This window comes from Triturus cristatus, chromosome 5_1 (assembly GCF_964204655.1).
Source record: "Triturus cristatus chromosome 5_1, aTriCri1.1, whole genome shotgun sequence".
Taxonomy (NCBI): Eukaryota; Metazoa; Chordata; class Amphibia; order Caudata; family Salamandridae; genus Triturus; species Triturus cristatus.
The window spans coordinates 820118931-820263109 of NC_140587.1; the positions used below are offsets into that span (position 1 = coordinate 820118931).

At 44.0% G+C, this 144179-nt stretch overlaps 1 long non-coding RNA gene and 1 pseudogene across 1 annotated transcript; both read right to left on the reverse strand.

The window, feature by feature from the left end:
- Positions 1-48757: 48757 nt before the first annotated feature.
- On the reverse strand, positions 48758-80133 carry LOC146831522 (uncharacterized). The gene is made up of 3 exons (XR_014961307.1): positions 79967-80133; positions 59956-60041; positions 48758-49369 (listed from the first exon to the last, which is right to left on the reverse strand). It is a non-coding gene; the product is annotated as an uncharacterized LOC146831522 (long non-coding RNA).
- A 17437-nt stretch (positions 80134-97570) lies between these two features.
- Positions 97571-97680, reverse strand: LOC146831523 (small nucleolar RNA SNORA17; annotated as a pseudogene).
- Between the last annotated feature and the right edge of the window lie 46499 nt (positions 97681-144179).

Consider the following 144179-nt stretch of genomic DNA (forward strand, 5'->3'; position numbering starts at 1 on the left):
AATAATGATGAGGAGGGACCACCCAAAGGGCTGACAGGTCTAACAGACATACATTCACGATCATTGGGTACATAGCATTGTAATAACACATCTGACACTGCACACGTACACAACATCATATGTCGTGAGTTCAAAGACACATTGCATTGTAGGGCACACAATTAGGAGTTGGTTGATGAAGTAGGAGCTGAGTCCTGTTGGCGCATATAGTTAAGGAATGGGTCCCAAATGTGTTGTGGCCGAAACCTCGCGGGCATCAACTCCAAATAATTTGATAACTGTTCGTGGCAATAGACAATATCTTGTATCCAGTAAAAAAAAGGAACGCGCCTGACAGTGGAACCCTCTATATGACTGCACCTGACCTGCTATCCCTCTATTATTCTAACCCCTCTATGCTTCCCGGAGTCTGTGTGCACACCGAATCGCACCCACTGTCACAATGCAAGTCCCACTGGAGACCTAACAAGTTTTAAACATAAGCACAGGTGCACCACATATTAAACTTGAGGAAGAACAATTATAAAGTCTATTTCCGACAAGAGTGTTCTTCCAAATTTCTTTTTTATTCCAAAATCAGTAATTTTTAAAACAAGGTCATAAGCATCACTGTTCACAACAGCACAGCCGACGCATTTCGCCCTTGAAGCGGAATTCTTCAGGGCGCTCAATATTCAAAGGAAGTCAATCTTATCAGGAGAGAGAGCCAGTAGATAGCCAGGTCCGTAGTCTATAAGGAGTTCCCCATCTATAGTGGGGTTATTCTATATCAAAAAATACACGCCAACTTCCTCTAAATAATAGGGAAGCGAAAGAATATTGATTTGTATGGTGTCGAATAAGTCCAAGAAGGATAATAGTAGACTACGAAGTTGTATACAAAAGCTCTCATCAAGAATGGTCCATACTATGACTAGATATTCTCCGGAATCTGCATGTTCCTTATCATGAAGGGAACATACCAAAGAGTATACTGGAGACCCCAACGACTTGGATAGATCACAACGTATGGCACTTATCAATAGGAATGTTAGTCCCCATGTAAAATATCATAGAGGATAATCTCAGGGGTCACTGCAGTTTTAGCGACCAACCCAATTCGTATCCCTTCACACGTTTCTTTAAGATATGTGGTCATGTTCAATCTCTGCAGCCAATATGAGACTGTCCAGATAATCTCTAAGTACCAAGCATCGCAGGCGAAGGGCGAAAAAGACGGGAAATAAATATCTTGTATCTAGTCTTTCAGTTTAGGCACCAGGGTACTGCCCCAGCACATCGCAATCCTTCATTTGGCGAGAAGTAGTAGCAACAAAGCAAGTCTACAAGAGGGTTTTGGTATCTCTGCCACGTGTCCCAGCAGACCAACCAGCGGGGAGGGCGACAGCTGTAGCTGTGTGATTTCCCCTAGTGTCCGGTAGACCCCCACCCAATATGACGCAACTGCAGGACACTGCCAAGCAAGGTGAAGAAAATCTGTGGTGTCAACATGACATCGTGTGCAGTGTGAGTCCGGAGACAGGCCCATCTTCAACAACACTGGTGTGCGATAGGTGCAATGTAGAAAGTTAAAGTGAATGAGACGCAACCGGTAGTTCGGGGAGAGTAGTTTGAGTTGGCTGCAGCAGAATGACTACTGCACGTCTGTGAGTGGAGAGGCAAGATCTTCTTCACAGGCTGTTGCAGGTGCGGTGTTTTGCATGTTTCGGTATAGTGCTGTGATGAGTTTCTGCGGTGAAGTGGCAGTGTAGGTGTACTCTAACCCGGTGAGGGTCACAGATGGTGCTGGAAACCTTGGGAAAAGCTCAAGGCAGGTCGCTTGCATTTGACAATATAGAACGTTTCTAGTGGCGCAATAGGTGCCATTGGCGGGTCACAACAGTGGTCACCCGGGAAGAGGCCAGCAAAGGTGTGCATGTCAAGCTTGGCCGCACGGGCACAGACACCGCTGTCCTGCAGAGGAGGCCGCAGGGGATGTTTCACAAATGGGACCGAGGGGGCATATAGGAAAGGAACGCCTGTGCATTGCGTCAGCTCAATCTATGCCCACCGCAGACACTGTGGAGTGTCAATTTCAGCAACAGGCCTTTTGTAGGGGCAAAAAGGGCTGTGGACAGAGGCCATGGCGATACCGCGTCAATTTCCTCCGCGACATGTGGCTGGAATGGTGTGGGATGTGTCCAGTAGTGTAGAAAATGTGCCTGGGTGCAGAGCACGTAGAGCTGTAGATCCGGTGCACCCAGCCCCCCCTGGAGTTGTGGTCTGGTCAGTATTTCGTATTTAACCCAGGCCCACATCAGTGTGATAAGGTTGTATCGAAGTCTGTGGAAAAAAGCTTGCGTAAGTGAAGTGGGAATGTTAATGAATAGATAAAGAAACTTGGGCAGAACGAGTTTTGACCCCACTGGAATACGCTCTTTCAGCCAATCCATCGCTCTGCCAAAATTGGCCTGTCATAACTCAGACAGATCCCTACTAATGTATATCCCCAAATATTTGATTGGCCCCTGTGCCCACTGGAGTGGGTACTATGTGGGAAACGGAATTGTGGCGTCCGTCAGTGGGAAAAGTATTGATTTGTTCCAGTTAATCTGGACACCAGAGAGTCCTCCAAAGCGGATGAGCTCGCGAATTAATGGGGATAGGTTCTGCTCAGGCTGAATCACATAAAGTGTGACATCGTCTGCATAGAGAGATACGGTTAGGCTGCGTGTAGTGAACCCTATCCCTCGATTGGCATGGTGCTGTCGGACATGAGCGGCAAGAGGTTCCATCGCTTTTGCGAAGCGTAATGGCGAGAGAGGGCACCCCTGCCGTGTACCCCTGTCGACTGGGAAGGGGTCCGATATTTGTCCATTTAACTGTATTCGGGCGGTTGGCATAGTGTATAGAAGGTGCATTTGTGCGAGGAAAATGGAACCTAGACCCATTTGCGTCAAAAGGGGAAACAGGAATCCCCATTCCAGGGTATCGAATGCTTTGGTTGCGTCTAGTAGAGCCACCAGCGCTGTTGTATGTGGATGTAAATAGTGCGCCATGGAGCAGCCCGGCACAAATCCGGACTGATCAGGCCTGATCATTACTGGTAACAGTTGTTGTAGTCTATTCGCAAGCACTTTCACGAAAATCTTATTATCAATATTAATAAGTGAGAGGGGCCTGTAGGAGTCGCAGTGCTCAGCAGATTTATCGGGTTTGACGAGTGTGAAGATTACAGCCTCTCGCATTGAAGGGGGCAGCGAGCCCACCTCCAACGCGTCTTGATGGACCTCCAGCAGCTGAGGGATCAAAAGGTCTGAATATTCTTTATAAAAGTAGGCGGTCATTCCATCTAGGCCAGGGGCCTTGTCAGGAGCGAGACCAGCGTTGGTCTGCCGCACCTCATCAGCAGTGATGGGAGAGTCCAGAAAGTCTCGATGTGAGTTGGAAAGTCATACTAATTCGATGGCGTCAAGGTACGCCTGCAACTCGGAGGCTGGAACTACTCGAGAAGTAGAATACAACTGGTTGAAGAATTCTACCATGATGCGCATGCGGTCAGGAGGGTAGGCACAACGTTGTCCCCCTGAATCTATCAAGCCCGCAATGTAAGAGGATGGCCGGGGCTTATGGAGCAGTCTGGCTAGTGTCCTACCCGGGCGGTCCCCCTCGCCATACCTACGCACTTGCGTTTCCCTAGCCAGGAATTTGACCTTCCTAGCTGCCTCCTCTTGGTATTCGGTTAGTTTACTGCGGATGTCTGCCAGGACCCGAGAATCGTTGGATTGTTGGAATTGAGTCTCGAGTATGGAAGTTTCCGATTCGAGTTTTGAAAGCGCACCTCGGATGGTTTTGAGCACCACATGTTGTTTGGCTATGCACTCCCACCTAATGACCACCTTGAAGGCATCCCAAAGAATGGCGGGGGATTGAACCGACCCGGCATTAAATGCAAAGAAGTCTTCGATAGCAGTATGTAGCTCTTCGCGGAAGACTTGGTCTATAAGCGTGTTGGGGGGTAGACACCAGGAGAATGCACGTGTTGATGCATGCTGGGGTTGGAGTGTCAATAAGACCGGCACGTGATCCGAAAGGGTATGGGGAAGATGAGATACCTTGGGGTGCCATGGAAGCATGGTTTTGAACAGCAGCCAATAATCAATTCTCGACCATGTTTTATGCTCTATGGCGAAGCAGGTGCCCTCACGTGTGTCGGGGTGTGTAGCTCGCCATATATTTACGAGGAGATTGTCTGTAATGATTTCTGCCAATGTGGATGCTGCTTGTGGATGAGGACACTGGTGCCCCCTGCCCAATCCATATCTCCTGTCAATGGGACATTAAAGTCGCCACTCCAGAGCACTGTTTGTGGGGTCGTGTTTGCAATTCCCTGCCAGACAGTGGTGAAAAAAGACGGATCATCAATATTGGGGTCATACACAGTGGAAAGAGTGATGTGGTGGTGATGGTGTGTGCCAGTGAGGATTAGGTATCGCCCTTTGTTATCGCATATGCATTGGTCTGTGGTCCAAGCCAAATCCCTACGTATTAAAATGCACACCCCTATAGTGTAGTTGGAGTAGGAGGAGGCATATGTGAACTCCCAGCCCCGGGTGAGGAAAGAGGGTAGTGTAGCATGCGAAAGGTGCGTTTCTTGAAGAAGGCAAATATCGATGGCGTGCCTGTTTAATAGGCATGTGCCAGGCGTATCTTCCTGGCCTCGTTGAGCCCCCGCACGTTCCAGGATATGAGTTTGACCGAGTCTGTCTTAGCCATGTGTAGAGATCTCTATATGAGTATGTCATAGCTTTGGTTACTTAGATACGTGTAGAATTAAAGTGGATGAATATTCCATGATGAACAGTTGAGCAATTGATGTGAAAGAAGCTGTTCTCTGCTGTGGTGCTGTTAATCAATAAACTACAAGGAAACCTATGAAGGCTCTTCTTTACATGGCGAAGGGAGCCTGTGCAACGGGCAGGAATCAGCATCTCACCCTTGGGTTCAAAAGAAAAGATTAAGGCCAAATCAAGATCTTGCAAGACTTTGTGAGTACGGTGTATTATTTAACTGAGTTTAAGCGCTATATTTTTACCGCTCTCCATCAATGTTGGGAGGTCTTTACTAGCGGATGATAAGATCTTGAAACCGATTTTCTCAATTTTGTCTCAAGCCCGCGGCTGCCTGCTCGAGCGTGAACATTCTTCAAGCGCGAAGCCTGCTCGAGCGTGAGGTTGCTTAGCAACACAAACGCGACCTTCTGGCATGAAGTTAATCGTGTAATAAATACAAACCTGTATTGTTAACGCGCGTATAAACCAAGCAGAAGAGCCATAAAAAAAAAAAATAATTAGTGCTGCGTTTTTCAAATAAATGGCATTTGCGAAGCGCGTATAAAGCAATTTAAATCTTCTGTGCGATCAAAGGACGATTTGCCTCGAAAGGAATTCACCGAGCGCGAGCAGTGAAAGTAAATAAACCCTGCTGTGCTGTGTATGACAGACACAAAGAAGAATTACCATCCTGTACAATTATGCGTACCTTGGTATATTTTTCGACTATCATTTTCTCGAAGCTCCACATTAGACTGTCTCACTATTTTCTATGTTAAGATAATAAACACTGAAAAAGGACTAACATATGAAATAAACACTATAAACAGACTAAACAAGATACAATACAAGGATTTAAGCACAATCTTTGCTTCCAGTGAATATAATACAAGAAATTCACATACCACAACAAAGGATTTCATTATTTTAGCCTATTATTTTAAATTTTTATTTTAGATTTTTTTTTTCTCTCCCTTACAGGTACCATGTCAGATCAATCTATATCATCTCACCACCCTTTTTAACATCACCAGGAGAGCCATCCGTACCCTGGTTACAATGGAAAAAACTATTTGTGACCTATCTTTTAGCCATTGGAGGAGATAAGTATGATCCAGTTAGACGTCAAGCAATCCTCTTACATCATTTAGGAGTTGAAGGGAGAAGAATATATGAAGAAATACCAGAAATTTCTTTGGGAATGGGTCATGGACAACCTTCTAACATTTATGATATGTCATTACAAATGTTGGAACTACACTTCACACCCAAAACTAATGTTGTACTTGAAAGTCATAAATGTTTTACTAGAAACCAAAAGGAGGGTGAAGACATTAAATCCTACGTATCTACTTTAAGAGGGTTAGCTGTGACATGTACATTTGAGCAATTAAATGATTCTTTAATAACAGATCAAATAGTACGATGTACTAACAACCAAAGGATAAAGGAAAAGTTGTTGACAAAAGAGTATACCTTGGATGAAACTATACAAATTGCAAAAGGAATGGAACATACTGACATGTGGATAAAGGAAATAGAAGGTTCTGTTAGCAATTCAAAACAAGAAAAGGTTGAAGTTATTGAAAAAAAATACGAGAAGAAATCAGAAGCAAAATTTAATGTAGATGTTAAAAGGCCTCCACCTCAACTTCAAAAATGAAGTTATCAATCTAGGGAAATTAAATGTTTTAGAAGTGGTGCCCCAGGGCATATAGCTACCAGTCTCAATTGTATGGCAAAAGGAACATTGTGTAAAAGTTGTGGAAAAAAATGGAAATTTTTCCAAAATGTGCCGTACAAAAGGGATTGGAAGAAATAAAGTTCAAGAAGTGGAAGATATTTGTGAATATGTTGATGATGTTTTACTGATGGTTGAAGGAGATCAAAAAGAAGTTGAAATTGGGAAAACTGATGAGTTGTGTTCCCATAATGTGAAAATGGAAAGCACAGATAAACTAGAAAAACCACATTGTAATATCTTACTTGGTGAAAAGGAGATAAGGGTATTGGCAGATTCTGGAAATTTATATACTCTTATATCTAACAAATCTTTTGAAAGTAATTGGTCCAAGGAATGTGGTCCAATTATATACAGTCCTTATATTCGTGCAGTGGGGTATGCAGGAAAGAGAATAGAATTTTTGGGAATGTGTTGGATGACTTTAAAATTTAAATTGAAGCAGTTAGAGGTGGGGTATATATCACAGATGTTGGTTCTGATCTCCTTGGATGGCGTCATCTGAAAGATTTAAACATTATTATTGATCCAAATGGCAAGGAACCTGTTATGGTTCTAGAAAAATTGTCTGTTCAAGACATGAATGAATGAATGAATGAATGAATGAATGAATGAATGAATGAATGAATGAATGAATGAATGAAGGAATATTTGTAGAGCGCATGGTTACCCTGAGGTATCCCAGCGCTAAAAGGCACCCGGTAAGCTACGAAGGAATTACTGGAAGAGGAAGGTTTTCACAAATTTACTGAACTTGAGATGGTCAGATTCCGAGCGTATATGCAATGGAATACTGTTCCAAAGTATGGCCCCATTATGTGATGATAATAAGTTATTTGAAAGGTATCCTAATGTTTTTAGCTCAAGGTTAGGACTATTGAAGAGATTTTCGCATAAGATTATTTTAAAAGAAAATGCTAAGTCTGTTGTTCACAAGATGAGAAATGTACCAAATTTAATGTTGGAGCCCTTATGTCAGGAAATTGATAATTTGTTGAAGCAAGGGATCATTGAGCCAATCGAAGCCTCCGAATGGTTGGCTCCGATTGTGATTGCCCCTAAGGATGGTGGGAAAATTCGTCTTTGTATAGACTTGCATGATCTCAACAGGAACGTTTGGGTAGATAGAGAACCACTGCCTAATATATCTGAAATGTTGTCAACCATGGGTATTGGGCATATTTTTAATGTTCTAGATATGTCCGCAGCGTATCATCAAATTAAATTGCATGAGTCGTCTAGGCATTTGACTTCCTTTACCACTCCTCTTGGTGCATTTAGATACAAGAGAATGCCTTTTGGTTTGGTGTCAGCCTCTGCCATTTTTCAAAGAGCAATGAAAAATATTTTTGGGGACATGAAAAAAGTTTGGTGTTTCCAAGATGATATTTTAATTGCTGGGAATTATTATTTTGACCTTGATAAGTTATTTGAAGAAGTAATGACAAGACTGGAGAAACATAATTTAACAATAAAAAGAGAAAAATTTCAATTGAGAAAAACAAAAGTTGATTATTTGGGACATGAAGTGAGTTCAGAGGGTATACAACCTAAGAAAAGTATTGTAAAAGCAATTACTATGGTACCTGAACCAACGAATAAGGATGAATTTCGATCATTTCTAGGGTTAGCAGAGTATTGTGCGAAATATGTAAACAGTTTTACTGAACTTGTCGAACCTTTAAGGAAAATTATGAAAACAAATGTTCAGTTTGAATGGTCTGTTGAGTGCAAGGAAGCTTTCGAACTTATAAAAAAGAGAATATCTGAAGCACCTACATTAGGACGTTTTGAGATTGTTGGAAAAACTTTCTTGACTGCTGATGCTAGTGGTGTTGGTGTTGGGGCAGTATTGTCACAGGTGGTTAATGGTGAAGAACGAATCATTGGTTTTGCCTCAAGGAGATTGCAAGGTGCAGAAAGATCTTATTCGGTAATTGAAAGGGAAGCTTTGGCTTGCAGTTGGGGAATGTGTCACTTTAAGTTTTATTTATGGGGTCTTCCTTTCCAAATCCGTACTGACCATAAGCCATTAGGGTACATTTTCAAAGGTGGAAGGGGGTTAGAAGGCAGCATAACACCAAGAATTTCTAGATCGTTATTGTCTGTCATGGACTTCAATTGTGAAGTTGAATACGTTAAAGGGAAGAAAAGGTGATTGCCGATTATTTATCGAGTATGCCTATGGATACAGATTGTAATGAAGTTTGTGGTGATATAAATGGTGACGTTGATGTTAACACAGGAGTCATTGCTTTGTCGTTTGAGGAATGGAGCAAAGCCAAGGAAGGTGATTCTGTATTAAAAAAAGTGGAATCTCAACTCGTTGAAGGTTGGAATTTCAATGATCGCAAGGATATGGAACTGATGGATTTTTTTAAAGTGAGAGAAGAATTGAGTTTAAGTAATGGAAATGTTATGAGAAGATGGCAAATTGTACCTCCTAGAGTGGTGAGGAAACATATTCTTGAGATTATTCATGAGGGTCATCCGGGTCAGGGAATGTCAAAACGGAGAGTTAGAGAATCATTCTGGTGGCCTGGGGTTGATAGTGAAGTTGAGGCTTTGGTAAAGGACTGTCAAATTTGCTTGAACAGTGATGAATCTAAAGTTGTGCGTCAACCTCCTTTGGAATGCGTAAAATTTCCATCAAAACCTTGGGAAAAATTGTCTATGGATTTTATTGGACCAGTGAACAAGTTAGGATTTAGAGATAGGTTAATTCTTGTATTGGTTGGTTATCATTCCAAATGGTTTGTGGTAAAAACTATGGGAGAAATTAATACTAGTAATGTTAAAAGGTTTCTTGAAAGAATTTTCCTTGTGGAAGGAATACCTGCTAGTATTGTAACTGATAACGGAGTGCAATTTGTTTCAAAGGTGATGATGGATTATCTCAGAAAGATGGGCATTATTTATTCAACAAAGAGTAGCTCTTTTCCGACCTCAGGCTAATGGTTTGGTACAAAGAATTAATCGAATTATAATGGAAAATGTACAGTTATCTCTTGCAAACGGTCTGTCTTGGAGACAAGAATTAAGGAAAATGATGTGGGTGCATCGAATTACTCCCCATTCTACTACAGGTGTAGCTCCTTTTGTGTCTCTTAAGGGAAGTGACCCAGGAAAGAAAGAATGTCCTGTTTGGTTGTGTAAAAAAGAGAAAATATGGATTGATCGTGATCAAATGTTGAAAAAAGTTGAAGAAGGTCAAGAAAGGATGAAGAGTGTGTACAACTTCAGAAAATGAGTTAAAGAAGTGTCTATTCAAGTGGGTGATTGGGTCGTAGTACGGAAAAATGAATGGGTTAGTAAGGGTGAAAGCACATATTTAGGACCTTTCCAAGTAAAAAATGTAAAATCCAATGTTGTAATTTTGGAAGATAATACAATTTGGAGTTTTGGAAATGTTTGCAAAGTATGTAGGCCATAGAGTATAATTTTGGAATAGCTGCAAAACATTAGATATAGTTTCTTATTATTCACTGTATATGTTTCCTTATATTTTGATCAAATGATTTTTGTTATTAGTTGTTAAATAATTTTTACTTGGTTAATTATTATTGTATATGTTATATTTAATTTCTTTGTATTTGTATAAAAGGGAGATATGTAGAGATCTCTATATGAGTATGTCATAGCATTGGGTACTTAGATACGTGTAGAATGAAAGTAGATGAATATTCCATGATGAACAGTTGAGAAGAGAGCAATTGATGTGAAAGAAGCTGTTTTCTGCTGTGGTGCTGTTAATCAATAAACTACAAGAAAATACAAGGATACCTATGAAGGCTCTTCTTTACACCATGCCCAGCGGAAGAGTTGTTGATGGTGTGTGCATGTACGCCCCGTGTCGAAGTGGTGCTTTGAATCTCTGCTATAAGGATGAGAACAGGTGGTGATGTGCCAACAGTTTAGATATAAACCATAAACTGAAAAAAACAATACCCCAACAGACCCCTTCCCACCAAGCCTCCCTCCTCCCACTCCAATCCCCCAATTATGTTGAGGTATCCCCCCATGAACATAGCAACTGGGAATCATCCCCGGGGAGGTGGAGACACCACGGGGTCTACCCACCTTAGTGCCAGGGGCCGAGCAAAGGTATATGAATGGAGGACCATCCATCCCCACCCTGTCCCAAGAACAGTACACTTAGCTGTGGCAGCGGTTGTCAGAGGGTCCAGCGGTCTTGACTGAGAAAGCAGCCGTCCGCCTCAGGTCGCTCTGCGGTAGTCCCCTGCATCCATGGTTGGTGATGATCAGTCTTTATCACTCAGCCTTGCATCAGCCGTGGAGGAACTGGCGTGGGTGTCAGAGGCACGATCTATTGGAGTTTGCTGTTTAGCGAACTTGAGAGCCAGTTTTGAATTTGTGAAGTAGGTTGTCTTGCCGTTGAGGTTGATGTTGTTTTTTGCAGCAACTGCTTAGCCTGCAGGAATTCACGTTGTGCAGCTTGCACGGTCAGGGGGAAGTCAAGGAAGGAGGATACTGAATCGCCTTTGTATTGAATGCGTCCCTGTTCCCTTGTCTGCCACAGCACGGGGTCGTGATCTTTATAATTTAGGAGTTGTACCACAATGGGCCTTGGAGGAGCTCCCGGTGGGGGCCGAGGTACCAGCAACCTGTGAGACCGCTCAACAATGAAGACCGGAGATAAATCTGAGCCTAAGAGATCTTTCAGCATAGTTTCAACAAAGTCCTCCATCTTGGAGATGGCTGTGGATTTGGGGATGCCCGTTATGCAGAAGTTTTTTCATCTCGAGTGGGCTTCAAGATCTTCGTTTTTTTGTTTTATGAGCTCTAATACTCTGTCCATTTTCAGCAGGCGTTCCTCTGCGGCCATTTGATTACCCTCGGTTTCTGAGACACTTGCCTCAACGTGATTGAGTCTGGTGTCATGCTTGTCCACTCTATTGTTCACTCTATCCAGGCGGGTGGAGAGCGCGTCTAGTTCGGCATCTATATTGCGCAGGCTGAATCGAACGTCTAGCATTATGGTCTTGAGATCTGGCTCCTGGTCCACAGTTGCGTTGTCGTCTCGAGACTGGGGTGCAGTGGATTTTCCCCCTTCATTGTCTGTTTGCCATGCACTGCGCATTTTGTCAAAGGTGAGCTTTGATTGCCTGCCCTCCGTTTTTCCCATGTCCGTGGCGCCGTGCGTATCAGCAGAGTCTTGAAATGGTTGTTCTGCATTGGCGTATCTCGTCTCCTCGCACAGGTGTTACCAGGGCTTCCCACTCTTCCAACACCTCTTTCTCTTCACCGGGCCTGTGTTGGCTGTTATGGGGAGGATTACAATTCTCTCCCGGTGCTGCAAAAAAGAGGCAATGGCTCCAACGAACAGCACACTTCTGAGTGGGCCTGGTGGCTGAGTGGTGCACAGTGTGAGGCAGTGTGCTGCTCTGTTCGCCGGCAGTGGCACCAAGAAACAAAAGTAAAAGCCGCACCAGCACAAAGAGGGGCACAAAGGTTATAAGCTTGTGCTTCAGCGCCTGTTGTATCCTGACAAGTGTCTTGTGGTGGCCGATCCCCTGCGGGCTGAGCGGGGCCACGGGAAAGGGCACGCCATTGTAAATGCGGGGAAGGCCGGGCCTTTGCGTGGTGGGTGAAGGAGCATGTGCGGCACCTCAGGGGTGGCCCCAGTGAACTGGTCAGGTGTTTGAGTGGCCCGGAGACCGCACAGCACGCAGGATGGGGCAGTATGCTGCACTGTCTGTGGCAGCAGTGCCAAAGAGCCAAAGTATGGGCCACACCGGCACAGCAACGGGCCCCAAGGTGAAGCGCCTCTGACCCAGCACTTCCTGGCAGGGGTCCAGAGGTGGCCGATTCGCTGGAGGCCGCGCAGAGTTATGGGCCGCTGGAGCAGGCGTGCTGCCAGAAATGCGAAGATGTCCGGGACACCGTGCGGTGTAAGCTGTAGCGTTAATGTCACTGCAGGGGTGATTTCGGCAGGCCGGGCAGGCACCCGTGGGGGACCCCACATCGGATTCAGAGAGCCTGGGCTGAGGCCAAACGGACCAAGACAGATCCTCCCGGGCCACGGACCCGCCGCCTCCAGACGCCGCACCCCCCTCACCTGAGGCCTGCAGGCCGCTTTCCGCAACGCCGACCACAGTGGGGAGGCCTCCGCTGTGTTCCGGCATGGCCGGGTTGGTCGACAGGATCTGCAGACAGGATCACCAGCTGGAGGCAGGTAGGGTTCGGCCCCGGCCCGCACCGCAGGTAGGCCGCTTGAGCCGCAGGGTCCGAAGTCGATCGCCGAAGCTCCAGGCCCAGGCCACGCTCACAGGCCGCAGCCCGCCTCAGCCAGCCGTCTCATGCAGCCTCGCCAGGTGTCACTTGAATACAGGAATAACAGCGTCTCCCCGCTGCCACGAGTGTCCGCAGGTCGTTGTGGGCTGATTACTGGGACAGATGGCCCCCGAAGCAGGTGGAATTATACGGATAATGTGCTCAGCTGGCGGACTTCCCCGAAAACAGCGGCCATTTTGCACCGCAGCAAAGCCACGCCCTTCATACTTTACGTTAACTAACCGCCATCTTTCCTTTATGCCACTTCTGAATACATCCACTACACACCCATAGGGGAATTTTAACACAGAAACAAAACTGTGATGACAGTCATTGAAAACACGCCTTCTTAACTAAAGCGTTGTTTACCATTGAACCACCAGAGCAAAATAATAGCAATCTATGCAAGCTATGCATTGCTTCCCTTTCAAATCATTTCCAGGTACTTCGCTTCAAACTGGTGGGAAAGCTCTTAGATGGTTTAAACCCATGCACAGGAGAATGGCATGGCTATTAGTTGACTACAGCTCTAAAGAGGGTGTTTCCACTGGTTTCATGTCACGTTTGCTCCCCATCACCTTCAGTTCGCGAAAGTCAGTGACTCCATCCCTTAGTATGGATATTAGAAGAGTAGGTCTTCAGCACTGGTGATTGGTTATCATTTGGATTGGTTTTGTTTGGGTAGGCATCAGCACGGCCTTCATTGTGCTGGGTTTTGTTCCAGGTGTGATCCTGTTCTAATATATATCTGTGGGACCCTAAGTCTATCCAAGTCCTTTGATACTTTAGAATGGTTTTGACAAATGTCTTTCCACCTCCTGACTTAGGCTTCAATAATCATCATCAGACCATGATGAGGGGGACTTGAGCAAATTCAGACATATGCAGATAGGCTGTTGGAGGGATTTTCTTTACAACGACCACCTTCAAATCGCCTGGCCCCATCTGGTACCTCCATCGATTGGTTATAGCCTGTAGTTCCTCCGGCCGACCATTCGACTGGTATCTGTCTTCAAAATGTGTTTGTCTGGTTGCTGTTATTTCTGGTTGGTATGTGATGGAGTTAAACAGGTCCTTCTGAGCAGTCCAACAGAGCCATTTCTGAGGGCATTGCGTCTTATATAAATGTTAGAAAAACAAAAAGGTGGCTTAGAGTAATTAAAAGAAACAAACTACAGAAGGGTACCCTTAAACCCAGTTGAGACCGGGTGATTAGTACATATAACAAACAACAATGTCTCAAAAGGTAATATTTAAAGACAATTATAAACAATAATGCATATAAATTGCAAAAAGAACGAGACAGGGAGGCGTAAATTGTTGTATCACTGAATACAGATTTTTGCCACTTGTCACTTGCCGGATAAAATAGTGAGTTATTCTTAAACTGACTTAGTCAAGGCTCTAGGAAGCCCTAAACAGAGGTTGTATTTGACTAGAAATCCTAAGTTTTTCAGTATATAGGGGAAGTATAGACAGGATCGTCCCTTTGTATTTGACTAGAAATCCTAAGTTTTTCAGTATATAGGGGAAGTATAGACAGGATCGTCCCTTTAACTTTCAGGGGGTTTTAAAACATTAAAATAACGCCCACAGCCCGGACCTATAATTGAGTTCGATTAACCTAAAACAGGAAGTAGGCAAAAAAAGATAATTATTTTGTTGAAATTCGAATATAATGTTGAGTAGCAGGATAACTAATTGACTATGTTGATTAATTCTACATCGATTTGAATAGGCATTCCTTGTCTTTTTACATCCCATTAGCCAAGAGCGAGTGATCTAATAATAAAAAAAGAGCCACGCGTGAAATAAAATATCCGCCAAAGGTGCGGAGCTCGTGACCCAAACAGAACGAACGGTATCACGGTTCGCACTCTGGAAATTAAAACACAGGTGAGAATGTTGATCCTTACCACACCTTAAAAAATCATTTTGGGATATAAAGATTGAGTATTATTCTTTTCTCCTATATTTTAGTACATCGGCCTGTATAAGAAGCGGCCTATTGCGAAATTGACTCTGATACCTATATAAGCAATGAAGTTACAAGGTACCTTCTTGATTAAAGCACATATTAAGCTGTCTATCTGTAGTTGAGATATACTAAAAATTTTATGGAGGGCCTGTTTGGTGCAGTTTAAAAAAAAAAAAAAAAACATTGGAGGATTATTATATCATAGATAAGAGAGTGAATAAATACACTCTAAATTGATGCAGGTGCAACGAGGAGGCTTACATTAGTCCCTTTTTAAACTAATAATTGAGAATATCAACAAGTGAATGTTTTGAATGAATGGCTCTGATCGATGAGTTAGATGATTGTCGCACTTATGGTCTTCCGAATTAGCTGTTAAATGTTTAGTTTAAAAATGGGTTCGTTTTTGGAAGACAAACATGTTAGAATGATATATTGTTGTCCCCCTCTAATTGATGTAATTTTTATTTAGGCTTATATTTGATATGGTCATTTTAACGATTGAGGAAGACAAAAAATATTGTCCTGAAGAAGGTGGTCTTTATTGAAACTACACCATCGAAACGCGTCGACGCCCACATATGCGATTAAATTTGGTGAAGTCAGCAAACAGTTTAAGACAAGGGATTTATACCTATGCTTGTTGCTGCCTATTCAAATGTCCAAATTAACGCTAAAAATGACATAGTATATTGTCTTTTTCTGTATTCTTCCTCATTTTACATTGGTGCATATTGTTTTATACTGTAGTATATTGTTTATGTATTTGATTTATAATTGTGACAAATTCTTCTTTTTTGTAATATATGTTTTATCTAGCTAAGGCTTGTTCATTTTTGATGATTTTAAATGTGAATGAACTCATATGAGTATTATATGTGGATATATCACCAATTAAAGGAAATTGATTTTTAAATAGAGTGTGGTTGATCGATAAGTGCCTCAATTATCAACGATCTGTGTAGACTATATGGTTTGGAAGTGGATATGTATGGATGATTGGTAAATGATCAGTGCATGATTCATCCGAGGGGAAAACTTTTTTTAACTTGTCACTTGCGCCATTCACATTGCTTTGCACGTGCACTATTGTGTACATGATTGTACAGGTTATATATACATTTAATATGACAGAGTGTTACCCTTGTCTTTATCCTACTTTGCTTTAAATACAGACCACTCCTTACATTCTGTGATACTACCATGTATGCGTCCCTGTCGAGTTCTTTTTGCAATTTATGTGCATTATTGTTTAAAATTGTCTTCAAATATTACCTTTTGAGACATGTTTGTTATATATAGGAGGAATTCAAAGCTTCCGCTCAGAACGTTTTCGCTGTTTTATGTTAGTTAATCAGTCTATCAGCTTAATTTAAATAGTTCATCAGATAAATTATTTCCGAGGCGTAGCACCAGGTGTGATCAAAAGGCATCCTCCTTGTTTGAAAGTGCATGCCACTCTGACGCCCTTGGAGGATTTTTTTAACTTTGTGCGGAGGGTAGCAAAATATATCTTCTCCCAGGGCTGGTGACCCCCATCGCAACAGCTCTAACTGTAATATAATTCCGTGATTTGGAAATTTAGCATGTGAGTGTTCTATTTATTTATACATTCCCTGCTAGAAGCAGGTTCAGCTTCCAGTAAGCATACCAGATGTCATTTGGTCAAATGACGAGCCAGGAACTTTAGCGAATGAAAGCGCCCGCAGGTTACTGTATTGCTGGGAAAGAAGAGTTCAAGGCCTGTTTCATTTATATTGATTAACTGAAATAAACATATTTACCGTAATATTTGTTTGAACACATAAAAACGCATTTACCGTAATGAACGTTATACTTAAAAACGCGGATAAAAAGAAACAGTCTTTACATAGCATAGACCTTTCCTGAAAAATGCACATTTGAAACATTCTACAAAATTGTGTTGTGGGTCAAATACCCCAATGCAAAGAAAAACGTTGTAATTTCTTCACAACTCCTGGGGACAGTCTCCTGGTACTATTAGCACCCTGCACAACAGTAATATGCAGCTAAGGGCAGGGTGAAGATGCATCATTTAAACAAAACGAGAGTACTTATTTTGATAATTTGTAATTCAATGAAGAGTTCAGTGGAATGTTACCAACATTTCTTAAACCCCGAGTTTAAATTCTATGGGGCAGATTTATGAGCCCCTTGCGCCTCATTTATGCCGCTATTGCGTCACTTTTGTGACGCAGCGGCGGCGCAAATCCTGCGCCATGCTGCGGGGTATTTACAACGAGACGCATCTGGCAGATGCGTCACGTTGTAAAGCCCTGCGCCACATGTAGGCGTTCTGGAGTGGGGGGGGGGGCGTTCCGGCGCAGGAACGCCTCCTAAAAGTGGCTGAGTGAAATCTACAAGATTTCACTCAGTCACTTTTAAGGCCATGCTGCGTCAAAACCCTGCGCCTGCTTGAAGCAGGCGTAAGGATTGACGCAGCAGGTAAGGGATAGGGCACCCCCGAGCCTTGCTGGAGCTGCGTCGCGCTTGCGACGCAACTCCAGCAATGCGCCGCCTTTCCGACAGGAGATGCGTCACGCATCTGCCCATCCGAGTGCCACGGTGCGCCACATTGTAAATGCGGCGCATCAATGGTGGCGCACGGGTGGGCAAATGCGTCGCAACTCTTCTGGCGCATCTCTGCTGATTAGCAGAGATGCACCAGACGTTATAAATCTGCCCCTAAGAGATTATTTGTAAAAATGGCGACATTCAAGAACTGGAACCCCATGTTGAAGGACACTTCATGCTATACGTCAGCAGTTCCTAGTAATAATGCTGTTAATGTAGCTTAGTTGTCTAATGCACCGACTGCTGAGAGGTGTGTGTAACATGCAGTGCACAAATTCCAACACTACTGCCTCACCTCTGTGTTTAGACATGCAAGATGGATTAAATGAATTCTATGCCTGCCTAAATTTGGGTTTTATGTTTCTTAGTGGGCTGTAAAAGTGAAACACAGCCGACTCGCTTGTTTCATTGTTTTCTGCCTCTGCGAAATGGCCAGTGAACATTTCTAGTGGTTCACACACTTTTGCTATCGGTTCACTGGTGAGCTAGTTTATAGTTGTACTGTCATTTGAGGCGGCTCTCAAGAAATGTATAATAACCATGGCATTCCACACAACCATACACATTTGCGAAACACTCACAAATCTATTCTGCATGCGAAATTTCTCACCTGGCAGATTAGCCTGTTTCGTGTTCCAGCGAAATGTTTCATCCACCACTAATGAATAACGATCAATGGTCTAGTAATAGCATCTCTTTTAATTATAGCCCTATAATGTATATAATATAATGTCAGTTGGCTTTTGGGTGGCACATGCACCACAAAGGAATCTTGGGGCTAAGGCATATATAGGGGTAATGGGCTTCCCCTGCAAAAAAGTGTTAATGTAACTGCTTCAAACAATTACACCTCTGCAAATTATGAGTTTGTGCTAAACGTTAAATAATACCACTGCGGAAATACTATTAGCCCACAATGTGTTATAACAATGAAGCACAAATCTAGGGCAAAATATGCATGTGTTAACAGCATATCTAAAAAACTGGGCAAATAAAAGGGGTAGAGTCAACACGTGGTTTTTGGCCGGCTGTCTCGGCCGGACGAAAACCACATGTGAAGTGACCCCTCTCCAACCCCAGCTGCATTGCTGGGGCTAGAGAGAGTATGCACAGACTCCCGGTCTGCCTGGAGCACACATTTTTGGCACTCAGGCCAATCCCGAAGCTGCTCTCATGTGAGAGTAGCTTCGGGATTGGCCGCAGAGCAGGCTGGGAGCCTGTGCCTGCCTGCAGCGGCGGAGAGGAGTGGAAGAGCGCATTGCGATGTGGCAGCAGGTAAGATTAATTTTGTTAATTAAAAGCCGCTCCTGACTGTGTCATGGAATAGATATGCAGAAAGAGAAAAATATTGTTTTTAAGGTAATTACTTGCTAATTTGAATATGAAATACTAACTTGACATTTAAAACAACCAGAGACAAAGTTATTAATATTTATTTTGTAAGTTTGTCATATTTTGAGTCCAGAAGACATACTACAGTTATATTCATAGAACAGACTCCCAAAGAGAAAGGAGTGATATTCTTATTCATTTATCAATGGAGGTAAGAAATTCTGAATTGACAATCAAAATAACTTGAACCAATGTTAGGCGTACTGCAAATATGCAATAGAATGAGCTAGAGTTGTATCTCCTGGGTAGACCTATACAACTGCTTGCTTTTTTGTAGTGAATTTACTTTACAATGATGTTTGTGAAATCAACATTTTTTGAAGAAATGTCTATAGTGGACGAATTTCAATCACATGAAACGTTTATTTGTTATTCATTTTGTTTTCTTTTTTAGGACGTAGCTATTTTATGATTATTTTTGTCTTTTATAAAAATGCACTGATGTATAAATTCTATATTTTCTAAACAGCCCTGAAGAAGTGCAGTGTGTGCAAAACACGTGTAGGCTGTATGCTTTATTTGCTGTATAAAGAGACACAAGTGATCCACTAAAGAAGAAAAAAATAAAAGCTACGAAAGAACATGCATTGTGTGATTTTTGCAACATCTCAGTACTGTCAATTTTGTATTAATATTACTGCTGGTGGGGACCAGTAGACTAAGATTATAGCGCTGGGTGATAGTCCTAAAAACCAAACATTATTTAAGATAGTATATCAACAATCAGGGCGAGGTTCTTGTGATTGGCTATAGTGGCAAAACATTGGGATAAAACAGAAATGTTAGGTAATAAACATATTTCAGGCATAACAACCAAACAAAAGAGGTATATATATATATATATATATATATATATATATATATATATATATATATATATATATATATATATATATCAACACAACAAAAGCACCCAACTTGGAGAGCCACGTACGTGAGTACTTCTTTTATTCTGTCAGGCAGCCTGGTCGCAACCTCCATAAGCACAGAAATTCTGCATGCCATATTTTATCTTACGCGTTTCGAGAGTCTGTGCTCCCTTGTTCACAGATGATGGCAATTGGGAGCAGGACAGCATGCCGCGACTCTTAAATACACAGTAACATCAGTCCCGCCTTAGTAGGCGTGTTAGCAGAGTGCATCCTGGTATATAGAGTTCGTTTAAAAGTAAATCTCGAAATAAATGCGGCCATCATGCTTCCCAATGAAATTCATTACCCCAATGGGTTACTGCCATCATCTGTGAACAAGGGAGCACAGACTCTCGAAACGCGTAAGATAAAATATGGCATGCAGAATTTCTGTGCTTATGGAGGTTGCGACCAGGCTGCCTGACAGAATAAAAGAAGTACTCACGTACGTGGCTCTCCAAGTTGGGTGCTTTCGTTGTGTTGATTTGAATTGTGGCCTGCCCGGGTCACGGAGAAGCCCTCACGCGGATGAGCGGGTCCGGCACGTTCATTGGGACAGTGCAACCGGAATGCTGAGTCTTCTGCCAAGGGTTATTACAGCCTGCAAACAGCCCCTGTGTGTAACAGTAACCCATTGGGGTAATGAATTTCATTGGGAAGCATGATGGCCGCATTTATTTCGAGATTTACTTTTAAACGAACTCTATATACCAGGATGCACTCTGCTAACACGCCTACTAAGGCGGGACTGATGTTACTGTGTATTTAAGAGTCGCGGCATGCTGTCCTGCTCCCAATTGCCATCATCTGTGAACAAGGGAGCACAGACTCTCGAAACGCGTAAGATAAAATATGGCATGCAGAACTTCTGTGCTTATGGAGGTTGCGACCAGGCTGCCTGACAGAATAAAAGAAGTACTCACGTACGTGGCTCTCCAAGTTGGGTGCTTTCGTTGTGTTGATATATATATATATATATATATATAAATATATATATAAACCTCGTTGGAAACCTTGGAGCTTTGATTTTTACGCGGCCTCCCAGCCGCGGGAGATGCACCACCCGGAAATTTGGGGCCACGGAGCTCCGAATCACAGAGTCTCAATGTGGAGGCATCCATGGAGGATTGACAAGCCGGATGTGCGAGTGGGAGCCCATTGGTGGCGCTTGAAACATCTCAGACAGTGGCACACAACTGAGGCACACACTACAAGACCCACTAACCAACGTGGACTCATTTGAGTCGCCCAATGGAGGGCTCATATTTTTAAGTGGGAGGTGTGGCCTCTATGCCAAAATGACTGTCGTGCCTCTGAAGAGTGCAATGAGCACAAAACGCGTCAGGCGTGAATCAACAGGCATGCTGTAAACTGTATCCGCCCGCCGATCCGGCTTTTACCTCATGAAGGTTGCTGCAGTGGATGTCAGAGTGCGTCTCCACAAGTGGGAACCTTGGAGCTTTGATATATATATATATATATATTTATATATATATTCCTGTTTTCAGGTTCTGACCAGAGAATCTGGCAGAGTTGCCTCTTCTTGCAGCTTTTGTCATTTTTTGGAGTATTAAGTTGATAACCTTCCTGTGCCTGTAATATGTTTGGTTTAATTGTTTGTGTGATTTTATTGGTTAGTACTGTTTTGGTTTGAATATGTTTTTTAGTTATGTCCTTCTATATTAATTGATAATCTATGTTTTATTTGTAATGTGTAATATGTAGTTAGATACTTTTGAATTGTATTATCTATATATCTATCTATATAAATATATAAATTATATATATTTTATATATATTAATATTTAGATTGTTGTATAAATGTTTGTAGTTTATGTAAATGTTTTTTGACTCAAGTTGTTATGTTTGAGTTATATTAATTTGGGGTGATTTACAATTATTTTGGTGATGTTATTTATTATTTTTAAAACATGTGTACATGTTATTTAATGTTTATTTATGTACACAAAATAAGCTCCCCGAGAATTTTGCAATTTATTGAGATATGTGATGTATCCTTCCCAATGCTACTCAGTACAAGTGTTGGGCATAGAAAAAAAATTACCGGATTGTCCTCACACACCACCAGGCGTCATGCTTAATCATAGGACAATACTTGCTCTCCAAACCCTACATTTGATGGGCAGCGGGCCTACACCTGGAGTCAGGGAGGCATTCTGAATAAGAAAGGATCTGTGATATAAGTGTGTTAAAAATCAATGTGGCAGTCTTAAACAGTTTATTCACTGGACATGACGCTTGGTGATTAAAATCAGTTGTGGAGATACGGGGAATTAGTACCCCATTACCACTTTTACCGTCAACATGTTTCTGCCTTGTGGCTCAATTGAGTCTGTGGCTTTCATAAGGAAGGGCAGAAGGAATCCTAATGAGACAATGTGCTTTGCCTCCAAACCAGTGTGACCTGTGTCTACCTTTTAACTAATCTCGCTTTCTAATACCCCAATGATGGGTTTTATACACCCCACACGTCTGCTCCTTCCGAAAGTGCGTCCCTTACGGCAAGCCTAGATGCATTTTGGCTTGCCTTAGGGGACGGACCTTGACGAAAGTGTGACTACAGGGCTCCCTTCGCCCTTCTTCCTTTGGAAGGAGCAGACGCATCTAGGCTTTGTTTATATAATTTAATGTTTATTGTAAAGTTTTGTCTAATATAAAAACTAGTTCATTTTATGTTTATAAATGATAATATAATTATTTTGGCAATATTATTGTAGTATATTTTGAACTATTTATATGCTTTTTGTACAGTTAACAATATTTTTGGTTATGATATTTCTGTTTTTGATATTAGTAAAAAAATATTTTTAACAACGATATTTGTGTACTTGATATTTGTGGTTTTATTAGTTAAGTATAAGAAGGCAATATTTTTGTTAGCAATATTTAATTTCCGATATTTTTGTATATTGAGATTGGGTGCGTTGCTATTGTGTCATTGAACCATTCCTTTGATCCTTCCTATATACTTTGAGGTAATTACTAGGGGCCACATGTATCATTATTTCAAATAGCGATAACCTAGCTGCGGTTCTCTGCAATTCGCAATTAGGTAATCGCTATTTGAATGTATGAAACTCTATGAGTTTCATTTAGCGCTTCCTAATAGGTCACAAATCGACCTACCTCATTAATTTTAATGAGGCAGGTCTAAATTTGCAACCCATTAGGAATAAACAAAATCACAGGGATGGTGGCCTGCTGTGATCAGCAAACCACCATGTCTGTGATTGCTTTTAAATAAAGCAATTTTTTTTAAATGCAGCCCATTTTCCTTAAAGGAAAATGGATTGTGTTTAAAAAAGAAAAATGAAAATGTTTCTTCTCATTTTTCAAGAGTAAGCAGTGGCCCATGGGACCATAACCTGCTCTTAAAATATATTGTTACGATTATTCACAAAGGATAAGGAGTCCCTTGGAGACTCTGTCCCATTTGCAAATGGTTTATGATCTTCTTAAAGTAGGTGGTAAAATGTGAATGTTTTGCGACCACATTTTGGTCGCAAAACATTCCTGCATACCACTACGATTCGGTATTCGGAAGGGACTTCCTGATACCGAATCGGTAAGTATTCAGAATACCAAATTGCAATTCAGTAACATGTTACCAAATCTCAAATTGGAATTCATACATATGAAAATGCATTTTACCGGTTACAAATGGCCCAATTCTGCAAATTGGGCCATTTGTGACCAGCAAAATGCATGATACATGTGGCCCTACGAGTGCTCCCACACCAATCCTTGGTTTAGAGTATTTTCATGTAGATGGTAATGCAGCCTTCACTGACCACTTTCCTCAGTGTTACGTATTAGACACTGGGGTACTTGTGGTCAATCGCATCATCATAGAGCCTTACCCCCACCAGGAGGTTGAGTCTCTATCCCAAGAGACATGGTAGGATCTGCACCAAACGAGGGAATAAAAATAGCTTACTGTCCTCTAAAATAGTGCCTTTAATTACGAACATAAAAAGGAGCAGTAGCAAGGTTAAAAACAGAGGGATACAAAAAGACTCTAAGGTCCTCCTGCACATCCTATAGGTGCTCAAAAGAAACGGCCAACATGTTTCAGCCATTTTTGCACCCCATTAAGGGTCAACTGCTTTTTTCAGGACCAAATACTCTCTCAGATCCCTACTGTACCTGGTAGAACAAGTTGTTCTTCCGGAACTCTGCATTACAGTGCAACTTGCACATTCATCTGGGGTTATTTCCTGATAGCCCCTGAAACAAACGAAATTGGAAATACAATATATCTCTTGTATCTACTCAATTCTTACCAAACTTTATACAAAAGTTGCCTGGTGAAGGGCTTAGTGGTTTTCTATAGTATTATCTTACAGTCATTGCAGATTTTCAGAGGATTAATTTAAGGGTGGTAAAGTGTGGTTTTTATAAACATTTAAAAGCATCAAATGTTCTTCAAATGGTTCTTGGATCTCATGGCCAGCTGCTAGTGTATAGTTGTTACCAGTTATTGCCTGACGGTGCACCTCCTATATAAGGGGTGTTCCAACTTCCATACAGTAAGCGAGTCAGTTGGGAAAACGGTGGGGGTTGGTTATAGAATGGTCCTACAAGGTACAGTAGGGATCTGAGAGAGTATGTCGTCCTAAAGAAAGCCAACTACCCTTTATGGAGCGTAAAACTGGCTGAAACATGTTGACCGTTTCTTTTGAGCACCTATAGGATGTGCTGGACAACCTAATGGTCCTTTTCACATCCCTCTGTTTACAACCTTGCTACTGCTTGTTTTTATGTTCGTAATTTAAAGCACTATTTTAGAGGAGCGTTAGAAATAGAGGTCTCTAGTTAGCAATGGTTTGCACCTTTGTCCAAATCGGGGCCCTTCCTTCTAGTCGGGATAAGGCAGATACACTCCTAAAATAACTCCTGCTCACCCCCTTTGGTAGCTTGGCACGAGAAGTCAGGCTTATCTCAGAGGCAGCGTTTGAAGCATTTACACATAACCAACAGTAATACAATGAAAACACTACAAAGGGCATCACACCAGTTTTAGAAAAATATCCAATATTTATTTGTGCAAACAAGACCAAAACGATAAAAGACCAACATACAGTAACCAAAAATAGGCACTTTGCAAGTATGACTTAAAAATACAGTTCCTTGAAGTCGGTAGCTCCATCCGGTGCTACCGCGGTGCTGAAATTAACAGAATCCAATAGTTCTGGCCGACCGCGTCGGAGCCGACTGGCATAGTGTCAGCAGACTCGTAAACTGTACATTTGGTTCTGGCTGACCACGTAGGTGCGGGCCAGTCATGGCAACCGCCGCAGTGAGATGAGAAGCGTAGTGGTGCGGCGTGTGATTTATGAGCTGTTCCCCCCAACCATGCTGCGGTCTCGTGTGTCGAGCTCAGCGGGCAGCGACGTCGTCGGTGAGACCCAGGCGGCAGAGTGAAGCGAGGCGGTGCAGAATGCAGTGCCCACAGGTCGCGGTGCAAGCAGCAGCTCGGTGACTGCGGCAGTCGTCGTCGGTGAGACCTGTGTTGTGGTGCGAAATCTGACGGTGCCCTCTGCGGTGCCTTCAGGACACGGAGTCTGCAGCTCTATCGGTAACGGTGTCAGATGCTTTCCCTCTGTGGCAACTGAAACTCACTGTTCCAGAGGCAGTACCCAGAGGTAAGTAAAGTCTTTGCTGTCCCTAAGACTTCAAGAACAGGAGACAAGCTCGATTTCAAGCCCTTGGAGATACTCAGCAACAATTAAAGAAAGTTCAGTCCAGTCCTTTCACTGCCCAAGGCAGAAGCAGGCCAACCGGCCAAAGCAACAACACAGCAAAGGGGCTGTACTCCTTCTGGCAGTTCTTCCAACTCTTCTTCTTGGCAGGTTCCTTGATCCAAGCGAGTTCTAAAGTTCTGGGGTCTGGGCCTCAATATTTATACTGCATTTCTCTTTGTTCTCTTGGGCAGAGAGTGCCTGTGCTCAGTCCAAACCAGTTTGGTCCTCTCTGGCCCAGCTTCCCAGCAGGAGGTGGAGACAGCAATGTCCAAGGTAGACCAGGCCCTTTCAGGTGCAAGGAAATCTCCTCCCACTACTCTAAATGCAATCCAAGTCTATACAGCCCAGTCCTGACTCATCCAGGAAAGGCAGGACACAGTGGTATTTTCAAACACGGAACATAAAAATCATATTTACTAAAAGATGCATTTCTACATTCTGAGTTCAGACATACTAAACTCAATGTCTCCATCTTGTCCCAATGGGAAGATATACTCGTAAAATGTTACAGAGTATTCCCCATTCTATCCTATGGCCTTCCAACAGTGAAAAACGAATTACACTATAGTTTATTATCAGGACATGTCACACACGTTAGGACACATCCTGCCTTTCACATACACTGCACCCTGTCCATAGGGGTACCTTGGGCCTACCTTGGGGGTGACTCACATGTAATAAAAAGGGAAAGTTAGGGCATGGCAAGTGGGTGCGCTTGCCAAGTCGACATGGCAGTAAGAACTGATTGCAGACACTGCAGTGGCAGGCCTGAGAATTTTTGGAAAGGCTGTTTGTGTGGATGGCACAATCAGTGCTGCAGGCCCACTAGCAGCATTTGATGTACAGGCCCTGGCACTCTCAGTGCACTTTACTAGGGACTTACCAGTAGATCAAATATGCCAATCATGGAAACACCAATCCATAATCCAATTTACAATAGGAGCACTTGCATTTTAACACTGGACAGCAGTGAGAAAGTGAGTCAAAACCAGGAGGTCAGAAAGCAAAAAGACAGGGGAAACACACCAAAAGATGCCAGTTCTAACAAGTAGAGTAAACAATTGCAATTCACTCATTTGGTGCAGATCCCACCATGTCTCTTGGGATAGAGACTCAGGGGCCGATTCACAGAACTAACTTAAGACAAAATCCTAAACTTACTACTTTTGGTATTCACAGAAGTTAGGATTTTGTCTTAAGTTTGTCTTAAGACAAATTTAAGACAGACTTAAGACAGGCTTAAGACAGACTTAAGACAAACTTAAGAGTGACTTAAGACAGACTTAAGACAGACTTAAGACAGACTTAAGACAAACTTAAGACAAAATCCTAACTTAAGTCTGTCTTAAGTCTGTCTTAAGTCTGTCTTAAGTTTGTCTTAAGTCTGTCTTAAATCTGTCTTAAGACTGTCTTAAGTTTGTCTTAAGGTTGTCTTAAGACAAACTTAAGACAAAATCCTAACTTCTGTGAATACCAAAAGTAGTAAGTTTAGGATTTTGTCTTAAGTTAGTTCTGTGAATCGGGCCCTCAATCTCCTGGTGGAGGTATGGCCATATGATGATGCGATTGCCAAAAGTATTCCAGTGTCTAATACATAACACTGAGGAAAGTGGTCAGTGAGGGCCACATTATCATCGAAATAAAGAGACTCTAAAGCAAAGGTTGGTGTGGGAGCACTCCCAGTGATTACCCCAAAGTTAAGCTTTGGAAGCAGTGTGCATCTCACAAAAAGGGCTTCTACCTCCCTCTTTCGTTTCCTTCCTATACAGTGTCAGAAAATGAATACGCAGCCTAGCGTCACTGAGTACTATTTTTTTTAAGTGATGTTATCTGTCTTGCAACTTTGTCATATTAACAAGTTATATTAATTGTGTCTCACAGGCTCCTCACCCACGCACACAAGGCTCTCCACGACATCGGTCCGAAGTACCTCAACAGCTGCCTCACTTTCCACACACCCACCCGCCAGCTCCGATCCGCTAGCCACGCCCTCGCCTCCGTCCCTAGAATTCGGAAATCCACCGTCGGAGGATGATCCTTCTCCTACCTGGCAGCCAAGACATGGAACTCCCTCCCCACTCACCTACGGCTGACCCAGGATCACCTCTCCTTCAGGAAACAACTCAAGACCTGGCTGTTCGAGCAGAAGCGACCCCCCCCCCCCCCCCTCTGGGCCTTGAGACCCATACGGGTGAGTAGCGCGCTTTACAAATTATTGTGATTGATTGATTGATTAGTTTTGGTATATTTTCAGTTTGTCTCCCGCCCCTCTGACATGTATGCGAGAAGACAGCAGTACAACATATTCCATAGTAAGACAAAACCTGATTTAGTTTGCATTGGCACATTGTGAGGCTGAGGGATATCTGTACATGCTTGTGTGATCACTTCACTATACACACATGATGTTGGCTGTGATACTCTTTCTTGTTTAAATACAAAACGAGAACGCACCAATAATTGGTGGTTTCAGTCTCTTGACCTTCCTTATTTTGTTTTATTAAGTCCAGTTATGATGGAAACTGAGTTCCTCTCATGGACTTTCAGGCACAGTATCAGCCTCTCTTTAAATTTAGCTAACAGTTATTAGAACATTGGAATGTTGAGCGCTCCTTGAAGACAATAGAGTGCTCCGGGCTTCTAATGGCTGGTAGAAGCCCGGAGCATCAACATTGCAATGTTTGAGCTTGAAGGGGTATCAACCCTCTTGGGTTCTCTTAGGCCTTTGTATTATTATTTAGAACATTTTGCCCTCTAGGGATGGAATGTTCTAATAGCCTTAGAGCCCTCCATAGCAGACTCTACCGATCATTAAAAGCCCACTACCTTGTTAAAGGCCCTCGCAATGCTGGAGCAGGCCTTTAATGGCCGGTAGAGCCCACTACATCGGGCTCTAAGGCTATAATAATCATCGTGCTACTACCAGGGCCAGACTAAGAACCGAAAGCAGCTCAGTCAAAATGTTCAAACCAGCCCTGCAACGTCTTTGTCAAACCTTCTTCTCTCTCTTTCCTCTCTCTGTCTCTTCCTCAAATGCCCCCATAAACCCATGCCTGCTGTCTTTACCTGGGGAAGCTGCAAAAAGGGACAGAGATTTTAGCATTGCCCCCTGCCAAATAAACCAGCCTCCACAGGGTTCAGCCTACTGGGGCAATGCCTCGTTAAAATATTGAGAAGTCTGGGCCTGGCTACTACGTCATGCCCACCAACACCAAAGAGGGTGGTCCAGAAGAAAAACGCCTGGGTCCTATTTTGGACTATTCTAGTCAATTTTAAGGGATGCAAAATCTCAACCTATTAGGAAATGCATCACAATTCCCTTTCCATATTGGTTATAATCCTACACACTGGAGACACAAACACAATTATTAATCTACTAGTAGGTAGTTTTAGTGTCCCTCTTCTGTCTGTATCACCCATACCCCACACCATGGATTTTGTGTCCCAATAGCCACTCTGGTGCACACTTTACATTTTAAGAGCTCCCCTCATTTTTGGAGGGTTGTAGCCAACATTGGTAGTATCTTGTTACCAATGTGAAGAGGGGCCCTATGATGAAGCATGCCACTGCTGGGTGGGTGAGGGCTTGTCTTTCCAAGAAAATGGAAACCATAGTTCTTTGTTCAGATAGGCTTGAGCTCTCTCGATATAGTTCCTTTCAGAACTATCCCCTGAGCACACCTTGTGTTACAGACGGACACATTCATTTTTAGGTCTCACCTACGCAGCGCACATGCGCTGCATAAGAGACCTTTAGCCGTCGTTCAGCTCTTTTTTGAAGCACATACTCGTGCTTGTGGCGTCATACACCTTGCAGGAGTGAGCAGGAGCGCCCCACAAGCACGAGTATGTGCTTCGAAAAAGAGCAGACTGCGCACGCTCGCACACACGCACGCATGCACCACTCCCGGGCCAGCAAACACATGCGTCTCTCTCCTCGCCCACTCACTCGCTCCGCCCTTGCTACGTCAGTGCGCTTTATGTTCAGGCAGCCATCTTGAAAACATTTAATTTAACGCAGCTGTAGAGTGCCCCGTCATAAATTCTTAATCCTATAGATAATAAAAACGTTCAACTATTATTAGTGAAGTAACACATATAAGGTATACGTTTATTAAATTAAAAGATTATTTTATTCTTTCAACTTTTCAAACATTTTTATAGTATTATATTTACATTGATATTTAGCATTGAGACAAATGATTTAGTTGATTGTTAATATCTGCTCTTTTGCGGTTGCAGTGCCCACATACGCCCCGTTGTCCCGTTTCTCCTATCACACTGAAACACTGTGTGAGTTTTCAAGGTGGCGGCAGCAGTCACAAAATGGGTGGTGACGCCGTTTCCCAGCATGCTCCGCTCCCAGGACTGGAAGCGCTCGGGCCCGGAGGTGCCTGGGAGGTGGATGGAGTACTTCGAAGATATCATCGGTAGCAAGGGTACCACGGCCAGCCGCGTCGGGGGAGAGAAAGACCTTGACCAACAGCATAAAGGTGTGCTTGGAGAACAGAGGGACGGGCCGCAGTGAGGTGCCGGGACCTGGGCTTGTTATAGTTTAATAACAGGGGTTAGGAGCTACTGCAATCCTGGCAACTTTTAAAGAAATGTCACCATGTAAGAGGGATGGGACTTTGTGGCGAGAACTGCCAAGGGCCTCTTCTTCTCCTTCCTGCAACAACGTTCCTCAAACCCTAAAATAACTGTTAGCAAAACCAGTAGGTTGCGCCTTTGGGGCCTAAATGGTACTAGCCCTTGTACATCATCCCTGATGCCGTGCACCATAAAAAACTTAAAACAAGCAATCTTGTAGGTACATTCACTAAGCATGTTGTGCCTATAAAATGATGATAACTCCCTTTGTGACAGATCTGACTTGCGCTGGTACACAATTTTTTAAAACAAGCATTGGCATAGCCAATAGGTCTCGCCTTTGGGACCTTATAAGTGTGTAGCCATGCAAAAGTTAATGTTGTTTCAGTAAGGATATTGTGCTGCATAACTAAATACTTATAAGGTCCCAAAGGAGAAACCTATTGGCTATACCAATGCTTGTTTTTTTGGTAGGCACGGGGAGATTAAGTGATTTGCCCAGAATCACAGCATATTTGAGCCTCCCGCCAGACTGAAACCTTTGTTCCGCAGCTTGAAAGTCAGCCGCTCTGGCCGTTAAGTCAAATCATACCAGAATTTAATGGCCGAAGGAGATGTGTTGTGTCGTATCTTTCGCCCTGCTGTTGCTCTAGCGGCAAAGTGTGCTCTTTTTTTGCTGGAACTGTGAAAATTGAGAGCTGGGCGGGAACGAGTGCACTTGAAGTGCAGCTATTAATAGTGTTGAAAAGATATCTGTTGATACACTCGCATAAGTAGTGTTTAAATACAATTGCAAATATACAATGATTTTCTATATGTTTTGATGTATTTTTTCTATCATAATCAAAGTTTATTGTATAGCAAAGGCAATCACAATTTTACAGCTATAAATAATGGCGTGTAAGAAAAAGTGATTACATGTTCCCCGACATGTTGTCTTATTTTATTAAAAACCATTATTAAAATTAATCGAAAAGCATCTGAAAATATAAATAAAATTTGTTTAAATACAATATTGATACAATAAATATTTCAAACAACGCTGATTTATAATTTATAAACAAAAGTGCAATATTTTAGAGAAGTCAAAAACCTAAGAGGCACTCTCGGGCATTTGAATCATGGTTAGATATTTGATTGTAGTCTTAACATAATCTCCTCTCATCTTTAGGTCCGAGAGGAATTCCACAACAACGTGTTGAGCAAAAAAGGATGTCAGACAGTAGGAGGCTGGTTTTGACAGTGTACAAATATTCAGTTTTCATCCTATTTACTGCTGCTTTAGCGATTGGCGACTTAGCTCATCAAAAACACGACGCAGATGGGACAGGAGTTCAACAGATTTTTTTGCACAGAAGCAGAGTCTTTATAGAGGTTATGATTTACGCTTTCAACTAACTCTGTCTCTGATCGATAGTGTAGCCTATCTTTTACGGTGGTGTAGGTATTCCTGGGACAGGATGTGACCTTACGGCTAGAGTGGTCGACCTTGTAGCTAGGGAACCGGGTTCGAGTCTTGGGAAAGACGCTCAACATCCTGTGATTGCAGAGAAATCACGTATCCCCCTCTGCCTAACAAAATTAATGTGTCTTTCTGTAACGCAACGTGTGCTCATGTAAAGCGTTCTGATACCTTCGGGCAGAGTTCGCTATATAAAACTCAAAAAAGAAAACAAAGTGCTCCTTTAAAGGAGAGATTCTTAGCAGCAAAGTTGTACAAACTCAAGTCATGCATAATTTAAGAATTTACGTGCCAAAGTATGGTTTTGTTACAGAATATTAATGTTCTATTTCTGTATAAAAGACAGTGCATTTAAAAAAAAATCGTGGATGGCATGACTAACTTCAATATGGCTCAGCCAAGCCCTGAGTGTAGCAGCCCTATTGTGAGCTCAGAAGAGGTCGTCAGATCTTGTCGGGCGGCTACATTGTTATTATAAATATGAAATTAAAAGAGCATTCTTAAAACCTTGTTTTTGGCATTCATTTTATATTGCGCATATCACATTTCGGTAATTTATGTGCATAATTGTAAGTGCATTGTTTCAACACTCCTTGTATGCCTCCTGATGAAATTAAGAAGCAGCCTAATTAAAGGGGTGTTCTTTTGTGTTGTAGCTTTACTTGATTAAATTAGGTAATCTCATTTCAAAAACGAATTTTTGCATTGTTCTCTGTGAATTGAAATTAAATTGCTGCCTTGTGTATTTTACTTTTTAAATTGATGAGGTAGCAAGCAATTATTTTCGCCCCCCACATCTCCCCCGCATTCCTTCTGCCCTTGCCTAAACATTTCCCATGCTCATCAGGTGTGCTGAGTGACTACCATGCTGGACGATAACACTTGAGCTTGCCTTCCATTTTGAATTGAACGTGCCCACACCTGCCTCCTATGCAGCCCCCAGTCGTCCTAATAAACCATCTCTTGTGTGACTAATGGAAAGCAAGGGGCCATGCAGTGTGTGGTGTATTCACTTATTTTTTTCAGTTAAATGATGACGCCTGCTGTACAGTTTCTGTTATAGCACGCTCATTCTCTTCTCACCCTCATCCCAGCTTCTCTTCACTAGTTCTCATCCATCTTCCCAACATCTCATCCGCACTTTTCAGCCTTACTTCTCATCCATTTTCCTTACTGCTCATCCCAATGTCTCATCCATCATGCCTACTTCAAATCCCTACTTTTCATCTATCATCCATAATCCCTATTTCTCGTTCCTCATTTTCAACCCTCATCCCTACATCTGATCCTTCATCCCTACTTCTCATCCCTACTTATACAACATCCCTACTTCTTGTCTATCATCCATAATCTCTTCTTCTCTTTCATCGTCTCCACTTCTCATCCTCCCTTCTTCTCACCCATCATCTTGAACCCCTACTTCTCTCCTTTACTTTTCATCCAGAATCCATCATTTCTCCTTCTGATCCCTTTTTCTCACCCACCACCCATACATCTCCCTATTTCGCATCCCTACCGCTCATCCAACATTCCTACTTCTCATCCCGCCACTTCCCATCTATCATCCCTACTTCAGAGTCGAACTTCTCACCCATAATGCATCATTCCCATTTGTCATCTATCATTCACCATGCCTACTTCTCATCCATCATCCTTACTTCTCATCACTACCTTTATCCATCATCCAGAATCCATACTACCATCCTTACTTTTCCTCCATTATCCCTGCTTCTCATACTGTTTTTCATCCAACATTCCTACTTCTCATCCATCATCCCTGCTTTTCATCCTATTTCTCATCAGAATCGGACATCCTTACTTCTCATCCCTATTTCTCATCCGTCATTGCTATTTCTCATCTCCCCTTCTCATCCATCACCCCTGTGTCTCATCTGTACTTCTAATTCATCACCAATCATCCCTGCTTTAAATTCCCTCCTCTTATCCCTAATCCATCATGCCTACTTCTCATCCATCATCTACATCCATCATTCATCATCCCTCATATATTCCCCTTCATCCATCATCCATCTTTCTAATACCTCGTCCCTCAGTCATACCAAAACACTTTCACTCTTTCAAACACTCCTTCACACTGATTATTTGGCAACACCTAATCAGATTTAAGACAGTGGGTTGCATTCTTTGGACTATCCACTGAAAGACTGTCTTGTCTTCTACACGTGCTGGGTGAGGGCAAAGGAAAGCAAATACAGATGTGTGAATGTCTCTCCAGGGAATTCAATGCTTTAAAACATTCAGTCTTATTTATGGGGAATGCTCTGATGGTTTGGTGAATACAAGAGGCCTGTAGGGGTTGGGTCATATTTCACCACTGAAGAGAGGGCTATTTTAGTTCATCCTACGCAAATCTGTTTTCAGTTGTATAGGTAAGGAAGTAATGTTTTGGACTGATGTTGCCTTTAACGGTGAGTACTGTTGTTTAATTTCCTTTCATGCAGCTTGTAGATTTCAGGTCTGGCTTGGCTTCCTGTCCTGATCATAATTAAACTCTCCAAAGGACATCAATTGCATTGGAAACCAGGAAGAGAAACTCTTGAACAGAAGTAAATGCAGATTCAATACAAATAAATGCTAGCATGTCACCTGTTACTTTAGAACTGTAACCAACAGTCAATAATGTTGCACCCCACTGCTGCAATGTACCACCTCCTATTGGTTCCATAATGTGACCCACACACAGCCTTGTAATGTACCTCACTCATGATGTATATCACCTGTTACTTTTCTAGTGCGGGGTCCAAGGACCGCCATCCTGTCCCTTGTTTGGCAAATGAAAGAGCACTTCAAAACAGGCATCAAGCTGATAGTAAATACCATCAGCTTCTCTCATACAGGTCTGACTACCACAATTGATTTATAGTATTGATAATCTCATACACATACTACACAAACACAAAACACGTTACACTTCTTCACAATAAGTACAGTTTAGGCAGTCCTTATGACAGGCAACCAACACACTTATGATAGTCCATAATCTGTGATATTGGTTTCACATACCCAGCAGCACTCAACAACTGCAACAAACACCATTGTTCTAGTCACCTAAAAATATTCATTCTCTGACACCACAAACTAGGCAGAACTTTACAAGCTTGTACACATGCCAGGGCGCCTAAGGCATATAGTCTTCGATTATAAGTGGACCAGAGCATTACCCCTGTGCAAAACATCTCTCCTTTCCCTCTGTTACCCCCATCTCTCCTCCCCAAACCTGTCCCACACTGGGATGAGCAGAAGAAATGGTTGATGATGGATGGGAAGAAAGGGGGTGGATGATGAACAATGGATGAGAAGTAGGGATGATGGATGAGAAGTAGAATTGAAAAAAAGGAATGATGAATGACAAGTAGGGATGATGGATAATGGATGAGATGTAAGGATGACGGCTCACAAGTAGGCATGAGAAATAGGGATAATAGATGATGGATAATGGATAGAAGTAGGGAATGAAAAATATTCTTCATCCCTATTTCTTATACTTAGTTCTATTCCATCATACCTTTGTCTCATCCATCATCCATAATTATCATTCATATTTTTAAATTCATTAGCCATCATGAGGCAGATGCTCTCTAAAATTTTAGCAATTAAAAAAACGCATTGAGACGTATCGGCTCTACAGATTCTTGCTGCTACTCTGTAGTGGTGGATACCATGAAAACGGCATAGGGAAACTATCCAGCGCCTTCTCTGCTTAGAGTACATTTAACAAAAGAACAATATATGTTCTGTTGTTTTCTCAGCTTCTCCACATGCAGGACAGGAATTGGTACCCCCGTGATTTGGCTTTCCATTTACAAGTAAAAGATGCTAAAGGTAAGGTGATGTCAGGAAGAGGCGGATCATGAGCCCCAATGCATACTACAGGACGTCATGTCTCCTAAACATACTCATGGAGAGGAAGACAAAGGTAACCAAGGGGTTAAACCTTACATTGTCTCCTCTCCCCTGCAGACCGAAACGGGATGCGCCCTCTGCGAGAGCCTATGAGCAGTCCTGGAGACAGGGAAGAGGGAGAGCTCGCGAGAATAGGAGGAGGTCCGTGAGGAGGAAGCAAGAAGTAGCAGGAGAGCGGAGGAATGCAGGGACGAAAAACCAAGAGACGAGCCAGCATCGAGAAAAAACAGAGGATGGCTGGACTGCAGAAAAGGAAGCCGAGGAAACCGCTGCCGGGGAAGACGCCCCAGAGGTGTGGAGTGAAGACTAGTGGATACCCCCAGGAGATGCCAACTTGCCGCCGCAGCTCTGGAGAGTTGCGGCCTCGGCGGTAAGTGAACGGGACGGAGCTGGGGTAAAGGTCAGGGATCACAGTGTAGAGACATAGGAATCCCTGGAGGGGGGGAGCATGTGTAAATAAATGTAAGAGGGAGGAACGGGGTGAATAGAGAACACCTGCACAAAACAAAGACATTGGATCTTGCACAGTTATAATACCTTTGGTCCGAGACGACCTAAGTGGCTATTAAAGAGTAAGTCAAACTGGTGCATGAATAGTGGCCTTGTGGAAAGAGGGAAGGCCATTTCGATTGCATTTAAGAGTCTTACTTTCTTTCTAATTTTGCTATTTTGTTTGAGGTTAATGCAATGAAGAGTGAGCTAAAGGAATCACCCTCATAGTATTTTCCTATTTCTCTTGTCCCTTGGTTTTGACTCTTCTTTACCATGCCCTCACCCAGCGCACTAAACCAGCAAAACCGGTCTTTCACATATTTTTTCTCTGGGTGTAGGTGACGGTTAGTACAATAGGAGAAAAGTAAGTTCACAACACTCACCGCCCATATTCTCTTTCTTTTTTAGCCTCCTGGGGAAGCCACCCATAGAGTGAAGAACATCCTGCAAAGAAGACCTTTTATGTTTAATCAAATCATGATTTTGAAGCGATTAGGTCCCATAGAGAGGTAGTCGTATCCTCACGGATGCGCCTGATACAATTGAAAGTGCTTTATAGGACTTACTTCACAAGAGTGACATTATACAAGATAGGAAAGGCCAACGACCAACTCTCCCTGTGATAATGCGGCAACATTGGCACCTTCTACCACGCACTATGGGACTGCCCGGCCGTTAAACCATACTGGGCATCAGTTATGAGCACAATCACCCAGGTTAGTGGAGCGCCCGTACCACCGGACCCTAAACTCTGCCTCCTAAATATGTGGGAGGCAACAGACCTGAACCACACAACCCAAGACTGGGCTACACTAGGTATGGTAACGGCGAAACAAAACATTGGTAGACTTTGGGGAGCACAAACTGCCCCAACGCTGGGAGAATTGCGCAAGGATATGGATATGGCCATGGCGGCCGAAAAGGCCACATATATGCACAGGGGGTGCCCCAAAAAATGGGAGAGGATGTGGAGAAAATTGGAATACATTCAGGGGAGTCATCTGTACCCCACCAGTTATAGAACCACTATCCGACGAGGATGACAGAACGAGTATACTATGCATTCGCTAGCGGATCTGTGCTATATACAAGATGCAACGTTAATCTATGGTTAAAAACCATGTATATTGGAAAACAAACTGTCATGGTAATGCGTCATGTTGCTAATGTTCCTAATACAAGTCTTATATTAAATAAAATGTTTTAAAAAAAAAATCATGATTTTGCTCCAACTTATTGCTGCATAATAAACAAGCCAAGATTGAGAACAGTATACTGCCTCCTAGCTTCTGTTTCTGCCACTCGCTCTGACAGGTACCCAACCTAAATCTGATATATAGTGATTTTGTGAATGGGGGGGGTGGTCATTTTCATCCATGTATTCCCCAGAGTGAGAGAATGGCTTAAATTAGAAAAAAAATTTGGTCTGTTTCCACAGGCCTGGCCGACTAATTAATTCAGACCCCACCTGATCCCAGTGCATTGCCTTCAGTTTTTTTTTTATTAGAGGAAATTGATCATGGATCTGTCCAATACTTTTCTAGGCCTAGTGAGTAACATGTCTGTTTCACAAAGGCCATTCACTGGAGCTTTCTGCCACCCTGGTACATATCTAATACATCTTGGAGGCCCTCTCTATAGTTAACCAATTTGGGGGTCGACCAGACTCGGAACGAATACAAAATTGGTCTAACCCAAATTAGATGGACAGTGGGCCGAATGCCTAGGTCAACTTTAAAGACTAGTGGGGTGCTTTGGGGAATTCTGAGTACCATTCTCAAGAAGTTGTTCTCTGCCACTTCCAGTGCATCTATGTTAACGTGACTCACAATTCCGCACCATAGATACCAGCAACTACGGCTTGTGCTCTTGAGGCTTCAAGAGTCAGAGAGGCTGGGTGGATAGAGGAATTATTTGCGAATTTTAATAATGCTGCCAGCCTGTGTTTTAGGATGAGGGTGCTATTTGTGACTTGACTTACCCAGGAGTTAGTACTGGATAGACGGATAGTCAAATTCATTCACTCTCTCTATCTCTTTTCCCTCAAGCAATATTGTTCCATTAAAACCTATGTGCGGGTGTATGGGAATGAATTTAGTTTTGCTTTCATTTATCACTAGGCCATGATCTGAGCAAAAGAGACTAAACTTGCTCAAGAGGGTCTCTAGGCCCTTAGGAGTCGTTGATATCAACAGCATGTCATCTGCAAGCAACATAGCTGGGATATTTGCGGGTAGTCGTTGTCTCAGGCCAGCAAGTAGTCAATCCATCTGTTAATCAACAGCAAGAACATTGTGGGTGCAAGTACACAACCCTGCCGAACTCCTTTATCGACCCCAAATGGGCCTGTTGATTCCCCATTGGGTCCCCATCAGACCTGAGAGAAGTTATCGCAGTAGAGACGTATAATGATGGCAACGGGAGGGTCAGGAATCCCCATTTTACTAAGGGTTCTCCACAGTCTGTCCCTGAGGACCATGTCAAATGCCGCTTTGAGATCTACAAAAGTGGCATATAGACTATCATCACCGAGGGCCAGCTCTTTCCACCTTACCAACTGAAACCTGAAGACCTGGTCAACTGTGCTGGTCTTAAGCCTAAAACCAGCCTGCAATTGGGTCAGAATTTTACTTTCTTCGATCCAGGACAGCAACCCATCCAGAATGATCTTACAAAACCTTTTTGGACTAGAGTCGACAAGGCTGACTGGCTGAGAATTCGCTGGATCCACTTTTTATCCTTTTTTGTGGATAGGGATCATCTCTGCCCCCTTCCACTAGTAGGGAATATCTGTGCCTGCCAGTATAGCATTAACAATGCAGCTGAGATATGGAACCCAAATGGCTTGTTCTGAAATAAAGAGGTCCACTCCTTGTCCCTACGCCTCATCCATCATCTCTACAACTCATCTATGTAGGTGTAGGAGAGTAGGATCTGCTTCACATGTTTACCCCCACTTTTTGCTGGTGTTTCACTGTTTTTCGACTTTAGTCTGGCTGGGACCCTGCTATTCAGGGCCCCAGCCTAGCTGCGTCCTCTCTAAATTGATTGCATGTACTTTAGGTACACTCCAGATTGAATTCTGGGTACCCTTGTGAGTCCCTAGTATATGGTATACTATGTACCCAGGGCATGGGTACCCCAAAGGCCTACCAGGGGCTGAAGCATGTATTGTGCCACCCCTGGAAAGCCATGCAAAATGACAACACAGGTCTTCTACTGCAGCCTGGGCACTATACCTCACCTATCACTGCACATGGTAACCTATCAGTCACCCCTATGGCAGGCCTTATCAATCCTGAAGGCAGGGTGCTAGGTTATATGTGAGAGGGTGCCCAGGCATCAGCTGAGCCCCTCTGCAGCCTTCAGAATCTCTTCTCCGGGGCTGTCAGTGGTGCAGCCTGACCATACACTCTTAAGTGCATTATATCTAAAACGGTTAATGCTAACTTTGGACTGACTGCACGGAAACATGTCGTGTTTGGTGTCAAACACCTTGGAATCATACCCACACATCAGTTCTTGATGTGAGGATATGATCCCACCCTTCTAGAGGGAGAGACATGACAGTACTGGTATACCTGGTAGAAATCTAATAGAGCCCTGGCATCACAAAATGGATGCTGCAGCTACAGACACGGGTCTGGCCTCCTGCTGCTGACTAAATCTCCGGCAGGGGAGGCCTGGACAATAGGTTTCCTGTCACAGGGAGGTGTAACCACCTCCCAGACAGGCTTATGTGTATTGGGGCTGGGTTGGAGCACTCTATGAGTGCTTTGAAGTCCTGCACTGGGGGCACATTTGGTGTCCCTGTGCATAGTCCAGCTCAATCCGGTTCAAGGGCTTCCAGCCCCTGCTCTGGCGTGAAACCAGACAAAGGAAATGGGTGTAGCCACCCCTCTTTCCAAACCCTCCCATAGGTGGGTCCCTAGAGCTAGTCCAACCCCTTCCTGAGGTATAAGTAAGGAACCTCTGTAACCAGAACTTTAGATATCCCTGGACGAAACTCTGAAGCTGAATCCTGGAACTTCGACGCTCTACTAAAGACTAGAGGACTGAAGAAACTTCCCTTGGGGTCAAGGAGTGACTCCCCTGCCTGGCAGCCACCAACAAAGCAATTTGCCGGTCTGCATCTCCGAAGCTCCTGCCGGACTCCTTAGTATTTGCAGCCCAGGAAGAGGATTTACAGACATCTCAGACGCCGACCCAAGTCCCCAGTAAAGCTGAGACCGCAGCCCTCGTGAGTAGCGTGGAACCAGAACTCCTGGTCACCGTGCACTTTTGCAAGTGCATTAACTTCTCGACATCTCTTGAAGTCGTGCTTGGGGTTACTTGTAGCCCCCACCTCGAGCAGAAGATCCACTGAAGATTGTTGGCCTAGTCAACCCTAGTGACCCGTTGGCTGCCATTTTGTGTTTCCTCTCAAGGTCCCTTCGCGATCCCTGATCCGTCAACTGGTGGGTCCCTGAGGGGGTAGCTTTGAATTTCCTTGGGCTTCCATGGTTGCTCCAGACGTGCCCTGACTCCCAACCAAGTGGTGAGTCCCTCAGACCTTGCTGGTCTGTACCAAAGCATCTTTTTCCTTTCTGTGTGGGTTGCTGTTGCCAAGGCTTGTTGCATCCAATCCCAGCACCGACGCTGCAGCACTTGATGTCCTTTGTGGGACAGCTCAAACCCAGCTCCTGGTTGTCCTCAACGCCTCCTGGTCCTCGTGGCTGAAGAGTCAAGCTTCACCTCTTTCGCCTGAAATCACCCGACATTGGTGGCCATCCACCTACCGCCTTCCTGGTCACTAGCAAGTGACCCAGACTTTGTCCCCTCTGCTTTCAGGTTCTTCTCGACTTTGACCCAGGCTTGGATCTCTTCGGACACTTCGCATCTTCCTGACAGCAGCACTTCTTTGCCAGCTCCCATTGAAATCAAAGACGCGACCCAACACCATTTGACACCTATGCTCCCGGCTTCCCTGGGTGAGGTAAGAAGAGTACTCCGGTGCTCCCGTAGGTATTGGCCCTCGAACTTCCTAAGTCCCAAAGGGTTAGGTACTGACTCGTTTCTAAGTGTCCCTAATCTTTAAAAATCTAACTGCAACTTTCCCCATAGAAGCTAACGGGAGCGCGAGGCTGTGTTCTCACACCGCACACGGCCCCCGTGGGTCCCCCCGTGTCACTACCATGGGTAGTTCCTTGGGGTCCCAGCAATTCTACAGGCTCTAGGCCTTGTGTCTAGTTCAGTCGTTGTTCTTATACCACTATTTTAGTACATGGTTTGGCTCGCCCCTAGGGCCTGACGTGTATTTGTGCTATTTTACTGTCATATTTGAAGTGTAACTTATGTGTTTTGACCTCTAGCCTCATAAAGAGACTAGGAGGGTGTGTTTAGACATAAATACATATATTTTATATATATACCTGGTGTAGTTGTCTTTCATTTAGCCACTCAAGAGATTATAGACTGGTAAAACAAGCTGCTTTACATTCCTTCAAGACTTAGCCTGAAGGCTGCTCTCCATAGCTACCACTAGGATAGCTTTCAATAAAGGTTGTTTTTAACCTATAACCAATAAGGGGTTGTTTGGACTGGTACAGTGTTCCCACTGTAACTAGTGGACAGCATATACCAGGCCAACTTCTCACAGTAGGGTCCTCCCCAGCCCAGGAGCATGCACAATGAATATGCAACACATGAAGCTCTGGATTGTATGTCTTTATTCCTCAGCATAAAATCACACACTGCACTCTCATTACATTATAACCGTTAGTAACCACACCTTAACAAATCCCAGCAGATTACGTAATTTCTTGTTGCGTCCGTCTAGAGCCACAAGTGTCCTAGTGCACAGTCTTGCGACACTACATCTCCACCCTTCTTAAATAAAAAGAACAAACAGTAGCCACATCATATTTCTTCAATAAGGTGTTGAGGCGCTCAAACTAGCCGGCCAGATAGAGTGGTATGAGATGGTTAAAATGCACTCTGATTTTGCACCAATGGAATAGGTTCTGATGCTTGATGTTGACTATCAGACGGGGTCGCCTCATTCATGATTGCAGGAGCTGGTGATCTTCGAGGTAGGTGCTTAAAGTGCAACGAGTCCCACGTGATGGACTTTCCGAGCCACCGCCATAAGTCCTTTACATGTAACAACCCTCAAAGGATCGACATCTGTTTTCTGCTTTAATTTCTGCTTGACCATGACCCAGTCACCTTAATTGAAGGCTGTTTCTTGAGCACGCCTCTTACGATTGGCATATGTTTTCATCTGGCACTTCCAAGAAGTGTCCGTGACACAAACCTTATCAGCATCAAACATTCGGCCTACTGTCCACTGTGGTAGTTTGGTTCCAATGGCTCTTTCAAATGGCAAGGTGGCAGGACTCTCACCCGCTGTGGAGTGTGGAGTTGAATGATAGGCATGGAGGGCTTGACATAGGGCCTGGTTTAACGTGATTCATTCCACAACACCACTAGCTTGGGCCACAGAGGTGTGCTCTTTTGATGCTTGACATTTAGTCTGACCAGAAAGTCCTTGAATTCTTTGCTATTGAACAGAAGATCATTGTCAGATTTGAGAAAAGCTGGGATAACCCACACTGTAAAGATGCCATCAGTCGTTCGATTACTTTGTCATGGGTAGTTGAAGATAATTTCTCTACTAATGGAAAACATGAATACTAATCAATGACTACCATGAGATGATGTCCGTTTTCCAAAGCCCAAAGAAATCAACTGCAATTCTTTCCCATGCATGTGCAGGAAGGTCAGACATTTTCAATGGGTGTTGCATCACTTTGGGAGACAGGCAGTTGCAAAGATGTCACTCCTTTAGTTCCTTCTCCAATCGCTATCCTAGGAGCGGGACCACACTCTCTCTTAAGGCTCTTTTGGTTGCTCCAACGCCACAACGTCCTTCATGAACTAGTTCAATTATGGCTGTCTTAGACTCTCAGGTATGACGATTTGTGAGCCTCTCAATACAAAACCTTCCTTGGTAACAGACAGTTCATTCCGCACATTTGTGAATTTTTGAAATTCAACTTCTTTCCGAAAATAGTGAGCAGCACTTGGTGATCTGTAATGATAGTGAAATGCTTTTCGTATAGAAAAACATGAAGATGTTTTCAGGCCCACGCTACAGCCAGACTTTCCTTCTCCGGCTGAGAATAGACACGTTCTGTGGTCAGACAGACTTCGACTGACATAGGCCACAATGTGTTTCTGAGCATTCGGATGACCATTATGTTGAGCAAGGATTGCCCCAGCCCCACCGGGCTTGCATCAACTGTGTTCGCAGTATGTAACTTAGGGTCAAAATAAGCCATCTCGGTTGCATTTTCAATAGCATGTTTTATTCTTTTGAAGCTTTGATCACACTCCGCAGACCACTGGAGAGGAACATTTAATTTTGTCAAGTCTCTCAATGGGGCACTCACATTAGCAAAGTCATGAATGTACCTTGTGCAATAACTGGCCATGTCTATGAAGGATTGCATCATGCTGACATCCTGTGGGGGGCAGGTAGCTGATAGTGCTTGCACTTTGTCTGGGTCAGGAGTCATTCCCCATCAGAGAATATGAGGCCAAAGTATTTGAGTTTGGTCTTGTAAAACTCACAATTGGCAGCATTTCAAGTGAGACCTGCATCAGCAAGTAACTGGCACACTCGTGTAAGAGTCTTATTATGCTCCTTTTTTGTTGTCCCAAATACGTCATCATTGTAATTAAAAGAATGTATGACATGTTGAATTATTCAATATATAAAATCCTGACATATTTCTGCAGCTGTGAACACTCCAAAATGTAACGTCTTGTATCTGAACAAACCAACATGAGTCTAAAAAGTCATAATGTCCCTGCAGTTTTCTTCCAATTATCGTTGATGGTATCCCCTGTTCAGGTCAAGACGAGATAAGACTTTGGCACCGTTCAGTTGGATGATCATGTCCGCTATGCATGGACCAGGATGTTTTTCTCTCTAAATTGCTTTGTTGGCCTGGCACACATCAACACAGTTGCGCACTGCTCCTCCACTTGAGCACCCCACTATGGGTGAAACCCATGGTGTAGGACCGGTGGAGCGCTCAATGATGTCATGTGGAAAGCAACTCTGTGGTGTCGCTGGGAAACAAGGAGAACGTCCTCATTGATGTGAAGTTTACGCTTGGGGCAATGTCCAAATGAGTTATGTTGTTTCGTGTGGTGGTTCACCTTTGTCTTTTGTTCTTCCTTGCAAGCAGCCAAACCTGCATGTGCCTGTTGTTCCTTGGTCGATGCCATCATTGCACATCCATCTTCTTCACTGGTGCTCGACAATGACGTTGGAGCCATTGTAAGATGAACTTGACGACGATCAACTTTGTCTGGTTTCTACTTGTCGTAACTGATGATGATTTTAGGCTTTGCGGGCATGGCTGGAACGCTTCTGGAACCTTCTGACATCAGTTTTGTCTTCTTGCTGTGACATATATTCTCATTTGCTTTTCATACCGCAACCTTTCCATGTTTGTCATATAGCTGGACAATCGTCTTCATCGGGATATGAAAACCCACATCGGAAACACAGCTTTTTCTTCTTTAGACGCATCGACTTATATGCATCTACCTTGTACTTGTGCTTGCTTTTCACGACCAATACGGATTCATTTTTAGCTGTTCCAGCCTCCATATCAGCGGCTTGTCGATCCGCTCTTTCCTCCGCTCTTACATCTATTAGTACTTTCTCTAAGCTGAGCGTCTCTCTCAAAAAAGAATCTGAAAGACAGCCATCGATGACTCTGAGATGTATGGCTTCTTCATCATTAAACTCACTAAAGCCAATCAAGTCTTTCAACAGACTCATCCATTGTTTCACCAACTTGCTACCCCGCTTGATTAAAAATGTGTCTTTCATAGTTGACATTTGGCATCGGATTGAACTTGGCTTCCAACGCTTCCCTGATGAGATGGTATGATACTGCATCAGCTTGTGATATTTTCTTTCACCCTTCTTTCACTTCTTCACCAGCAAGATTCTTAAAGTACTTAATTATTTCAGATCATCTACTTCTTCCAGTACGTCTACGAAATCATCAAAAGTCTTGATCCATGCAGTCCACCTGCCGCTAATATTCTGCTTCTTGTCCATGTCGAATGGCGGTTGTGGCTTTAGTAATGCAGCTGCACCCTACTTCACACTCTGTTTGAAAGCCATTGAAAATTTACACAAACCCGAAGGCCTTTTGGTGCACTGATTGCCACTTGCCGCTGTGCATGCATCGGCAGCTCAAACAGGTCTGGTCGTCACACCTGATTCAAGGTCGTGTGTCACTTCCCTTGATCTTGCTGGTAAGTGCGTTTGTACCTTCGTACCTTGTTATCACTGACTTTGGAGTTTCTGCATCATACCTGATTTAGCATTTAGCTTTGTCTCAATGGTGGCTCTGTGTTACACTGAGGTGCAGTATCTCTTCTTTTGGCCTTACAAGGGTTTTCGACCGGGCTTTTCGAATGCACCCCGCAGCAGGGCTTTCAACTTCTTTGAGGGCCTTATATGGGCTCAAGTGGGGCTTTGACTCCACACATGCCTAAGTCAAACTCCTTCTCATCAACTTGGGTGTACGTGGCACACACAAGCAGTTTGCTGTAGCATTGCAAACTCTAAGGGAGAGCAGTCTTGTTTCTTTGGGGCACAAATCCCCTACTCTTCGCCAGTTGTAGCATCCTCCCCAGCCAGGGAGCATGCACAATGAATACGACACACTTGGAGCTCTGGATTGCACCTCTTTATTTCTCAGCATACAATCTCACATTGCACTCTCATTACATCATAACTGTTAATAACCACACATTAACACCTCCCAGCAGATTACGTATTTACTTGTTGAGTCCGCCGAGAACCGCAAGGGTCCTAATGCACATAATCTCACGACATTACAATATATCATCCCTAATTCTTGTCCTTCCTAATCATCCATAACCCTTACTTCACATCACTACTTCTCATACATCTTACCTACTTCTCATCCTAACTTATTATCCATCATCATGATGTCTCATTCATCATTCATCTTCCTTTTTTCACATCCATATTTATTTTCCATTCTTCTTATCCATCACCCCAAATTATCATCCCTACATCGCATTCATCCTGCACCATCCCTACTTCTCATCCAAAATCCATCATTTCTACATCTCATTCCTACTTATTATCAATACTTATCATCCACCATCCCTACATCTCATCCTTGCTGAACAGCCATCACCCCAACTTCTTATCTATGAACCCTGTGACATGGATGTGACATCTGGTACCTTTCAAGTCAACTGAATGTCAAATATTCTATAAAATAAGCCTATATATGTAGGGCTTGATTCACGGAGCCATCCCCCTAGGTACTCCCAGACCTGTCACAAAGGAGAATTATCCACTCATAATCCAGTAGATGGTAAAAGGACTTGCTTTGTGTGCACTAATGGGAGCACATCTGCCTCCTAGGTAAGCTTACCCAACTTACTGAAAGAAGCCCTCATTCCTTATTACTTTTATGACACTATTCTTGCAACAAAGTTTAAATTCGGCACCTCCTATAGTTCCCAAGGTAGTCCTGTCCTTAACCTCTTCCGTGCGCATGACGGCCGGGAGCCGTCACGTGTCACGGTGGGCGTGTGCGCACGACGGCTCCCGGCCGTCCGAATCCCCGCCCACTAATGCAAACGCACGCACGCCGCGGGAATTCCCCGCGCATGGAAGGGGTTAAGAGACACTCATATTTTAAGTAGGGTTGAAACATCGTCGACAACACCTAGGGATAGTCTATTAAAGAAAGCACCTGAGAACAATCTGGTGCATCTTCTGTGGAATTGAAAAGAAAATACATAAACATCCTTGTACATATAAATAACCCTTTTCCATTTTTAAGACACTATAATGTCTATTTAAAATATATGTTTGGTTATGGTCACTTCACTGGGGTCTTATATGTCATTCGTATCTCCAAAACCACTACTCACTGAGTTTATTTTTGCGTCATAATTAAAATTAATATGTGTCGTATTAATTGGATGAACTAATGAATAAATGTATTACTCAGTTCGGCTGAATTGAGTATAATTTAATACATCCAGTTGGCTACTTTCCTTTAATTGAAAAACATTTGTATTTGTGCTCTTTAAATTCATATGCGGCAGATATATCCAGCATTATTGTTATTCTTTTCCCTCCTCTCACTAAACCAACACAAAATAAGAATGTACGATTAAATAAGATTGTTTTAAAAATGAGTTCCATTTGATCACTTGTTGCAAGCTATAATTGTTTCTATCCATAGCCTATATGTCACAATGAGATATAGTAAGCTTTATATTTTTCTATATGTGACTATGGACCATTGTGTTTATGTATATGTTTTTGCATTTCAAAATGTCAGGTACTACAAAGGACACAAATGAATACTTGTATGGTCATGGGGTTGTGAGGCCACAGGGGTCTTGTAGGGGCACAATTGTTCCAAATGGGACAGCACTCTCCTGCATGTATTATATCTAGAGTCTTGATGGACAAGGCTAGAATTTCCTCCACTACTACCTTCAAAAAGGAAGTAAAAAAATCCTATTGGCTAATTTCCTGCCTTAAAACAGCTCTGGCCCACTGCTCATTGAATGCCACCCCATTGACAATGAGATTGCTGGACATCTTTGAATCCCAGCATTCACCTGCCATGCTCATTTATGTAGCAAAGATTATCGAATACTCTTCTCCATGGTCTGCATCCCACGACTATCTTGCTGTATTATGTATACTCTTGTATTACCTATCCAAATTGTAAAGCGCTGTGATATCCGCCTGGGTCAAGTTCGCTTTATATAAAACTGTCTAAATAAATAGAAGTAGGGTGCTCATCACACAACCCCGATGGATCGAGCTGCTCTTCCAGATTCTCTGCATTGGCAGGAGAACTGCTCCCACTAAAGACTTCGGATGGTGTTTCTCCAGGCACCAGATTAGAAGTTGTTGTTTGTGATCTGGATGGTTGGCCTTAAAAAAACATGTTTATTAAATGATAGTGTATTATTGTAAAAAAAATACTTTATGTACATGATATTAGACTTTCTCCAACATAACATATATCCACAACTCATCACATTGAGAATCCTTACTGATTGTTTTTATTATTAATATTATTTAAATGTTTACTACAAATTCAAAGGGCAATATTTCTACTTAGACAGAGGGCTTATATTTCACAAATATAGCAGATAGCTCGTCTGCATTTTACAAGTGACAGAACATTAAATGCACTATTAATAATGCAGAAGGGAAATCCCTAAAGTTTAAACGGAGAAAGTTGTCCAATATACTCTAAGTCAGGGCCTAAATGTGGGCCATATTGAATGTTTTGATTTGAAATATGGTTTCACTTATTGAGGCTACAAAGGTGCGTGTGAATTTTAGAAAGCCAGTTATGTTTACTCTCCTGTCCGAGGCTCATTTGTACTGTGCCTTAGCAAACACCAGAGAAGTAGAATCCCTAAAAACATTTAAAGTCAATGATAATTGTAATCCAATGTATCCCGGATATGGATTTTATTTAGGACATTCAACACCATAAGAAAATAAGGTAGAGTTTTCTGAAAAGATATTTTAAAAACCAGGAGAAGTGATGTAAGAAACTGGATTATTATCTAGGGGGAGGGGGGGGGGGGGGACTAGCCACGTCAAGAAATAAAAAAACAACTTTTATCAGAGTTAACCATCAAAGGCACTAAATTTACGCATGCTCAACCTCATGATAACTATGACACAGAGCAGACACCTAGACGCAATGCTTAAAATATTTATGCAGTACCAAAACAGTAATAAAGTTGAAATGCAGAACAAGAGAACATCTCAAACACAATTAGAAAATAAAGTTACATTTAATAAACATAGTGACACCAAAATGGCTAAAAATCAAAAAGGGGAACTGGAGATATATTTGTTTAAATCTTAACTAGGAATAGCACCATGAAGCACAAAGTGGCAATGATAGTCAACGGTAACGGTAGACTGGGACCTAGGCACATGTGATGCAGAACGCGAATGAATCCAGGTCGAATACACCAACCATGTTCATCTTGGTCAAAAGGTTTTACCTTTTAACTGTAACCCTTTCAGTCCAATTCCACTTCAGGACTATACTTCCACATCCCGTGAGGACATTATGCAAGAAACTTAGAGACTCACATGTTGTAAGGTAGAGGCCAATAGCAGAGTCAAGTCCAGATCCATTTGCTACTGCTCAGATGGACATTTGCAGGAAAGGCCTCTTCTGGCTTGTTGTATCCCTGTAACCAAAACAGGTCAGTCTTGTTGGAGTCCACTTCTTTGTCCTAATTATAAGAGGGAGCAGGGCCAGTCCTTCAGGTCCCCTTTTGTAAAGCATGAATAGGCAATGATCTAAGGATGAAATATAATATCCCTTATTAAGCGTAAATTGGTGAAACTATGTGCATTATACTGGCCATATCAAACATTCTTTTACCAGCAGCCTGAAATTCTTCAAGGAACAGAGAGAAGAAATCAGATTAGAGATTTAACAATTTTCTAGGTATCTACAACTCACATACGCACTCCATCCATATTTGACACATGGTTTAAAGCTCCAGAGGTTATCCCACTGGATACTACATTGACCAGTTCTCAGTTGGCCGGATACATTTCCAAACACAAAGCAGATGAGGAGGAAGATTTGGGATCACTTGAAGAAGAAGAGTGGCTGTTTGCTCTCATGGAGCAACTATAATCACCAGACACCGTCTGATCTAATTTAATTACTTACATCATATATATCTTATCACCCATCACTTATGGAGTATACATGGAATTCCTGGCTTGACCTGTCTCAGGCGTAACACTGAAATTGGATACTTCTTATATATGGTCTGGACAAGTGGTCATTCAATCCTTTTGCAAAGTGGTGCAACATTATATACAGAGGTTCCTGGATCTTCTCCAAACCCTCATCCTAAAAATGGCTCGGCTTAAAATTGTCGCATCCATGGGAACTCCTCAGAATCTGGGCGATGCTCAAAGGGGTCCACCTCTCGACACCCTAAACTCTAACATATGTCGTACAGAGTATTGAGGTGATCAAGTGAGGGAAAGGAATTAGGGTAGGAACAGCGGGGAAAGGAATACCTGAAAACATAAAACACAATGGTTAATACATGACAACTCTCTAGCTACTCTCATATGATCTCACTAAGCGGTCTAATACTTGCAACCAAGCTCCACCGGCAGCTGTGTTCCAATATCCAACTCACTACTCAGTGATGATACTTTTCACACTGGATGAGGAGATACCTAAAACATAGAACACACTGATTCATACCTCACACAGCTCCCCCTCCTCTCATTCATTAAGCCACCTCCCCTAATCATACATACCCTAGTGGTTGTCTTTCCCTTTAATAAGAAACCCAGAGGCAAAGAAAAGAACAAGAAGGAAGAGACTTCAGACTATGAGGTAGGTAGTGCAGAATTCTGCTCCTTGATTACAGATGCTTCCTTCAGCACAAGAATTACAAAGGACAGGCTTTTTTATTAGTCAATGTCATTTTTCTCCAGTCCATAAATGAAATGAAAGATCCCTTATATATCCCATAGAAATCACAAATGTTCCAAGTGAAGCATAACGGAAGCCAAACAGAAATAAAGCACACCGGTGTTTTGCTTTCAAACGCTGGATAAAAACAAATCCAAGGGTTGCTGTAGAAATTAGAGAGCCCACCACTGTACCTTCCTGAGCATGAACGCTCAGTAAAACGAGTAGTGTCCAGCGCTGGGTTCCCCGTAATCAAGCAGCTGCATGAGCCCGTGCAGTGTCAGGACTCCAACAGCTGTTGAAGCCGAGGGCGCGGAGACAAGAACAGCAAGGCACCGACGCGTCTTCCAAGACGAGGATGCCTCTCCCGGAGCCCGGTGTTGAAGACTCTCTCTCCTGACTCCGGTGTGAAATTCACTGCGAGTCAACCTCCAAACAAAGAATGAACAGCTCTGCCGCCAGCAGATGGCCGGGGAAAATATGAAACCTGAAGGGTTCGTTCTTCCAACCAACGCGGACGAACTCTGGATCCTGTGGCCGCGAGGAAACTCCGTTCCTCACCATAGGAAATTACGCACATCGGCTGATGTGCAATTCCGCCTGAAATACTGGGAGCCCCCTCCTCCTCAGGCATTCTGGGAACAGTAGTTTAGGGCACATCGTCACGAAAGAGGATACTGCATTCACCATAGTCAGACCCTGACAGTTCGCCCTCCTCCCATGCGCCTCCTAGGCCCAGGCTTGCTTGGACAGCAGGTGTGAAAGCAGCGAACCGCACGGAGCGTGGACATTGCTGCTTGGTTCCCACGAGTCGTCTTCTGAGGAATATCCCTTCCAGGAGATGAGGTACCACTGCTGCCCCCGTCGGTACCTGGAATCCAGAACCCGACGCACCTCATACTTCAACTGCCCATCCCTAAGCACTGGAGGAGCTGCTCTGCGCCGGGCCCCCCTGGCTGGTTTCAATAAACAGACATGAAATACGGGATGTATTCGCAAGGACACTGCCGGATTTTATACGCGACAGGGTTGATTTTGCGCAGCACAGTATACGGGCCAATGAATTTAGAGTGGAATATGCTGCGAACTCTGAATCGGATGTTCTTTGTGGACAGCCACACTCTGTCACCCGGCTGATAGCACGTTTCCTTTTGTCGGTGACGGTCTTCCCATTTCTTATAGGTTTGTTTAGCCTTCTTCAAATTGGCCTGGACCTGTTGGTGCGTGGTTTGTAAGTTTTTGATGTGTTGCATCACAGTAGGCTGAGTAACCACATCACTCGGACTGTCACTGATAATACTCTAGCATGATACTGATTGTTGGCTCGAACGGGCGTTTCTTTGATAGAACAGTGCCATGTGTTGTTGTAAGACAGTTCGGCCAACCATAGTAATGAAACCCATGAGTCACTTGCTTCCCTGTAATAGCAACGGAGGTATTGCTTGAGTGTTTGGTTTAGCCTCTCTGTCTGTCCATCGGTCTGTGGATGGAAGCTGGTAGATAGGGCTGCTTCGACTTGCAGAGCTTTACACCACATACACCAAATACGGGCAATAAACTGAGGGCCTCTGTCGGACACTATAACTCTTGGGAGTCCATGTATCTGAAACACATGGTTCAACAAAAGCTGTGCCGTCTGCCCTGCTGTAGGTACGTTTTTGCACGGGATGAAACGGCCCATCTTAGTTAGACTGTCCACCATAACTAATATGGCATCGTATCCCTGATCCTTAGGTAGGCCAAGGACGAAATCCATGCTGATGTTTTGCCAAGGCTGTGATGGTGTGGGCATAGGTATCAGTTTTCCTTTTTTCTTGACCGACTCCCTCTTGTTACGGGCACACGTCTCACATTGGGCTATGTCTTGAACCATTCCTTCCCACCAAAATTGTCTTCTGACTAGGTGTACTGTTTTTGTGCACCCTGTGTGGCCTGCCCGTACGGAGTTGTGGCACCAATTAAACGCTTTTAACCTGTGTTCTATTCCTGATAGAAACAGTTTATTCTTGTACAGTGGCAATCCATGTTTGAGGGTCCTGATTGGCCCATCTTTGCCACCACACCAGGGATCTGTGTCTTGCCACTTCTTCCAGGAAATGTTCTAAAGTCACCGCACATAACACCTTACTGGGATAAACTATCGCTTCAGTGACTCCTTTGCGGGGTCCAAACTCCTCTTCCTGACGAGATAATGCATCCGCCTTTCGGTTTTCTGACCCAGGACGAAAGGTTACTACAAAATCGTAATCCGCAAAGAACAACATCCAACGCATTTGTCTCTGTGTGAGTTGCCTGGCTGTTTTCATGTACTGTAAGTTTCGGTGGTCAGTATATACAGTAACTGGGAAGTGAGCCCTCCATAAATACTGTCTCCACTCCTGAAATGCTTTCTTGATGGCCAACAACTCTTTTCTGCCACTGTGTAGTTGAGCTCTGCCACAGTCAACTTCTTGAACAGAAAGGCCACTGGATGTAACTGACCTGTGTGTTGGTCGCGTTGTGAGAAAACCACCCCAACCACTACATCAGAAGCATCGGCCTCCATGATAAATGGAATCTCGGTCTGTGGGTGTCCCAGTATAGGGGCCGTGGTGAAAGCCTTTTTGAGAAAAGAGAATGCTTCCATGGCCTCGGTGTTCCAAGAAAAAGGCATCCCCTTTTGTAGCAGACGAGTAATCGGAGAAGCCAGTTGGGAGAAATGAGAGATAAACCTACGGTAATAGTTGGCAAACCCCAGGAAGCACTGCACCTCCCTCACATTCCTTGGGACAGGCCACTCCTGCACTGCTTCCACTTTCCTCTCAGCCAGGCTCAATCCTGACGGACTCAATACCACCCCCAAAAACTCCACTACCGACACATGAAAGACACACTTGCTCAGTTTACAGAATAAACTATGGTCCTGAAGTCGCTGAAGCACCTGAGAAACGTGTTTCACATGTATATCCTGATCCCTGTAGTAGATCAGGATGTCATCTATGGAGACGACCACGAACCTATCAACAAAGTCCTTGAGTACCTTGAGTACATCGTCTAAAAAGAACTGAAAAGCTGTCGGGCGTTACATAACCCAAAGGGCATAACTAAGTATTCAAACAACCCATACCGCGTCTTGAAAGCCGTCTTCCACTCATCTCCCTCACGGATACGGACCAGGTGATACGCCCCCCTGAGATCAAGTCATGTGTAGACCTTAGCATCTCTCACCTGATCCAACAGAACCGAAATGAGTGGAAGAGGGTATCGATTCCTTACTGTGTCCTCATTAAGCATGTGATAATCGATACACGTACTCAATTCTCCATTAGCTTTGGAAATGAAGAAAAGGGGCAAAGCCGCAGGGGAGCGGGAGGGCCTTATGAAGCCAATATCGACATAATGGTCTAAGTACTCTCTTAGATGCTTAGTTTCTGGCTCCGACAGGGCATATACCCGACACGAAGGAATGGTAGCTGCCACGATCAAATAAATTTGACAATCATAAGAGCGATGTGGGGGGAGGGTTTCTGCTTTTTCTTCGCTAAACACCTCCCTGTAACTCGCATACTCCACGGGAAGTACTGTCTCTTGTTCAGAGGCGGTAGCTATATGGTATCTCTGAGAAAGAGCTAAAAGATGAGAACCTGGAGTATGCAGACAGTGTCTCCTACACTCCTCTGACTGGAACGCCACTGTCTTCTCTTTCCAATCCATACAAGGATTGTGTTGCCATAACCATGAGATGAGATATCACGCACACCAGTTGTTTATCAGAATGTTGTTAGATCTTAACAGGTGACGGCGTGCTGCTAGAGGAGCGACCCCTGGATCAAGGTCGGTAGATAATGTTAGTTGCACTGCCCCATCCGGGGTGGTGTCCCTCTATGCGCACAGCGCTGTAGGGTAACGAAGTTACCAGTCTTCTCAAACGAAAATTGAATCAGAGTTCATTTATTCATGATGAAAATATATTTGCCATGTTACAGACTTCATATGTTGTATCACAACGGTACCAACGGATATCCTCTATGCATTTCGGGTGGGAACCCTTCATCAGGAGGAATCCTATGACAAAAACAGGAGATAATGTGGCTTACCCCCTTAGGAGATTACATGATTTAACAAACGATATGCACAAAAAAGAATCGTAATGTTTAAACCATACAACTGGGTGTGTGACATATTCCATCCAAAATATCAAAACTGAAAGAGTATACAGTGTGTGAAAACACGCAATTGTGAGGAATCACCAAGGATGTTGTCAATATCCAGAAAAGTGGCTGTGCTGACATTCGCTAGTGTGAATGGTGCGACGAAGTGAGGCGTGGTAATGGTAACTCAAAAACAGTGCACGAGTGGGAATTAGAGAAACTTGATAGAAAAAACACCAAACGAGTGGAATTGTGCCGTATATTTCACTAAAATCGGTTCGACGCATGTAGAGAGTGCGCCGTGATAAGGCGCGATAATAGCAATAATAAGTGAAACGAAATCAAACACCAAAGTCAGAGAGGGTGATTAGTTGGGGAAGTTACCTCGGTTCGTTGATTAAACGGGCATAGCGAAAATATGCCGGTCCGGAAGGCCGTTAGTTGTGTGGATAGCCATGTTAAATAGGAAGGTAAATAGTTAACAGAAAAAGAGGACTCAAAGTGTAGCGGCCATCTTTGAGAAGGGAAATGGGCTTGTTGTTGTAACAGTATCAAATCACGAGTGTGAAGAATAGATAACAGGTGAAAAAATGAATCGAAGGAAAAACGAGTGTGTTAACTAATAACGGGAGATTAGTGAGGTGACTGTATGTGAACGCAGCTTGAAGATATCGGATGTTGGTTGGAAGGAATGTCAGGAACAATAAAGTTGGAAAAAATTAGAAAAAAGTTAAAGAACAACAATGATCCAAAGATATATTGGAAAAAAACAGGTAATGTTGGAAAAAATAGGAAAAGGTCAACTAAATAAACACTGAAAGCATTATAAAATTAATTTGAGATAATAGGGTAAAAGTGAAATCAGGAGTGTTCAAACTTTCACGTAGGCATCAATGCAAAGTCAAATGAAGCAACTGAGTTCGAGGCGGTCATTCAGTCCATGGGGCACCATGGAATTCATTTTGTATATCCAAGATGTTTCTCTTTGGATCAGAAATTTCCGGTTATCACATCCTTCTCTTAATGGAACTGTCTCACACACTAGGAAGCGTAATTGACTAACATTGTGTTTGTGTTCATTGAAGTGTATTGCTACTGTTGATTTGAGGTTGTTATTGCGAATATTGCTTTTATGTTCATTTAGTCGTGTTTTCATCTTTCTTTCCGTCTTGCCGATGTACGGCAGTCCGCATGGACACTTCAACATGTAAACGACGTTTTTAGAATCGCAGGTTGCTGACACAAAAAGTTTGATGTTATGGCCCTTGGTTGGATGCTGTATGTTGTTGCCTTTGATAATGTTGTTACAGTTACCACAGTTGTGGCAGGGTGTAGTGCCCTTGTATTCAGAAATGCACTGTGGGGAGCGTGTAGGTTTTAGTAGGTCCATGAGATTCTTGCTCCTTTCATAGGCGAACAACGGTTGATCTGAAAAAATGTGATTGAAGTCATGCTCCATTCGTAATAAGGGCCAATGCCTGAGAATAGATTTTCTGATGTTGAAACTTTCAGTTGAAAATTTGGTGACCATAACCATTCTAGGATGTGGTTCTGAGGATGTTGGTTGGGTGTCCAGTAATGATATCCTTTGTTTGTTCAACGATTTCTCAATGGCCTTTTCTAAAATTTGTGATGGATAACCTCGCTCGGCAAAGCGTCGTTCCATGTCCAAGGTTTGCTGGGTAAGCTGTTTCGGTTCAGAAATGATTAGTTTTATCCTGAGAATTTGTGAGTATGGTAAGTGACGTTTAAGTGATGGCTGATGAAAGCTGAGATAGTGTAACAAATTGTTTCTGTCCGTATCCTTCCTGTAAAGTGTGGTTTGAATGTGTTGATCAACAATATAAATGGAAACATCAAGAAAATTTATGTGTGTGTCGCTGATATGGAAAGTGAATTTCAATCTGTCGTTGATGGTATTAAGATTCTCAATCGCTTCCCTCAAGATGGTCTTGGAACCTCTCCAAATTAGAAAAATGTCGTCAATGTAACGAACAAACAGTAACAAATGGTTCTCCCAAGGTGTGGTGTGCAAAATGTGATCCAACTCAAACTTGTGCATGAACAGGTTGGCATAACAAGGGGCAGCACAATTGCCCATGGAAGTTCCGTTTAATTGAAGAAAAAATTGATTATTGTGACAAAAATAACTGTGATAAAGTGTGAAGTGTAAAAGCTCCATTAGGAAAACTTGTAAATCATGAGGAGTCTGTGATTGTAAAAGAAAATGTTCCGTGGCCTCTAACCCCATGTCATGGGGGATTGAGGTGTACAGGGAAGTCACATCTATTGTACAGAAGTACATATCAGTTTCCCATGGGGTGTTGAAATTAAGGAGAATGTGACAACTTGGTCATTAATATTTCCACAACTACCTTCAACAAATCACAACTACGCTTGCTACAGAAGGGGTCATCTTTTGTTCCTACCTATTCTAGCAAACTCAGTGGCTTCATTTGACTTTGCATTGATGCCTACGTGAAAGTTTGAACACTCCTGATTTCACTTTTACCCTATTATCTCAAATTAATTTTATAATGCTTTCAGTGTTTATTTAGTTGACCTTTTCCTATTTTTTCCAACATTACCTGGTTTTTTCCAATATATCTTTGGATCATTGTTGTTCTTTAACTTTTTTCTAATTTTTTCCAACTTTATTGTTCCTGACATTCCTTCCAACCAACATCCGATATCTTCAAGCTGCGTTCACATACAGTCACCTCACTAATCTCCCGTTATTAGTTAACACACTCGTTTTTCCTTCGATTCATTTTTTCACCTGTTATCTATTCTTCACACTCGTGATTTGATACTGTTACAACAACAAGCCCATTTCCCTTCTCAAATGGCCGCTACACTTTGAGTCCTCTTTTTCTGTTAACTATTTACCTTCCTATTTAACATGGCTATCCACACAACTAACGGCCTTCCGGACCGGCATATTTTCGCTATGCCCGTTTAATCAACGAACCGAGGTAACTTCCCCAACTAATCACCCTGTCTGACTTTGGTGTTTGATTTCGTTTCACTTATTATTGCTATTATCGCGCCTTATCACGGCGCACTCTCTACATGCGTCGAACCGATTTTAGTGAAATATACGGCACAATTCCACTCGTTTGGTGTTTTTTCTATCAAGTTTCTCTAATTCCCACTCGTGCACTGTTTTTGAGTTACCATTACCACGCCTCACTTCGTCGCACCATTCACACTAGCGAATGTCAGCACAGCCACTTTTCTGGATATTGACAACATCCTTGGTGATTCCTCACAATTGCTTGTTTTCACACACTGTATACTCTTTCAGTTTTGATATTTTGGATGGAATATGTCACACACCCAGTTGTATGGTTTAAACATTACGATTCTTTTTTGTGCATATCGTTTGTTAAATCATGTAATCTCCTATGGGGCTAAGCCACATTATCTCCTGTTTTTGTCATAGGATTCCTCCTGATGAAGGGTTCCCACCCGAAATGCATAGAGGATATCCGTTGGTACCGTTGTGATACAACATATGAAGTCTGTAACATGGCAAATATATTTTCATCATGAATAAATGAACTCTGATTCAATTTTCGTTTGAGAAGACTGGTAACTTCGTTACCCTACAGCGCTGTGCGCATAGAGGGACACCACCCCGGATGGGGCAGTGCAACTAACGTTGCCATAACCATGGCATTCCCAATATAACTTCATATTGTGGAGCCTCAATAATATTCAGAGTTATATTTTCTATGTGGTCTTGTTGATCCCCTTTCAGGATCAACAATAAGTTCTCTGTCTGTTCAGTGATGGGTCCTGACTTGATGGGTTTGCCTTCCACGGCCAATACTTGTTCCGGTATTTTTCTAAGGATACGTCTTAATTCCAAACGTTCCACTAAGCCCTGATTGATAAAGTTCCCTGTGGCCCCTGAATCGATCATCACCCATACTTGGTGAACCTGTTGCCGTACTATAAGCGTCATGGAAAGCACAATATGCGATTCTGTGTCTTGGGCTTCCAAAACTGCCAACGAGGGCAGCTGCAAATCCCGTTTCTGTTATGCCACCACTTCTCCTCCCTCCTTGGAGGTACCGTCAGCAACGTTAGCCTGTAATGTGGTGATTGCCACTTTCTTGTTTGACCGAAAAGGTCCGGACCCCTTGGGTTTATGAGGGCATTCCCGAACTAAATGGCCTTTTTTCCGCAGTACATGCAGAGACCCTGAACTCTACGGCTCTCCCTCTCTGCTTTGGTTAGAGGTGACCTAATAGCTCCCACATCCATGGGTTCTGGTCCTGATTCAGAAGAAGTTAACAGTGGTCGATTTCCCTTCTCTACAGGGGCATATGACTTGTCTCCTCTTCTGCGCTCCCCTCCCCTTTCAGCTAACCAGTGATCCAGGCGTAAGGTAAGGTACACCAAGTCAGTACAAGTAGTGGGTTGGGGGTCTATCTGGGCTAACACGTCCTTCATGTCATCCCGCAATCCTTGATAGTAGAGTGACATGCGCTTCTCCTCAGGCCATGCGGTTTCAGCTACCAACCGATTAAACTTCATCAAATACGTAATCAGATCCTGCCTTCCTTGTTTCAACTCTAACAGTTCTCTGTCTGTGCTGAACGTGGTAGCGCATCTGTCAAACACCCTTTCAAATTCCCTAAGAAAAGCATTCCAATCTGATAGCATTGAATACTCATGTTTCACCAGAGGGACAGCCCAATTGGCCGCGTCACCCGTCAAGTATGAAATGGCAAACGCCACCCTTGAGTGGTTGTTGGGGAAAGAAGCAGGTTTGCACAAAAAGTGCAACATGATCTGTGTTAAGAAGGTTTGGATCTTTAAAGGATCCCCTGTATATCTTTCGGGGCCGGCCAAAGGTATAGGTGGAGGGATGTGAACTTGTATCTGTGAGGGGAAGCATCGAACAGATTCCTGGCTTTTCTATCGCTCCTTTCTCTAAGGGCTGCTGTTTCTGCTCTAGATGCTACCAATTCCTGCTGAACAGCAACTAATGCCTGCATAACCTCGTCCAGAGAAGCCATCCCTGTGAATTGCCCGGACTGGGAGGAGTAATAATCGTGGGTACGTAATTCTGTTGCGTCCACAGGAAATCCTCAGAATCTGGGCGATGCTCAAAGGGGTCCACCTCTCGACACCCTCAACTCTAACATATGTCGTACAGAGTATTGAGGTGATCAAGTGAGGGAAAGGAATTAGGGTAGGAACAGCGGGGAAAGGGATACTTGAAAATATAAAACACAATGGTTAATACATACAACTCTCTAGCTACTCTCATATGATCTCACTAAGCGGTCTAATACCTGCAACCAAGCTCCACCGGCAGCTGTGTTCCACTATCCAGCTCACTACTCAGTGATGATTCTTCTCACACTGGATGCGGAGATACCTAAAACAAAGAACACACTTGTTAATACCTTACACAGCTCCCCCTTCCTCTCATTCATTAAGCCAACTCCCCTAATCATACATACCCTTGTGGTTGTCTTTCCCTTTAATAAGAAACCCAGAGGCAAAGAAAAGAACAAGAAGGAAGAGACTCCAGGCTATGCGGTAGGTAGTGCAGAGCTCGTAGCTCGAGTTTTGCTCCTTGATAACAGATGCGTCCTTCAGCACAAGAATTACAAAGGACAGGCTTTTCTATTAGTCAATGTTTCTTTTCTCCAGTCCATAAATGAAATGAAAGATCACTTATATATCCCATAGAAATCACAAATGTTCCAAGTGAAGCATAACGGAAGCAAAACAGAAATAAAGCACACCGGTGTTTTGCTTTCAAACACCGGAAAAAAACAAATCCAAGGGTTGCTGTAGAAATTAGAGAGCCCACCACAGTACCTTCCTGAGCATGAACGCTCAGTAAAACGAGTAGTGTCCGGTGCTGGGTTCCCCGCAATCAAGCAGCTGCACGGGCCCGTGCAGTGTCAGGACTCCAACAGCCGTTGTAGCCGAGGGCGCGGAGACAAAAAGAGCAAGGCACCGACGCGTCTTCCAAGACGAGAACGCCTCTCCCAGAGCCCGGTGCCGAAGACTCTCTCTCCTGACTCCGGTGCGAAATTCACCGCGAGTCAACCTCCAAACAACGAATGAACCGCTCTGCAGCCAGCAGACGGCTGGGGAAAATATGAAACCTGAAGGGTTTGTTCTTCCAACCAACACGGAAGAACTCTGGATCCTGGGGCCGCGAGGAAACTCCGTTCCTCACCGTAGGAAATTACGCACGTCGGCTGACATGCAATTACGCCTGAAATAATGGGAGCCCCCTCCTCCTCAGGTATTCTGGGAACAGTAGTTTAGGGCACATCGTCACGAAAGAGGATACTGCAGGCGCCATAGTCAGACCCTGACAAAAATAAGGTGTAAAATGCAAAAACAGCAAGGTGATGGACGGTATGCTTGAATTCATCTCAGTCACTGGCAAACCTTGAGCCGCATCTCAATCCATTGTTTATCGTCCACTATACCACCTCAGTTTGGGCCTAGCCATATGCAAATCAGTCTTGACCCTGCTCCTCATAGGAATAGTCTAGCCAGTACTCCAAGGCCAGGTCCTCCCTCAACTGGAACACAAGCAACCAGGACAGGTTTTGCCTTTACCAGAGATCTTCAGCAAGGTATAGCGTGGTTCCAGAAGTACAGTGAGCCTGAAACCCACATCTGGGCATACTCAGCACACATAGCACGTCAAATGAAAAATAACAAGGGGATGGATGGAATGCCTGAATTAATCTTAGCCACTGGCCCTCACTTGGGAAGCATCCTAATCCACCATGCCACCTCAATCTTTTACCTGTTCCTCATGGGAACAGGGCAGCCCAAACTGCCAGACCAGGTCCTTTCTGATCTGGAATACAAGCAACTCAGGACCTGTTTCATCCTTATTAGGGCTCTACATCCAAGAATAGGTTGGTACCAGTGGAACAGTGAGGCCAGGGCCCATGTCTGGGAATATCCGGTTCACTTAGGGCATCAAATGCAAAAATAACAAGGTGCTGGATGAAATGCTTGCAATAACTGGCAATCACTTGGACTGCATCCCAATCCATTGTTTGCATCCCAATCCATCGTTTTTCACCCACCATGACACCCCAGTTTGGACCCAGCCATATGCAAACCATTCTTGACCCCGCTCCTCATGGGAACAGTCCAGCCCAAACTGCCAGTCCTGGTCCTCACTAAAGCAGAACACAAGCAACCCAGGACCGGTTTTGCCCTTGTTAGGGCTCTTTAGCCTGGTATAGCTTGGTTCTAGTGGCACAGGATACCTGGGACACACGTCTCGGCATACCCAGCACACTTAAGGCATTAAATGCAAAAACAACAAGGTGATAGATGGAATGCTTGAATTCATTTAAGCCTCTGGCATTAGCTATGGGCCACATCCCAATCGATTGTTTTTTGTCCAACATGCCCTCTCAGTTTGGACCCAGCCATATGCAAATCAATCTTGACCCTGCTCCTCATGGGGGCAATTCAACCTGAAATTGTGAGGCCATGTCCTCTCTGAACCAAAATAGAGCAACCTAGGACTAGGTTCGCCTTTGTTAGGGCTCATCAGCTAGGTATAGCTTATTTCCTGTGGCACAGTGAGCCAGGGACCCACAACTGGGCATATCTGACACACTGAGGGCATCAAATGCAAAAACAACAAGGTGATCCATGGAATGTTTTAATTAATCTCAGCCACTGGCAATCGCTCTGGCCGCATCCCAATCCATTGCTTTTCACCCACGATGCCACCTCAGTTTGGACCTAGCCATATGCAAATCAGGTTTGATCCTGCTCCTCATGGGAACAATCCAGCCTGAAATGCTAACCAGTTCCTACCTGAACCAGAACACAAGTAACCCAGGACCGTTTTTGCCCTTATTAGGGCACTTCAGTCAGGTATAGCTTGGTTCCAGTGGCTTAATATAGTGCATAATGAAGGTTTAATCCAGGGGGAAACATAGTTCCAAAGCCGGGATTGGTTCCCTGTAGAAGATACATTGCACATCATTCCAGAGCATTGAAGCCCCAACAGTTTGTAAGTGGACGGTCACTATGGGCAAAACTTGCATACTTGGGAAACTGATATATGAAGCAAGGGGATGTCACACAAAAATGACAAAATTTGGAGAGCTTGGAATATAGAGAGATCACGACTGTATGAGAAACAAAAATCAGAGTCTATTCAGTTATATTTACTGTTGGCATTGCAGCTATTGTGATGCCAATTAGTCTGAGAAAGTACATGATTCCTGTCCAATCAAATCCTGTACTCCTGGCAACCAACATGTGGGTGGGTCCAAAGCCCCTCTCTAGTGATTCTCACATAATTTTCTAGCTACAGCTGCGCTGTTGAGCCAAACTATAATGACAAAATAATGAAGTAATACAATCACAAAATGATGCAGAATTCTGCATTATGATGCAGAATTTGCCTTTTCTCAGTGCATTATTTAGTCAACCCTAGTCCTGGCCTATGGCTTAATTCCAGGTGCCCTGAATATGATATACCTTCAATACATCTCTGAGTTTACAACTCCATAAAGCTTGATGAAACTCTGAGTCTTCATAGTACTAAAGGGCAATTATTATCTTTGAAATGTCAAAAGTATTCAGAGCTATTATGCTTTTCTCACTACAAGCAACTACCTCATGTGTTGTTAGGACGTGTTCTGTGTTTCAAATTATGCTCAAAGTAACAAGTTCATAAACTGGAATATAATAAACCCACATTAGGATTATAAAGTTCACTTGGCAATCACTTTCCCAACCTATTTCAATACTTTAATACAATACACTTATCAAAAATAAAGCCTGCATGGGATGAAGGCCCTTTCCCCTCCTCACCTGGAATAACAAGGAGTGCAAAAATACAAGTTCAAAATTCTTAAAGGACAGCTCTTGATTCAGTCTAAATCGTCGAACATGACTGTCTTTCTTGACTACTTCTCCGCTATCCATTAAATAGCTAAATCAAATAGTCTGGTACCCTAAAGTTCTGAATAGTGGTGGAACACTCTATCATATTCATCACCTACATCAAACAGTATCAAAAGACTTAGGGCCTGATTAAGAGTTTAGGTGTTATTTATCACACATGATAAATAACAATGTCACAGAGTACGTTATTTATCCTGTGCGATCAAGAACACCTATTTTGAGTTTGTGGGGGAATAATATGTGGATTTTGGTGTTTAATGCAACAAAATATGCATGATATGGTAAATACTGTACAATTTTTCCTGTTAAATTTCAGAAGGTTTAACTTGCTGAAATTTAACAAAGGTTGAGTTATTTAACGCATCTGATAATTATCGGATGTGTCAAATAAAATCAAATTCGTAACTTTGACCGTGCTTAAACAGGGCTTTACGCACGTGCGTAAACAGGGCTTTACGCACGGGTCGGAATTAACCAACCCACTCGTAATCAGGCCCTTAGGGCCTCATCTAGGGCCATATGTAGGTAGCATACAAGTTACCACTTCTTAAATACCGAACTTTACCGATTCGGTATTTAAGAAGTGGTAACTCGTATGTAGGTAATCATTCGGTAAATATTACCGAATCGGAGAAATTCGGTAATTGCCGAATCGGTATTAACCGATTCGGCAATGAGGCCTACTTTCCCATTGATTGAATCAATGGGAAGGCATGCCTCATTACCGAATCGGTAAATGCCGATTCGGTAATGGGGGGAGCACATTCAAGGGTGGCAGGGTGTCACATTGACACCCTGTTGCACCCCTGATTCCTGCATGTGTACACATGTGGCGCACATACATGCCCTAAGGGCATGTATGTCTGCCACATGGCACTGTTAGTCCAGCAAAATATTGCTTTTTGCAATGAATTCGGTATTTAGCACCAACATATATTTGGTGCTAAATACCGAATTATTTTCCCTACACATCACTCATTTGAGTGTCACCTACATCTCATTTCAGGATTCGGTATTTACCGAATCGGTAAAATTACCGAATCGGTAATTTTACCGATTCTGTAAATTACCGAATCCTGAAATGTTCCCCCTACATAGCAAAAGCCTAAATACCGGTCGGTAACGGTATATTTACCGAAAAACGGATGTTACCGACCGGTATTGGGCTACCTACATATGTCCCTTAGAGTCTGGTGGGTGAGATACGCCATCATAACGTTGCGGATATCCCATCCTCAGATTTACAAGTTCAATAGGCTATGATGCACTTGTAATACGGCAGACAGGACATCTGCCACGTTTGTGATGGACTATCCCATCTGCAAAACTCAAAATAATTCCCTAAGCAGCTAACTCCGCCTTTTGCCCAATTTGGTCCCACCAAGCATTTTTTTAACAAACACACTCCAAAACTTGTCTGAAAAGTACTTAAGCGGCAGTTAATCTGTTTGCAAAATACTATGGTGATGCGGCGTCTTGTGAGAGCATTCCAGAATTAAATCTTTACCTTTCTCTCTCCTAATAAACCCACGAGCCTCTTTTTTGCATGCATATTTCCACTGAACATCCTGAAGACTTGGTTAATGTTTTACTGTTGCAGATCCAAGGAAATTGTTGCTTTTCTCAGTCCTTCAAGTTCTCACACCATATACCCTGAACCAATTTTATAAAGATTTAAGGCCTCATTCTCAAAGACAGTCATAAATGTACACCATTGGTCTGCTACCTCTTTTAAGTGCAGATTTAAGGCTAGATTTCACCAACCACTCCAGGTTACACCCAGAACCAAGAGCCAGGTGCAGCTTTCCAGAAATAAACCCGGGGAAGTTTTATTAATTGCATTTTCAATGCCCAAAATATTCAAAAAATATATTTTTGCATTAGGAAAGAAAAGCAAAGAATTTTTAAAACGCACTTGTAACTTTCTTTTTTAACTTTTCCTACTCCTACACTTCCACCAGTTTTGGTGGGTATTCCATTTCCCCTCTAGTAAAGTATATAGTCCTCTTTTTCAGAAACGTAAATGACTGAACATTTCCATAGTAGGCGCACAACGTGACATTCCCTCCTCCCCCACTTCCATCATCTTTCCTCCCCGCTGTGCCCACGAACTCTCACAGTCAGGGTATGTTGTCCAAGGCGTAGCCTTTTTATTCACATCAAACCATGCAATTCACCACAAACCAAAACGAGAGTAAACATATCCTACTTGGATATATAAAAATATACACAGCATCACGCTTCAGAAGCATCAAAATGTCAAAGGCAGTGAGGAAATTAGGGACGACATTACACTTGAACTTGAACTTGGCCGTACACTTGAACTTGGCCATGTAGGCCCACCAAACACCCCCTCTGCTGCGCACATTGTGCCAGCAGGCCCCAACACACCACAGTAAACAGTTGCACGACTTGAAATCCAGGGCACCACATAGCGCACCGGCCCACGGGGTACCTGAACACAGGCAGCCTCCCCAAGATTCTACTCAGTCCATACGTTGCGGGTTAGGGCAGTAGAGTCCAGGACCACCAGCAGGTCAGTCCCTCCTACCCACCTACCCTCTGCACACATTGATCCTACCCCCTCCTGGGGTCCATCCAGTCGCTGAACCTCCATTGCTGTGTATCCCCCTTTGTTGTTGTAAGTGCTCCGCCACAGCGTGAGAAACTCCTTGGCGCACTCGCCCTTCCCCCCCTGGCGCTGACTGTGCTGCTCGATAGCCCCCAGTATAGTCTGGATAAAGATCTCCTGCCCTTTTGCCGAGAGATACATCCCATCCTGATGGAACAGCTCCTTTTTTCCTAGCTGGTGCAAGTTATGCCGAATAGCGCCCATAGTGGAACCCGCTAATATTCGTTTGATGGAATGGGTCAGCTTCTTTACCGATTCGTTCATTGCCTTCATTGGGGCCCCACCAGCCCATACCGCCCCCGGTATTACTTCCGACCATAATATGAACATTGTCGGTAAGTATTGTCTGATCCTAGACATGGTTGCGAACAAAGCGTCCCTCACCCCTCGCCTGCCTAGCGGCACCATATCATTCCCGCCAGCGTGAATGACTAAAATGACCGGACGGGGAACTGCTTTTGATTCTATTGCTTGTTCAAGCTTCCCACACAGATCCTGCAGTCTTAGACGCCCCCACCCCAATCCAGTGGTGTGCGAACCCAGCGACCCCCTGTGCTTCTTCCATCCTGGACCCACGGAATTGCTGCTCCACTCTGCGAATAAAGGAATGCCCACACCCACATATGTGTACTGGGCTGCGCACATCAACTGAAAGACAGAGAGAATTGCTGTTATGACCATGACTGGGGGGAGGGGCCCTGGGCCTCGTTCCTCCCTTTACACCAGACTTGGTCTCATGTACCGCTCAAAACATGGTGACCGCCAGTGGCCAACCCTTTTGATTGCCTCTGCTGGCAGGCCCATTGCCGCTACTCTGGTGGCTGCCCCTATGCGAAATGACTGGGAGCTAAACTGTGCTGAATCCTCACCCAAATAAGCCAACGCCCACCTACACACCTGGGTGAACTGCTATCATGTGAGCGGTGACCCATCCTTGTGAACTAGAAGTTTAGTTGAGGCCACCACGGGTCGTCCCCTGAAGTAATCCCTTGCCAATGCCACTGGACAGTACGCAGTGTTGTGCGCTGCATATATTTGCACCCATGCGCCCCTCCCTAGCGGGTCTGTTTTTGACCTCCTGTGATGGATCGCCCCAACTTCCAGGCATACTTCCACCACGCCCATCCCCCCTTCACACTTCTTCTAGGATGCTACCAACTCTGAGATTTGCGGGCCCCAAAAAAGGCCAGCACGTATGCGAACCTGAATAGCTCTACCTCATACTGGGACAGGCACACATGGTATAAGACACCCAACAGTCTCCCCAGCCTCTCCATGTTTATAGGTCACCTGTTTTCCTGTACGCCTAGTACCATGCGTTCCCAACCTCTGAAGGCATTCTGTACCCTAAAGTCCTTGGTGGGATCCCTGACCCCTTTTAACCCGGCAAAGAAGGCAATGGCGGACAGTTGTAGCCTCACTAGCAGCAACAATTTTCCCTCGTCCCTCTGCCCTACCAGGAAACCCAGAACTCCTTTGGGGGTGAACCTTTTTGCTTCATTGCCTGAACTGAACGTTGCGTCATACACCCCCCATGCCTTCTCGTACATACGTTTTGTCATGGGTGACAGCGCTGCTGCAATTAGGTCTGTCGCAATGGGGCACCAAGCCTCCACAACTCCTCTGGGAACTTCTCCATCACTTTGTCCGCTTGCGGCCATCGTGCCCTGAACTGCCAACTTAGATCGAGATAAAGCATCAGCCACTGCATTATCCACACCAGGTACATGCTTGGCAGAAAAATGCCCGTTCTGCAAGAGACAGAAGCGAATCAGAGTCTTGAGAAACGGCCGCTCCCAAAGGCATTTCACGCTTTGATTATTAATTGCCCTGACCGCTGACATGCTGTCAGACCAAAAAATTATCCTGGTATTTGCTATTGATGCCCCCTCAATGTGTAAGGCGACAATGATGGGAAACAATTCCAGAAAGGTAACGTTGCGTGTGATCCCAGAGGCAAACCATTCCCCTGGCCAACACTGCATGCACCATCTGGAACCCAAGACTGGCCCAAACCCAATGCTGCCCGCTGCATCTGTGTAGAGGGCTATCTCCTTGCTGCTCTGTGCCGGTTTCTGCCACAATAGTGTTCCACTAAAATTATTTAGGAAACCCTTCCACATCTCCAAGTCCTCTCTGACCTCTGCAGACAATCTTGTGTGGTGGTGCTTTGCCCTTAGGCTGGTCATTGCTCGCGCTATGTTCTCTGAAAAGACTCTCCCCATGGGAATCACTCTTAAGGTAAAGTTCAATTGCCCTACCAATACCTGCAGCTGATACAGCGTAACCTTCCTGGCCGATAAACAGGTTTTAACCGCATCCCTGAACGACCTCACCTTCTCCTGTGGCAACTTACACTCCCCTACCACCGAGACTATCTCAATCCCCAGGAAGCACAAACATGTTGTGGGGCCCTTGGTTTTCTCCTCTGCTAATGGAACCCCCAAGGCCTGTGCCAACATCCGGAAGCCCTGCAAGGCCCTCCCGCATGCCCGGGCATCCAGGGGACCCATGAACAAGAAGTCGTCTAGGTAATGCACCACATCGTCCGATGCCACTAAATCCCTCACTGTCCATTCAAGGAATCTGAAAGTCTCAAACACTGAACACGGAATGAACACCCCATGGGCATGCACAAGTCATGGAAGTAATGATCCTCAAAAGGGAAACCTAGCAAGTAAGTATCTTCTGGGTGGACGGGTAAAAGGCGGAAGGCCACCTCCATGTCTTACTTGGCCTTTATGTGCCCCCTGCCCAATTTCTGCAGTTTTGCAATGGCTTCGTCAAAGGTGGTGTATCGCACTGTGCGTAGCGTCTGGTCCAACCCATCATTTACTGATAACCCAGCGGTGTAAGAGAGGTTGTGAATTAAACGGAATTTGCCTGTCTCTTTCTTTGGGACCAGCCCAAGAGGTGAACAAACCAATGATGTGCACGGTGGAGAACTAAAGGGGCCCGCCACCCACCCCGCCCGCACCTCCTTCATAATCTTGTTCCAGACCAGCTCATGCTGTTGCAGAACTGACAATTGATTCTTGGGTGGGACTGATGTAGGGGGTGCGTAGGAGGGAATGCGGAACCCGTCCCTGAAATCATAGTACAGCATGTACGCGTCCTTGCTATTGTTATATTTGCTGAGGAGATGCGTGAAAACGTGCATACAAATTGGGGAAGGGAGCTTCACAGTATTAATGGGACATGTACCCAAACAATTGTGGGGCTATCGATGGTGATTTCTCAGTCAAAATCGACGCATAAATGGAAAACCCCGTCACCCAGTTCCTCAAGGACCACTTCACCCACACCGTTTTCGGCTTTAAGTCGCTCTCTTTTCCTGTTCTGGGCCTACTTGGGACTACCTCTGCATTGATCAAGTCAAAAATGTTCACAAATTCCCCCTTGTGAATCCTCTCACGCATCTACGTCGGTACGTGCCATGTAATTGCTGAAGAAGGGGCCAGCACCAAGGAGGAAGACCCAAATATCAATGGGGTCACTATGGGAGGAGAGTGCCCCACAGTCGCACCCACTGTCGCCACTGTGGAAGCAGGCTGCGCTACCCCCAACCCCACAGTCGCTGGCATCCCCCCAGACTGTGTCCACACTTGCGCCACCACTCCACCTTGTGTTCCTGTCGCCAAAACTGTTCCGGGTGGCAGTGGCATTGGGCCCCCTTCACTGTTACCGGGGACTGCTGGGCGGCCGCGCTCCCCGCTACTTGTAACCCACCTTTTGCTCCTGTCGCCGTGCCTGGCCTGGGTGGTGGTGGCACAGGCGCTCCCCTCATCAGTACCGGGGACTGGTGGGTCGCAGCGCTCCCTACTGCTTGTGCAGCCCCTGGCACTCTCCTTGTCAGTACCGGGGACTGGTGAGTCGCAGCGCTCCCTGCTGCTTGCATCACTGCTGGTGCTCCCCTGCCTGTGGTGAGCTCACAGATGCTGTTGTAGTTGAAATCGCCATAATACTCTGCCCTAACGCGCCCACACTCATGTTAAGAACTGGCCCCTCCGCTGCCTGGCCCGAGCTGTGGGCAGCTGTGCCCTGAGCTATTGACTCACCCACTGCTGTGGCTACTGATTCAGGCTGTGTGCTGTGCTTGCCCTATTGGCCCCTCCCAGTGCCTGGGCACGCCCCCTTTTGCAGCTCTACATACCGCCGCCCTCTCACCATATGTACTTTACCAGCCACACAATACAGGCAGGAGGAGGTGTTGCCCGTATGTCTAAGGGCTGCCAGGTACTTCTGTGAGCTGCGCCACTGTTTTGGCTTTTATGGCCTCAGTCATATTGAGACAGAAGAAACTGCGCAGGCAAAGTCTTGCGCGCATCTCTGCAAGCCTCGGACTCACAGGATGAAACCCATCTTTTTTTTTATCAATGTTTTTTCTCTTGCTGTACAGCCATTTACCCTGTTGCAATATGAAGTTCCAGAATCCCTTACGATTCCTGGACTCCTATCTTGCTGATCACCCAGTGAACTGGACTGACCTAGGGGCCCCTGACAGCAGGCCGAACCCCCACGCAGCCGCCAGCCACCGTTAACACCGCCCCCACATGCAGGCGTGGCCCCTCACATTGCAGCGTCGTGTAAAGCGGGAGTCCGCCGTATTCCAAGCAGGCTACCTCAACGAGTAGCCTCACCGCTAACTGTTTGCCTCTATGTATCTTGTAACGCAGCAGCAAGCCACGATAACCGCCGCCACCCCCATACGGACATAGCCCGCCACTTGCCACGTCCAGTATCTCATTACCCGCAGGCAACTGCAACGAGTAGCCTCATAGCTACATGCTCACCTCATAACCAGCCGTGAGCCACTATCACTGCCGCCCCCCACATATGGGTGCAGCCCCGCCCATTGCAGCGTCGTGTAAAGCGAAAGTCCACCTCATTCTAAGCAGGCTACCGCAAGGAGTAGCCTCACCGCTAACTGCTCCCCTCTATATTTCTTAAAAAGCAGCAGCGAGCCACCATAACCGCTGCCACCCCCACATGGCCGCGGCACCGCCCCCTTGCCGCATCTATTACCTGCAACGGCGACCGCAGCAAGATGCATCCCAGCAGCGCTCCCCCATATGTGCGCCTCAACGCCTGGCTACCCGCACCTGGACTCTTGTAAGCTATCAGTTCATTACCACTATTCCAAGAAAGAGGGCGCGCCACCCGCATTGCGCAGCATCTCGCAGCAGGGCCTCCCTTTTCTAAACCAAGATACGTGTAACTTTAAATTGGTGGTTATTATAACGCGCTCCATTATGCGGGTGATCCACTATGGCTCGGCCCCCTCTCACCAACTGAGCCGCACTCCGCAAGCTGCAGACGGGAAACCTCGCTCCTCCTTGACGACGTGCCCTTGCAGCTCCTATAGGTCGAAGGGGGGCTTGGGGGAGGGGCAGCCGACCGCAGGGAGGTCCCCCCCCTGGGCAGTTTGGGAGGGGCTAGTGGGGGGGCTGGCCTCGTGCCGGCCATTTTGCGTTTGGGCTATTTTATTTATATTGCATTGGAGGTGTCTCAGGTCGAGGGGCGCGAAAGGGGTGTAGGTCAGATGTCGTTTGCGGGGGTTGGAGCTAGAGGAAGGGAGCGTGCGGGGTTAGGAAGTTCGTTGGTCCGCGGGGGAGGTCAGGGTGTGGGTTCTGCATCTGCGGTGGTTCAGGCGATGTTGGAATGGAGTGGGGACGAGGAAGGGGTGGTTTCGCCGCCTCCGATTGGTATGGTTCATTCTGGCTTTTCTAGGGGAAGGCGGCCTAGGGAGGCTTTTTTGAGTTGTCAAGGGGCAAGTGTATCAGATAGTCTCCAGGGACCCAGCACACCAGTCCAACATTTTTCTTTACAGGGTAGGAAGTGTAGCAGCGCAGCGGACTCAGTAGGGCGAGGCGCGGCCCAGTTACGCTGAGGAAAAGGGAGGGTGAGGCCTTGCGCGGCACATTCCGTACCAGCGGGGGATCCCGTCGCGGCCAGCACACGAAGGTCCGGCGCAACTTCGTTGGCCCCAACGTCAGGCAGATCACGGTGGTCAGCCTTCACAAATGAAATGTACTGTCATGCCAGTCAACGGATGGGGGAGTACCGGCGTGTACAGTCGGCTCCCCCGCAAGGTGGTCACTCAGGGGCTGCTGGGGCCAGTTTGGGTCATGCAGGGTCCGGTAAGGCCCGTACTGTTGAATTTGCTAATGAGGTGTTGCAGGTGGAGGAGCCAATTTTGCTTAACTACGATGAGGACAGCACCGAGGAAGGGGAATTGCGGGATTATGAAGAGGGGGGGCCCTCTCATGTGTCTCGTAGTTTTTTACATGTTTCGGGGGCGGTACCCCAAAAACAGCCGGTGGTGGTAAAAGCCAAAGGAGAGCGCGGCCCATCGGCGAGGGCTCATCCTACAAGGGATTCATATGAGAGGTCGGCGCGGCGATCAGAGTCCGTCCGAGCATCCTCTTTAGAACCAGGTGAGATCGCTACAACACAGGCCAAACCTAAAATGGTGTCTGTGGGGACGGGGGGAGGGGAGTGGGGGTGTGAAAAAAGGGAGATTGTATAAGGGAAAGTATGTTAAGGACACAGGGGTAGGTACCGGGGATGGGGGAGTAGTGCTGGTTACTAAGGTTGAGAGTGGGACTAACACAGATGCAGCGGGTGGCAAGGAGCCCTTGGTAAGTAAAGAATTGAAAATTAAGAAGCTCCCTTACATGGGGGTGTCAAAGCCTTTGGGTGCCCATTTAATGCTGGCAAGAAGGAGCGCATATGGAAAGGGGAATACGTGGAGATTTTAAAACTCCTTTATAGGGAGGTGAGGTCTAAATAGGGTTCTAAAGAAGAGGAGTATGAATTAGCCAAGCGCCCTAAAGTACTGTTGACAATTGAGAATTGGACAGCGGCATTTTTGATTTACGCCAGCGTTTACTGCGAGAAATTTCCTGAGCACTGCATGGCTATTTTTAAGTATATGGATGTCATAAGGAAGGCCCAAATTACGGGTAGTGGTTTTGCATGGGCACAGTATGACGAAGAGTTCCGGGCACGTATGGCGTGGGACTCTGTAGCAAAATGGGGAGAGTTGGATAATGACTTGTGGCAGCATACAATGGGGGCGGCTCCTGGGGGCAAGACCATTTTCACAGCCAGCGGGTTCCCTTCAGTTTACCGGCCCTTTCAGGGGAAACCCACCCGGGGCAGGGTGGGAGGCGCAGCCGCGACACAAACTGGAATTGAAGCATGCTGGGATTTCAACAAAGGTTTATGCACACTGGAATATTGCAAGTACCGCCATGAGTGCTCTAAGTGTGGAAAAAGACATCCCCTTGTTAATTGTTGGGGCGTCAGACCACCAGGCGGACAGCAAGGGCAACAGTCGAGCGCAGGGTCATCTGACACCTTGCAGAAATCCCTGGGGGGAAGCGGGGGTAGGGGAGCACAGGGTGCTGGGCCGAAGAGCTCCTACGCCAATTAGATTGGCGCAGCTAGAGGAGGCATTGCGGGGGTATGAGAATTTGGGGGCAAAACAGACACTTTTGGAGGGGTTTCAGTGGGGATTCCATTTAGGTTACCAGGGGCCAATGCACAGAAGGTGGGGTGATAATTTGAAATCAGCTGCAGAGCATAGCACGGTTGTGCGGGAGAAACTGATTAAGGAAGTGCGCGAAGGGAGGATGGCAGGCCCTTTTAATGATTGGCCAGTTCAGAATTTAATCATATCCCCTATTGGAGTGGTGCCTAAAAAAGAAGAAGGACAGTTCCGACTGATTCAGCACTTGTCAAGGCCAGAGGGGTCGTCGGTAAATGATTTTATTGACGAAGAGGCTGCATCAGTGTCATATTCCTCAGTTCACGTGGCTATGTCACTAGTGGTGACCGCGGGCGCAACTGCAGACATGGCAAAGTGTGACATCAAGTCAGCCTTTAGGTTGCTTCCAGTCCATCCGGATGATTGGCCTCTTTTGGGGATCCATTTTGAGGGCAAATGGTATGTGGACAAGGCATTACCGATGGGTTGCTCTGTGTCATGTGCTCTATTTGAACTTTTCAGCACCTTCCTCCAGTGGTATTTCACGCAGCGCACAGGTCACATTTTGGTCATGCACTATTTGGATGATTTCTCTTTTGTTGGTTTTCCGGGCTCCGCGGAGTGCCAGAGTGCTCTGGACACTTTCCACAAGCTTATGGAGGAGCTAGGGGTACCGTTGGCACCAGAAAAGACAATGGGGCCTGCTACAGCTTTATCCTTTTTAGGTCTCGCCTGACCCAGCGCATGCGCTGGTCTGGCGAGACTTATTGAGTTTGCTCCAAAAAGTGCTACCAGGCCAGCCTAGAGCTACAGTGCATGTGCGCGGGCGCGCGCGCCACGCTTTACCGCAATTACTTTCACTTTCGCAGCCGCAGGGCCGCTTTGATGTGTGATCGCAATCACTTTCACTTTCGCGGCCGCACGGCCGCTTTGCATAGCCAATAGGTCTTGCTTTTGGGACCTTATAAGTATTTAGTTATGCAACTGTTGCATGGCTAAACACTTATAAGGTCTCAAAAGCGAGACCTATTGGCTATGCCAATGCTTGTTGGGTATTGCGATTGATTCTGTGGCAATGCAGGCTCGTCTGCCTGATGACAAAAAAATTCAAAATGCTGGCTTTGCTTGACAGAATGTTGTCGAAACAGAAGGTGACGGTGAAGGACATTCAAGTGTTACTGGGTCATCTTAATTTTGCAGGGCGGGAAGGACTTTTTGCAGGCGCCTGGGCCGTGCTTTGGCAGGACAGCATTTACCTCACCATCATGTGCGCTTGTCGGCAGGGGTGAAGGAGGATTTACGTATGTGGTCAGTTTTCTTGCACTCCTTTAATGGAGTGCCACTGGCTAGAGAGGAGGATGTACAGTGGGATGTCCAAATGTTTTCGGATGCGGCAGGCAGTGATGGTTTTGGCAGGGAAGGTGGTGCGCAGAGAAGTGGCCACAGGTTTGGAGGAATGGGGGAGGAGCATTACTTTTTTGGAGCTCTTCCCGCTACTGGTGGCTTTGACCATTTGGGGCAAGGAGCTGGAGCATAAGAAGGTGCTTTTCCGTTTGGATAACATGGCAGTGGTTGAAATCGTCAACAGGCAGTCAGCGAGAGATGAGCAGATTTTGAAGTTGTTGAGAGTGTTTGTGCTGGGCTGTCTGCGATATGACATTTAATTCAGGGTTTTACACGTTCCGGGTGTGGACAATGACATAGCAGATGCTTTGTCTCGTACGCAGTGGGGGAGATTCCATTGGCTGGCCAAGGAGGCGGACAGGACACCGACCCCGATGCAGGAGCACCTCTGGTATATAGGCAACGTAGGGTATTTCAACTGGTGGTAGGTTCCCTGTCTGCGTCCACGCGGGCAGCATATGCTCTGGCGTGGAAGGAATTTTTGGCATCTGGAGCTTGCAGGAGGGAGGAGTCTTGGCGCCGTTCTGAGGATGTTGTTCAGTTTATCTTAGACCTCATAGAGAAAGGCTTGTCCAGGGTCACTATTGCCGGGAAATTGGCAGGAATTTCTTTCATGGGTAAGCTCTTTTGGGGCTATTCCCCTTCTGCTGGGGAAGTGGGTAGGATGATGCTTGAGGGCTGGGCTAGGGAGCGGGGAGGTGTTTCTCTGTCTCGTTCACCGCTTTCTTGGCAGACTTTAGCACGTTTGTTGGAGGTTTTACCTGCGGTTTGCAGGAATGATTTTGAGTCTTCTTTGTTTGCCACCCTTATGGCGTTCATGTTTTTTGCGGCTTTTCGGGTTTCTGAGCTCTTAGGTACTAAATATAAACGGGGAATTTGCTGGCAAGATGTGTTTTTCTCTGACAAAGGTTGAACATTTGGCTGGCCAGTTCGAAAACTTATCAGCGGGGCATGGGTAAGGGTGTGTGGTTGGAAGCAGAAGCTCCTAGTTCTACTTGTCCTCTGCGGTTGGCAAGGCAATAGAAAACTTTGTCAGGTGGGGCTGGGAGCGATTTGGTTTTTAAACATCTCAATGGCGCTCGGGTAACAGATTATCAGCTGCGTATGGTTTTGCGCAAGGGTTTGCAGAGGATTGGGTTGGACGGGGCGCTGTTTGGGACGCATTCTTTTAGGATAGGGGCAGCAACTGAAGCTCACAATAGGGGTTGGTCTCAGGGGGAAATTATGCGGCTAGGGCGCTGGTCGTCAGACTGTTTTAAAACAGATGTGAGAGTTAACTCGGGGGAGGCGTATGCGTCAACCCCTCTTTTATGAGTCTCATTCTCTTTTTCTCTTTTCAGGTTCTGTGGCTGGGCCCCATTCAAAGGAGTTGACGATTTGGATTGTAGGGCATTCGTTCATCAAATGGGCACAGGTTCAAGCGTGCAAAAGATATTTCGGGAAAATGTTGGGTTTCAATGAGCATCTTTTTAGAATCATGTAGAAGGGTAAAGGGCGAATGCTTTGGCAGGACCTTATTCCGTGTTTGAATAATGCAATGGTGAGGGGCCAGTGCCCGGATATTTTGTTGATACATTTGGGCGAGAATGATCTTTGTGGAGTAAAGGGTGTGGTATTACTACGGGCAATGAAAAGGGATTTGGCACTGTTGAAGGAGCGCTGGTCGGGATGCCATGTTTTGTGGAAGGAATTGGTCCCGCGGAGGGTTTGGAGAGGGGCTTTGAACCCCAGAGCTATTGATAGGGCTCGGAGGAAAGTGAATGCTGAGATTTCTAGGTTTTGCCACAGTTTGGGTTTTGGGAGAGTGACTCACAAAGAAATCCGTTTTGAGGCGGTGGAGTTTTTTCGGGATGATGGAGTGCATTTATCCAGGCTTGGGATGGATCTATATTTGCTGGAAATTAGGGATGTTTTGTCAAGGTGTGTGAACGTTCAAGGGCATGGTCAGGGAGTTTAAAAGTTCTTCTATGTGGGGGGCAGAAAGAGGGGTGGGCAGTGTCCCCCCCACCCCTTCTTTCTGGGTGGCGGGGGTAATTTGAATTTTGAAAGTTTTGCCAGAGTTTGGTTGATTAATTTGTTAAGTTGGGTTATCGACAGGGAAAGGATAGGTTGGTTATTTTTAGTTCGGTTACACAGGTTGGGTGATTGATCGCTGTAAAGGGGTAGGCAGGGGAGTTTGTTTAACAAAGGGTTGTATTTAGAGGTTTATATGGGGTTATACAGTAATGTAATGTTTGGTATTGTTTTAAATGTTGTAATGTACGGGCGGGGGCAGGTTCGAAGAAATTTAGGGGAGGGGGCAGAGTTGTGGGGTTAGGTATATGTTTTATTTAGTGAGGTTTAGTTTTGGAAGGCTTCTGCTAAGGTTTTAAATTGTTATGTGCACCTGTTCCAATAAAAGCGTCGTTTTTCACACAAATTCTTGGTCCGTGGTCTGCTACCACCCCACCCTCCCTCCCAAGGGGGTTTGGGGGGGGCAGCCGACCGCAGAGAGGTCCCCCTCTGGGCGGTTTGGGAGGGGCTAGTGGAGGGGGGGCTTGCCTCACGCCGGCCATTTTGCGTTTGGGCTATTTTATTTATAGCCCAAAAGTAGCCCAATTATAAATCTGTTGGGCTCCTGCTCCCAGCCACCATTTTAGGTTTGGTGACCTGGTGGCTGGGAGCTTAGCTGTTGGTGTTTTTCTCCCTCCCTCCCTCCCTAAAAATGTTCCATTCTTTTTATCTCTTTTTTCTCCTTTTATTTGTTTTTCTTCAATTTGGGTTTTTCCTCTGGTGGTTTTTTCTGGAACAGGTGTGCAGGGGTTTTTGTTATGTAATTGTCGCTTGGAGCAGGTGCAGTGCGGGGGTTACTTGAATTTTGACAGTTTTGCAAGAGTTTGGTTGATTAATTTGTTAAGTTGGGTTATCGACAGGAAAAGGTTAGGTTGGTTATTTTTAGTTCGGTTACACAGGTTGGGTGATTGATCGCTGTAAAGGGGCAGGCAGGGGAGTTTGTTTAACGAAGGCTTGGATTTAGAGGTTTATATGGGGTTATACAGTAATGTAATGTTTGGTATTGTTTTAAATGTTGTAATGTACGGGCGGGGGCGGGTTCGAAGAAATTTAGGGGAGGGTGCGGGGTTGTGGGGTTAGGTATGTGGTTTATTTAGTGAGGTTTCGTTTTGGAAGGCTTTTGCCAAGGTTTTAAATTGTTATGTGCACCTGTTCCAATAAAAGCGGCCTTTTTCACACAAATTCTTGGTCCATGGTCTGCTTCCCATAACAGCCTCCCTCCCAAAGGGACAAAGAGGTTGAAGCCCCTGGGGCGCAGCCTAAATAACCGACCAGGACTTCCCAGCGCACCCAGATGACGTCACCTGGCTGACCCCCTCCTTTCACAATCTCCTTTCTCGTACCTTTTTGATATGCTTACCTTTGTCCTGATGTTCAGTGCTTTTTGGTGCATGGCCGGATGGTAAGGGATACAGAAATGGACAGAAGGAGTGGAAAGGAATACATAGACAGGGTTAACCTGAATAACAAATGTCATACAAAGAGATGGTAGGATGGGGGGTTTTCACTGATTGTTAATGTTTGGGGACCGTTTGTTGATATAGGTAAAATGAGGTGTCATCAAAGCGAAGATAGGTCCATAAGCAAAATAGATCCATAAAAAACGAGGCATTGATGATCGCATTATGACTGTGTATATTACAATTTAATTAATTGTATTCAAGATTTGGAACTCAAAGGAGGCCCACATTTATGTTACAACCCCATCTTTCTGATTTGACTTTCATTTTGGACAATAATTTGTAATTATAAGGAACCGAAACATAAAAAATGTAAATAAACAAGATACTCTGACATTTTCTTGAGTTGCATTGTTGTTTTATGGCCAGGGGCGTAGCTTCAGGTGGGGTGTTTGGGGTGTTAGACCCCCCAAATTAATCTATTCTCTAGTAAATCGTTGGGTACAGGTGTTTCTCATTCGGGTATGGTGAGGAGTCTGTCGGATTTAGCCTGGGATTTTTACATACACACAGAGACAAGCAAACACACTTGCTGTCTCTTTTCTATGTTTCAAATGTTTAAAAAATGTTGGTTATTCTACAAAATATTCTGTTTTACACTTTAAAGCATGCACTCTGCTCCCTTTCCACCGCCCCATAAACAACCCTTCTGCACTGTTTCTTTTATAATGTATTTTAACAGGACATGCCAGCATGGTTGTTGCATAACATGAAGCTCACACCCCCCTAATCGTACTGACCAAGCTACATACACCCCTGTTGATAGTGCTGTGGAGTTGCGGAGATGTATTTTGTTGCTGCTCTGTTATGTTACCTCATAGGGACACTGTGTCGTTTCATAGTGTTATGCTGTTGTGTTAATCTGTTGTTTGGTTGCTGTGGTGATGTGTCACGTAGTTGCTGAGCTGTGTCATGTGGTGTGGGGTGAATTGGTACGATGCTGCGTCCTAGCATACATGCACGACACGCAGAAATATTAGAGGGCTGACTGTATTAAAAAAAACTGGGAACTCACTCTGACTAACCATTTAAAATAAACTATCTTCTTTACCAGCCGTACCGGCTGTGCCCCTCGCCCTACTAACAAACACACCCGTCGGGGCCCTGGCAAGCACAAGGCACCCACCTGCGGCAGCATTTCTGCTCAGGCAGCAGCAGTGTAATGTAGACAGTTTTTGAGAACATATGTCCCACCCCTTAAACTGTGAGGCGACACAACAAAGGCAAACTGATAGCGACAATAATAAAATGACAGCAGCGTCAGATTAATGCGGCGCTCTACGGAAGAAATATTTACCCAGCGTATCCTGCCAGTCGGAGAGATTGGCATTCAACCTAGACATTACCTCATCCTCCTGGGCAGACGGCCTATTTCCATGCTAAGCAGACGGCTGAATACCTGCGCGATTCGCCGCGCCTGCTTGGAAGGGATCGACTGCTCGGCCTTCTTGAGTGTCGCCTGCCCGGCCCTTGTCACTGCAAGGTGTGCCTGTTGTCAAGCCGTGTGTCTGTCTTGAAGGACAAGGCACACCGACAGTCTGAGAGGAAGGGTTTACTAGACGGGTGGGCCAGTGTTACGGCTGGTTCAGCCAGGAAAGGCCACGTAGACCATAAAATAGGAAATGAAAAGGACTCGCCCTGTCTCTCTCGCGGGCCCCGCCATAAATGAAGGAGCCAGTGATAAGCATAGTGCGTGTGAAGGGTTACGTTTCAACCACAGATAATGGCGGAGGTTGTTAACCACGGGTGTTTTCCACAGGTCACGTACAGGTTTATCATTAACACTAATAGGGTTTACCTTGCTTGCGTGCACTGTTCATGCGTGGGTGTCTGGCAGCTGACCCCAAATACCGACGCCCTTATTTGCGTTTCCAATCAAAACCGCACAACATTGAAAACAAAAGTAGCTGAGAAGTGTAACAACAGCTAGGTCTTACCATGCAACTAAGGATTTTAAAGTACGGTTATATTTCTAGATTAAGTGTTCTAATGTCCCAGTTACAACCGAACAAAGTAAAGAAAATGGTTCATATTGGAATGCAAATGCAAAATACAAAAAATGTAGAACAGAAAGAGTAAGTAAAAATAACAACGAGCCACTTCAAGTTGTCAGTGAGTGCAGTGTGAAACACAATCAAATTAAGTTTAATGGTAGCGCACGATCTCTAGAACGTATAAAATGGGTGTAATTGTTAGTATTTATGTTACCATCATCTTCATTGCTTGTTTTTGCTCAAGAGAGTGTCACTCATAGCCAATGAAATGTCACTCCTAACTACACTGAAGTAATGAAAATGTCACACACAGGAATCTGAAACCTTGGCAGCTATGGTTTTGCCTGATCTAACAAATCTTCCCCTCTGCTTATTCGAGAAACTTCTAAACAGACACTATCAAGGACATGAGCGTCAAAGACATATTGTCAGAATAGGTCCTGATTGCAGTTTTTATCGTCGGAGGGAGCAGAGTGGCCGATTCGGAAACACCCGTACCTTGATGTAAGTGTGACTATAGGACGGTGTCCCCACTCTTTTCCGAGTTAGGATCATCATTGATGAAACTCGGGTATGCAGACGATGTGTGGCTGCTAAGGGCAAGTATTGCCACAATAGGTCCCCTACCAGCTGGGGATTAAACTAGGTGGGAACACTTCAAGGACATTTTTTAGGGATCTGTATCCTGATGAATGCCAACGACCCTACTGGGCGGCAATCTAGGGCAAAAACATGTTGATACAGCAGATAGGGTAATGGTGACTTTACTTTTCGCCTATACCCCTATAAACTTCTTTTTAATCCTACTATAAGTGGGATCCATAATAGAGGTCTCAGATACCCACTTAGACAGTTTTAATATTCTTCTCTGCATTAGGGATACCTACTGTTGGAACTCTTCCTTTTCCTTATTCTGCATGTTTTCCTTGCGTTCCTCCCAGGACGTTGGTCTGTGTCAGGTTGTCATAGCAGGCCCTATGATGAAGCATGCCACTCATTGAGTGGGTGAGGGCAGTATTTATAACCATTAGTGATTCCCCAAGAGGTTCTCTTCCTCCTTTGGTGACTGCTACATGGTATTTTCCATCCCCCTCCTTGGGTTTTTAATTGCTCTCTCTTCTTTTCCCCTAAACCATGTGGGACCAATTAGCCCATCTTAAAGTGGGTGACTATTCTTATCCTTTCTTTAACCCTAACTAGAGGTCCCTCTTGTTAAGTGAGTTATATGCAGTTTTTATTCACACATGAGTATGATTTCATTACATTTTTTTGTAGGTATTGTTAGCCAATAATGGCCAACTGATCTTCCACTTTCCCTGTCAGCCACAAGCTATATCTTTGCTCTTACATTATGATTACAATAAAGATGTGTGGAAATAGCAAATTTCCAACACGTACCAGAGTGGCGGACAATTAATTTCAATGATTGGCCAGGCATTGTACAGAAAAATTACAAAAACCTATTACTTTGCTTTACAAGGGGTGTTTGACTATTGTTGCCTGCTGGGGCAGAATGGTGTAGCGATGAAGAAAAGGCGAGGCAGACTGGCGTAGATGTCCTGTGGTTTCTTTATTCAGCGATAGGACATTAAGATACAATGTAATAGGACCCACAGCGAAGGCAGCTGCTCAGGGAAAAGCGCAGGAATAGAATAGACAAAGCGTAGAAGAATTCTAGAAGATAGAATGAAAGGGAAAGACTAGAAAGAGACGTAGGGCAAAGAGCAAAGAGAGAAAGGAGGAAGAAAAGGGAAAATGAGAAATAGGAAGATATTACAAATGGCCAGCTGCATCAAGGACTTTTGAGCCAGTCTCCTCCTGGTTTAAAGTTGCTCCACTGATGCTTTTGGGCCCAATCCCTGCAGTAGTTTACATGCCTAAGTATCATCTCAAAAGGTAAACGTGTTTATAAAGCTGTGCTGTTCAGATACCCTTCTGTGTTGCATCATCTTCATCCCAGTCACCACATAAATAAAAGCAAATGATGCTCATTCTCAGGCCGCGCTGGGTGCAGGAGACTGGACAGACACCCCAAAAATAGAACAAAGCCAGAGAAAATATGTGCCAAGTGACCTTCTTCGAGCAGGTTGAAAATGTCAACATCGATAAAGCCTAACTCATAATCACCAACTTACAATCTCCTGACATCCTCCTGGACATAAACAACCCCCATTTGCACTCCCATCTTTATAGCTGGTACACTGCTGACCATCTGGTAGTGGTGCTGCTTCACTTCTGGAAATCACGTAAGCTGGTCCACGTTCCTTGATGCCAACTCCCTCTGATCTTCAACAGATTGGTTCATATTTATTGAGCTGACAGAGATCCCTTTGCCCCCTATAGTTGGCACCCCTGCTGGGAAGTATTTTAAACAAAAATATGAGAAAGAAGACAAAAGTCCACTGCAGTCATATGTGACTTAGCTGCTCAACTTGACTGTGAGATGGATGCAGATTTGATTTCTTCTGGATGATGATCCACTCATGCTCCTGGAGAGTGGCAAAATATAATTCTTCTATTGTCTGGAGCAGGGAACTCGTCAGGATCACTCGGTCATCTATGTAGAGGACCCTCAATCAATCAAAGAATTGTAAAGTGCAGCAGATCACCCTTGAGGATCTCAAGGCACTGGAGTTGCTGCTAGCTTTGTTGTGATCTGCTCATTTGAACAGCCAGGTCTTCAGTTCTTTCCTGAATTCCTGGAGCGATGGGGTGGTCACAAGGTGAAGGAGAAGGTTGTTTCAAGCTTTGGATGCCAGGTGTGAGAAGGAGCGTCCTCTGCTTTTGCTTCGGCAGATTCTACAAGAAAAAGGGACGCGGATCGTTGATGTCTGGTTGGTTGGTAGAAGGTCAAGCGCTTGCTGATGTAAGCTAGACCTTTGTTGTGCATGGCTTTGTATACGTGGGTCAACATACTGAACTGGCATCTTTCTGGATCAGGAGCCAGTGTAGCTTCTTGAGGCGGGGTGTGATGTGGGTTTGCCTGGGGAGGTCGAGGATGAGACTGCCCACTGAGTTTTGTACTGTCTGTCGGTTGCGGAAGTTACGTTTTGGAGGGAGGGGTGGACGGGACACACATGCACACATACACATAACACTCACAGCCATGCATTCACACAAATGCGCACACACACAAACACATCCATTCACACCACTCTTTACCAAACATTCATACATACACGCATGCACGCACTAAACATTAACTTAAAAGAAAACAAAACATACACTTACCTGCAGCCAGCTCTGCCTCAGAAGTTCCAGGAGGCTTGGGACTGCTGCCTTCCCTCATTGGCTGACCTTAACTCAACTCTGGGTGCTTCAGGGTTTAAAACTGAAGCGCCCAGGTGCAAGGCAATCAGTGACGCTACCCCTTATTACTGAGGGGAGGGCCTCAGGGACCTTTGCTAAGTTGAGGACATCACACCCACAGGAGCTGTGACTTCCTCAGCCCAGCAAAGTTCAGCTCAGGCAGCCAGGAGTCTGCACATTTAGCGCATGTTTGGCTGACCTTTGTTCAGCCTGATGACACTGTTCCTGAGGAGCAAAAAGTGGAGGTTCGTGGCTCCTCAGCCCCAATGGACCGGCCGCGCCTGTTGGCTGTAGTCTCTTCAAGAGGCGTGCGGTGATTCCTACATAAAGTGCATTCCCGTATTCCAGCCTGCTGGTGACAAGAGCCTGTGTGACGGTCCTTCTGGTGTTGACTGGGAGCCAACTGAAGATATTGCAAAGCTTTCATAGGGTATGGAAGCAGGTGTATGAGACTGCATTTACCTGTTTCTTCATGGAGAGCTTGCTGTCCAAGATGATGCAAGGTTGTGGGTGTTGTCTGTCAGGGCGGGGATTGGGCCAAGTTCAGCAGGCCACCATGCATTATTCCTTGGAGAGGTGTTGTTCCCAAAGATGAGGACTTCCAGCTGATTCCCCTGCTTTGCAGCAAGCCCCTCAACAGAGCAAGGATCTTCTTGATGACCAATAGATCACATGCTAACCTAAAGGGCACATAACTGAAAATGGCGGTCACCTCCTGAAATCTCAAGAACTGTTGATGCTGGCATTGGGTGGTATGTGCAAGTTTATATAAGAGATAGTATACCCCATGCCGTACATTATAAGGAGATTGCAAATCTTAGAGGAGTTCCTAAGGTTATGGAACTCTTAGGTGACTTGCAATGTCCTTATCATGTACGGCAAGGGGTATTTTATCCCATATTATACCTGGTCACACCATAACCTTTTCCACAAACCACTTGGTGAGTAGGTCTTTTATGTGACAGAGAGAGCATATTTACACACATGAAGACTAAAAATAGAATCTCTGGTGCAAAACTAAACACATCAATAACTTGTTAGATATTTGTTGCAAAAAGATATCAGAAACCGTTCGATACAAGTCAGTTTAAAAATAAAAAAATGCAGTAGCTCGGCATGTGTAGAAATATGGAGACAGATTCAAACTTTTCTATAATTATGTAAGGATTGCAAAAAATGAACATGTTCTTTCTGTTTGTCACAGTAAGTTAGAAAATAGAGCAACAGCTGCTCTGTGACCTGACTTTCACCTGGGCTGCTGACTGGCCTTTGGTATTGTGAGTCAGAACTCGGCTGTAATAACGTATTACAGTTGAATTCTGACTCCAAATCTTTGTAATTGGCGACTAGGTGTTTCACAAGTAGCCAATTCTAAAGATGTTAGAGATGGGCATTTAAGCAAGGATTGCAAAATTCCATGTATTAAGTTATTATATTTATTTAGCACATGTACACCAAAACATTTTGGTACAAGGAACAAAGAACAAAGGGCAACAGAAAAAAATTCAGCATCGAGGCAACAGATAGATAGAGGTAGGTTGCCCTCCCCAAAGAAGGCCAAGCAGAACAATGACCTAACAAAACTGGGAGCATAAATAAATCTTGCTGCATTTTTAATAACTTAATAATGAGCAACGTCTCACTCTGCTTGATGTAGGCTGGTCCATAGCCAAGGTCCTAAGACCACAAAGATCTCCCACCTACACTATCACATGTGAGGGGGTGGCATTCAGCAGAAGAGCTATGCTAGCTCAGAAACCTTGGATGGGGAGTAGGGAGCCACCATGTGTGGTAGAACAGCGACCAAGTTTCATACTAGCCTCTGTGCACAAGACAGAGTTTTTAGCAAAAGTATTTTTTCTTATTGGCATCCAGTTCAGTGCTTGATTTGCGTATGAGACATGATCAAAATTTCTCAAACGATCACAATCCTTACTGTCTTATGTGGGACTGTTGACTTGGGCCGCCAACTCTCCGTATTCAAGCCCATGTAGGTCGCGGAACCTAACAACGTCAGGCCGGCAGTAACATTTTTAACAATGGGGTGACTGGGGATTCCTGAACAATAGGATTGGAGGTTCGAATCAGTGGGTCAAAATGAAGCTCAGAAGGCCTCCCGTCTCCACCATCAAGACCACATAATCAATCAATTATGAAAGTTTCAGTATGTAACATTGTTAGGGAATTATGGTTTTCGCGTCTCTACAGACCTTGTCGATCTGTCACTCAGTAGTGAATTCTCAGCTATGCAAATTCTTACTTTCATTTGCACTGAGAACAGGGCTAGCTCTAGGGCATGACTTGCTGTATGTTCAGAAAGTCACCTGAAGGGGGTGCTATTATTCTGTTGCAAGTATCAAGAGTAGGTGGAGTGCAAGATGAGCCTTACTCTTGGGCAGGCAGGTAAGATCAGTAAGAGCCACCAGGCGGTGACAACAAACCTACTTTAGAGGGGCATATGTTGGCCTATGTGTTGTGGTCAACAGCAAAAAGGATGATGTCACGTGCGATATCATGGCTGATGCCGCTGGCAATATGGCTGCCATATTAATTGTACCTTTAATATCCCACCTAATAAAATCCTGCAAAGCAATTTTCAAAACATTTCCAGCATTTTAGTACACACCAAATCGCAGAGAAAACGATTATAAAGCAAATGCAGTGTGTCTCTATGGGATAGTAATGTTAAGTGCCGTGATTCTTCCTGTTCCTTTTAATTAACCCCGGTCTGTCCAGTCATCTGCACACAGCTTCCATAGTCAACCTGATACCTGCAGTCGCCTCTTCCTGTCAGATGCTGGGCTCAGAAGGAGATGTAAACATGGCTTTGATACCTACAGTACATTCACTGTCGCCTTTACCCATCTGTCAACCGTTGCTGTGCGGGCTTTGATAAAGTAATTCCTGTCGGGTCTGTTTATTTTACAGCTATGTATTTGCTTCTAAAATTAAATCTGTCATGGGTGGCCTCTGCTGACATGCAAGCGGTAAACGTGTGTATTTTATGTAATAAATCCAATTAAACTTTTGTTTTAAAGGTGTTATCGTCATGTAGTGCACTTGGGCTGCAATAATCATTTTAATACTGGAATATATTTATTATATTATGCTGTAATTGGCACAAGGTTTTCCAGGGGGTGGGTTAGGCGATAGCCTCGCCTGCTTTCTGCAGATACAGGCTCCTGTTTGCAAGATGAGCGCACATGCAAATGTTAGCAAAAATGCAAATTCAGCTTTTAAGATTCCATTACGTTAGCCCCAGAAAAATTAGCTTAATCAGGTAGAATGTTTCAGAAATTGGCATTACGATCGGCTTCAATCAGGAGTCACAGCTGCAGAAGCTAACTACTTTTTACAGTGTGTCCAGTCAAGCACCTCTTCTGGGCTCTGCGTCTGTAGAGTCATTTTCCCGGGTTCCTTCAGCAGATTCATTTAAGTAGTGTCATGTGTTCATGAGCACGCGCTAAAGTATTTTGTTATTCCTTACAATGCTAAAGAAATCTCTCCTTTTTGATTTCCAAACTATAACATGGTTGAACTCCCAGAAAACCTTTTTTATTTTCAGTGTATTCTATGTATTATCAGGCCTGCGCCTCTCCACTTAAGAGATACAATATGGAGACATGAAGGAGAGTGTTTCAAAGTTTAGTGTGTGGGAGTGTTAGACCTGTCAGCCTTAGGGTGGCCCTCCCCCAATCTTTTTACTTTTTGACTCCACATTTTGCAGAATCTTATTGTTGGCCTTAGGACTCTAAGCACTTTACCACTGCTAATTAGTGCTAAAGTGCATGAGCTTCTTCCCTAAACATGTGTGTAATTGGTGTACACCTGATTGACCTATTTAATTTACTTGTCTCTTGTAAGGTGGTATACCATATACCCAGGGCCTGTAAGTTAAATGCTACTTGTGGGCTGTAGCACTTGTTGTGCCACCCACAAAAGTAGCCTTTCAAACCTGTTGCAGGCCAGCCACAGCAGTGCCTGTGTGTGCAGTTTACTGCCACTTCGACTTGGCATTTAAAACTACTTGCCAAGCCTTAAACTCTCATTTTATTACACATAAGTAACCCCTAAGGTAGGCCCTAGGTAGCCTGAAGGGCAGGGTGCTATGTAAGTAAAAGGTAGGACATGTACTTTTATGTCTTGCATGTCCTGGTAGGGACAAACAGCCTATTTTGTTTTTCCCTACTATGAGGCCTATGCCTCTCATAGGTTAGCATTGGGAATTCCTTAATACACTTTTAAGCTGTAATCACTGATCAGAGAGGAGTAGCTTTTTCATGTTTCATGTGTTTGGAATAGTAATGATAAATCCTCCTTACTGGTGAAGTTGGATTTGACATTACTGTCTTAGAAATGCCACTTTTAAAAAGTGGACATTTCTTACTGCTCTATGTACCTGACAGCCTGACTCCAATACAATTCTGGGATGGGTGGCAGCTACAATATGTGCATTCCCTCTTGACAGCCACAACACAGGAAGGATTGGTGTGTCTGAGTACCTGTCTACATAAGCTTCATTCTAATGGCCTATCCTGCGCACGATGGAAGGGAGTAGCTGAACTTGCCTTGAATAGGCAATATCCTGTCCCAAACAAAGGACTGATTACCCCCCACAGATAGCCTGGCAGATAGGACTGGGTTGAAAGGGATAATTGTGCACTTTTAAGAGCTGCTTTGAAGTGACCCCCACACCAAAGACGCCTTTGGGTATAAGTACTGGGTCTCTGACTCCCTAAAATCTGGCTGGGGAACTTGTAGACGACGTGGGACTGATTAGTGCATACCGGCGACTTCTTTGTGGCTCACTACTACTGTGCACAAATTATGTAACAAATGGGAGTGCCTCTCTTCAATAACGGCCTGGCTGGAACTGTGTAACTGAGAGGAAGAAGCCACAGAGGCTCTGCTGCGGTACTACCTCATCTGCTAGTTGACGGAGGTGGACGCAGCGGGGTGTGGAGGCAACAGACCCTTCACACGACTCCTGGGCCTCCACAATGACCTGTGGACTTGACGACCTACGCGTGCCGAGGTCGGCCTGGAGGGCCGGTGGTTCCTTCGTTCCCCCCTTTGTCCTCGGGCGGACCCAGGTCACCCCGGATCCTTTCATCGCAGACCTGCGCATATTGTTGACATTGTTCGGAAGCAATCCAGGGTTTGCGCACAGGCCACTCACGATGAGGAGAGTATCCAGAAAGAAGAGGTTTGCGGTCCTGCGCGTAGAGGGAGCGGCGCAACATACCGATGATGACGAAGATGGGCCAGTGATGCGAACAGAGAGGGCTCCTGGGGACCCTACCCTAGCCGACATTATGCAGGCCATTCCCTCACCGAGAGAAGCGCTGGAGACAAAAATAGACTCAATAGGAGCAGATCTCACCCTGCTAAAAGATGATCACCGTAAACTTAAAGAGAGAGTGACCCTCAATGGGAAAGCTATGGAGGGAGTCCCAGAGGCGGTTTCTACATTACAGCGCACTCTGAAGACTGTGGAAACCAAGATCAAGGTGTTGGAACTGAGAGCAGAAGACAGTGAAGGGCGCTCCGTAGTAATAACCTGCGTATATTGGGGGTTCCGGAACGAGAAGAGGGGGCTGATGCTGTTCAATTCCTGGAGGCTTGGCTTGAGCCGGAGGTGGACCCGGAGGGTCTCTCCCCCTTCTATGCGCTTGAACGTGCCCACAGAGTCCAAGCTCGGCCACCCAAGCCTGGAGCCCTCCCCGCCCACTGGTAGTGAAGCTGCTTCACTATCGTGATCGAGACCATATACTGCAACGAGCACGGGAGAAACAGATTGGAAACAGTAAAGTGATGATCTTCCCGGATTTCAACAGGGAGGTGCAACGTCAGCGAGCTTCCTTCCTGGCCGTCAAGTGGAAACTAGGCCAGCTACAACTCCCCTATGCTATGCTGTTTCTGGCACTCCTCCGGGTGATTGATAACTCAGAGACGCATTTCTTTACTACCCCGCATGGGAATGACTAGAGGCCCGACGGAACAGTGGAACTCGTACTTTATCACCAGGCTTGTCCCGGTGGGAGCCGAACACTTCTCCGCCTTTTCCGAGAGCTCCTTCACCGAAGGGGCGGAGACTGGAGCGAGACAGAGCTGTGAAAGTGGTGGTGGAGATTAGCCATGGGGACACGAACCCGAACAGGAATATCAGTGAACATGGAACGGACAGATCTGAGGGCTCACGGTCGAGCAGTGTGCATGGGGAATCGGATGCTGAACTCCCAGACATTACCCCTCAAACTGCGGACGGCATAATTGGAAGCTCGCACATCAGGTCATATGAAAAGGGGATACCTGCTGCTGGGAGATGACCTTTACTACGGCCTGTGCCTAATGATGGCAGCCTGGGGACACTCTCGTAGAAGTTGGGGCCACCACCTGAACTAAGAGAGTGGGGGAGGGGCATGGGGGAGAGCTGGGTCCAACAGGGTCAGTTTACGCCCGCCACCTTTTGTGAATAACTGTTCACGTGCATTCGTTTGGATGGGAACTTGTTTGTACCTGTCCTGGGGGGGAGTTGGGGAATTTTTACTGTTGAAGGGATTTGGTTTGGGTCCAGGCATGTCACTAGGGGGGTACTACTTCAAGATAGGACAAGGCTCGCACAATGGGACCCGCCATAGGTATTAAATGTATCCCTTGGAACGTTAGGGGGATGCACACCATGATCCGGCGAAATAAAATACATACATACCTGATTAGGAGAGGGGTACAGATTGCACTATTGCAGGAAACCCACTTATCGCAGAAGGAAGGAGTTGTATTGCAGCGACGATGGAGGGGGCAGGTGTTTTATACTACATACTCAGCTTTTGCCAGGGGGACTCTGGTCTGGGTGCACGTGGGAATCCCTTTTCAGTGTGTTAGACAAATAATAGACCCAGAGGGCAGATTCGTGGTGGTCTCAGGGAGATTGGACAGACGGGACATAGTAATACGGAGTATCTATGCCCTTAATGTAGATGAGCCTGCATTTTTAGCGCAACTCTCACAGATACTAGCATCGGTGTTAACTGGATCGGTGCTGTTGGGGGGGACTTTAACAGTATTACTGATGTCAGTTTGGACCGATCCCACCCGCCGCTTCCTGACGCTCCCACACACAGAATTGCTGAGGCTAGGCGGGACTGGCAGCACCACTGGGGGCTGATGGACACCTGGAGAGCTTAACACCCGGGGGAGAGGGATTATTCCTACTTTTCTGCCTAACACAAGTTACACGTTCACTGAGACTTGATCCTGTGCTCCCCGGATGTTCATGGAGGGATCAACCTGAGTGAATACTTGACCAGGACGATTTCTGATCACAATACTCTGCTGGTGTCCTTAGACTGGGTACGGATTAAGCCTACAATCCCTAGCTGGTTTTTGAGACTAGAAGCGTTGGAGACTCAGGCGTTTCGGGCCATGATAAGCACTGCTATTGAGGATTATTTCCTTGCAAATGCCAACACAGCGACAAGCCCACTCTTTGAATGGGATGCTTTTAAAACCATTATTAGGGGCCGTTGCATTGGAGAAGTGGTGGGGGTGCGGAAGGTTCTCCTGCATGACCTACAGAGTGCGGAACAGCGGCTTTGGGAGGTAGAGAAGGATAGACCGAAGAGGGTGGATAAACAAGCTGATCTCCTCCTGACTCTGGCAACACAAGTAGAAAAGTTGTGTTGTTTCGATTACAGGGCCTACATGGCTCGGGCCCATGCTGAGAGAGATAAGTCTGGAGAGTTGCTGGCTTGCCTGGCCAACCCAGCACGCTGAGGGACGATGATCCTGGAACTGCAGGGGAGGGATGACGAGGTCTATTACAGCCAGCAGGATATAATTCTCCAGTTTTTGGAATATTATACTGCCCTGTACCAGAGTAAGCTCGACCCAGCAGTGCTAGAGGAGGCGGGATTTCTAGAGGATGTAGAACTTCCTCAGATTGATGCTGAAGCTGCAGAGGCCCCAGGTAGAGAAGTCGAAATTAGAGAGGTACGGGGCGCCATCAAACACATGGCCAGGAATAAGACACCAGGGACGGATGGGCTCCCACTTGTGTTTTATTCAACATATGTAGACATTTTGGCTCCCCAATTGGTGGCCCTGTATAAAAGAGCGAAAAATTATGAGTATCTACCCGCTTCAACAAGAGAAGCGGTAATCATTCTGCTTTTAAAACCTGGCAAACCAGCTTGGAACCGCACTGCATATCGGCCCCTCGCCATGCTCAACTTGGACTATAAGATCTTAAGTCGCATATTAGCAAGCCGACTGCTGGTCCATATGTCAACGCTCGTACATGTGGACCAGGCGGGCTTTATTCCGTCCAGGAATACAGCAATAAATATACGTAGACTTTTACGAATATTGGATGCAAACATGTACAACAAAGAGGAGGCATGCATTTTATCAATCGATATTGAGAAAGCTTTTGATAGCCTCGAGTGGCCGTATCTTTTTAGAGTCCTGAGAGCGTTCGGGCTGGGAGACGATTTTGTAGCTTGGATGGCAATCCTATATAAGAATTCTACTGCTAGAGTTAGGAAGGGAGGGCTGATTTTGGATGCCTGTGCGGTGGGCAGGGGAACGAAACAAGGTTGCCCGCTGTCTCCTTTCTTGTTCGCGCTGGCGGTGGAGCCTTTGGCTGTGCACGCTGCATCAGGCCGCCAGTATCAGGGATTGTAAGTGATGGGACAGCTCCAATTTATAGCACTGAATGCGAACGATCTCCTGATGTTTCTAGCAAACTCTGAGAATGCCTTACGAGGAGCCAAAGATCTGCTGGGTATACTGGGAAGAGTTGCAGGACTTAAGGTAAACTGGACCAAGACGTGCCTTTTCCCTGCTCTCGCAGAGAGGGTTGGTTCACTAGAAACAGAAGGCGTCTTGTGGGAAAACAGATGCCTGACTTATCTGGGTGTTAAAATATATCACGACCCTGTAGATTTACTGGAAGGCAACATAGGGCGAGCGATACGAAGCACCAATAGTAATTTTGAGTTCTGAGGGACCCTCCCGCTGTCGGTTGCAGGTAGGGTGGCACTATTAAAGATGATCACGCTGTCTAGACTACTCTATTACTTTGGATCGCTACCACTCTGGATCCCGCACAGACGTTTTGCCCAACTCAACACCCTGATCACGGGGTTTTTGTGGGGCACCGGAAGGCAGAAAATAGCTCTCACCACCATGATAAGGCCCAGGGCAAAGGGGGGCTTTGTGGTGCTGGATTTTGAAGCATATTACCATGCAGCTCAATTGCAGTGGTTCATGAAGTGGATGGCGGGACGACTCTCGAACGCGGAGGACCCTGGGGGCTCGGATCCGGGTTTGCGGCTCCTATCCCGCGTGTTGTTGCGCATCCCTTTGAGGGATGGGGCGGCCCCTTCAGATCTATGAGCAGTGCCCCGGTGTTGGAATCGGGCATTTGGACGGGCACAGATAAGATCCCCTTATGCGCCAGAGATCCTGCTGTTGATCTGCGAGGCACTGCCCCATGGTGGGGAGTGGCGTAGACTACAGACATGGGAAGAGGCGGGGATCTCTACTATCTGAGACTTATATGAGGACAATACCTTGCTCCCTTTTAATAATCTATTACAGCAGTACGACCTCCCAAGAAGGGATTTCCTTTTACATGCTGCCCTGACAGCAGCTATCCGTAAACATTGGCGAAAGGGGTTGGCGGAACCTCCGACCTTCATGGTTTGTCAGTATATAGTGATAGCTGCTGGAACGATTAAGGCAGTCACTTGCCTATACCGACACCTCACGCAGGAGACACGACGACCCCCGACAGCCCTATGTCTCAAATGAGAAGCGGACTTAGGCGAGACCATCGATGAGGAACCATGGGGAGAACCGGTGGAGAGGGCTTGGAAAAGTTCTAGAAATGCGCGCTTCCAGCTGATTCACTTCTTTGTCCTCCACAGAGCGTACCTTACCCCCGCGTAAGATTAATGAATATTTTGGGGCCCGATCCACCTGCCCAAGGTGTAACCTGGAAGATGCGGGGTTTTTACACATGTTTTAGGACTGCTCGCTTCTGGGAGAGTTCTGGAGAGGGTGTCGACTAGTTTAGTGGCACGACGGAGCGTGACATAGCTCTGACACCAGGGTGTTGCCTCCTACACTGGTTCCCTCACACTGCCAGGAATAAGGTCACTAGCAAGTTTATAGACCTGGGGTTGGTGTTGGCAAAAAGGGAACTTACTAGCCATTGGAAGGCGAAAAATGCCCCTAGTGTGCTGAGATGGACAAGGGAGCTTATAAGGTGGGTGGACTGCAAAGGGATCTTCAGACTGTAAATGGCCCAAAGAACTAGGAGTGAAAAGACATTGGAGGCGGTTAGGGCATGGGTGGCATTAGTGGAGGTATTAAAACAGCTGAGTGACGATAACGATATATACCCCCTGACTGTGCACACCCAGTTGTGGGGGATTGAGCGCTTGATTTACTGGACAACCCGGACGGCTACCCATGGGCTCGAGCTACCCGGTGGGGCTCCTGTTTGGCGTGGCCCCACTATGGAACCACATTACCTGGAATAGCATGCCCAGAGCCCCATTGGACTGATTAGCATTACCATGCAGGGAATCAGGTGAATAAGCGACATGCCTGGGGGGTGGGAAGGTTGGATACTTTGCAGGGATGTGTTTTTTTTTCTCTTTTTTTGGTTTGTTAGGGGTTAATTGTGGAACAGAATGCTAAGATGATACATGCCTAGTAAGGGCGTTACCGAGCCCTACAGTACTGAAGAATTTAGGCTGCATTAGGTTTATCACCATTTCCTTGCGTTGGAGTAGGACTAATGCCACCTTGTGGAAAGACAACCTGAGATTAGTATGTGTAAATGTAGTAGGATGCAAACTGGAATTGGACTGTAATTACAGTATTACCTCTGTGATGCTATTGATTGCTATATCACAAACTAATTTTAAAAAAATCAAGCAATGCATAATAAATGTCACAAAGGCTCAAATGCAGAGTTATGCAAAATAGTTAAAAATCAGAAATCATTCTAAATCCCAAATAACCAGCAGAATCGGAAAAGGGTCGGGCAGCATCCTTATTAAAACAAGAAAATCTTCAAAGTTCTTCTGGCTCAACCCCGAAAACTAAGTGTCCTTATACACATTTCTTGCATAACAAATTAGTCAAAACAGCAGATTCATAATGGCATTGTTGTAAGTAACAATTCTTAACAAATAAGAAACCTGAACGTCATTACCTTAACACATAAGTGCTATCCCATTTTAAGAAAGCATCCACAATCTTCCGTGCTACTGCCATCTGGAAAAGTTTTCAAAAAAATGAAACATTGCAACAATATTATTTCGCATAAATGAATAGGATCTGACTACGCAGAGGAACTACAGAGGAAATTCCTTGGCTGTTGCAACACAGCAGGAAGACTAGAAAAGTAATTGAAAGCTTTGTATCCATAAGTGAAGGAATAAATCATTAGATCAGCTGTATTCACTCTGCAGAGCTTATAAGGAGAGAAGTTGCAGGAAGGGACATGATGGGAGCGGTGAATACAGGAGTGAATGACAGAAACAGCATCCATGTCATCCAAAATGGAGTTTTCACATAAAAGTGGCAAACTATAAACATCACTTCCATACCTCATATGAAATTTGTTTCAACTGTATTCATGTTAACTCTTTATTTGCATATTGGATCCAACATACAAATTATTTCTATTTATTGTTATTTATTGCACAAAAAGATGGGTCTGGAAAAACACTTCCACAAGTGCTTGGAGCGACTTAGCGTCCTAAATTTGGACCTTTGCCAACCACTAAGTGGTCCAAACCCCACGCATACCATTCTGTTTGCACATGGAACCATAATTTAACTCATCAGTTTCTGTTTTCGACAACCTAATGCTGCACTATATAAATAACCTTTAACATATGCATTACTCGTGAATTCAAGACAAAGTACTTCGACCACAGACCCCCATAGTTTCAGCTTAGTAACTTTATCCATTGGTGTAGAATGCACTACAAGCATGATCGTTTCTGTGTGCTTCCAGCAGAGATAACGTGATGTAGACATGAATGTGAGTTGCTATTTTGTATAAAAAGAACTTAATGTTAACAGTCATATGAATAAAGATCCATTCAGTAAAGCAGCATTGAAACCATGAAAGTTAAAAAGATTGAATATGGAACTTAAACCGACAAGTGAAATGCAGTTACACCCAAATTACACACAACATATACTGTTCATAATCAGTAAGTAATTGCGGGTTCGGTGTTCTCCATAATGCAATGAGAACACAGAGCATCATAACCCCCCTGCCAAAACAGTAAGATCTAAAACTCTAGCTGATCCTGATCACTGGAAAAATTAAAGCCAACATAACATGTAAATGGTGGAAACTGTATGGAAGGGAAACAAGACTAGGATGGTAACATCAAGTGTCTCAGTGTTCATAATCTGATTTGCTTTGTCACCTAGTTTAGGATTAAAGTGCATCAGTACCTTGGACATAGATGTCTCGTGATCTCACTGTTGTGATCTGTGGCCTGCACTCACCTCTTTGTGTGGAGCAGGCATATGGGCACGGTGCTCCTGACTGTCATGCTGTGCTCAAAAAAACGCTGATAGTGCGTGTAGTGTTAGCACCTCTTGGAAGGCGGCTTTGCATTTCCGAAAAACACAGTATGCAAAACATCTGGGCATAATCAAGGAAACTACATTTCCCATGAAGAAACAGCACTCTCATGAAGCTTGCAAATTGCTGTGGCTATTTCGAAGTTATCAAGTATAATTTCCTTGCAGTCCAGAGGGTCCTTGCTTGGCAAACAAGATACATTTGTTGCAGCAGCCAGGACTTTGTTGCTAGAGTTCATTAACCCATTCGGTGCTCATGACGGAATGGTTCTGTCATGAGCACAAGTGCTTGTGTGCTCATGACGGAGCCATTCTGTCATCTACACACTTGCACAAAATCCCTCTGCTGTAAACAGCAGAGGGATTTCGTTTTTTTTCTTTTTTCCCTTGGAAGATGGGAAAGAGCTTTCCCAACCTCCCAAGGGATTTTTTGGGTTTTCTTTGTAATGACGATCATGCGCATGGCGCGCTGATGCCATTCCACTGAAAATGAAACTGAAACTTAATTTCAAATTCACTGTTTTGGCGCTCATGGGGCAATTTCAACCCCCCAAACACCAAAACACACGGGAGAGGTATCATTGGAAAGGGGAGAATCTCCCCTTTCCAATGGTACCCCTTCCTTGTGGATCCCTGCTAGTGAAAAACCACAGGAGGGTGATACCCAAGCAAAGATCCACCCACTAGACACCAGTGAGGGGGGAGCTGCCCCTTGGGCAAGGGCCTTTGCTCCCCCATTTCAAAATGGGCGCATTCAGTCTTTCTGCCCCCCCGGGCGGCAGATGGGCAGTAGCCCCTAAACTGCCCCCCGCACCCTAGACACATGGGATTCTTTTTTTGTAGTTCAGGGGTGGGGCCTGCCCAGAATGGGAATGCCAATGCCCCCCCCCCAAAAAAAATGCAGTCTTTCTGCCCCCTGGGAGGCAGATGGGGCAATAGCCCCTTATCTGCCCCCCGGAGGGCAGAAAGCCCACTAGGTGCAGGGGATTATTTTATTCCAAAGTTCAGGGGTGGGGGCTGCCCAGAATAGGCATGCCAATGCCCCACCACCCCAAACAAATGCCACTGTCTTTCTGCCCTCCCCGGAGGCAGATGGGGGCAGTAGCCCCTGATCTGCCCCCCGGGGGGGCAGAAAACCCTCTAAGCACCAGGGAGTATTATATTTTTTTATGCATAGGGGTGGGGCTGCCCAGAATGGGCATTCCAATGCCCCCACCCCACAAAAAATTGACACAGTCTTTATACCGCCCTGGAAGCAGATGGGGCAATAGCCCCTCACCTGCCCCCCAGGTTGGCAGAAAGCCCACTAGGCTCTTACCTTTTTTTTACAATGTGCCTAGCTGTGGATTTGTGGCCCTAGCGAAGCCAGCACCTAGGGAAACCTATCAAACCTGTACATTTTTTAAACTAGACACCCAGGGGAATCGAAGATGGGGTGACTTGTGTGCCTCTCACAAGGTTCTGTTACCCAGAATCCTTTGTAAACCTCAAACTTTGTCAATAAAAAATGCATTTCCCTCACATTTTTGTGATGAAAAGTTTTAGATTCTCCAGGGAACCACAAACTTCCACTCACCCAGCATTCCCCAAAATCTACCGATAAAAATGTCACCTCACTTTTGTGGTTAGGCCTAGAGCCTGCAAAAGGAAATGTACTCCAAAATGTACTATGGAGACTTCAAAATTATTGATCACAAAAAGACGTGGTTTTACCAGGGAGTCAGCTGCGTTTTTGGTACCGGGCTCAGTGGGTATCTAGGGAAACCTACCATACCCAGACATTTCTGAAAACTAGACACGCTGAGGAGTCCATGGAGGTGTGCCTTGCGTGAATCCCCCAACATTTTCTTACCCAGAATCCCCTGCAAAACTCAAATTTAGCTGAAAAAAATCACATTTTCCCTACATTTCTGCCTGGGATCACCGTGCCGGCACAAATGTCTTACCACCCTGCGTTCTCCTTGGTCTCCCGATGAAAATTATACCTCACTTGTGTGGGTGTCTAATGCAGAGTCAGCCTAACAACGAATATAAAACAAATATAGCGCTTACAGCCCGCTATGCTATCCCCTCAATCCTTATGATTTTGGCCCCATCTCTAGTCGCAGGCCCCTGGCCCACCCACACAAGTGAGGTATCATTTTACATGGGAGACATGGACTCCCCCAGGTGTCTAGTTTTTAGAAACGTCAGGGATTGGTAGGTGTCCCTAGATGGCCGCCGAACCCGGTACCTAAAACGCAGGTGCCCCCTATCAATCATAAAATGACCTGGTTTTGCAACGGGCACCTGCGTTTTTGGACCTGGAAACCTACTAATCCCACATATTTATAAAAACTAGACACCCGGGGGAGTCCAGGGAGGTGTGGCTTGCGTAGATCCCCCAACGTTTTCTTACCCAGAATCCCCTGCAAACCACAAATTTAGCTAAAAATATCACATTTCCCTCACATTTCCATGTGGGAAAGTTGTTGGATCACCAGAATGATACAAAGTTCCTACCACCCAGAGTTTCTCCAGGTCTCCCAATATAAATGGTACCTCACTTGTGTGGGTGGGCCAAGTATGCGTGGCAGGGAAGGGCCCAAAACGTATTGTGGAGACATCAAAATGATCTATCGCAAAACGACCTGGCTTTGCAAGGTGGGCACCTGCGTTTTTTGCCCCAACGGCTATCTAGTGAAACCTACCAAACCCAGACATTTCTGAAAATTATACACCTGGGAAAATCAAGGGTGGTGTCACTTGTGTGGATGCCCCAACATTTACCTACCCAGAATCCCTTGCAAGCCTCAAATTTAGCTGAAAAAATCAGTTTTCTCACATTTCTGTGTGGAAAAGTTGTGGGATCACCGGGCTGACACAAATGTCCTACCACCAAGCATTCCTTTTTTTCAGGTTTGCAGGGGATTCTGTGTAGGTAAACATTGGGGGATCCACGCAAGCCACACCTGCCTGCACTCCATCGGGTGTCTATTTTTCAGAAATGTGTGAGTTTGGTAGGTTTCCCTTGATGGCCCCGAGTCCGGGTCCAAAAACGCAAGTGCCCCCTTGCAAAACGAGGTTGTTTTGTGATAGATCATTTTTTATATCTCCACAATACATTCTGGGCCCTTGCCTGTCACGAGTACTTGGCACACCCACACAAGTGAGGTACTTTTATTATCTGGAGACCTGGGGGAATTCTGGGTGGTAGGAAATTTGTGTCAGCCCGGTGATTCCACAACTTTCCCACACAGAATTGTGAGAAAAATGTGATTTTATCAGCTAAATTTGAGGTTTGCAGGGGATTCTGGGTAGGAAAACGGGGGATCCATGCAAGTCACACCTCCCTTGACTCCCAGGGTGTCTAATTTTCAGAAATATCTGGGATTGGTAGGTTTCCCAAGATGGCCGCCGAGCCCGGGATCAAAAAACGCCGATGACTCCCTAGAAAAACGAGGTCTTTTATTTTTGTAATCGATAATTTCGATGTCTTCGCAGTACGCTTTAGGCCATTTCCTGTTGCGGGCTCTAGGCCTACCCCCACAAGTGAGGTACAATTTCTATCGGGAGACTTGGGGAAATTCTGGGTGGGTGTAAGTTTGTGGCTCCCTGCAGATTCCAGAACTTTCCATAACTGAAAGTGAGGAAAATTTGTTTTTTCTACAAAGTTTGGGCTTTTCAAGGGATTCTGGGTAACAGAGCCCGGTGAGAGCCACACAAGTCACCCCATCCTGGATTCCCCTTGATGTCTAGTTTTAAAAAATGTATAGGTTTGCTAGGTTTCCTAACGTGCCGGCAGACCTAGAGTCCGAAAAGCACATTGCGAAAAAAGGGTCAGTTTTCACTGGAAAAATGTGATGAGTCCACGTTGCGTTTTGGGCCGTGTCCTGTCGCTGCAACTAGGTCTAACCACACAAGTGAGGTACCATTTTTATCAGGAGACTTTAAGGAATGCTGGGTGCCTGGAATTTTGTGGCTCCCCACAGATTCCAGAACTTTCCATCAGAAAAATATGAGGAAAATTAGTTGGTTTTTTTTACAAAGTTTGAGGTTTGCAAGGGATTCTGGGTAACAGCTGTTAGTGAGAGTGACACAAGTCACCCCAACCTGGATTACTCTAAATGTCCAGTTTTTAAAAATGTATAGGGTTGCTAGGTTTCCCTAGGTGCCAGCTGAATTAGGGTCCAAGATCCACAGCTAGGCACATTGCGAAAAAAGGGCTCATTTTCACTGGAAAAATGTGATTTGTCCATGTTGCTTTTTTGGCTATTTCCTGTCGCGGGTACTAGGCCTACTCACACAAGTGATGTACCATTGTTATCGGGAGACTGTGGGGAATGCTGGGTGGGTAGAAGGTTGTGGCTCCCCACACTTTCCAGAACTTTCCATTACAGAAATGAGAGGAAAATTTGTTTTTTTAACAAAGTTTGAGGTGTGCCATGCTACTGAAGGAAAAACAATAATTGATAAACATTTCATGTAAAGTGAAGCATGAGGGTTTGTGCAGTTTGCTGGTCAATTTTGTTGCTATACTTGCACATCATATTTATGAGCAGTATTACATTGTGCCTGCCATTTGTTAAAGAAGTTAGTACTCTCACATCTATGCAGGAACTGTAAAATGGCAACAGTAAAGGAGGCCTAGAATAAACATAGCACAAGCTGTGAGAAATATAATGTATACTGTGTGTACGTACAGATCATTCAGAAGCCACAGACCGCTCAATCAAAGCACACAAGTGTTGCTCACCAACCCAATGAATCAGGCAACAGAACTGGCGAGTATAGAAAATAATAAGCTGCAGGCTCAGCGTGAGCTGCTAGATAGTGTGGTCAGCAAAATCATGTGAGCCAGTGAGGAACAGCCAAAGAGCTGGGGTATAACTATAGACTTCAGTTTCACTAAAAGGAACAGCACTCACACTCACAGAAGAAAACACACACAGATCTCTAAACACAATGATTACATCAACGCACTGCCTGTGATTATAGAGGAAAGACAATCAGCAACACTGAGACAAAATGCAAACAAGAAATCCTTCAAGTGTACAAGTGAAAAGGAAAAGAGACTATAGGGGAAACAAAAGGAGTCTATTACAACCTAACCAGCGTCTGTTAATTATTTAATTTTTGGGGTAATTTCTTATGTTAAATATTGAATTCGTATTTTATTTTTTTGTTTTCCTCTCCACTGCAGTAACCATTTGCAAGCAAAGTATGCCACCTCCTCCTCATACATTCCTAGCAACAGTAGTTGATCCTCCTTTCCCATGGAAACAGTGGAAGAAAATATTTCTCAGCTATATCTAGGCCATAGGTGGAGAGAAGTATGGCCCAGTATTCTCCTTCATCCCCTGCATGTAAAAGTCAGCAGACTCTATGAAGGTCTGCCTGAAATCTCACTGGGCATGTGAACTGGACAGCCAGGGCTTAATGTGAGCCAGTGGTTTCTGTTGCTCGGCACCGTCACTTAATTGACAACACTGGCTCATACGATAGTCTGCCATTGGTGGCGCTGTTTATCTAATTTAGAGATCAGCATAACAACAGTTGTTTATTAATTCAATATACATTAAATATGGCTAACACATGTCCCCCAAGCAATTCTTATAACTTTCGGGGCCTGGAACAGTCTTAAATGTCACACTTGTAGGATTGCGATGGGTAGTAGTAGGGTTCATACTGTCATTGGCACAGCTAGCAGCGGCAATTGGTGGTGCAGGTTCCTGTGACCTCCTGTTGAGGAACCAAGCAATGTCTATGATATTTTGCGACAAATGCTTGAAGTATATTTTACTCCAAAAGTAAATGTGGTACTTAAACGCGTCAATTTTGTTTGTCTAGACTACAGAAGTTAGATAAGGATATATCATCCTATTTAGAGGCACTCAGGGGTTTTTCTCTGACATGTGAGTTTGGGGATATAGGTGACTCACTCATAAGAAATAAGAATAGTGAGACGCACCAGTACTAAGAGAATAAAAGAAAAAACTCTTAACCAAGGATCCCACATTAGATGATGATGTTCATATAGCCATGGAACTGAAATACAAGGCTGTATGGTTGAAGGAAATGGAGTCTTCTTGTAGAGGAAAAATATGGAAGTAGAGATAAATGTGAAAAACGTAAATCTTGACTCTGTGGGAGAGATTACAAATAGTAAACACGAGGGAGCTGGGAAGGCTAAGAATACCCCTCAAAGAGACATAAGGTGTTATCGTGGTGGAGCCTCAGGCTGCATACATTTTACAATGATGTGTGGAGCTAGAAATGCCATATGTCAGAACTGTAGCAAAAGGGGCATTATGACAAATTTATAGGACCAAGACCAAGTCAGTAGGATTGAAAGAAGTAGATGATATTTATGAGAGCATACAAGATATGGTATTACTGATGGAAGAAAAATTGGTGTCAGTGGAGCAAAAGTAACAAAGGAGAGGGAGGGGGATTATAAGTGGGAAAAAGAAGACTCCTTTTGTAGGACCAAGGAATGAAAGTTCAGATAAGTTAGAAACACCTCATTGCATACTACACCTAGACGACAGGACAGGAATTATGTTAGAAGATTCTGGTAGTCTTTACACTTTATTTTCAAAGGATGCTTACCATTGAAACTGAGAAAAGAATATGTCTAAGTTAGAGAAGTCAGTTATAAAAGCGGTAGGGTATGGAGGCAAAAGAGTACAGACCTTAGGAAGGAAGTGTATGGTGAGAAGGTATAGGATGGAAACAGTGCCTCTTAAAGTGTATATAACTAACCAGTGTTCTGACTTATTGGGGTGACATCACCAAAACGATTAAACATAACTCTGAATCCTAATGCCAAAGAACCAGTGCTGGTATCAAAGGTAGAAGCAATTGATAGAGGTGACAAGAAATATGAGGAGAAGCTAATGCGGAAGTATCCTATGGTATGTACAGAAAATCTAGGTTTTTTGGTTGGCTACGCCGGCAGTTCAGAAGGTTAGAAATGTTCCACAACTAAGGAGAGAACCTTTCTAAAAGGAATTGGATAAACTGCTGAAAGAAGAAATTATTCAGCCCATCAAATCTTCGGAGTGGCTCACAACTGTAGTGATAGCACCAAATGATGGTCAAAAGATCAGTTTGTGATCTACATGACTTAAATAAAAACATATGGGCCCACAGGCAAACTTTCCCTAACATATGTGAAATGCTGACTTCAGTGGGGAAGGGGGGCATTTTCTAGCATGATAGATATCTCTGATTCAAATGATTATGAAAGACAGGCACTGAGTTTCCATGATGATATTCTCGATCACAGGAAATAATGAGGAAGAACATGATAGATTGTTTAACAATGTGATGGTACAGTTGAAAAATACGTGGTCTAGCAATATAAAAGAAATGCCAATTAAGGAGAACAAAAGACACTTACTTGGGACATGAGATATTTAAGAATGGAATTAGATCTAAAGGGAGCATTGTAGCAGCAGTGGAGTAGAAAAAGCACAAAAAACAGCAGGCAATGGTCACTTGAAATCATTTATAAAGTTAGCTGAGTATTGCTCACATTTTGTAAGGAACTTTGCAGAGGTGGTAGAACATCTTTGTGTGTCAATGAAAAAGGATGCTGTTTTTAAATGGAGTAGCAAGTGTGAGGTTGCATTTGAAAAAGTAAAAAGATGTGTAATACTGGCACCCACACTAGGTCATTTTTATGTCGCAAGGAAAATGTACATCACAACACATGCTAGTTTTGTTGGAATTGGGGCTGTGTTAACATAAATTATAAGAGGAGAGGAACAAATACATTTGCATTGAGGCAATTGCAAAATCCTGGAGCATAATATTCACTCACAGAGATAAAAGGCCTGATGTGCCCTTGACAAACACAGTTTCAGAAGAAAATTATCTGGGCATACAGAATAACTACCCACTCTGTGACAGGTGTGTCACTATGTTTATCTCTTAGGGGATGAGAACCATGGTTGAAGGAGATTACTGCTTGGCTGAGTGAAAGAGTATGTGTGTGTGTGTGTGTGTGTGTGTGTGCGTGCGTGCGTGTGCGTGCGTGCATGTGTGTTTGTGTGTGTATTGAAAGGCAATAAAGGAAGTAGCCATGGGTGAAAAAGTTAAAAAATCTTATGACACTAAGAAGGGAGTCAAAGGTATGAACATTAAAGTCCAAAATGGCCCAAAGGTGTTCCTGAATGTAGGCCATTCAGCAGGGCTTGTATCATTTTTAGACAAGTAGCCTTAATGAGATCATGTCTACCAAGTTCCATGTTGGTGCCTCTTTTGACCTTCCTCAGGAATTTTAATGATCTTGTTGTAGCGTTTACTGGGCCCAAAACTACAGATGGAGAATTCCAGAATTTTCTTTCGCCACTCTCTTGGTCCTCCGATGGATCTTGTTTTGTGCCGAGAGGGGTTGGATATAAAGGGTCCCACTAGTCATCCAATGAGGACCAGGAATAGGACAACAGTACTACAGATTTGATAGCAAGCTCATTTAGATTACCCTCAAGACAATTCTATAAAGATCTTGGATTAACACTGCTGGCCCAAATCCAGGGGCGGCTTCTTCCCTATGGCTGAGGTGCGTCGCTCCCCCGGCCAGCACCTTTCAAATCATGAAAAATAAAACAATAATAAAATAGGTTTAAAATCCGTTTTATTATTGTTTTATTTTCCTTTGGCAAATATTGGGGGTGGGGCCACAACGACGACAGACACTGAGGGGAGTGGTATGTGCACTCCCTTCACTGCACATGATGGTTTGGCTGTCCGTCTCAGGCTGGCCAAAGCATCATGCGCAGTGAAACTTCTCTCTAGCTCAGCAACGCTGCCGGGTTGGTAAGAACAGTCACAGATTCACAGTCTGTCCTGGAGTTCAAATCGAGGGCGTTCAGGCCAATCCTGAAGCTGCTGTCACGTGAGAGCAGATTCAGGATTGGTCACAGGGCAGGCTGGGAGCCTGTGCCTTTCGGGAGAGGAGCGGACGAGCATGGCGCAATGGAGGGCAGCAGGCACATTTTCTTTATTTTTTTTACTTTAATCTCCCTCGTCCCCATCCCAAACCCCCCCGCCCTGCCTCTTTTCCGTGACACGAGCCGCGCCTGCCCAAATCTCCTGAAGAAATGTAGGTGAGCTAAAATCATACACACTAGCAGTTCAGTTAAAGCTATGCAGAATAATAACATTACAATTGAGTGCCGTGAGATCTCTCTAATAGGATCGCCACTTGTCATTAGTAAACCCAAATTGGAAATGCACATTTATTTATGTAAGGAAAAATCATGACAACTGATTCAAATTAGTACATTTAGTTTATTGAAATCTTTAGATAGATAAGTGCATCAATAGATCGCATCAGGTAATAAGACAAATTAATCAAGGTCAAAATAAGTACCAAAGCTCAAGAGTTTGGAAAAGGACACAAATGTGCCTGTTCAAGTGGTCCCCATGGGAAGAGACCACTGAGTGCATGTAGCATATGCGTCAGTTCGGGTAAGAAACCAGATGAGTTTGCATCAGGCAAGTTAATTTGCCAGGTAAATTCTGTAAATCTCCATTAGCAATTCGTAATCAGATTGCAATGCAGAACAGCAAGTCGTCCAACACCATCAAGCTGCAATAAATGGAAATGCTCAAAAGCCCAATGCTCAAGAGATCTCAAGAGTAGGTTCCCAAATCTGTTTAATCAGATGATATTATATTCTTAGAATTTCCGGGGTGACACCTCTTGGTGTCACATTGTCTGGTCAGACCACTCAGTCCATTGGTCGGTTCATATGGTGTGTGTATCAGGGGACATAAAGAAGACGCAAAATGCAGAGGAAAAGGTGGGACAATTACGCAGTCCTTAAGCCATCCACATTGTGAAACGCTACAACAATGCTCCTTTTAGCTAGAGCCCACAAGATGTCCTGCAATGGTAACCAAATTGTAGCAAATCTTTCGTACAGTACATGAGATCCCAGTAAGAAAAACACTGTTGCATATAATGTTACACTGAGGCATGCTCTCACGAACGGTGAGCTTAGTGAAGCAGAGAATTTCATAAATGCATTCAGGCCCATAGTAGTTTAGGCCAATATAACGCAGAATTTATGGAATTATCAGCATACATGCCAAAAAATCATGATTTAGAATAACTTCTGATGCATTTAGGAATATTTAGTAGGATTACAAATAATACGTGTCAACATAGGGTGCTTGTAATATTTTAGTAAGTACCAACGTGCAAATACATTTCAAATCATATATTTTTAATATCTTTTTAGACAAATAAAATTATTATATAGGTGAAGTACATTCTCTAGAGGTTTCCCAAAAGCATCATCAATTATAAACGTGTAGCACCTACTTTTCTTTGGTCATTTTCGGTGCACATGGTTACACACATAAAGAAGTAGATTTGAGTAAAGTTCAGTATCAAAATCAGGATTAATCATACTTTTTTTATAAATCTCATTAGTTATTCTTTCATATAAGTGATATTCAGCAATGATTAGAGGTGATTTCAATAACATGAGAGTTCACCATTGCACATTTTTTTCTAATACACGTTAATAAAATATAGTTATTTTCTTCAGTAAATCACAATCTATGTTACTTTTTTTTTTTTTTTACCTTTTGAAACTAAATTTATAGGAATGCCGTTTTAAACACAAACGCTTTTAAAAGGCAACACAAAAAACTACAGTAGGAAAAGGATGAAACATGAATGATTGGACTCCAAATTGGGACCAGGTAAAAAAGGAAAGAAAAAAGCACTAATGTTAAGCATTTGCACGTAAAATACATTTTAGCAACGTGTCAAAATAGCGGTCGAAATGGACAAGAAGCTGCATCTATTTAATCTGCGTGTTGAAATGCTTCTATAAATGAGCATTTTTGGGCGACATAAAAGGAAGCATTATAAAGCTTCTCATTTAAAGGTCACAAAGTCAGTATTCTCTCAACTGGAATGGTCTGAATTGAGAACGTTCCTGCTCTAATAGCAGAAGGAGGTAAACATCTCAGCTTGGCATACACGCATAAATGGCTTGCTTTTCTTTCTATAACTAAAAGTAAAACACATGTGGATAGTGGTGGCTGGTCCATTAGGGGCGCTGGGGCAGCGCCCCACAAAAGTATCGGGTAACAGCCAGTGAACAGGAATGTAAACAGGCGAATTGACAGCTTACAATTCGTCTGTTTACATTTCCGGGCCCGCCTGTGCGCTTCATTGGTGAAGTGCGCTGTGCGCATGTCACGCACAGCGCACGCAGGCAGAGACGAGCAGCAGAGTTCAAAAGATGGTCTGCGCATGTGAGAGAGGAGCAAAGCCCCTCACTCACATTCACAAACCATTAGGATTGCTGTGCATGCCCTGTGTAGAGCAGGAGTTTGAAGATAGGCTCCTGCTCGGGCGGTGATGCGTTTTGCGCAAAGTCGCCCCATGCCCTATCAAATACCAGGAGACTTTCAGCCGCCCGGCCCCCCAGTCTACTAATTGGCAAAGGAAAAGAGCGGGGAGAAGTTACTTCCACCAAGTTGCAGAGCAGACGTGATGCGACGCGGGACCGGAGAAGATGCCTGGTAAGTTCTTTTATTGATCTAATAATTGGTTAATAATATCAAAATACGTGTCCAATCGTGTTATTGTCCAAGGTCTGTTCATACGCTTACACACCTCGAGGTCATGCATTCTTCTACTCGTCTCTCCTCCATGCTTGTGACTTCTCACAGACTCTCATGCCAGTAGCCGCTCGTGACCACTAAAACACTGCATGTGCGTTTAAACCGAACGTTACATTGTTCGACAGTGACGTTTGCAAGAATATTCTGTAAGTGCAGTCAGGTTTTCGTTTTTTGAGAACAGCTTAACAAGACCCCGGTTTTGAAGAAATGCGGCGTTTTGAAATAATGCGGCAGTTGATTGCAGCTTGGGAAGTGCCTACTGCATTGATCAGTGGGTAACATGAAGGTCGCGGGTTCGAATCCTGTCAGTGCCCTTTCCATCGGGCTTAATGTTGAATTGAAGTGGGTGGTACAATCAGAAGCCACGACTGTGTGTTACTAAGGTATACATTGTGCCACTCTCTTTTTCGAGTTTTTCTTTTTATGTAAGGGAGAATACAATATTCGAAAATTCAACTGTTTTACAGACCTACTGAAAAGATGTTGATAAAGATACAAAATGAGTTTAGCGTATAGCTCCTCCTTTCAGCGCCTACATAAATTCAAATTCCATATGTAAAGTGTGCTCTGAGAGGGCAGCTTGTGTCTGAATGTTGCTTTTGCTTATGCAATTACCAATTGACCGGTTGTATATGGTTCCTGCTGGGTTCCTTTGCGGCATGTGGGATCTTGGATGTTTTATGTCCTGTACAAATAGATGGTCATGGAAATTCTTTATTTTCAAAGTAAGGTTTCAAAGACCTCAGGTCATGTGGATAAAGTAGGTTGTGTATTGTGTAACCATCAAAGTACTTGGTTGTGTGTGTGTCCGTCATAAAAGGCACACCGTTGAGCAGCAGAAATGTAAACTGGAGGTTTTCTTTATGACCGAGGATGTGGTAAATAAATTAGGGACTGTGTATTACAAGAGGCTGATTCTTGATGCGTGCTCGATAATTAGTAAGTCATTTACCCAGGCCTTTAAGTGACAATGTATTTCTCCTCTCTAGTGTATTTTTGATAGGAATTATAAAAATATTTATAGAATGAAAGCATGTTACAGCATTTGATGATTTAAATGTTCATTAGTCATTCGCAGTAATGTTTTATGCATCCCAGTTATATTCTGTGCATTCAGACCACGTCCAAAACTTTCTTTGCCCTTAAAGTATTCTGCAACCCTGTCGTATGCTATGCATTCAAGATACTTACAGCGCTTTGATTCTGCACCCCTGTCATAACATTTGTATCCAAGTCATTTACAGCGCTTTCTAGTAAAGTATTGTGCATTTCTGTCATATGCGATGCATCCAAGTCATTTATACTCTGAAGCTACAGACCCTGCCACGCGTGATGCACCTCTGAGAAGCATACACACTGAGTGCCAGCACTGGGCCTAGCTTAAAAAACATAAAAATAGAAAAGTTTCTGACGCTAGGCCCTGCTGGTACACAGCATGTATATTGCTCAGAGGTGCGTGGCACTGGCAGGGTCTAGCTTCAGAAACATTTCTATCTACATGTTGTTATATGATGTCCCTTTATTAATGTAATAACTGCACTTTCACAATTGCTTTATTAACCTTCTTGCTTCTCAAATATCTTGGAAAATGCAGCATTTACCCACTCTTTTTTCAAAATTTTCCCGAACCCCCCTTAAGATGTTCAGGCTCGCTCGCTCCGCTCGCTCATCATGATGCACTCTGACAGAAAGTTTACGGCGCACCATTTTCAAAAGTCACCAGCCGCCACTGCGCTAATGTAGTGCTGGATGTTGTGTTTTATCTTGAAAGTTTGCAAGAGCAGATAATACTAAATCATGAAAAAACATTCTGTTCTCTGCTGAGTTTCCTTTATGAGAAGCTGAGTAATGATAAAACTAAAATAGAAAGTGCTTCTGATGTTAGAAATCTTTTAGATGTATGTTCTGGATGTATACATTTTACAGAAAATGTCCAGCAAGATGCACAGGAATTCTTAATGTATATGCTTATGGTACTGGAAGATGAAGGGGTAGAAATAGAAAATATGTTTGGTCTCTCTTATAAATGGGAACATTCTTGTGAAAATTGTTTGAACACATGCAGCACTAATGTTGATTCTGAAAGGTTCATATATTTAACATTACCAGAGAGTAAATCAGTGACTTTTAGTAAATTAGTTAAAGATGCAAATCACAACATGGAATGTTCTCAATGTAAATCAGAAATGTTATCAACGTTATTTTTAAAGAAATATGGACAGTATGTAATTTTAATGATGCAACATTGTAGAGCTGATGGAACAAAATTGGACACTTCAATAAAGAAGTTTACAGGAAATCAATTATCAATATCAGGAAAAACTTTTGTTGCAGTTGCAATAATTTTCCATGATGGACCTTCTATAACTTCTGGTCATTACACCGTTTATCTAAAATGTGAAAAAGGCTGGACACAGTGTAATGATTCACAATTGATTTTCAAGCAACGTTTGCCTGCAGAATTACCAAATTCCTACTTAATTTTTCTAAAACCAAAATTTTAGATACAAATTACAGCATCTGAAGAAACCATTATTTCGATTTTGTAGGATTACCATTGGATATTTCACCAAAAAAGAATTTAAAAATTACCATTTGGCCTCATGGAAAGGTAACTGTTTCTATTGTGGACTTCTTTGACAGATATTATTTTGGTGTATGAGCTTAAGCAACAAGATTTACAGATGTTATTTATTGCAAATAGTTATTGTTCTTAGATGATATTTTTAATATATATGTTACATTTCTATCAAGGTATGTTTTACTGAGGAGAAATTCAGGGCTTTTTTTAAACAATCTTTCAGATTGTTAATTTTTTGCCCTCTGTTAAGTGAAGAATGCAATTGATTTCACAATTTGCAGTGAAATTCAATATATTCTGAAAACAGCAAAAAAAGGGCAAAAAATTACTTTGTTAAATATGAAAATATGTGTACTGTATTCTATAATGTATTGTTAAATATTACTACTTTTTTTCTTTTTTTTCAGATCGAGAAAGAAAATTTAGGAAATGTAATCCTTTTTTCTAGCAATTAAAAAAAAACATTTATTTATAATTAAGTTATTTTGTTGGTCAGGTAAGTTTGAAATATCTGTATTTCTCACCCCTTCACTTTCATGCTCCCTTTTCTTCACTTATCCTCACTCTGCTTTTCTCATTCCCCTTCTCTCTCTCTTCTTCCTTTACTGCTCTTTCGTAACTCCCTCACTCCTTCTATACTACTCCCCTAGGTTTACTGCCTCCATCACTACTTTTTCAACCATGTATCTCTCCCTGTCTCCATGTGTCTCAGTCATTCTAACTGCCTTACTCCTTCTCAGTTCCTTGCTCTCTGTCTCTGTTTCTGTCTCTCTCCCTTTGTCTGTCTTACCCTTAATTTGCTTAACATCTCTGGGGAAGATTAACAAGGCCCCTGCGCCACCACTACGTCACTTTTCATAACGTACTGGTGGCGCAGGGAGCTCCTCCATATTTACAAGGAGAGGAAAAGCTACCCTGCGTGACTTTTCCTCTCCACATAAATACAGCCACTTCACACGCAGCACTGTGCATTGAAGGGGCGTTCCATGGGTGTTGTTGTGGGTGTTCCCACGCAACACAAAAAGAACTAGACACATTTCCAGGTTTACGAGAAATCGTAACTCTGGAGATGCGTGTGAATGCTACGCCACCCTAGAGGTGGTGTTGCGAGGCACAACGAGGAGAAATGTTTTTATTTCTCCTCGTTTTTTCCTCTTTTAGTGCGTGCTCCATTCTACAACACGCATTGAAAGAGGAAAAAGCCTCTTGTGATTGTTTTTGTGCAGGAAGGTGTCCCTTCCTGCACAAGAACAATCTCCCCACCACGCAGGCATCCTTGAACCATGGTGCAAGGGAGCCTGCGCCGGCGCATGGCTACAGTTTGTACGCCTGCGCAGGGGAAGCATAGAGATGCGACAAAAAAATCGTATAAAAAATAGAATTAAAAATAAAGTTTAAGTGTTTTGGATGTTGGTTGACTCTAAAAAGAGCCATTGTGTTAATTGAGTGTTTTTTGGTACCTATAAGTATCGATGCAGAGTCTAAAGATCAAGAGGAAGACTCTGTTCCCTTCATCTGTGAAATGTACACCGTCTACTCTATAAATGCCTTGCCAATCCCCTCACTATTTCTTCTTATTTCGTGGGACAAGGAGCAGAACAGGTATCAATTTTAGTTGTAAATGGCAGAAGAGCACTCTACTTCAGGGAGTGAGGAGGACATCTGGATGCACTCAGAAGCATTGGTTCATAGTAGTTTCTCTTCCAGAATCTTCATACACCATAGCCACTCCCCTCACTATTGCTTCTTATTACCTGGGACAAGGAGCTGAGCAGCAATCAATATTAATTGAAAATGGTAGAACAGCAGTGTATTTCAGGGAGTGAGGAGGAGACCTGGATGCACTCTGAAGGTGTCTTTCAGTAGAATGACAAAATGAAAAGAAAGGTAGTTGTAAAATGGAGGTTTATATACTTTTTTTAAAGAACTCATTGGCTGTTTCAGACCATTTTACAATAAAAACTAGGCTGTATGTTTAAATTTTTAAAAGCATGTTTTGTATTAGTCCAGAAAAATGTGTTCCCACAGAACATTACTTTGGATTTGCTGTTAGGTTTGAAAAGTTAAGCAATCTTGCTCTTTGGATTAGAAACATTGTGTGCTGAACTTCTGACATCTCTGCTCACACCAGTGTTCCATGATCTGTTGCTATGCTAGCAGGCAGAAGTCATGTTGGGGGTAGAAATCATTTGGAAAGGGTTGAAATATGCAAAAAAAAGAAATGTGTTTCCATTTAAAAGAAAGGTGAAGAATGTGAAAAGGGGGCAGGGTACAGAGTTCCTGACCCCCTAGCTTTTGTCAGGGGGTCCCTGAAGGACCATGAAGGGTGAAAAAAACAGTTTAAAAAAAAAAAAAATCGCGGGGTGCTGGTGTCCGCATAAGAGAGAAGAGCATTACACGCATTGCACCGTATATGCACCCTCTTAAACAGAGGGTGTATATCCAGAGGAACCGAAGAAGGTGAAGCTGCCACCGCAGATGAAGTGCTCGGCTGAGCTGCTGATAATGTGCTCGGCTGAGCTGCTGCGGATGTGCTCGGCTGAGCTGCTGGAGGGTTTTCTCTAGCAGCTGGAGCATAGGCCACAGGATGTACATCTCTAACGTGCCTAATCATAGTGAAGATACTAAAAGAGTATTTCTTTTTAGGATCTCCTCTTGATAAAACACGATCACAAAGAGTGCAGGTGACTTTGGGAGCATTCACTTTCTTCTGCCCCTGTGGAAATGTAAAAAATTGCCATATATAAGAGTCTTTCTGTTTCCTCTGTCTTTGTCTCACAAGGGTCTCCTGCTCACTCCCAGAAGATGACTGCTGCTCTGCCATTCTGAAGTACTGAAGTACTAGAAAAGCTGCTCAGCTCCTTCTCCCAGGGAATCAGAAGTAATAATGAGGGGAGTGGGTGTGGTGTTGGAAGTTTCTGGAACTGAAACTACTATAAACCAATGAAAAGTGTTGTTTCTTAATCACATGACCTGAAACTACTATAAACCAATGAAAAGTGTTGTTTCTTGATCACATGACTTGCCGTGCGCGCACCGAGCGCGTACGGTGCGCATACGGAGCACGCACGGTACAAGCGCGCATGCGCGTACGGCGCACGCGCGCATGCGCGTACGGATCACGCGCGTACGGAGGACGCACGCACGAGCGTACGTAGTACGCGCGCATGCGCGTACGGAGCATGCGCGTACGAAGCACGTGCGCATGTGCGTACGGAGTACGCGCATACGGAGCACACGCGCATGCGCGTACGGAGCACGCGCGTACGGATCACGCACGAAGTACGCATGCGCACGTGGAGCACGTATGCATGCGCACACGGAGCACGTGCGCATGCGCACACGGAGCACGTGCGCATGCAAGCACCGTGCGAGCACCGTACGCGTACCGTGCGTGTACGGTGCGCGCACGGTCAAAAACCCTTTAAAAAAATATATATATGTTTAGAGGTTTATAGAAGATATTAACTATGCTGTTCAACTATATCCACAATAAAAAAAAAAAAGCTGAGCCATTCCATATTGCAGGATACAGTAAATCTATAATTATATACATAAGTAGCTTATTGTAAAATAAATAATAAAATAAAAAAATAAAACATTCATAAATTAGCATTTAAAAAACCTTGCAAATTCACTTAAAAAACTATAGGTTTCACACACATTAAAGTTAGGAGTTAGCATTTAAAAAACCTTTGAAATTCACTGAAAAAACCATAGGTTTCACACACGTTATAGTTAGTAATTAGCATTTAAAAAACCTTGCAAATTCACTGAAAAAACCATAGGTTTCACACACGTTATAGTCAGCTGGACATTTCACTAAAAAAAAAACATTGAAATTCCCCCGTTATAGTTAGTTCAGCTAACTATAACTCGCACGCCCGCAATCCACTGCTGATGACGTCACATATTACATCACTCATGACATAGTCAGTGACATCACTGATGACATCTCAAATGACATCACTGATGACATCACTGATGACATCATCAATGTGATAAATTACTGCATCTTCTCACACCCTAATTTAACCGATGATACACGAACTCAAAATTTCAGACGTCCATTCTCAAAACCATAGATACTCCAATACCAATAACTACATACCCACTTATTAACTCTTAGGTTTACATACACCTCCACTCATTCATATGTACAGTCACTCATACTTACAGTCACTCCGTACAAGACTATCATATGCATTTATGCACCTACATAGACACTCACACACCACCAATCATCCATAGAGGTACTGTCACACCTAGTCAGTCATGCAAATAATTAATCACACTCCCATTTACTCACCTATGCAGTTATACACACACAAGTTCACTTACTCATAAAAATAGTACCACATTCTTACGCTCTTATACAATCATTCATACAAGCACACACTCATCCATACAGCCACTCTCACAATCATACACTCTCACATATACCCACTTATATACTCTTACACGCATATATACTGCCTTTCACATATGTAGTTAGTCACAAATGTACCACTGAGATATACATTCAATCCCTAACACACCCATACATACACTCACTCAACCATACAGTCCATCACTGATGCACTGTTAAAACCATGCACCCATGGAATCACCCACTCACACATCTATGCACAGAGTCACACACAGCCTACCCACACAAACACTCAAGCACCCATACAGATACTCAGACAACCAATCGATAACCCATATAGACACTCATATAGCTATTCACAAAACCATGCAGCCACTTATACACCAACAGACAGAATCATGAAGACATTCACACAGTTTAGTCACTAGTCTGCAGTAAGATACATTTAATGACTCACTTTTCCAGTCAATTACGCACGTTGAAAATCATCCATTCACACACTTGTACAGCCACTCATCCTTCCACAGGCCTTTCACTATAAATATATAAAACATATTTAAATTTTACAGAAACACACAGTCACTGGATGATGTCATCAGTGATGTCATCAGTGATGTCATTTGAGATGTCATCAGTGATGTCATCAGTGATGTCACTGACCATGTCATGAGTGATGTAATATGTGACGTCATCAGCAGTGGATTGCGGGCGCGCGAGTTATAGTTAGCTGAACTAACTATAACGGGGGAATTTCAATGTTTTTTTTCGAGTGAAATGTCCAGCTAACTATAACGTGTGTGAAACCTATGGTTTTTTCAGTGAATTTGCAAGGTTTTTTAAATGCTAATTACTAACTATAACGTGTGAGAAACCTATGGTTTTTTCAGTGAATATATATATATATATATATGTATATATATATATATATATATATATATATATATATATATATATATATATATATATTACCTACTGGCGGTCGCCAGTAGGTAGTTATAGTTAGGGCCACGTTTCCATAGGAAATCCGCAACATTCTATTTTGAATAACTTTGGCGCCGGTCGTCGAATCCTCGTGAATTTTTCAAAATAGGTGGGGCGCTACGCTCCGCTCCTACCCTGAAAGTCTCGGGGGGATTCGTCAAGCGGGGGCTGAGATAAAAGGGGGGTCCCAAAACGCGTTTTTCCCATACATTTTTCCATAGGACCTTTAGACAGAGCTACAGCCCGAACGGCTGAACAGAATTTAATGAAATTTGGCAGAGAGGTAGTCCCCAGGCCAAGGAAGTGCCTTTTGTAGGTTTGGTGTAAATCTGTTCAGTAGATTCTGAGAAAATAGCATTTAAATCAATATATATATCTGTGGCAGCTTACGGTGCGCTTACCGTGCGCGTACGGTGGCGTGCGCGAGCTCACATCTGATTGGCTGTTAGATCTTAGTAAACATTCGAATCGGAAGAAAGGAGGAAGTGTCGGTCGCACTGTCAGGGGGGTGAATAAAAAAGGTGGATAATGTGAAAAGGGGGCAGGCTCGACAGTTCCTGACCCCCTAGCCTTGGTCAGGGGGTCCTAGAAGGACCCTCAAGGGCAAAAATGAATTTTTTTTTTTTTTCGAAAAGTCTCTGAATGCGCGTAGCGTACGCGGACGGTGTAAACTGCGAAATTCCGCGAAATTCGCGGAATTACGCGTACCGTGCGCGCACGTCAAAAAAAAATTTGCAAAAAGGAAAGCTTAAAAAAAAATAAAAAAAATTGTGAGGTAAGGTTGGCTCTTATAAGAGCCGTTGGGTTAATACAGGGATAGAGGAAAGAAAGAATGGGAATATTATAAGCGTCTACAAACATGCTGGTCTATCTTATTGTTAATAAGGGGAAGACTGATCTCCCCATAAACAATAAGACCACCACATCTTGTACACCTCATTTCAACCCTCCCAAATCGAGGGTTAATGTCCACAGGAAAAGAAGAAGGTGATGCTCCCACCTCAGAGGAAGGGCTCAGCTGAGCTGCCGATGATGTACTCGGCTGAGCATCTGAGGTTGGACTCTGGTGACTTACTGAAGAGTTTTCTCCAGTATGTCGAGCAAAGGTCCTGGGATGTCTATCCTGCAGGTGTCTTTTCATAGAGTGATTTCCAAAGGAATATTTCTTCCTTGGATTTCCTCTAGATAAAACACGGCCACAAAGTGTGCAAGTGACCAATTGAGCATTCACCTTTTTCTCCCCCTCTGGAAAAGTAAAATACTCCCATACAAAAGAAGTCTTTTGTTTCCTCCTTCTCTGGATCATGGTGGTGCTGCTGGCCTCACTCTCAGAAGAGCTCTGCTGTTCTGCCATTGTATCCCAATGTCAATCCAGCTCCTTCTCCTAAGAGATCTCAAGCAGTAATGAGGGGAATGGGTGTGGTGTTTGAAGTTTCTGGAACTGAAAGTAGTTTAAACCAATGAAAAGTGTTCTTTCAAGCAGTAATGAGGGGAATGGGTGTGGTGTGGGAAGTTTCTGGAACTGAAAGTAATTTCAACCAATGAAAAGTGTTCTTTGTGGATCACATGACCTACCGTGCGCGCTCCGTAAGCTCACGGTACGCGCTCGTAAACAAGTACGCATGCGCAAACGTGACGCTTACGGAGCGCTTACGGAGCGCGTACGTAAGATGCACTCGCGCATGCGCATTACACACCCCTGCGTAACCGCGACGTTGCTTCCACGTGTACGCGTACGTCACGCACGTATCACGTAGGCGCGCTGTACTTATAGCGTCAGCTTACGGTACGCGTATCCTATTACGTACGCGCACCGTACTTATGACGTACGGAGCGCGTACCGTCAGCTTACCGTACGCGCACGGAAAAAAATGCATAAAAAAAAAAAAACCTTTCCATAATGCAGGATATAGTACATATATTATTTTATACATAGGTTTACAAAAAATGTCCAAAAAAAATTTGCATTTAAAAAACCGTACAAATTCACTGCAAAAACCATGGGTTTCACACACGTTATAGTTAGGAATTAGCATTTAAAAAACCTTGCAAATTCACTGAAAAAACCATAGGTTTCACACATGTTATAGTTAGCTGGAAATTTTACTGATAAAAAACCAATGAAATTCCCCCGTTATAGTTACTGCAGGCAACTATAACTCACGTGACCGTAATCCTCTGCTGATGACATATGTGTCTTTATGAAAAAAAAATATTTGTAATATATGTATAGCTAAAATTTAATGGAAGAACACATGGGCAAATAATTGTCTAAATACAGTATTACCATCAGCAGAGGATTACGGTCGCGTGAGTTATAGTTGCCTGCAGTAACTATAACGGGGGAATTTCATTGGTTTTTTATCAGTAAAATTTCCAGCTAACTATAACATGTGTGAAACCTATGGTTTTTTCAGTGAATATATATATATATATATATATATATATATATATATATATATATATATATATATTACCTACTGGCGGTCGCCAGTAGGTAGTTATAGTTAGGACCACGTTTCCATAGGAAAACCTCAACATTCTATTTTGAATAACTTTGGCGCCGGTCGACGAATCCTCGCGAATTTCTCAAAATAGGTGGGGCGCTACGCTCCGCTCCTACCCTGAAAGTCTCGGGGGGATTCGTCAAGCGGGGGCTGAGATAAAAGGGGGGTCCCAAAACGCGTTTTTCCCATGCATTTTTCCATAGGACCTTTAGAACGAGCTACAGCCCGAACGGCTGAACAGAATTACTAGAAATTTGGCAGAGAGGTAGTCCCTAGGTCAAGGAAGTGCCTTTTGTAGGTTTGGTGTAAATCTGTTCAGTAGATTCTGAGAAAATAGCCTTTAAATCAATATATATATCTGAGCCCGCTTACGGTACGCTTACCGTACGCTTACGGTAAGCGTACGGTGGCGTGCGCGAGCGCGATTCTGATTGGCTCTTAGATCTTAGTAAACATTCGAATCGGCAGAAACCAGGAAGCGGCGTCCGCCATTTTGTCTACCGCACTGAGTGTTATGTATCAAACATGATGGCCAAAAACATGTTACGGGGATGTTTTGACAACTCCCTCTCACATAGTCATGTTGAGGGAGTCCCCAAACATCCCCCAAGAGCAAAAACGGCATTATTTTTTTTTCGGCAATTTCGCGGGGTACGCTTACCGTACGCTTACCGTAAGCGTACGGTAAAAAAATAAAAATAAAAAAAACACTATCCACACTTTCTCCACCCCTTGTGCAAATGGTGGCCGTAGGCCACCATTTGAGCATGGCTTATCAGAGCACAGAAATTTCCCAAAAAATTTCAACAGATTACCTATCACAAGGAAGCGCATAATATGTCCTCCATGTGCGCACGGTGCGCGAAGCGCATCGTGCGTACATGGCCCATCTAGCGTAACGTGGGCACGGCACTAACTGCGTAAAGTGGGTGCGCGGTGCGCGAAGCGCACCGCGTGCTCACTGTGCGCGCACGGTGCGCGAAGCGCACCGTGCGCGCACGGAACGAACTGCGTTAAGTGGGCGCGCACGCCACGAATGGCGTAAAGTCACTTAGCATTTAAAAAACCGTACAAATTCACTGAAAAAACCATAGGTTTCACACACGTTATAGTTAGGAATTAGCATTTAAAAAACCTTGCAAATTCACTGAAAAAACCATAGGTTTCACACATGTTATAGTTAGCGGAAATTTTACTGATAAAAAACCAATGAAATTGCCCCGTTATAGTTAGTGCTGGCAACTATAACTCACGCGACCGCAATCTTCTGCTGATGACATATGTGTCTTTATGAAAAAAAAATATTTGTAATATATGTATAGCTAAAAATGTATGGAAGAAGACATGGGCAAATAAGTGTCTAGATACAGTATTAGCATCAGCAGAGGATTGCGGTCGCGTGAGTTATAGTTGCCAGCACTAACTATAACGGGGCAATTTCATTGGTTTTTTATCAGTAAAATTTCCGCTAACTATAACATGTGTGAAACCTATGGTTTTTTCAGTGAATATATATATGTGTGTGTGTAGGAAGAGGGGGCAATGTATATGAGGTATTTATTTTTATTTATTTATTTATAAAGTTTTATAAAGCACGAACATGATCCCGAGGGATATCAGAGCACTTTACAATTGGAGGGATAGGAAGGTAACAGTTACATTACATGTGTCACATAGGAATACCAAACAGAACACATATCAAATAGGACTCACGGAACAAGAACGGTTACAAATACAAAGGGTCAACAAAGAATAAGATAAAAACTGGTACATAGCGAAATAGGAGGTGAGCAAATGATTCAAACCAACAAGAATAGTAACCAGCGCAGGACTTAAAGGTGTAAGTCCAATGCATTAGAGCAGACGATCCATCACCCTATTAAGGTAAGAACTTGTTCATAAGGAATCTTTTTACTTCCAGTTTGAAAGCAACCTTGGAGGAGATTCTAAGTATTTCCGGTGGGAGAGAGTTCCAGATCTTCGGTGCAGAGCCGGAGAAAGCTCAGTGACATGTTCTCTTTCTGCGAAAGATCTGAGGTTTCAGGAGGAGAGAGTTAGCACTACTAGATGGTCTACCCCCTCCGAATAGTTCCAGCTATGCGCTAGATAACTGGGTGTTTTGAAATGGAGGGCTTTATGGGATAGGCAGGCAATCAGGTATGAATGGTTTTGCCAAAGAAGTAACATGAAGACCCATGACATGTTGCACTACTTAACATATAGAAAGTTATCTATGTGGTTTGTCATTATAAATTGATGGCAAAAACTGGCACTTAGAAGAAATATTCAGTGGCCCACCATCTTGGCCAACAAGGTTAATGCTTTGGGACAGAATTAAGTAGCTTAATCATATGCAAGATTAGAGTGGCTGGTCATAATATGTGCTTCATCAAACAAAATACTGCTTCAACAGGCAATGTAATTGACTAGCTCAAGATTGACAGGACTAAGCAGAAGACAGCAAACCGCAGTCAGCGACAGGCAGCAAGGTACAGTGCTACAGAGCTCTCTTTGTCTGCACTGAGGTATCCCATGGAAGGGCAAAAATATTAGACTAGGCTTACAAGCATTATCTTTAGTTACCCTCCACATCTACATGTGATTACCTTCTGAAGAAGCATTTTATTGTATAGCAGACAAAAGTTAGCTGTGGTACTGTGTATCATGTTTTTGAACAACATTCTTGAAAAAACTTGTTTTGAAATAAGCAATCCTTTAAAAGTCCCACCATCTCATTCCCCACCCCTCTACCCAACTCCCACAACAAATATCTAGTCTAAGGTCCCCCTTAGGAGAGCCATTGTGTTAGGGATAACTAATACGACCAATAAAGCCCAATACACTGTGCATCAGACTCAAACTATTACAAATGTGTCCCTTTAATATGGAGCAAACCATGCACATTTTGGTGCTTCCAACAAAAACATCCACATCTACTGATAGTAAAGGGATATTTTTGTTCTGCAAATTTCAAACGTTTTTACCTGCTGAAATTGAGCTGAGTAAAACTGTGGAGAAGGTGGTTATTATTGAAAGCATGTAATTCCAATTCCTGTGCAAACAGGAGGTTTCCCAAGAATCATAAAAGATAGACCACTCGTAATAAGCACATTAACGTGGTTTGTTTGTTTTTGATAATAATTTGTTAAGTAATGCAGGTCATCTTTAAAGCTGATCTTCAAAAATTATGAGTTATTGCAAGTACCTTGTAAAAAAAAATCAACAACTTCCTACAGGAGCAAAAAATCTTGTGGCACACATTCTATGGAACGTGTCATATGTCTCACTCATAAACATGCATTTGTCTAAATCAATTCAGGAATATCACTGAATTTCAATTCATGACTTTAAATAAATTACAATTTACACTATAGTGCAAATAGTCTTAAGTAGAAGAAACGCTTTACTGCTATATTGTGCATCAAAATTACCCATTTACCCACTCTCTTAAATATTATTGGGATAAATTAGAAAGGAGGTAGAGGCATTTTGCAAGATAAAAGTGCCATGAGCTGATCATGGAAAAGGTGCTTACTGCTCCTTCACTGTCAAGACTATGTCACATACCATTTTGATATTTATGGGCAAGTACTTCCTATGATTCCATAATAATATGTTGGTGATCCTGTAGGTACTTGTGTACAATCAGTTTCTGCTGCAGTTTTGTTAAAGCAATCAACCTTTTAGTAATAAATGTTACATTTATTACCAGTATTCGTATTTTTTGGAAACATTAAAATTTTTCTAGCTACAGCATGAAAAGGTACAAAGCCTGCTGAAACATTTGACAAAACTATAGCTTGAAAACTCCAAAATCAATTGACACGTAGTTTAGTTTTGATGGCACGCATAACCCATTCACTCTTGCCCTTAAGCGCGCCTTGATGGATCAGGAGTTGTGTAGTCCCTAGACATACTCTGGCGCTCCTCGCTGGTCTCGACTCAATTATAAGGAGTCAAAGGTGGCAAATTCAAATAACAGAAATGTAGAACACATATGGTTCTACAAGAATGGCAGACAATGAAGTCTCAACCTTAAAGGTTTTATTTTAAGACTGTTAGGCATACAGGAGTTCATTTAAACTCTTCAAAATCAATTAATCGATAAATCAGAGTGCAAAGCTCAGTTAATGTATAGAATCAATCCAAAACTCATTAAAGTTAAGGTCAGTAAAATAAAGAATAGAAAATGGGGAAGAAATCCGGCAGAGGTTCACTTTTTAAAGTGAGGGGAAAAGGCTCTCTCTACATCAAGAAATCGAACTCTTCTCTAGGGTTCTAAACGAAGGATTTCATACATTCAGTGCATTAGTTCATGGTTTACAGACTCTAAACCAATCAAAATACAGCAAAAGAAAAACATTTCAACAAAACTCATTCTACAAGATTCTCATAATTCTACATCATGGGGTTTCTCATGAGCAGTCGTCTGAACATGGAACAGAAAAGTTTTCATGAGATGTGATTCTCCCTGGGACAGCTAGGTTTAACCTTGAATGTGTATACTTTATTCAGAACAGTCTGTAAAAGCCCTCAACCTTCTCTGTGGGACACATTACATTTTTATTTTAGTGAGTCATACATATACCGGTCTGTTCACTTGGTACAATGGGAGTCATGGAACATATGGTGTCTAAGGACTAGTTTGCCCTAAATTAGTTCAAATACGAATTTTCATTACTGCAAATCATTACATTCAACCAAAGAGCTATATCCACCCCCCCCCCTCCCACGATGATTCTCTTGAATCATCATAAACATGTTCTCTGGGAACATCATAAGACAGTTGTCATCAGCTTTAGGCTTTTCCATTTGGTTTCCTCCAGCTCCTTCATCTCAGTGTACAGGTCGCTTTGTAATCCCTCAAGTTTCATATCAATCTTCTTTCTTTATCTTCTGTTCATTGCTGACAGCTGCTTTTCCCTAAATGTTATCCCACCCTTTGATGAAATTATTCTACAGCTTCTAAAGAAAAAGAAAAAACATGCTGCTCCAATTAGTAAGATCAGTATAGGATCAATTTAGGGATTCCTCCACCTACGCTGTCAAGTCACTCACTTAACTTTGAAAATCCTCTCCCAATGGAACTAAACACAGAAGATATTCTTTCCTAAGCATCAGTTTCTTCAAGCTCCTTTAGTTCGTGTATGATGTTAGTTATATTCACAAGAAAATTGCTAATCTATTTATCTATTCTAAGGATATAGGCGCAGTATTGTCTTGCGTGCATTACCTTACAAACTCTGTATTGCTTTGCAAGAAGCATGTCTAATGCAAGTCTGTTCAAGATGATAATGGCCCTCTCTGCAAGAAGATCCTTGTTAATCACAGTTAGTACGCCAACTGTATTGGTCGCTAATCTATCTACTTAATTTGACAGCTTTCCAATCTTGACCTCACTCAAGGCTACTCCTACTGAAGGTATTAATGCACCAAATATGTCACCCAAAACTTGTGCATAGCTATATTTGCTTCTTCTCAGATAAGTGTCACTCCTTGCTCGACTGTCAGTATGATATATCCGTGGAAAGACTAAGCTTGCATAGCAACTACCTACCCAATTATGCAGCAACTGAAAATAAGTAGATTTGCCACACACGTAATATATTGCTCTTTTGCTTATTCCACATCCTGCTAATACGTTGTCCTTCACTATTTTTGCAAACTCCCACAACAACCAATTTCCATGTCTCATTTCCTTCTTGTTCTTGAACAATGCGGTGTCCCTTTCTATGCTAATTCCAAATTTAACTTTGGATGTAAATTTTTCTTTCCATCTTTCTCCTTCCCTTCCTTTGATACCACATTGACTCCCTCTGCTGCAGTTTTAGTTTCCTTTCTTATTCTTCCATTAAGTTCATCTACAAAGATCCTCTCAGCATGGTTAATTTAGCAAGAAAGCTCACAAGCAACTGGGTTAGTCAAGCTAGAACATGAAAGAGGCAAAATATTTTTTACCATATGCTCTGGTTTACTCAACCGTTTATGATATTTCAAAATTTAAGAGGCATGATTTGTCATCCTTATGCAAACATTTGAAGCATTGGTAACAGGTACATTCTCTAAAGGCAACTCATAATCAGAATTATACAGCTTGATTGAGTCTTGACGGTAAAACAGATTCAAGAATACACTACAGGAAGACGCATTAGGACAGAGAAAGATGAAATTACGTTGAGCCTTCAGCTGCAGATGTGGTAGGATAAGAGAAAAAAAAATCTGTGAGCATTAAATTTACATATTTGGCAAGCTATTGAAATAAAACATAAGCAAAAATATTTTCAGAATTTGAACCATGTGAAATTCTACCAATGGACTTTTTTGGTTCGCTCACTATTGTTTGAGTCATTCTACTATAAATAGGTGAGGCTTCTCCCTCCAAACAAAAGAAATCCAACAGCAAGCCAACTATGGAGGCTACTAGGGCAATAGCCACATTTCTGCGGCATGTTAATCTTGCTACAGATCAAGGCTGAAAATAATATCAATCCTTTGCTTCTGTTTAGATTAGGTATCTTCCTACCCTACTGTCTCCCCCATCTCGAAATCTACAGTGGTAGTCGATCAACTTTGTCAACTGGATGCCTATGGGTTATGCAGTGCTTTAACCTTTGACCTAAAGTAAATTGCCTCTAATCTTTTTTCAGCAACTTCTACAAGTTTGTAATGTGTTTTGTCTCCTCTACTACTGTCTCTGGTACATAAAGTCTCGTCAACATCAGTCTGGACATCACTTGAGTCAGCTTTGCTATTTAAGAAGTAAGTCCAGTAAGGACTTGAATCCATTTGGTTTGTTTTATGAGTCTCTTTGAGATCTTTGTTTCAGGTTGATCCAAGTAATTGTCCCTAAGCGCTCCTTGTTCCTTGTCTTTTCTCTCCTCTAGCTCTCTATCCTATCTAATTCTTAGTCCTGCTTGACTTTGTCAATATTCGTCTTCTCTTGAGTTCAGTTCTTGGCCATTTGTCTTCGCGATGCACTATTTCCTTTGAGATACTGGTCACTTCGGACTCATGAGACACAGTTTCACTCTCAGATTCAGAGCTTTCTCCTACTGCCCCTCCAGCATTGTTGTTGGTCAGCTGAGCACTTGAACCTACTTTGTCTGTGTCGGGCATCCAGGTGTCACCAGAATCTCGATGGATGCGGAGTCTCAATCTTAGTTCTTAAATTTTGTTTTGTGCCGGTTCAGTTCAATTGAGTTCTGTTCTGGTTGTGGTTCAGATGAGAGTGCTGGGACACTCAGCCGATCCTCGTCTTCTTCTGATGATTCCAAAACTTTTAAACGAACTGGTCTCGATGGATTCATGGATGCCGACTCCAACTCTTCCTCTGCTTGTTAAACTCTTTTAGTCTGTGAACATGTATCCAGTTTGGTAGGCCTGCACATTTCCCAGCAATTTTGCTTATGAGGACGGCCTGGTATGGACTGCTCCAACACTCCTTCAAACACGCCTTGCGAATGTGCTTTTTCACATTGAGCATTGAGAATTGGTCAACCCAGTCTCCAATGCTCAAATCATGGCACGGAGCAGATCTCACTGCTGGAGTCACCAAATCAACCTGGTGAGAGCTGTAACACACCCCCTCTGGCTAGTCCTTTGCAGTAACCACCAAGAATAATGCAATATTTAATATTCACAAGAACACCTGCTGGAACAGAAATTATTCTAATGGCTTTCCGAATCCGTACCTTGTGGGAGGAGAGTCCTGTTGTCTTGCATAAAGTGCTTCAAATACTCATGAGTACCAGTGGTAATGCATCTGGCCGTTTGAGAGACGTGGAGGCAAATGCTTTTGCTAACTTTGCTCTATCGTCCCTTTACCCTTTCTACCACTCCTGATACTTCTACTATGTAATTGCAGTGAAATATTTGGTCAGTGCCTAAGACTGTGCACAGTAGCTGCATCACCTCATTCTTGAAGTGAATCCCTTGATCTGATTTGAGATAAACTGGCATCCTAACCCTTGGGAATAGGTTCCACAAAACAGTAGTTTGGCCACTGTTAAGCTGTCATATTACCTAGTGGGATGCAGCATGACCCACCTGGAAAAGAATTATACAAATGACGAAGATGTACCTCAGCTGGTTACAGCGAGACATCTCCAGGAAATCAATCTGAAGTCGATTGAAAGGGTCACCTGACGTTCCTGTGTGAGTTATGGTAACAACAACTTTTCTCCCTGCATTCATCTTTCGGCACATGATGCACCATTGGCACAAGCTTCCAGCTATGTTGCCAAAATGAGGGTTGTGACAGTAGCGCTTGAAGGACTGCACCATCCCATCTCGACCAACATGGGTTGGGCCATGCATGTGTCGGACCATAGCATGCAACATGGCATTGAGCAGTACTGGCTTTCCCTCATCTGATACCCAAATGTCACTGGAATCCTTTACACATTCTGTTTTCTCCCATTTTGCCTTCTCACTTACAGGAGACTCATGTTGTAGTTCTCTTAGCTCATTGAAGTTCTGTACAGTGTTCAACAACATATTTGAGACTGTCTTATTTTCCTCACTGCATGGTTCATCTAAGTGAAATGTGGTGGACTCAAGAACGCAATATCTGATTATCTCGTCTGCATGTATGTTACCTGCAATGACAAAATCATCAGCACTCCTGTGAACAGCACACTTCACAACAGCTTTTTCCTTTGGCAACTGGAGTGCTGTCAATAAAACCATAATATATCGGCTATTTCGAAATGGGGAATCAGAGGAGGTTAAAACCCCTCTCTGTGATCACAGCTGTCCAAAGTCATGGACAACACCAAATCCATACTGGCTGTCAGTGTAAATAGTGACTCTCAACCCCCATCAGATGTACAGCATGCACTTGTCAGAGCAATCAATTTGGCCACTTGTGCAAAGGTTACATGGCACAAGTAGGATGCTTCCATAACCCTAGACGGCATAAGCTGCTCTTAAAATACTCCATCTATCTCTCAGACAAAACCATCAACACATTATGTGTAATATGATTGCAAAAGGGGTTAGTTCAAAATGTCTACTCTCGATTTTGTCCGTAACTTAGTCAGGCCAATACAATTATGGTCAAACTTACACTCTTCACCTTCCTCAAGAATGGGCAAAAGAGTTGTGGGGTTTACTGTTTTGCACTTCCACAGTGAGATATTCTCAACAGCCGAAATGATTCTTTGATATCGAGTAAGACAACTGTTTGTCAGGTGCTAAGTTTTAGTACAAGCCTTAAGGATTTCAAAGGAATGTGGGACCATTGCAATAATAATAATAATGTAGTGCTTATATAGCGCACGTATCACCCCCCAGGGGTTCTCAAGGCACTGTACACATACCGCTGTGGAACCCTTCCTGGCCTTTCCCTGTGAAGTGCCCACTCCTGGGCACCCCCAAGGTGAGGCCAGGCATCCTAGCGCTGTTGAGGCCGTTGTGGACGTTAAGCAAGCTATTGCCCAAAGTTGCAGCGTGGGACCCATAATTAGAATAGGCACCGAGGCGAGAATTAACAGGTCCGAGGAAATTAAGCCCAAGACTCGCCGAGACGGGAATTGAACCCTGGTCTCGGGCCAGAACTCTGCATCAGGGTCTGACACTCTAACCATTGAGCGGGTGGCCCTTTACAATTACAATCACTTCGCTACATACTCAAACTGATTGCTGCAAACACTTTAAGACAACCAGAAAGTGAAGTTCAAGGATCAAGTGTGACTGATAAATATGACACTGGATGCTACGCCTCCCATGTGTCTGAGTCAAAACAGACAGAACGCACTTATCGTGTTTGTAACAAAACAATACAAACTGTCTGTTGTAGCCTGGCATTCTAAAAGTAGGTGCGCTACAGAATAGGTTTTTGAGCTCTTGGAATGCTTCCACACTTGGTTTATCCATTAGTACTGAGTCATTGTCGTCATTGTATGTCAGCCTTTGTAGGTACTTAGCAAATAGCCACAAGGGAAAAGTTGGGAATCCACTGATGAAAGTAGCCCACCATTCCCAATAACATTCTCACTTCTCTCTTTGTGGTATGTTATTACGTCTTTGGAACAGTTGAGGTGTGCTCATGTGACCTTCTCTTTGCTCCTTTGTCAATTTGATGTCCTAGATACATTCTCTCTGGCTATACTGCAATTTGGCAGGGGAAATCTTTTGCCCATTCTCAGCAAAGTAGTTGAGCGGGGTAATTGTATCCTGCCTGCATACCTCTTTTGTAACAGATGTCACAAGCAGATCATCAATATATTTCACCAAAGTCAAACGGTAAGGCAACGGTAGGTTTAAAAAATTCTTCTTCACTATTTGAAAGTATGAGGAACTTTCTGTACATACTTGAAGAGCTTGACACCAAATGAGAGACTTATCTTGTAATCTGAAACCAAAGAGATACTGGCTCTCTTTATGGAGGGGAAAGGAAAAGAATGCCCGACACAAGTCAATGACCGTAAACCATCTGGCCTCTGGGGGAATTTGGAAAAGGATTACAGCAGGGCTTAGCACCACGGAATAGCATGGAACGACAATGTTAATAATTTCCCTAAGGTCCTGAACTATTCTGCATTTTTTGTTCAATTTCCTCAAAGCCATAATAGGAGAGTTCCATGGACTCTCAGTGACTTCTTAAGAATGCCCTGTTCTAGCATGCTTTCATTGATTGGGATTATGCCAGCAATTGCTTCTGGCTAGATCATGTATGGAAGTGTCTGGGAGAAAACTGCATTGGTACTTAAGGTAATCCTGAGGGGCTTAGCATCTTTGATCAGGCCAATTTATTTCCTGGTAAAATACCACTTTCACTGTTTCCTTTAAATCAGGGGAAGACAGGGTACTGCGTACATGTAGATCCTTTACATTTTAATTTCAATTCTGCATCAGCTGACTGTGTCGCCATCTCCACACCTTCTGCTGTGCAGTAAATCCTGCAGTTGAGTTTTCAAAGTAAGTCCCTTCCCAGTAGGTTCACGGGACTTGAATCACAGATTACAAACTGGTGATTGATTGTCTCTGATGGAGCCTATCTTTACTGGTACTTGGGGCTGAAACTTTATTTTTGCATTGCTAATTTGTGATACCTACAACTTGGATTTCTTTTCCCAAGAGAGGTAGGTTCTGGACTCCGCTCCGCCCACATAGTGTACGTAGCGCTGCCTGCTTCGCGGTTTATGAAGTAGGCGTAGCAGGCAGCGCTACGCACACGCGAGAAATGCGTATGCGCGGGCGTCCGCGCATGCGCATTTGTGAAAAGAAGTTGCCGTCAACGAGGAAGAGGGAGCCCCGGGACGCCGCACCACAGGTAAGGCATTTTATCTTATTTTTAACATAGTTTAACTTATTTTAAAATGAGGGCGGGTGGGAGGCGGGCGGCCCGTAGTGGGGCTACGTGGAGCGCGCGAGTGTGCGTAGATTTGGCCACACTACGCGATGCTCTACGTAGCCCCACTACGCCCACTACACCCAGGGTTATTCAGGACCTCAACCATCATGATGGTTGAAAAAGTGTCTCCAGTATCAATCAAAAACTATATGAGGTGTCCATTCACTTCCCCTTCCATATAAGGGCCACTCTGATCCACTTCCAGAATTGCACCAAGCACTCAATCCTCATTCCCCCTCAGGCACTGTCATTGGGACTAGTCAAGCCCAACAGGACTGTCGAATATCTTAGGGACCTGGGGCATGTTACCTGCAAATGGGTTTTGATGTACCCTGGGGCTGAGCTAGAAGTTAGTACCTCCATTCTGTATCTGTGGCTGCACCATGGGAACATGAAGCACATTCGGCCTTACACATTTCTGATCAGTCATAGGAGGCTAAGGCATTGGCATTATTCCATTCTGTGATATGGCAATCTGTGCTTGAGCATTGATTTGCATTCTATTAGGGATCTAGCTACATTCCCTGTTTCAGTGTCTGACCTGGGTGCAAATGTCGCAAAGAGTATCTTTCTTCAAAGCACCAATATTTGTACCCACCCATATTCCCTCTCCTTTGCAAGACTATATTTCCTCCTTGTGCATACTGCATGGCAATTCCTTGCATGTTCACTGCTGCACCATCGGCAAGAGCCAAAACTGAATCCATGATGATTTAAACACTTGCAACACCACTCTGCGCTAACTTGGACTGGCCAATCATGAATCTTTCAACCTCTTCTGTTTCTTCGCTAGTGTTGTTACAAATTTTGTATACTACAAAATGTAATCAAAATACTTAATCTGCCAACAAATCTCAATCTGCTGTAATAGAGAGCGAATTTACAGATGCAAACCAAAGGCAAAAGATTAAATGAACCATCCCATGTTCCCAGCTCATGTCATCCTGAAAATCTTGGGCCAATTTACTTCCCTCATTGGGACTTTTATTTTTAAATGTGCAATAACTGCATGATACTTGGCCTGTACCACAGGTGAAAGGGTATTCGTGTTTCATACCCTTGGAGCTCTTTTGTCGACCAATCCACAAATCCCTTACACTCAGCCCATAACTCTTTTGGGGCCACTACTTAGATGAACATGTCTAGATCCGCCTATAAGACTTTGAAGTAGTCATAATTTGGTCTACGTGGGTTTACCATTTATCTGGGTTCTCTCTCAACATCAGGAGACTGTTGGTGAAATGGAAAAGGTCTGCCTGAGTCCTTGGGACATGCACATAAGCTCCTCCCTGCACCTCTCTCAATGGGTATTCTCTTGCTGCTGCCTCAGTGCTTTCGCATGTCTCACCCCTATCTTGTCCCCATCAACCTCTCCTTCTTGGGCAATTGCTCTCTAAATTTTCTCCGTTCTCTGATACACTCAACCAATTCGCTAACATGTGCCTTCAGCCCTTGCAGCTTCATTGACTTCAGATCCCTCTCACTTAAAGGCATTCAGAAATTCTTTCATAACTTCTTTCTTTGTGACAATTAAAATCTGCACTCATCTGAAAACTTTTCCATTTTACCATGTGCCTCTCGTGCCACTCTTGCAGCTTCCTTGCTCATAAACATCAATTTATTTACACTGCAGTGTCTCAAAAATACCAATTTCAAATTTCCCTTCAAAATCTCCTCAACTGGATGGCATTTAAATTCTGGATGACAATCACGCTATGTGGGGGTGAAGTTTCAAGATCTACAGCTGTTACAGCCTCTCCGTCAGAAGGTGAATCAGTGGGTCCTCCATCCAGAATACTGGGTGGTTTAGGGAATACCTGTGCCACCAGGGGTCTGGGGACTACTTGAAGTTGTCTGAACTTATAGGGTGCTCGTAACCATGGGCGTCAAGGGAATGCTCATGCTTGTCAAATTCTGGAATATGATCGAAGTAACTGGTGTCTGGGAAAATCTTTGGACCAATATCTGTCTGGGAATTCCAGTGCAACCAGAACAAATGTCAACCAATCACAGCATGGTTCTCAACACCAATAGACTTATCCACTGATCGTTTTGGTCTGTGCTCACTCACACTTTTACGTATGAACAGTGCTTTTCCCTATTGATACTCATACAGCCACTTAGCCACCTCAGGAACCTCAGAACAGCTGCTACATCTCCCCACTGTTATCAGGAATCATGGATGCAGATCGGGTAATGGTCAATTGGAATCTTTGATCAACACCATTTGAACCATGAGGATGCAGTTGTCGGTTTCTAAAAGCCAATTTACTTACTCTGGTCCACTCAGTACCAGACAGGCCCAGTCGGAATCATCAACTCTGCTACCAGATCTGATGGCCCGCAAAACCCATTCAATCTTGCCCTAGACATACTTTGGTGCTCCTCGCTGGTCTCGTCTCAATTATAAGGAGCCAAAGGTGGCAATTTCAAGTACCTGAAATGTAGAACACATTTGGTTCTACAAGAATGACAGACAATGAAGTCTCAACCTTAGTTTTATTTAAAGAATTTTAGGCATACAGGAGTTAATTCAAACTAGTCAAAACAATCGATAAAACAGAGCGCAAAACTCTGTTAAAGTAAAGCAACAATACAAACCTCATTATAAAGTTTAATTGAGTATAAAGTTAATGCCAGCAAAATACAGACCATAAAATAGGGGAAGCATTCCGGCAGAGAAAGCAAGGAGAAAAGCTCTTCCTATATCAAGAAATCACACTCTCTTATAAGGTTCTAAACAAAGGATTTCATACACTCAGTACAGTAGTACATGGCTCACAGAATCTAAACCAATCAGATTACAGCAAAAGAAAACATTTCAACTAAATACATTCAACAGGATTCTCATAATTCTCATAATTCTACTACAAGAGGTTTGTCACGAGCAGCGGTCAGCACACGGAACAGAAAAGTTTACGATATGTGAATCTCCCTAGAACAGCTAGGTTTGTCCTTAAATGTGTATATTTTATTCAGAATAGTCTGTGAAAGTCTTCATCCGTCTCTGTGGGACACTTTTAATTTGTATTCTAGTAAAACATGAAAATGCTGGTTTGCTACAATGAGAAGTAATGAAAAATATGGCGTCTTTGGTCTAATTTGCCGTAAATTAGCTCGAGTACGAATTTCCATTACTGCAAAGCATTAACTTGAACTAAGCAGCTATATCAGTTTCTTATCTGCATTTGCCCACAGTTTCTCTTCTGACATACTGACTGATTGGACTCTTGACCTGTAAATCTGTTTTCTTGGTGGCTTCTTGTAAATCTGAACTATTTGCAGCCAATATTTACATGTGCCACTCCCCTTTCCATATCAGGTGAACTTTCACACAGAGACGTTTCAAGGCAAGAGCAAACTGGGCTCTGGCCCAGGACCCTAGCCTTTCAGGGGGACCCTGATAGAGTCAGATTCTCTCTCGGATGACCTTCAATAATTCCTAAACAGATTGTTTTGAATGCTGTTTCTTTTACTTTTTTATAAAACTTGTTTGAAATGTTTTTTTTTTTGCTTTCAACACAAACAAAACATCAACATACCCTTCGCTTGGCCACCCTTTAATTTATTTTAATGTGGTTGATGTGTGAGAGCCTATTACAGACATTTTGCAGAGAAATGTTGTTTTTGTGTTTCATGGAAAATGTAAAAATAAGTTTCTCTCAGATCAAAACAGGACCTCACATATGAGAAATGGGAGGGAGTCACAGAGATTATTTGCGTAATATTAGTGAACTCCTGCTCTGTTACAGTATTGAAAACACACATCACTATCCCTGAATATTAGATGCAATCACACTTCGAATTTGGAGGAATGTGTCAGTGACCTGGCCAAAGAGGGCATGAAAGAGCTGAAACTGTATCCTAAATTCCAAGCTGTTCCAAACAGGGGCACCCAAAATACGTTTGGCCCTGGGCCCCCCAAATCCTTAAAATGTCCCTGCTTTCACATAAGTTGCAAGTTGCTTCCTTCTACTTCTGTTTGAGACAATTTGAACTGCAGTATGGGCTGCATCTTTTGAAGATATCCAGTGATTTCTTCAAACAGTGAATATTTTGTGGATTACGAAAAGTGCAAAATTGAAGCTAAAAAGGAAAAAGGGACACGTGTTTCGAATTTTAAAAAAACCCAACCAGTGCCCAGTCAGAAGTGATGTGACAAGAGCTATCAGCTTTAAACAATAAAACTCAAAGCATCATATAGCAGACAGTGCTGGCCATCTATATTTCAAACACATAAAGTGGGTAATTTCGGCTCATAGCAATATTCCATGAAATGCCACTTGTCATGAGCACTAGTGTAACTTCAGCTGTACCAGTGCATACCATAGCACCATAACAGCTCCAGCCACACTGTGCTGCACTGCATAGTATGTAGGATCAGGGCCGTCTTAACAGCATTATAGGCCCCGGGGCAAATCAGTGCATAGGGATCTGCCTACACAACCACTCACAGGAATACAAATATTTAACGGGAAATTAGTGTTACATTTTGGTCTGCATGGAGCCCCTATGCTCGTAGGGCCCCTGAGCAACTGCCCAGCGTGCCCATACGTTAAGCCAGCTCTGTGTAGGATACCTTTCCTACTCCAGCCCAGAACGCACCGTTCAGTGCAAATTTATCACAAGTGCTTGCAGTGAAACTGGTAACAACGACGTCACAAGCCCATTACCAGCAAAGGAGACAAGGCGGATGGTTCAACACTAAAGCTATTCGCAACAAAGGAAGTGATCCAAGCATTACCTTTAAAACAATATTGTGGCACTTTGACATTGGTAAAGGTCCAATTGCAATGCTCAGTAGGTGTGGACTCACTATAACAGATTTGTGGTACCATGTGATTGGAAGTATGAGGCGTTACCAAGCAGCAAATCAAGCAATCTGAAACTGCTCCATTGTGTCATTGGGATGTATCAAGCATAAAAAATGGCAAAACCATACAGCAATGTGCATTCCTATAGCGACTACCTTAGGGATTCGTAAATAGAAATTTGCAAAGAATGATTTGGAAGAGTCACGTTCACAATGTGCACTTGAGTCACGTACACAATGTGCACTTGTCACAAACAATGAGGCTTAGGTGGGGGAAAAATCCAGTAACACAAACCAGATAGTAACCAAGTGCAAATTGTAAAAGACCCTGGCAAGGGTGCAACACACACCTTCACAAAGCTGTCATCAATGTCACAGTTCGACAAATGAGGACTTTTGGCGAATAATGGAGAAGTACTAGCAAAAGGAGGATTGTCACTCAAAGGGTAACTCTGTTTGTGCAATGTGAGGAGGAAGCATATGAGAGGTAACGGCTGAGCAGGGAAGAGAACTTGGATCTCTTAGAAGAGTTAAAGCCAATGCTTGGTCCACGCAGGCACACACACACACACATCCCTCAAACATCTTCAGAGTTGCAGATGAGGTGCAAAGTCTTTGACATTGCTCACTTTCCTAATGTTACTGATTATAGAGACAACACGCACATACAGTTCAAACGCCACTAGCTAATGAATACATAATTACAAACTGGAAGGGCTTTCAGTAACATCGAGATGGTCATCTACACTGGCAATATATATACATATAGACACTGTGCCCTTTAGGTCCTTCATGTCGTTGGGGAAAATGTAGGAGTGCGGCAGAATTAACAACATACTTCACAACTTTGCAACATATCACCAACCAAATGTATTTTCATATTGGATGACAGTGCCTATGCATGCATCTGTGGACTCGGTTTTAGCTCACCTCTTCTAGGCAACGCAGGTACAAAGCAGCTCATTGGCAAACACGAGGGCTTGTTTACAAGCCCTTGCGCCGGCAGTACATCACTTTTTCACAGATAATAAGTGACGCCCTGGTGGCGCAAGGAACATCGGCTACCAAAATCTCTCCCAGTTTCCTATCTGTTTCAGGAACTGCACTGGCTCAGGATTGCTATATGCCTTGAGTTTAAAGCACTGTGCTTTATGTTTAAAGCTATACTGGGCATAGGACCTCATTATATATAGGAATTGGTGGTTCCCTATCAGCCAACTCGTGCTTTGAGATCCTCTAACCAAACTTTATACTCAGTACCAAGGTTTCGTTCAACCTGTATGAAAGGTTGTTCTTTTGGATATCTTGGCCCTAAATTCTGGAATTCTCATCCTGCAGCCTTAAGACACTGCAATTCACTCCTAACTTTCGACTGGAGGTTTCCTCACTCTCCGCAATGGAAACTTTGACCCGACGCATGGATGTATATATGAAAGCATCACTCTGCATGATATACCTGCCTAGGTCCACTTTCTGGGTCTGATGAACATTAGAAGAGGACCCGACCTACTGTCTGTGACCTGAGAGGTGCCTTGAAGGACTGGAACTCTTCTATCTTTCACCCAGGACAACGAGGTGGACTCAAAGGAGCATATTTACAATAGAATTGACGGAGCACAGTGTTAGCTTTTTTGGCTTAACGGTGCACTCCGCCACTTCTGAAACACAGGACTCCCCCCTATTTATTACAATATGGTGCAGCCCTGCGTCTCCCCCTGTGCTGGCACTAAATTTAGCTGCCTAGCAACAACGCAGGCACCCCTGCACCATAGTGCAAGGGTTTCTGCGTTGCAGGGGAATATTGTTTATGTGCAGGAAGGTGTCTCTTCCTGCATATAAGCAATCTTTAAATGGTGTTTTGTAACTTCCATGTGTGCTGCACAATGCAGCACACTGGAAACAGCAAAAACGAGGACAAATGAAACATTTCTCCTTGTTGCACCATGGTAAGACCAGGTTTTCCCTGGTCTTAATTTTGGCGCTGACCCATATTTACGCCACCCTTGTAAATATTGGGCAGCGTCAAAATCAATGGGTGGTTTGGTGGAACGCCCACGCAACACCCATTGCCCTCCCCTTCCACGCTAAGTATAGCGTGAAAGGGTGCTTTATTTAAAAGGCAGCGTTAAGTCACATTAAGTGAGCTAACGCTGCCTAGTAAATAGGGCGTAGCTCCTATCGCCACCACAACGCTGTAAAAAGTGACATTGTGGTCGCGATAGGGGCTTGTAAATATGCCCCAAAGATTCATAAGGCTGACCTCCTGTTCAAGCTACAGGGATAAAAGAAGTTACAGGTGGCCTTACCTGCAACTGCCCAGCTGACCAGTGGCAACTGGACTGGGACTGGACCCTGCTGTTGGCCTCTGCTTGAATTTCTAAGTGCCTCCCATGAGGTACTGGGGGCTTTAAAAGTTTACTTCTGTGGGGGATTTGGACTTAAGGGACTAAAGGCCAGATTTATATCTTGGCAGTATATATACTCTGTTTCAACAATGATGGAGTATACATCCTGCCAAAACAGTAGTCCCCCGGCCAAATTTAAAAGCAGGCGGACCTTCGGTTTAATCACAGTGGAGACTACTCCGTCTCCGTTGTGATTAAACCCTCCGACGGCTGTGTGGGGTAAGGGAGGCAGATCTCTAATTCTGGCCACATAATTTAGATGGGTGGAATTAGAGGTCAGTTTCACTGTTCGTCATGCCAGGAAATCCTGGTGGTAAGGGTCAGTGCAAACTACTAAACATAGTCCTCACCATGGCAAACATTGTCCTCACCATGGGAACCATTTCGTTTTTATTTTCAAAAACAAAATCCCGCTTTGGGGTTTTCTTTTTGAAAATAAACAATAAAACAGTTTAGTACCTGGTTCCGTCATGTTGACCAAGCCCTGCCACAAATTGTAAACAGCATTTACAGTAACCGCCATGACAGCGGGTCCTGCCAATGCCTTAGAAATGACTCCATCTTGGCGGTCATTTTTAAATTAGTCAGCCGGTACCTCCATCAGGGTAAAGGAGTATTTTACTTCATCTCACTGATGGAGGAACAGGCCACCTGCCTATATACAAATTAGGCCCGAAGTCAGAAGTTGAAATCTTTGACCAGGACAAAACCTGGTCCATGCTCCATTGTGGTCAGCCTCAAATTGTACTTAAGTTCCTTTCTAGCATGACCATGGATTATCATTGGTGCTTTGTGCTATTTGATGTTATTTCTACTTGTGTATTTTAAACTTTAAAATTTCCTATCTCCTGTTCCCCTTATTGAATTTTTGTCATGCTGGTGTCATTTTGTTGGTTAAACTGTACTCATTTTTTCTTCGATCTGGGATCTGTATTTTTTGTATTTTAACTTTATAACTGTTTTGGTATTGTGTTCATACTTTCACACATTGCCTGTCTGCTCTGTGCCATAATTTCTAGGGGGTTGAGCGCAGGTTAATTTAATGACTTTGAGGTATCATCCTGACAAAGGTTGTGACTGTTCCTTGAGGTGGGTAGTTTCCCATCCCAAATAAACTAATTTTTTATTCATGCCCTATGAGCACTGCCAAATGCCAGTGCCCCTGTTACCATTTGACCATCACACGTCAATAAATGTGACAGTCTGGATAATTCCATGTCACCAAAAGCTGTAAAAATGGCCTGATTGAGGTGTTGTTATTTGAATTTTCATGTATATTGAATTTTTAAAGGCTCTTCCACTGTGCTTTTCTCAAAAATATACTGGCAGTGCCATGTGGTGGCCTCTCAGAAATAAGTGCCTTTGTTGAGAAATTAGTGGAGGTGCTGAGCACCGGCAAAAACTGGCACAAATGAAGCACTACCGATACTACAGTATATATCAGCCATTTTGTTTGAATCACTGGAAAAATTGTCTTTAACTTCGATAATTAAACTGGCACAAGGATTTGATAATCCTAGGTGGAATCCTTATCAGTTCAGATGATGGAAACATCCAAAACAGTTCAAACAAGAACATGAAACTTTATCTTCATTCAAAGAGTGAATATCGATCCCTCTGGCAAATGCCTCCACCGTTATGTACCCTAGCTCAAACAGCTTCACAAACTAGGCATGGAAAAGAGTTCCTCTTGATTGTAATTTGACTGCACAACAACTGTTGGCAAGTTAGATGGGCCCAAACCAAAACAACAGCTGCTGGTTATGCATGCTAGATGAGGCAGCAGACCAATCAGTGGCCTTGCAGCTGAAGGGATGCACAGTGGCAGAATACTCAGCACAGGCTGAGAAGGATCTTTTCCATTCCAGAAATGGCTGTATAGTTACAAGGGGAATGCACCACCGGAATGTCACATTTTTTGACGTTCCAGTGGCGCAATGCCCTGCACCATATTTACAAAGTGGCGTTAAGCCACTTATTGTGGCTTAACGCCTCTTTGTAAATATGGTACCCTTTCACACAGGTATCTGCATGAAAGGGGTGTGCAATGGATGTTGCTGTGGGGGTTCCACTGCAGCGCCCATCGCTTTTGACGCTGCCCCAAATTTACAAGGAGGTGTAAATCTGAGGCAGCTCCAAAAACTAACACCATGCAATGGCACAACTAGGAGAAATACTTCTATTTCTCCTCGTTTTTGCTTTTTCTAAGTGTGCTGCATTCCACAGCACACATAGAGCAAAACGCCATGAATGACTACTTATGTGCAGGAAGGTGTCCCTTCCGGCACATAAGCAATCATTAAATAATGGTGATTTGCTACTTCTATTTGTGTTGCACAAAGCAGCACACATAGAAGTAACAAATCACCATTATTGATTGTTTATGTGCAGGAAGGTGTCCCTTCCCTGCAGCGCAGGTACCCTTGCATTATGGTGCAAGGGTGTCTGTGTTGGCACTATGCAGCTTTTGTTAGTGGCAGCGCTAGGGAAAACACAGGGGTGCGCTGTATTGTTGTAAATACGGAACATCCCTGCGATTTGGAAATGGCAGAGCGCGGCGATGCAAAATTTCTACAGCTCTGCGCTCTGTCATTTCCTTGTAAATATGCCCCACAGTCTGCAATAGTAGTGGCAGTGCAAGAGCAATATAGCTCTGAGGGGAATACCTTCTGCAGTTCAACATCCTTCATCCTTGCAAATTTCCTCAAAAAGCTTCAGAACCCAGAAAGGATTACCCCAATATCCCTACTGTGCTTGGTCTGGCTGCTAGATCCATCTCTGGATGGACACAGGAAACTCCGTCTAATCGATATCATGGTCACCCAAGAGAATTCCCATACTCTACTGTCCTATTGGTGTGAATGGACAAGGGTCAGGGTGGGGCCTGACAACTTCTTCAGAGGCAGGGGCTTGTGATCCCAGCCATGCTGGCATGTCCGCAGCATGTGTCAGCTCTACATGCAGTACAACAAAGACAGCGAAATGGGGAAGATGTACCAGTAATCTCTTTAGCTGTGTGAAAGTGAAGTAGTGTAAGGCAAAACACCATACTGTCACTGGGGTACCATAGTAGGTGTAGAGGCCGGTGCACTGTTCACAAGGGTTGCCTCCCACCACAGCCGCGATCATGGTATGAGGAAAAAGGGGAGTGCGGAGAAAGAATCAGACAGGAGGCTACGGCAGATGTTACAGGCAGGGGTATGTCGTGTGTCTCCCGCAATAAATTGAGGGGTATATTTACAAAGAAATGGCACAGCGCAGCACTGCAAGCGATTTAGCTGTGCTATCCTGCATCATTTAAAAAATGTCCACTAGATACCAGAGATTTAAAAAAAATATATAATTAGGGGTGGGGGCTGCCCAATATGGACATGCCAATGCCTCCACTCCCCCTGCCGCAAAGGTATAGTCTTTCTGTCCCCCCCCTGGGGGGCAGATCGGGACAGTAGCCCTCAATCTGCCCCCCAGGGAGGGCAGAAAGCCCACTAGACACCAGTTTTTTCTTCCCGATGAATGTAGGGGTGGGGTTTGCCCAGGATGGGCATGCCAGTGCCCTCACCCCTCCCCCCACAAAATGCCAGTCCAGATGGGGGCAGTAGTCCCCAATCTGCCACCCAGGGGGACAGAAAGCACCCTAGATGCCAGTGATTTTTTTATAGGCCCGGGGTGGGGGCTGGCCAGACTGGGCATGTCAATGCCCCCACCCAAAAAAAAATGCTACAGTCTTTCTGCACCCCCCGGGAGGCAGATGGGGCAAATGCACCTTATCTGCCCCCGGAGTGGCAGAAAGCCCACTAGCCACCAGGGATTTTTGTTTCTCCAAAGTTCGGGGTGGGGGCTGCCAAAAATGGACATGCCAATGCACCCACCCATCCCAAAAACGATGCCACAGTCTTTCTGCCCCTCCCGGGAGGCAGATGGGGGGAGTGGCCCCTGATCTGCCTCCGGGGGGGGCAGATAGCCCACTATGCGCCAGCGAATATGCTGGCTTTTCTATACGCAGGGGTGGGGTCTGACCAGAATGGGCATCCAAATGCCCCCGACCCCCCAAAAGAATAGCCACAGTCTTTCTGCCCCCCTTGGGGGCATATTGGGGCAATAGTCCCTGATTTTCCCCCTCCCCAGGGCGGCAGAAAGCCCATGAGGCACTGACTTTGTTTTCAGAATGTGCCTGCCTGTGGATTTTGGGTCCTAGCGCAGCCGGCACCTAGGGGAACATAGCAAACCTATATATTTTTGAAAACTAGACCATGAGGGGAATCCAGAATGGGGTGACTTGTGTGGCTCTCACTATGTTCTGTTACCCAGAATCCCTTGCAAACCTCGAATTTAGTTAAAAAAAACTAATTTTCCTCACATTTCTGTGATGGAAAGTTCTGGGATCTACATGGATCCACCCACCACGCATTCCCCAAAGTCTTCCGATAAAAATGGTACCTCACTTGTGTGGGAAGGCAGAGTGCCCGCGACAGGAAACGGCCCAAAACGCAACATGGACACGCCAGATTTTCACTGTGAAAACTGACCCTTTTTTGGCAAAGTGCCTAGCTGTAGATTTTGAACCCTAGCTCTGCCAACACCTATGGAAACCTAGCAAACCAATAAATTTGAGAATCTAGGATGGGGTGACTTGTGTGGCTCTCAACAGGTTCTGTTACCCAGAATCCCTTGCAAACCTTAAAATGTGTCCAAAAAGACAAATTTACCTCACATTTCTGTGGTGGAAGGATCTGGAATCTGCATGGATCCATAAAATTCCATGCACCCCGCATTCCCCAAAGTCTTCCGAGAAAAATGATACCTCACTTGTGTGGGTAGGCCTAGTGCCCGCATCAAGAAACGGCCCAAAACGCAACGTAGAAACACCACATTTTACAGTGAAAACTGACACTATTTTGCAAAGTGCCTAGCTGTAGATTTTGAACTCTAGCTCTACTGGCATCTAGGGAAACCTAGAAAACCTATCCATTTTTTAAAACTAGACACCCAGGGGAATCCAGGATGGGGTGATTTGTCTGGCTCTCAGGTTCTGTTACCCAGAATCCCTTGCAAACCTCAAAAGTTATCCAAAAAACACATTTTCCTCACATTTCTGTGGTGGAAAGTTCTGGAATGTGTGTGGATCCACAAAATTCCACCCACCCCACATTCCCTAAAGTATTTCAAGTAAAATGGTACCACACTTGTGTGGGTGGGTCAAGTACCTGCGACAGGCAAGGGCCCAAAAACTATTGAGGCGACATCAAAATTACCTATCACAAAACAACCTGGTTTTGCAAGGGGGTTCCATGAGTTTTTGGCTTTGGGCTCGGCGGCCATCAAGGTAAACCTACCAAACCCACACATTTCTGAAAATGAGACACCCGTGGGAGTCCTGCAAGGTATGGCTTGCATAGGTCCCCTAACATTTCCCTACCCAGCTTCCTCTGCAAACCTCAAATTTAGCAGAAAAAAACACTTTTTTCTCAGATTTCTGTGTGGGAAAGTTCTCGAATCTGCGTGGATCCACAAACTTCCTACCACCCAGCATTCCCCCAGGTCTCCCGATAAAAATTGTACCTCACTTGTGTGGGTGGGTCAAGTACCCACGACAGGCAAGGGCCCAAAACGTATTGTGGAAACTTCAAAATTACCTATAACAAAACTACCTGGTTTGGGGAGGCACCTGGTTCTTTGGCCCCGGGATTGTCACCATCTAGGGAAACCCACCAAACCTACACATTTCTGAAAACTAGACACCCTGGGGAGTCCAATGAGGTATGGCTTGCGTGGATCCCCCAACATTTCCCTACCCAGAATCCCCTGCAAACCTCAAATTTAGCTGAAAAAAACACATTTTCCACATGTTTTTGTGTGGAATCACCGTGCCGCCACAAATATCCTACCCCAGAGCGTTCTCCTTAGTGTCCCGAGTAAAATGATACCTCACTTGTGTGGGTATCCAATGCAAAACTGACTAAAAACGATTTTAAAAAAAAATGTAGCGCTTAGAATTCTCGGTGCTATACCCTTATTCCCTATGTTTTGGGCTCTTCCCAGTCACAGGCCCTTGCACCACCCACACAAGTGAGGTATCCTTTTACTCAGAAGACTGAGGGGAACGCTGTGGGGTAGGACATTTGTGCCGGCACAGTGATTCCACCCGAACATATGTGGAAAAATGTGGGCTTTTTCACCTAAATTTGAGGTTTGCAGGGCCTTCTGGGTAGGAAAACGTTGGGGGATCCACGCAAGCCATACCTCGATGGACTCCCCCGGTTGTCTAGTTTTGATAAATGTGTGGATTTGGTAGTTTCCCAAGATGGCCGCCGAGCCCGTGGTCGAAAACCCAGGTGACCCCCCTTGCAAAACCAGGTTGTTTTGTGATAGGTAATGTTGATGTCTCCTCAATACGTTTTGGGCCCTTGCCTGTCACGGGTACTTGATCCACCCACTCGAGCGAGATATCATTTTTATCGGGAGACCTGGGGGAACGCTGGGTGGTAGGAATTTTTGTGGATCCACGTAAATTCAAGAACTTTCCCACTCCGAAATTTGAGAAAAAAGTGATTTGTTTCAGCTAGAGTTGATGTTTGCAGGGCATTCTAGGTAGGAAAATGTTGGGGGATCCATGTAAGCCATACCTCGCTGGATTCCCCCCGGTGTCTAGTTTTCAGAAATGTGTGGCTTTGGTAGTTTTACAAGATGGCCGGCGAGCCTGGCGCCAAAAACTCAGGTGACCCCCTTGCAAAACCAGGTTGTTTTGTGATAGGTAATTTTGATGTCTCCTCAATACGTTTTGGGCCCTTGCCTTTAGCGGGTACTTGACCCACCCACGCGAGTGAGGTATCATTTTTATCGGGAGACCTGGGGAAATGCTGTGTGGTAGGAAATTTATGGATCCACGTAGATTCCAGAACTTTCCCACTCAGAAATTCGAGACAAAAGTGCTTTTTTCAGCTAAATTTGAGGTTTGCAGAAATGTGTGGGTTTGGTAGGTTTTT